This window comes from Euphorbia lathyris, chromosome 4 (assembly GCF_963576675.1).
Source record: "Euphorbia lathyris chromosome 4, ddEupLath1.1, whole genome shotgun sequence".
Lineage (NCBI taxonomy): Eukaryota > Viridiplantae > Streptophyta > Magnoliopsida > Malpighiales > Euphorbiaceae > Euphorbia > Euphorbia lathyris.
Window position 1 is genome coordinate 74,760,674 of NC_088913.1, and position 144,179 is coordinate 74,904,852.

The 144,179-nt window shown below is 39.1% G+C and overlaps 4 protein-coding genes and 2 non-coding genes across 6 annotated transcripts; 2 read left to right on the forward strand and 4 right to left on the reverse strand.

Annotated features, from left to right (window-relative positions):
* Nucleotides 1-749: 749 nt before the first annotated feature.
* Nucleotides 750-1,488, reverse strand: LOC136227974 (17.8 kDa class I heat shock protein-like). Its single transcript, XM_066016773.1, has one exon. The coding sequence runs from the start codon at nt 1,395-1,397 to the stop codon at nt 942-944; it is 456 nt and encodes a 151-aa protein (XP_065872845.1). The 5' UTR covers nt 1,398-1,488; the 3' UTR covers nt 750-941.
* A 30,545-nt stretch (nt 1,489-32,033) lies between these two features.
* Nucleotides 32,034-32,140, forward strand: LOC136228259 (small nucleolar RNA R71). Its single transcript, XR_010688587.1, has one exon. It is a non-coding gene; the product is annotated as a small nucleolar RNA R71 (small nucleolar RNA).
* A 10,480-nt stretch (nt 32,141-42,620) lies between these two features.
* Nucleotides 42,621-43,416, reverse strand: LOC136227497 (17.8 kDa class I heat shock protein-like). Its single transcript, XM_066016184.1, has one exon. The coding sequence runs from the start codon at nt 43,267-43,269 to the stop codon at nt 42,793-42,795; it is 477 nt and encodes a 158-aa protein (XP_065872256.1). The 5' UTR covers nt 43,270-43,416; the 3' UTR covers nt 42,621-42,792.
* An 11,488-nt stretch (nt 43,417-54,904) lies between these two features.
* On the reverse strand, nt 54,905-55,676 carry LOC136227390 (17.8 kDa class I heat shock protein-like). The gene has a single exon (XM_066016040.1). It carries the CDS (start codon nt 55,653-55,655, stop codon nt 55,062-55,064), a length of 594 nt encoding a protein of 197 aa, XP_065872112.1. The 5' UTR covers nt 55,656-55,676; the 3' UTR covers nt 54,905-55,061.
* A 15,146-nt stretch (nt 55,677-70,822) lies between these two features.
* Nucleotides 70,823-70,929, reverse strand: LOC136228332 (small nucleolar RNA R71). The gene has a single exon (XR_010688658.1). It is a non-coding gene; the product is annotated as a small nucleolar RNA R71 (small nucleolar RNA).
* Nucleotides 70,930-95,230: 24,301 nt separating this feature from the next.
* Nucleotides 95,231-98,357, forward strand: LOC136227565 (UDP-glycosyltransferase 76F1-like). The gene is made up of 2 exons (XM_066016265.1): nt 95,231-95,782; nt 97,450-98,357. The coding sequence occupies exons 1-2, from the start codon at nt 95,305-95,307 to the stop codon at nt 98,355-98,357; spliced, it is 1,386 nt and encodes a 461-aa protein (XP_065872337.1). The 5' UTR covers nt 95,231-95,304.
* The last annotated feature ends 45,822 nt before the right edge of the window (nt 98,358-144,179 follow it).

The window sequence follows — 144,179 nt, forward strand, 5'->3', positions numbered from 1 at the left end:
GTTATTCATATAATTAATTTAGGGTCTAATTTAGAATTTCTTGAAATTTATAAAAATAACATGGATCAGTCTAACCCGACATCTAATCCAATTCGTAGGCACGGTCTAGCTTTCCGACCTATAGGTCGGGGTTCCGCCACTTATTATAAAAAACTACTCAATTACAAATCACAAGAAGAAACGAAAAAAAGATTTGAAGAAAAAGCTATTGATTTTTTTAGTAGAATTGGAAGGCATGGAGGCCTAGAAAAAAAGAAAGAAAAACTAAAAATTAAAAACGGACAAGTCTTGACTGAACTTCTATTGTCATCAGTAAGGATTTTCTGGAAACCTGCACGAGACAGACCAAATTCATAATGACCCAAAGAACAAAAACCCAACAGCCAATCAACCGTCCTGTTATCCTCTCTGTACGTATGGAAAAAATGAATCTTCCAATCTTTCTCGTGGTAAAATAAGTATTTCTCAATGATGTAAACTGATCAACTCAAGCTATTTAAAAAAAAAAGAGAAAATATAAAGTAATACAAATAATGTAAAAAATGAAGAAAGAAATCAATGAAAAAAGAGTAAAAAATCTAACAGAACCGATACTGTAGAAAACCAGCATAATCGGAAGAGATAAATGATGATATAAACGAAAGAGAACTTTGCCAAATGGATGAACCAATAGACGTCCGACCAAAATTAACTAAAATATCAGCAGTACTATTGTCTTCCGGAAAGATATGTGAAACAAATAACTGCAATTCCGAAATGTGTTATTGATTTTATTAAACAAGAAAGAAAAGCAAGCTCAACATTACATTAGAAGAAAGCTCCAAATTAAACCGATTACACAAAACTCATACAGCAAAACACATCACACTCATTAAAGTTACTCTGCAACACAAAGCACATATGGATAATTACGAGTTAATTAGCCAGAGATGTCAATTGCCTTAACATCTGGTTTCTTTAACTTCCTCTTTAGGCACTGTAACTGTCAGAACTCCATTCTCCATACTCGCCTTTACCTCATCAACCTTTGCATTTTCCGACAGCCTGAACCGCCTCAAGAATTTTCCACTGGATCTTTCAACTCTATGCCATTTATCATTCTTTTCTTCTTTATCTCTGCTTCTCTCTCCACTTATCTGTAAAACCTGACCTTCTTCAACCTCCACTTTCACTTCTTCTTTCTTCAATCCTGGAAGATCTGCTTTGAATACGTGGGCCTCCGGTGTCTCCTTCCAGTCTATTCTTGTGTTTGCAAACGCCGTTGTTTCGTTCGATAGCTCCGATCGAGGGACTAGGGAGGCCATAGGGAAATCCTGGAAGGGATCCCAGACGTCGAGAGAGAATGGATCGAAGATGTTGCTTCTCCGGCCGCCGAAGATGCTCGGAATGATAGACATTTTGATTTCCTAATTAATTGGATGCTGAAAATGGATACTTTGTATATCTTTTTCTCTGGTTCTGGTTTGGAGAGAGTGGAGATGGGAAAGAGGTATTTATAGGAAAGGAAAGAAGATGATAGGATTTCCATACAATTCTCTTGATGCTTCAAGAAGATGGAGGCACCCCGATCTTTCTCGAATGTGGGAGAAATATCCAGTACATCTATATGTTTGGGTTAACTTATTTTTAATATATTTTCCTCTAACATTTACTAATGCATAAATGGGCTAATTTTTCTTTTATTTTGGGACATTTACATGAAAATCATCTTATAAGAATTATTTACAATTCTGTTAAATAACAATTATAATTATATCAAACTAAATAAATTATTATTTTTAATATACCCTTTATACCATTAATAAACCACTTATGGTTAGGATAGGTCAAGAAATTATGAAGCACATGATCAGGCAGGGCTTCCCTCCACACCTTCATGCTCTTAACACAATCCTTAAGAGCATGACAGGTAGTTTCAGACCGGACTCGACACCTACTACAAGTACCAGCCTCCACTAAATGGCGTCTTTTCCTATCTATGTTAGTAAGTGATTCGGAATGTCACTTAGGCCCAAGAGGCCCAGCGATGCCCGACCAACGAATGGGCCAGGACAACAGAAGGCCCACAGGCCTAAGTCAATCCGCTATAAATACACCAAAGAAGGAAGAAGAGTGGATCGGGTAACTAATTTCCTACCTCACTTTCATTTGATTAGAATACTCTCTTGAACCACTAACTGTCTTAATCTTCGGAGTATCCGCAGGGACCGTTCCCCGCGCAGAGACGACTCTCGAAGAAGCCAGACCCTCCCGACGAAGACCCAGATCACTGTTCCGCATTCTCAGATTATTTGGTGCGGTGAACGTGGAATACAAGTGACTTCGGAGCTTCAAACAAAATGCAAACCCCGACTGACTCTGTCCCAACGATAGTACCGGAAATAGGAGCAACCAGCTCCATGACTAACGTCGAGCGTTCCACTCCGAACATTCCAATTTCCCCCAGAAACCTGGGGCCACTGATGGAGGAGGTGAGCCCTGAAGAAGAAGAAACTTACAATACCACTCAACTCCTTAGTGCAATCCAAGGTTTTCAAACAACCCAGGCTATTCATACGGCGGCTCAGATGAAGATCATAGACCAACAAAGGAGCCTGCAGGAGGAGAACGCCAAAATCTGGCAATACCTTAAAGAAGCAGCAGAAATACAAATAGAAGGGGGTTTTCCAGGAGAGCCCGCGGGACCCGGGGTCCTCGCAGGAAGAGGGGCCGGGGCCGGGGCCGCCTCGGCCGGTGAGGGTGGTGCACGGCGCAAGCAGACAGCAGCCGCGAATAGCGAAGACTTGTTGGAACTGAAGATCCAGCGGTTTCTTGACAAGAGGGCCCTCGGAGGCGTCATGGGAGGAAGCATCACCTCCAGCAAAACGCCACTAGTACAAAGGATCACCGAGACGAGGTTCCCACGGGACTGGAAGGCTCCTCGACTATCCCAGTATTCAGGGACCGAGGACCCGAACGACCATGTGGCATCGTTCATGAGCACCATCAACTTATACTCGAAAGACGAGGACATCATGTGCAAGGTTTTTCCAACCACACTCTCGTCTAGTGCGCAAGAGTGGTATAGAGGACTTGCTCCAGAGTCAATCGACTCATTTGATCTCCTAAAGGATCTTTTCCTCTCCCGTTTTGCCGCAGCAGCAAAGGTAAGGAAGATCATCTCAGATCTCAACGGGCTCAAGCAGCGAGCAACTGAACCGCTGCGCAACTTTCTCTCTAGGTTTCACCATATGGCCTCACAGGTTAAAGGCCTCAACCTAGAGGTGGCTCATGACGCTCTGGCAAAAGGGACCTCATGCGAGCCTCTAAAGCAGAAATGTTTTCGAAAGATGCCAAGATCTTTCGAAGAGCTCATGACCATGGCACAAACCTTCGTCAGATACGACGACTGTGACCGGCCCGTAGGATACGAGGAGTCAGACAGGGACAAGGTCAGAGGAGACACGCACAAGCAGGAAAAAGGCAGACCGATCGCAGAAGCGCGTGAGGAGGGCCGAGCCCGTAAAGAGGCCCTAATACCTTTTTCGGCTCGGACCGAGCGAGCAAACCTGGAGCGTAGGGGAGATCGATCCCGCGGGAAGGAAGTGCATTACGCTGCTCAGGGCCAGCCTCGCCGATTCACACAGCAGATCCCATCCGCCGATAAGAGCAAGACCCGTGCCGAGAAAGAATACTGTAAATATCACAAATCCTCCGGACACTCCACGGAGAACTGCTATCAGCTGCAGAAGGAAATTGAGCGGATCACGGAGCAGGGCGCGCCACCAAAGACGATCAGGCAGAGGGAGCAGAGCCCGAAGCAGCGGGAAGCAGGCCGAGCAGATGAGCCAAAGCGGCCAAGGTACCACGGGGAAATACACGTCATAAGGGAGGGGGCACCAGCACTCTACGCGCCTCCGGAGAGCTCCCGCAAAAGGAAGGCAATCGGACAGACCCTGACGGTGCAACCACCGCTCTGGACCAGCCATTCAGAGGCTCTTATTGTCACCATCAACATCGTCGGCTTTAGAACGCACCGAGTGCTAGTAGACACAGGAAGTTCGGTGAACTTGCTCACATGGACGGCACTCCGTGCAATGAAGAATACTCACACTGCCCTCTGAGCCGAGACTTTCCCCCTGGTTGGCCTGTTGGAAATTGAAGTCCCAGTGAAGGGAGTTATCGCACTATCGACTATCTTCGCAGAAGGTGTCGAGGAGATCGAGGATACCGCAGAATGGGTGGTGGTCGATATCCCCCTGGCTTACAATGCCATCATCGGAAGGCCTCTGCTGGCTACCTTAAAGGCCATGGTTGATATCTCCGGATTATGCTTGACCTTGCCGCTTCAGCATGGAAGGATCACCATCCAAGGAGATCGCATGCTGGCCAAAAGATTGCAGTGGGAGGCGACTCAGCCTCGGACAGCGCTTTACCTGGAGGATGGCCTGATGGATATGAGGGGTTACAATCCCGTACCAATCGAGCCGGTCAGCGACTGTGTTCTTGGGGACACCAGGACTGTGAAAATTAGGACCAGGCTCGTGTCCCCTGTGGCCGACGAAATCAAGGCTGTCCTATCAGAGCATTCGGATGTGTTCGCTTCGTGCACCGGAGACATCACGGGGGTCTTGATAGGGGTCAAAAACCCCTATCTTTGGGTACGGTTTTAGGACGGGTTTTAGAGTTATTTGGTTAATAAGCGAGCAATTCTCGCATTTAAATGCTTTTGTGTGAGTTAGTTAGGAATTGGAAACGTTCTATTTACTTTTCGTCGTTTAAGCCCGTTTTGTGATCAATTTAGGCGAACACGGCCGAAATAGCATGCATATTAGAATTCCGTTATCTTTTGAAGCTAATTGGTCTGTCAAAAGTCGCACCAAATGAAGCGTTTGCTCAAAATAAACGATTGACGGATCAATTTGGCTTTTGGACTAATGTTTTCTGGAGTTTTTATGCGTGTGCAGGTGTAAGTTCGGACAAAAAAGGGCATAGAACTCATCAAGCTTGAATCGAGCACGCTTCGGGCGAAAACGCTCGGCGAGCAGGGCCCCACGGGCCATTTCTGCTCGCCGAGCAGGCCGCCAGAGGCCTGCTCGGCGAGCAGGAGCCTGCTCGCCGAGCAGCCCTGCGGGAATTGGTCAAAAAGACCAATTCCGCCCCCACGAAGCCACGTTCGGCCCCTCGTTTTTGCCCAATAAGTTGTGGGCCACAAATTTGTGAACAAGATTGAGAAGTGGGTCTAGGAGAGCGACTGGGCTAGCAGTCTGGAAGTTAAAGTCTGATATGCTTGTGAGTTGTTCCCAAGCTATATCTTTTGTTATAGGCTTCTCAAAGTCTGAGATTGCCTCTAGGTCGTTATAAACTCCCATTAGGGCTGCTAGTGTGGTGCCATCGAGACGGTAGGGTTTACCGTTTAGTCTAAAAGAGTGTTTCCCACCGCCCAAGGGTAGCTCTTTTTTCCAAGTGGTCAAGAATTCCATGGTAAAGTTGTGATAAACTGGAGTCTGTTTGGTGGCTAGTCTATACCAGCCGTGGAATTTGAGGATTTCATTGAAATCCTTCTTTAAACCTATACTCGATAAATAAGTTTGATCAACAACTATGTGTGTAGCAAGGTCTTGCTTGGAAAACCTATCGTACAATATTCCCTCATCAATAAGACCAAAGGGTGGATCATACTTAGCTTGGAGGCTTTCGTCGAACTCGACCTCAGATTCGGCTTCATTCTCGACGACGACCTTAGCTTTGCCTTTCCGACCCATAGTTCCTGAGGAATAGACCAAAAATAGAAGAGTTAGAACATATTTACAAGTTTCAACATAAACCCCCAAACAACCATTCATAGGCAAAAATCATAGCTTTAGGAACTTAGGGACTAAACCATAAGTATTTGGTCCCTAAGTGTTTCACCCGAAATTCACAAATTCATGCAAAATTGGAGATACCCAATGACTAAAACATAAAAAGAATGCAATTCACAACTCCATTGATACGTTTCTAACTATAATTTGAATAGTTGAACTTTGAGCTAAAATGGGGATTTTACCCAAATTGAGCAATTTCTCCAAATATCCACAAATTGAGAATGGAAATCACACCCAAGCTATAAATTAATCATCATGTCAACACAAATTGCAAGGAAATCAAGAATTTAAAAGCAAACAAGAGATTAATTTGAGAAAAGAGAGAGAAACCTAAAACTTAGGTTTTTCTTAAAACTCAAAAATTATCACCCTAAGCTAAAATCTAAGCCTAGAAACATGTTAGAAATCAAAAATAGGTAAAGATTCATACCTTAAATCTTAAATTCGGGTTAGAATGGTGGATTTGGGGGGTTAGGTTTGGAGAAGCAAAAGGAGAAGAAGAAGGGAAGAAGAAAAGAATAGAATAAAAGAAAGAAGAGAGAAGGGAAGAAGAAGGTGGGGAAGGGGATGATGAGTCACCCCCCCCTTTTTCTTATTCTTTCTTCCTTTTTTCTTTTATTTTATATTTCTTCTTCCTTTCTTTTTCTCTTTTTTTTTTTTTTTTAGAGTGCGGGGGAACAAAGTTTGACAGTGCAAATAAACAACGAGATTAAAATTCAATAATCAATAAAGGAAAATTAAAACAAAAAGAAAAGGGAATGCATAATGGAATTGTTCAAACTTTGAATTAAAAACCGAGGAGAACCCGATTTCTCCCCCGTACTCAATCCTTTCTCAGGATCTTTGGATTCTTCTCCATTATGCTCGGGAGAGAACCCTGTGGCCTTTCCTGCCTGTCCCTATTAATCTGAGCTACCTGATTGCTCAAATCCTTGCAGAAGGCTTCGTTGTTGGCAAGCCTAGCCGAGATCTCCTTCAAAAGAGTGATCACTTCGTCAAATTCCTTAGGGTGTTGCACTGGCCCTTGATTTTGCTGTTGGTATGGGGGCATGCCAAGTCCCTGCTCTCTATGCTCTTGAACAAATCCGCTAGGAGGTCGGAGCACATTTTGATTTGAATTCCCATAAGAGAGGTTCGGGTGCTGAGGCCTCCTGTAGTTGCCATTGTTGTTGTTGTTGTAGGAGTTGTAGTTGTTGGGGTTGGAGTTTTTATAGTTCTGATTGTATCTCGGCTGCCCCCCAACATAGTTGACCATCTCCACCCCATCTCTAGCGAAAGGGCTACCTGCTTGACAATCCTTTCCATTGTGGTCGCCGCCACAGTGCACGCAGGTGGGAGGTCGGCTGAGCGTAGCCAACAGTACGTCCATTTTCCTACTCAAATCTGCAACAACCGGATTCTGTTCCTGTTCTTCCACAGCAAATACCCGCTGCCTTGTGGGGCCGGCGAGCTTCTGTTCTTGCCACTGCACACTCTTCCTGGCCAGCTCGTTAATCATGTCATATGCCTCTGTTGCTGTCTTTCTAAACAAATCTCCACCCGCTGCGGAGTCCACAATGGCTCTGTTGGTGGGTGTTAGTCCGTGATAGAAGACGCTCACTAACTGATGCTTGGGTATGTCATGATGAGGGCACATGCGCAGCATTTTTCTGAATCGAGTCCAAGATGTGTGGAGCGCCTCATGCTCGGGTTGGTCTAGCAACCTTGAGTTGATCCATACCATGGGCGAAAACAGCACTCGGTTTCTCCCTGGAAACCAGACAACTCAGATATTACCTGAGGGGCTGTCCATTACCAGGCCTCCCCTATTCTTCGGGTCAAACTATACCTTTTGGAAGAATAGGATGAAAAACTTCATTCAAGCTACAAACATGAGTGCCTGGCTATCTATAGTCCAAGGCCCGTTTGTACCTGTGAAAGTTGTTGATGACCAGTCAGTTGTTAAAGCTGAGGTTGAATGGACAGAGGATGATCTTAAGAAGCTTTAAAACCATGCTTCGGCTATCAATATGCTTCACTGTGCGCTCGATGCTGCAGAATATAAAAAAATCTCAGGTTGTGAGTCGGCACAAGAGATCTGGAAAAAGCTGGAAGTCACCTACGAGGGAACAAACAAAGTAAAAGAATCCAAGGTGAATCAGCAGATGAGACTGTACGAGCTGTTCGAGATGAACAATGATGAGGGCATTTCAGACATGAACGCAAGGTTCACCAACATCATTAATGAGCTCAAGAGACTTGGGAAAATCTTCACTGAGGAAGAACAAGTCAAAAAGATACCCAGGAGTCTTCCAAAAGACTGGCAAGCAAAGAAGACAGCAGTTGAGGAAGCTCAGGATTTAACCACCTACAAATATGACGAACTCATCGGTTCATTGCTGACCCATGAGATATCAATGAAGAACTTTGAGGTGAAGGAAAAATCTGATGACAAGAAGCAGAAGTCACTTGTCATGAAGGCTGACTCCACTGACGGGAGTTCAACTGATGATGAGGAGATGGCTATGTTTACAAGAAAGATGAAGAGGCTGTTCAGGAAGAACGACCAATATTCCAAAAAGCCTTACAAAAAGTTTGATAAGTATAAGGCTGACTCAAGCGATAGCAAATACAGAAAGGACAGCTCAAAGCCCATTACATGCTTTGAGTGCCACCAAGATGGCCATATTAAGTCAAACTGCCCCACGCTGAGGAAAGAAAAGAAAAGCGGGAAGAAGGCAATGGTGGCTACTTGGAGTGACAGTGATGAATCTTCATCAACAGAAACTGAGGCCACCGAGTCAGCGAAGATATGCTTTATGGCTGACGAACTTGTTGAGCCATGCATTTCTGAGCATGCTGACCTATCTGATGAGTCAGATAATGAAGAGCAATCTAATGAGGTAATCTCACTCTCTCAACTCAGAAATGAAATGGGTAACGCCCTGAGTGATCTCTATACACTTAATAAAAAGTGTAATAGGAAGATTAAAACACTCAGCCGGCGCTGTGATGAAGTAGAAGAGGTCAAACTGAGTGACCTCAGATACCTTCTTCAAGACAACTCAGTTTTGCATGAAAATATGAAAATCATCCATGAGTCTGTCTCTGAAGTCCAGTCAGTTTCAAAGAAACTGAGGAAGGATGTCACAACCATTCAGAACCAATTAAAGGTTCCAAACAAAAACAATTTTCCGCTGAGAACTCAGTATCAAGGTACACAGTACCAAGGTACTCAGCAGAGAAGAAATCCCCAGCGAAAAGTCCAATGTGATTTTTATGGGAAGTTAGGACACACTACTAAAGTGTGCTGGCACGCTCAGCACTGGGGTGCTGACAAGTCAGTAAGAAATCCTAAACAGAAGGTCAGTTGTGACTTCTGTGGAAAGAATGGCCATACTGTCCATGTATGCCGCCATAAAATAAAATATGATGCTATACCTGTTGCACCTAACCAGGACCCAAAAAGAGTTGGGTACCTAAAAGTAACTAGTTACAATGCAGGTAAGCCTGAGATGTGCCGAGAAGTCAAAGATGTGGTATATTGACAGCGCATGCTCAAGGCATATGACGGGTGATGAAACTCAGTTCATCACGTTTGAACGTAAACGAGGAGGGAGTGTAAGTTTTGGAGACAACAAGAAGGGTAAGATAGTAGGCTCAGGAACCGTCGGAGGTAACCCTACTATTGAATCTGTCTCCCTAGTCAGCGGACTCAAATATAACTTACTCAGCGTAGCTCAGCTATGTGACAATGGGAGAAAAGTTATATTTGATGCTACTGGATGTAAAATATACGAGGGTAAAACTAATGAGTTAATCTTAACTGCCCCTCGGATAGACAATGTCTTTATGCTAAACCTCGAAAGGAAGTTTTCAAAAACTGTATGCTTAGTCACAAAGGAAGAAAATTCCTGGCTATGGCACATGAGACTTGGTCATGTAAGCATGGACCTCCTGGCCAAATTAGCAAGAAAGCAATTGGTTGAGGGACTGCCTGAACTTAAATTTCAAAAAGATCAATTATGCCATGCCTGCCAAGCTGGAAAACAAACCAAGCAATCTTTTCAAAGTAAAAACATTGTCTCAACTAAGCGTCCGTTAGAAATGCTACACTTGGATCTCTTTGGTCCAGTCCAGCCGCTGAGTCTGGGTGGAAGAAGGTTTTCCTTGGTTATTGTAGATGATTTCTCTCGGTACACATGGGTTATCCTGCTGACCAGTAAGGATGAGACTTTTGAGACATTTTCAAACTTGGTTAGAAAAATTGAAAATGAGAAAGACCTAAAATTAGCTCATATCCGTAGTGATAATGGTGGAGAATTCAAGAACCAAAAGTTTGTTGAATTCTGTGAAGCCAGCGGCATTCGGCATTGACCACAATTTCTCTGCTCCTAGAACGCCTCAGCAAAATGGGGCTATTGAAAGGAAGAACAGAACTCTGGTTGAGATTTCCAGGACAATGCTGGATGAGCATAGGCTTCCAAAAGTATTTTTGGGGAGAAGCTGTCAACACAGCATGCTATATTCTGAATAGGGCTTTAGTTAGACCTATACTTAAGAAAACCCCATATGAACTTTGGAAAGGACGAAAGCCCAACATTGGATACTTTCGTGCCTTTGGCTGTATGTGTTTTATTTTAAATACCAAAGATAGCTTAGCCAAATTTGATTCAAAAGCTGATGAGGCTATCTTTCTAGGCTACTCAACAAACAGTAAAGCATACAGAGTTTTTAATAAGAGAACTCAAGTATTAGAAGAATCTATACATGTGCAATTCGATGAAACTAACCCTGCAGGAAGATACCAGCCGCTGACAGAAGATGAACCAAACTCAGCACCTGCTGATCAAGAACCAGCTACTGAGTCCTTCATAAAACGGCTGACCAAGAGTAAGAGTGAACCTAAAATTACTTTCACTGACCTATCTACTTCTGCAGAGAATGTTGAAACACAGATAGAACAAGACACAAGTCTACCAAAGGAGATAAGAGTCCCAAGAGGGCATTCAGAAAATGCAATTCTTGACTCAGCTGGAAATACGCTGATGACAAGAAATCAACTAAGGAAGTATCTCAGCAATGTAGCTTTTGTCTCAGTACTTGAGCCGAAGAACTTTGCCGAAGCTGAGGATGACGAATTCTGGATGAATGCCATGCAAGAGGAACTCAATCAGTTCAGGAGAAATAATGTATGGGAGCTAGTGCCACATCTTAGGAGCCAAAAGACCATTGGAACGAGATGGGTCTTCAGGAACAAGCTAGATGAGCAAGGAAACGTAGTCAGAAACAAGGCAAGACTTGTAGCTCAGGGCTACAGTCAGCAAGAAGGTATAGACTATGGTGAGACCTTTGCCCCAGTGGCAAGGCTAGAAGCTATTAGGATTTTATGTGCATATGCATCTTACATGAACTTTAAACTGTTTCAAATGGATGTCAAAAGTGCCTTTCTTAATGGAGTAATAGACGAGGAGGTCTATGTAAATCAGCCTCCAGGGTTTGTGGATTCTAAGTTCCCAAACCACGTTTACAAACTCAAAAAGGCTCTGTATGGACTCAAGCAAGCACCACGTGCTTGGTATGAGAGGCTGACCAACTTTTTACTGACTAGAGGTTACGTCAGGGGTCAAGCTGATACAACCTTATTCATTAAGAGAAAGGGTAAAGATACCCTGCTGGCTCAAATATATGTAGATGATATTATATTTGGTGCTACTAATGAATCTATGTGCAAGGAATTTAGCAAACAAATGCAGACTGAATTCGAAATGTCAATGATGGGAGAACTCAACTTCTTCCTCGGACTTCAAATCAAGCAAGGAAAGAATGGCATATTCATAAGTCAAGCTAAATATGCCAAGGAGATATTGAAGAAATATGAACTAGAACATTGTAAGCCAATATCCACTCCTATGGGCACTGAAACTGTCCTTTGTGCTGATGAGAATGGTAAGTCAGTAGACAGCAAGTTATACCGAGGTATGATTGGCTCTTTACTTTACTTAACAGCAAGTAGACCGGACATTCAGTTCTCAGTATGTTATTGTGCTAGATATCAAGCTAACCCTAAGGAATCCCATTACATAGCCGTAAAAAGGATCCTTAGATATTTGCAAAGCTCAGTAAATGCAGGTCTGTGGTATCCAAACACTCATGACTTTACACTCATCGGATACACTGACGCTGACTATGGACGAGACAAGCTGGAAAGAAAAAGCACCTCTGGAGGATGCCAATTCCTAGAAAGCTGTCTTGTATCTTGGTTCAGCAAGAAGCAGGCGTCAGTAGCCCTGTCCACAACTGAAGCTGAGTACATTGCTGCTGGGAGCTGTGTTGCTCAGGTCCTTTGGATTAAGCAACAGCTTGAAGATTATGGTGTTCAAACAAAGACAATTCAAGTCAAATGCGACAACAAAAGTGCAATTGACCTCTCAAAGAACCCAATTCAACACAGCAGGATGAAACATGTCAGCATACGACATCACTTCATCAGAGATCATGTACTCAAGAAAGAAATCAAGCTGACGTATGTACCAACAGACGAGCAGCTTGCTGATATCTTTACAAAGCCTCTAGCACGAGAGCAATTTAGCATACTGAGAGAAGCAATTGGTATGTTTAATCCTCTTCAGTAAATTCCTGTGCTAAATGAATATTGAATGCTGAATGAATTACATGCTGAATGATTTATTGTTTGCTGAGTATGTCATTGAAACTGACTGAATATACAATACTGAGTAATCTTGCACACTGAGTAAATTAGTTTTCGAACTTGAACTAAAAACCATCCTTAAAGAATGCATTGACTACTTAGAATATGAAACGTTTATATCAACAAACGCTAAGTAAAAGCACTTATTAGCATTTAATGTCACTACACGCGAAGTGACACCTGTACTGCGCATGCGCCGAATAACGTTTTAATAGTGTCATAAGTGTCAGGGTTTCTGTCGATTGGACAACCCAGAGCAAAACTGGATAAAATTCAAACGGAACCCTAAACCATAAAATCTATAAATAGTAAATACTAACCCACTACCCTCGTCACATATACATTGAACCCTAAGAAAGCTTCTAAATTTTCCAAAGAGCTTCAAAACTTCAAAAATGTCTTACAACGAAAGTTATTTCTCTCCAACTCTCAAATCCTCTGACCAGGCTGGTCCTTCAACTAGCCTAATGAGAAAAATGATTAAAGTACACTCTTGGGCTAAGAATCAAGAGGTATTAAGAAGTCGATTCTTCCACCCTGACTTCATCTCTTCAGAGACTCCATTCTGTGAATGGATCAAAAACAACAAATGGACAGGTCTTTTCTCTCTGTCCGGGCAAACCTATCCTACAATGGTAAGAGAGTTCTACTCCAACCTGCATGTTGATGCAGATGACTCTGACTATCTGGAGACCACAGTCAAGGGTCAAAAGATAGTGATAACCCCTGAATATCTAGCTACATTGCTAGAGATACCAAATACAGGGATTCAGTTCAGAACCACAAAGGAGCCGATACCAAAAGCCATCGCAGAAAAGATGAAGGGGTTCTGTAAACCCAGAAACTACAAGGGAGAAGTACCCAGCACCTGCATGGGCAAAAATCAGAAGATGGCCCACTTCTTGCTGACCAACTTTATCTTCCCTAAACTCAGCTCTCCCTCATCTGCCTCTAATTTTGAACAATGTTTCATCTGGCATATGCTGACCAGTACTCCTTTCAACATGCCTGTATTTTTGGTCGGAGCTTTCCAAAGAAGCGGAAGGAAGCTCCGTTTAGGTTCTCTCATCACCAGGATAATACAAGACAAGAACATAGAGACTGTTGGTGAAATAAGTTCAACGGGAACTGCTATCACTGCACGTCTGCTGAATGGACTCTCACATAGCCAACCTCTTAGAGGATATGATGAAAATGCCACTCCTGAGGAGGAGAATCTTATGGCTGAGGATGAGCAACCCATTGGAGAAATGGAAAATCTGGCTAACCTGGATGCCATTATAGATGATGTTATGGCTGAAGCCGCTCACACTGCTGAGGGTACAGAACCAGTCAATGAACCTCCAACTGAGAATCCGTCCACTGTGCCATCTGAGGTTGCTGAAGCTGAGAAGAAGAAGAAAAAGGGAGCATGCTCGAAGGATATTCATACTGTCCCGAGAAAGATAAGGCTCATAGAAAGCAACAAGAGGAAAGCTGATCAAGACCTAGCTGAGTCAGCTGAGAAGAAGCTGCGAACAGCTGAAGAACCTATTCTTGAGGACCATGTTGCTCAAAAGGGGTCTCCACAAAATCAAGCCTATGTTCCTCCCATAGAGAAACAAGCCAAGACCCCTGTAAGTCCAAAAGAAGCTCCACTCCCACCTCAAACTCAAAGCAACTCAGCACCTGAGGTCAACACGCCTCGTAGTCCTGTCACTACACAAGGCCCTCAGTGTGAACCCACTTCTGCCAAATATACACACCTTGGTGCCACTGAGTCAGGTCGGCGTGTCATCGCCTCAGCAAGCACTCTGCTTCAAGAACAAGCACCTACTCCATCAACTCCTGCTCAGTCCTCTCATCCACCTTTCACTCACCATATTCTGCGGGAAATCCATGAATTGATCAATCACTTCTCATCTGTCCAGCCGCAGCCACCACCACATGCTCAACTGACCAAAATGACCGAACTCATGCTGACTATGGTCAGTCACATGAATTCCTTGGAGGGTCAAATACGTGTGCTGCAGGATCAGGCCAATTCTCCTGCCCCTACCGTCAATTTGCCTACTGCTGATGCTGGCAAAACGGGGGAGAAAAGTGGCAACTAAGGAAAAGGAACTCTAAGTTAGAAACTAGAGAGTTAGAATATAGAAGTTAGGAAGAAGAATTTTTTTATTTGCCTTGTCCTTATTCTTGTTTTAAAAAAATTCAATATGCCTAACTTCTGTTACTTTTGGAATACTTGCATTACTATTTAACTATCTGAATGCATGCTGCGTATAAATGTTTGAACTTGTCAAATATAAACCATTGAACAAATAATTTACTCAGCGCTCTGTCACTATACATTACTTCCGCTGAATACTGAGTAAAATAGAATATGTCCCATAAGCTGACCTATATCTGAAAACTGACCTTAGACTTATTCAATTAAACCTTAGAATGTTTAGAATAAAACTAAGTCAGTAGCTCAGCCCTGACGGGGGAGTTCACTTAATAAAAAAGGTCAACTATCATGGGGGAGCTCAATGCTGAGTTCCTTGCTGATTAGTTTTGCCAACATCAAAATGGGGGAGTTTGTTGAAACACCTTTCCACAGGATTTTGATTTGACAAAATTAATTAAGTGAAAGTAAATATTCTATAACACACTAAGTTTAAATGCTTTGATTTAGTGTTACTAATGTGTTTGTTCAATGTTGAGTTTATAATTTATTATAAGGCATAAAGATCATAAGGCCCAAGCCCTATATGGAAGTCAAGGCCCAGGTCAAACAAGCCCAAGATCACTCAGCCTGCGTATCTCCAAAACGCTGCCGTTGAAGTAATGAAACGCATGCTGAGCAAAGAAGGATCGAGAAGATCCACGTAGACAACTTCGGTATGAAGCTGCTGAGCTGTCTCGACAAAGCGTACAAGACAGCCGCTGACTACAAAGCAACTTCCATACCAAGTATTTCCTCTGTAGGTAAAGAACAGAAGATGCAGAAAGATGTCTGTTTGACATTACCCGATTTGGAGGAACATACTGCCACACTGACCGAAGAACAGAAGATGCTGGAATCTGATTGGCTAGGAGAACTGCTGAACAGACTGAGTGAAAGCGACATGAAGCCGTTTCCCTCCAACGGTTATTTCAAAATTCGAAATAACCAGAAGCTCTCATAGCTCTCTATAAATAGAGCATTCAGAATCCACATTCTTCAGAGAACTTTGAGCAAGAGTCGCTACGCTGACCAAACGTATACAAAAGTTCTCCATCAAAAGCAAAGCAAAGTTCTTACACTACAAAGTCTATTCATTTGTGTAAAAGTCTAGAGTGATTGTTTTTCAATCATCTAAGGTGTTCTAGCAATTGTTGTTTAGGACAAAATCTTTATCATTTCTAGAAGTAGAAAGGAGAGGCTGGGTACTCGGTTTTAAGTACTCAGCGGAGAGATTAGGATTGAGTAGAAGTATAGAGGAAGGTACTCTTGTCATACTCAATTGCTGATATTGTAAAAGGTTTGAGGCTCTACCTTTAAAGAGCTCAGTAGAGGATTTGAAATCTCGGAGGTGTTCCGGGGACAGGACGTAGGCTTAGAAGAAGCCGAACCTGGATAAATCTGCTGAGTGAAGTTTTCTTAAACCTTAACTCCTTATTTATATTGCTTGCTTAAAACAAACTAAAACTGACCAAGTAAAAGAGGTCAAGCTGAGTTGTGCGCTACAAACAAGCAGGTTCAGGAATAGACTCTAAGTGCTATTTCATGACCTAAGCAACGAAGCTGTCCTAGTCACTAGTTGACTAAGCCAGTGTCTTGCTGAGTGTTAAGTGCCGCTGTTTTATAAACTTTTCTTAAAGAAAAGAAATCTTCCCAAATTATTTTAGAAAAAAAGGTAAAATAGTTCCTAACCCCCCCCCTTGGAACTATATTTGCAAACTTACAAGGGACCAACAATACATACATGCTTTAGCAAGAAAGTTAAATCCTCATTGACCACGACATTGGCAAAACACTAAATATTCATAAAAACGTTGTAAAGCTTACATCACCGGGCCGGCCAGGCCGTGCCCGTTCAAAATGTCTACTCACTCATATCGAGCAGTGAGCAGAAGAGGATTCCTTGATCACTGATGATCGCTCGCGGGATCCCGAATCTGGCAAACAGTCTTTTCAGAAATTTGACTACCACACGGGAATCATTGGTGGGACTAGCTATTGCTTCGACCCACTTGCTCACATAATCCACAGCCACTAAGATGTATTTATTCCCTTGGGAAGTTGGGAATGGTCCCATAAAATCTATGCCCCAGATGTCAAAAATTTCGCACACAACTATGTTGTTTAGGGGCATAGCATTTCGAGCCGAAATGTTTCCAGTTCGTTGGCACTCATTGCAAGTTCCAACGAATGCATTAGCATCCTTAAAAAGAGTGGGCCAGAAGAAACCTGATTGGAGAACCTTTTCCGCGGTACGGCTTGCGCTATGGTGTCCTCCGGCTTCACGGTTATGACAGTGGCTTAGAACATCATGTCCTTCTTCTTGCGATATGCATCTTCGAATGATTTGGTCCGCGCACAACCTGAAAAGGTAAGGGTCATCCCAAAAGTAATATTTGATTTCGGAGAAAAACTTCCTTTTTTGATTCGTGGATAGGTTGTGTGGTTTGAGCGAAGTTGCAAGGTAATTAGCTATATCGGCGAACCATGGCGCAGACTGTGCCGCATATAGATGCTCGTCAGGAAACCTTTCAACGATTTCTGCTTATTCAAACCTGCCTTTGTGATCTATCCTTGACAAGTGATCTGCTGCAACATTCTCTGTTCCCTTTTTATCCTTAATTTCCAAATCGAACTCCTGAAGTAATAACAACCATCGGATCAACCTTGGCTTAGCATCCTTTTTCGCAAACAAGTATCGCAACGCTGCGTGATCTGTGTGAACAATCACCCTGGATAAGACCAAGTAGGGCCTGAATTTGTTGAAAGCATACACAACCGCCAGAAGTTCCTTCTCGATAGTTGTATAGTTTTGCTGGGCCTCGTTCAATGTCTTGCTGGCATAGTAGATAGGTCGAAACTTCTTCTCAATCCTCTGTCCAAGCACAGCTCCCACACAAGTGTCGCTTGCGTCGCACATTATTTCAAAAGGTTGCTCCCAATCTGGTCCTGCCAGTATAGGTGAGTTGATCAGCTTAGTCTTCAAGAGCTCAAAGGCCTTCAAACAGTCTGCATTGAAAGAGAACTCGGCTTCCTTATGGAGTAGGGCTGACAATGGGAGTGCAATCTTTGAAAAATCTTTTATAAACCGGCGATAAAACCCTGCGTGCCCCAAAAAACTTCTCACATCTTTAACGTTTGTAGGCACAACCAGCTTCTCGATTACTTCCACTTTTGCCTTGTCCACTTCCATTCCTTTCTCAGAAATTTTATGCCCTAGGACAATTCCTCTAGTGACCATGAAATGGCACTTTTCCCAGTTCAAGACTAAGTTAGTCTCCTTGCATCGCGCGAGCACCGCTTCAAGGTTGTTCAGACAACTATCAAATGAGCTTCCATAGACCGAGAAGTCATCCATAAATATTTCCACAGTCCGCTCCACCATGTCATGAAAAATAGACATCATACATCTCTGAAAAGTGGCAGGAGCATTGCACAGTCCGAAAGGCATCCTTTTGTAAGCATAAGTCCCATACGGACATGTGAACGTGGTTTTCTCCTGGTCCTCGCAATGAATTGCGATTTGGTTATATCCTGAATACCCATCAAGAAAACAATAGAATGCGTAGCCCGCTAGTCTTTCTAACATCTGGTCAATGAAGGGTAAGGGGAAATGGTCCTTCCTTGTGGCTTCATTAAGCTTTCTGTAGTCGACACAAACTCTCCACCCTGTTATTGTTCTTGTGGGTACTAGCTCGTCCTTCTCATTTAGGACTACGGTTGTTCCTCCTTTCTTAGGCACAACGTGAACAGGGCTTGTCCACACACTATCAAATATTGGGTAGATAATGCCAGCATCGAGAAGCTTGATCACCTCCTTTCTCACAACCTCCTTCATGTGGGGATTTAGCCTTCGTTGCGGCTGAACAGTTAGTCTGTGGTCCTTTTCCATCAAGATTCTATGAACACAGACTGCAGGGCTAATTCCTTTGTTGTCATCTATTTTCCATGCTATTGCACTCTTGTTTCTTCGCAAGACCGCCATTAGTTGCGCCTTTTGGTCAGGAGTTAATTTTGATGATATGATGACAGGACTTCTGCTGGGTGGTTCAAGGAAAGCGTACTTGAGATGTTCAGGCAATGGCTTCAATTCTGGCTTAGCCACAGGCACAGTTGGTACCTCTGGTGGTTCTTGATGAGTTGGAACAGCAGGGTCTGACGGAGGTGTCGGAAAGTTGCTTTCAATGGAACAGCCTGTTCCCTCGCATATGTTCACCTCTCTCCCCAATAAAGTTTCTAATGTGTCCTGTTCCTGCAAAGTAGTAAGACTCTGAAAATCATCTAAGAAACAGCATGTGTCATCATTATTATTCGCACGCCTCATTGCTTCATTCATTTTAAATACTTCCTCACCATTTATCCTTAAGAATAACTTTCCCTCTCCTACATCTATCAATGCTTTTCCTGTCGCTAGAAATGGTCTACCTAGGATAATAGGGACATGCAAATATTCACCAATGTCCATTATAATGAAATCAACGGGCAAAATGAATTTTCCTACTTGGACTAACACGTCTTCCACTACTCCCCTAGGATAGCATACAGAACGATCAGCTAATTGAATTGACATATGAGTGGGTTGTGGTTCTCCTAACCCGAGTTGTGCATATACAGAATACGACATTAGGTTTATGCCAGCTCCTAGGTCGCAAAGTGCATTTTCAATAGTTAGCTTTCCAATTGAACAAGGAATCGAAAAACTCCCTGGATCTTTTAGCTTCTTTGGAAGCTGCTGCTTGTTTTGGAGTATTGACGAACAGTCTCTGTTGAGTTGTATCATGGAAATGTTCTCCAGTTTCTTCTTGTTCGATAGGATATCTTTGAGGAACTTTGCATATGTTGGCATCTGCACCAGTGCTTCCACAAAAGGTATGTTGATATGCAGTTTCCTCAAAGTGTCCAACACTTTAGAATTCTGCTCCTCCAACTTCTTGTTGATTAGCCGCGTTGGATATGGCACAGGTGGGACATACGGCTGTGGTGGTTTACATGCTCTTTCCTCCTCTTGATCTGGCCTACTTGCTTGGTTAGCCTTCCTCGTTTCTTCATTATCAGGAACAGCTTGTTCCAGTTCCCCTTCAGCTTCTTTGGATGTTCCTGCACGCTCAACATCCTTGTTAGATAAAACTACTGGTTGAGTTTCCTTACCAGACCTTAAGGTGATTGCCATGACGTCGCCTTTAGGATTTGGCTCAGTATTGCTCGGCATTATCCCCTTTCCTTTTGATGTGGACGCGGCGATCTGGTGGACTTGTGTTTCCAAATTCTTGATTGATACCTGCGTCTGTTTCATGAACTGCATCATCATTGTTTTCATATCTGGTTCGACTTCTTCCTTTTGTGGCACAGGTTGCTTATAATGCTGATGAGGTTGTCTTTGGTAATGTCCTCCTTGCTGTTGTTGATACCTCGGCTGATCTTGATACTGTGGTGGTCCCTGCTGGTCTGGTTGACCGGTCCATCAAAAATTTGGATGGTTCCTGGTTTCGAGTTGTAGGTGTTAGAATAACGGTTGGGTTGATTCCTCTGATTGTACCCTGCGTAGTCGCATTCAGCCCGTGTGCCTTTTCCTTGCTTAACTCCAGGACAGTTGATATTGAAATGAGCTCCTCCGAAAAAACCACAACTGTCATTGAATGGTGGTTCACTAAATGGCGGTTCATTGTGAATGGACGAGACATTTATCTTTCCCAGCTGCCGAGTAAGCTGTTCTACTTGGCTTGTTAGTTTTGACACGACATCCTCGTTTCCTGTCCTTTTTCCTTCACTTCTTGACGAATGCCAGTTGTAACTCGTGCTGACCACTTTCTCTATTAGGTGATATAAAGCTTGTGGCTCTAGATCTTCTGGGTTACCATTCGCGATAGATTCGATCTGGATTTTGTAAACGTTGGTCGCCCCATTGTAAAAATTCTGCATTTGCATCCACATAGGGATACCATGATTTGGCACCCTTCTGAGCAGCTCCTTGTATCTTTCCCATGCTTCCGCCAGCGACTCATCTTCGTCCTGTATGAAGCGTGACACTTCATTTCGTAGCTTGATGGCTTGTCGAGGCGGAAAATACTTCATCAGAAAAGCTCTTGCCATCTCTTCCCAACTCGTGATCGTTCCAGGCTGTAAATTTCGCAGCCATGTTTTTGCTTTATCCCTCAGTGAAAAAGGAAACAGCTTCAATCTGATCACGTCATCAGAGACACCTCTGTTCGACCTGAATGTATTGCACAAGGTGATGAATTCTTGAAGATGCCCATTAGGATCTTCAGATTGAAACCCATTAAATTGCACCGAAGCTTGGATCATTTGTATCATGGACCCTTTTACTTCGAACATGTTGTTTCCCTCGTTGGGCAATACGATACACGATGAGTGTCCCTCGGTAGTTGGCCTAGAGTAGTCTCTGATTCTCATAACAGGAGGGTTATTATTTTCTCCTTCCTCTTCTTGGTTTGGTGGAACTTGCTGTTCTGGTCCTTCCCTTCCAGCCATTCTTCTCTCTCTTTGCCTTTCTCTCTGTCTAGCACGTCGAGCTCCCGCTCTGTTTCGTCTACACGTTCTCTCTAATTCGAGATTGATAGGAAAAACAGGAGGTGCAGCTCTACACATAAACGGAAAATGACTTCTTTGTTCCTGCACGCCTTAACACACAGATTAAAAACACCCTGTTTTACAGAAATTTCAGCTATAAATTTGTTGCTCTCAATCCCCGGCAACGGCGCCAAAAACTTGTTGTCCTCAGATGAGACTCTAGCAAGTGCACTAGATACAAGTAATAAAGTGATAAGTGAGTATCGTCTCCACATGGATTGTGATTCAAATCAATATCGGAAATCGTTGCTAAACAGTGTGTGTTACAACAGTGTCTTCCTTTATGGTTGATTGTTTAATATTGGTTGTTTAATGACTCAGGCAGAATGATAAAACAAGGGAATTAGGTTACTTTGCGAAGATTTTAGGGAATAGAACAGGCTCGACATAACCGAACATGGTGTGCTACGTCTTACAACATTCCATGAATAAAAGACAATGCCAATGAAGCCAAAGTATCAGTTTTGAAGTGAGTATGAGTCAACTGTCGTGTGTTCTCAAACTCCTAAGACTTACTAACATCTTTAGCGTCCTAAAGATGCGTTCTTTCTAGCATTAAGATCAAAACTGTATTTCTAGATGAGAAAACCCTTGACATAACCTTCTAACTTGTCAGCTTCGAAGTTGAGAGATCAATAGAGATATCGGTGAAGATGAAAGCAGTGTCCTATCATTCATATAACACATACATACATGCTTTAGCAAGAAAGTTAAATCCTCATTGACCACGACATTGGCAAAACACTAAATATTCATAAAAACATTGTAAAGCTTACATCACCGGGCCGGCCAGGCCGTGCCCGTTCAAAATGTCTACTCACTCATATCGAGCAGTGAGCAGAAGAGGATTCCTGATACAGCTTGAGACTCCATGGGAGCTCTCTTCTTCCTTCTATTCTACTTGTCTAAAAACAAAACTAAGAAAAAATCCGATACTAATCCTTCTCTGCTTTTCCTATTTAAAGGGAAAAGACAGAGACCCCAAAATCGGTACAACTTTTGTACCCTTTTCTACAAACTAAGTCAACTACCTACTACAATTAAAATAAACTAAAATAATTAACTTTAGATTAACCTTCGAACACTCAAGGGGGTGAGACTTCAAATCATCTTGCTTCTCTTGGCAATCCCATCGCCACACACTTTCACCTGCCGCTCTGCCACTTTCCTGCCACTGCCACCAACGATCTGTCGCTGTCCGTCATTGGATAATCCGGCGTTTGACCGCTGGATACAAGTAAGGCTCCACTCCTCATTGGCATTAGCGAAACAAGCTGTTTCCAGCGAGTTTAGCATTTTTCTTTGCTTATCTGCACAAGGACATTAATTAGCTCTTATTCCTTACAAAATGATATAAAAATACCCGAATTCCCTTATAAATTATTTGTTAAACTTAGTCAATTTCATGCCTAACAGAAGTCGTCATATCAGAGTGAACCGAGACATCCATTCTTTTCATCATCTCCGGATGATCGCCTACACGATCCATCATCCCCGCTCCAAGATCGGACCCACCATCGGTACACGCCCGTTTAGAGTCGTCGCTTTCCCCACCGATATCCTCTCCAGCACATATCGTTTCGTTTTCCGTTCCAGCAACGGCCTTACCCTTGTCTTTCTTGTGTTTTCGGGTAAGGGGCCCCTGAAGCTGATTCTCGACCTGTTCCTCTTCAACAGCCATCACCTCTGCGGTTTGCTCAGCCTCTTTCTCTACCACGGGCATCCTTTGCGGAATATCACCAGTAGCGTCAAGGTCCTCATGCGTCGCAAGCATGCCCCCCATACTCTGAACCACTTGGTTCGCATCCTCAAGCGAAGAAAACAACGCCAGGGATCCGGAGGCAACAGCAAATGCTTCCTCTGCAGTGTCGAGGCCAACACCGAACTCATTCGGATCAAAATCCATGCTGACACGGGGATCTCCTGGACCTGCACGGTAAGAACGAACGGAAAGTTTAGACCACACATAAAATATATAGGACGAAATGAACAAAACCTACAACCCCGACCCCTCACCTACAACAGCGATGTTCACAGAAATCGCCTCTAGTTTCACCAACTCTCCGGCTTTGAAGTTGTACCCGCGTTTCCACTTCTCAAAGTCCGGTGTTGTCCATCCGGATAACTGGGCCATTCGCCATTGGTTCCAGATATAGTACCCGGCGGCCAGGAAGTGACGCACAAGCTCATCCACGTCTTGCTTACGATCTTTATTTATCGGAAGCCCCTTTAAATATGTCACGAGCCGCTCCTCAAAAGGCAACTTTTCTCGAGGTTTCAGACAACGACTGGAATCCATAGGCTCCTCGTTCCACACTACTCGAAAAGGGAAGTCGCCATCCAGCTTACGCACCAAAAAGTAGCGGTGCCTATATTCATGAACTTTATCCTTCAAACCGCCAATCACTTTGAACTTCTGATGCGAGAAGGTGACATGTTGTGATTGGGGCCCCTTATTTGGCCGAAAGAACTCACGGAATACCAACCCAGTTGTCCGGTATCCAGCTGATCGACATAATGAGTAGAAGGCCACCATCATCCTCCACCCATTTGGATGGATCTGACCAGGGCACAGGTCATACTCCTTTAGAACCTCCACGAAAAAAGGAAGCAGGGGCAACCGCATCCCCGATTTTAACTACTCCTCGTAAACCACGAGCTCGTTCGCACCACCGGCATGATGAGTACGGATGTCTTCTCCGAGCGCAACTAGCTCGTATGGCTTCCCCAATCGATACACCACAGAGATAGCAGCTAAGTCCGCGGAGACAATGATACTGTGCGCATCGTCCACCGAAAAAGATTTCGGTCTTTTTGGTCGCTCTATTCCCTCAAACCGCCGACCATCAACACTAGTGACCCCTGCATCACGCGTCCATACCCTCTGGCGCATTTCCTCATAAATCGAGGCCAGGGGACGCTCTTCGGTTATCAAACCCTCTGGTACTACAACCACTACCTTAAGAACACCAGCAACAACTCCTCCTAACGGCCGCTCGACACTAGGTGGCGCACGCTCTACGATTTTCTTTCTCTTTCTTGCAGCAGAAACACTCTCCTCTCCCGCGTTCGCCCGCCTTTTTCATTTTACGACCCACATTCGCGAAGCGTCGCGCAGTGTAAAATCACCCGGTGTCACTGGCGGCAGTCTTCTCAGGGCTCCTCGTGAAGAACCCTCTGACATACTCCCCTTCCCCAATAAAAACAAATAAACAAAAGAGCTAAAGATAGGAGAAATAAAAGGTACGACTGACCTCGCAAAGGTTACGACAAGCGTCGTAGTGAATCTTCAGCAGAGCTCCGTCAACTAATATGCTCCGTCAACTAGTGAATCTTCAGCAGAACACCGACGGAAATATCGGCAGGAAACAGCGGCTCCAAAGGAAAAGCGAGACGGTCAAATCGCACAAGGGAAAGAAATTTTGGCGAAATAAGACGAAAAAAGGGCCTCCCCTTGCATTTTATATCCAACCAAGAATGGAGGCGCCGGCAAAGCACGATATTCAAGATCTTTTGACGGCGCGTGCAGGAGCATTTAATGAAGGGGCAATAAATGGCGCGCTAAAACCCACAAGCGCATGCATCAATCTGAAGGGTCTCTATTATGAAATCGGGCACCTTTGCATACAGCTGTCAACCATTCGTTACAAGAGAATAAACCACTGAACTCCTCGTCTCCTCGCATGCAATACTCGGCTAACATAGCCGGGAGGGGACTACTTGATTCGGAATGTCACTTAGGCCCAAGAGGCCCAGCGATGCCCGACCAGCGAATGGGCCAGGACAACAGAAGGCCCACAGGCCCAAGTCAATCCGCTATAAATACACCAAAGAAGGAAGAAGAGTGGATCGGGTAACTAATTTCCTACCTCACTCTCATTTGATTAGAATACTCTCTTGAACCACTAACTGTCTTAATCTTCGGAGTATCCGCAGGGACCGTTCCCCGCGCAGAGATGACTCCCGAAGAAGCCAGACCCTCCCGACGAAGACCTAGATCACTGTTCCGCATTCCCAGATTAGTAAGTAACCTGTCCTTAGCCCCAAGCCACAGGAAACTCCTAATGTGATAGGGATCTTTTAAGGCCCAAATAGTCTTCCAATCGACAGAAGGGGGAGAGTCTAAATTAATGTAGAACGCCTCAAATGCAGACTTACAAGAATAGGTCCCGCTATTAGTAAGGGACCAACAGTGAATATCACCATATTCCTCCTTACTGCTCACTTTGACTCCCCTGATCTTCAGGAGCGTTTCCAGATCAAGGTAGGCCTCAAATTTCGACCAAATCCAATCCCCCTCCGAGTCCACCACATCAGCAATACTCCAATTGCAAATCTCTAGAGACGGCGTTGAAGTACACACCTCAAGTAAAGGCTTCATCCCCAGCCAAATGTCGTTCTAAAAACTAATAGATTTACCATTTCCCACCGACCAACCAATCCCAGAGCAGAATTTTGAGAACACATCATTAACACCTTTCCATAGAAAGGAGCAATTAAGAGCTCGCTCTTTTGGGCCCCCAAAAACTCTATCCTTTCTATACTTCCCACACAACAACCGAACCCAAAGAGCCGACAGGGATTGCCACATTCTCCAAAGGAGCTTCATTAACAGGACTTTATTGTTGTCTTTGGCTTGTCTGATTCCTAAGCCTCCCCTATCCTTCGGCTGGCAGACTTCCTTCCAAGGAACCAGATGAATTTTTGTTCCCTCTTCCGAGTTTCCCCACAGGAACCGACGATTGATTTTATCCAGGCCATTAAGAACCGGTTCCGGCAATTTACAGGCTTGCATTAAGTGATTGGGAGCAGCACAGTTCACCGATTGAATCAATGTAAGCCGGCCCGCCAGAGAAAGGGTTTTAGCTTTCCAATTAGCACACTTCTTATTAGTTTTATCAAAGATCTCTTTAAAAGAAGCTTTCGAGACTCTATCACTATGGAGCGGAATCCCCAAATAGTTCCTAAATGCCTTGGTAAGAGGGATACCGGACATCTCACTCAAATTCTTACAAACTCTTTGGTCCATATTATTAGAACAAAGCATCCTAGACTTTTGGATGTTAAGCTTCTGACCTGAGACAGAACAAAAGTTAGTAAGGATATCCATGATCACACTAATTTGCTCCTTGCTTCCTTCTACAAAGATCATCACATCATCAGCAAAGAAAAGATGAGTGATAGGGGGACAAAATTTATTGATGGAAATCGGATGAAGCCTCCCAGAGCTAACATCATCTTGGATAAGATGGGTAAGCCTCTCCATGGCGATAACAAATAAGAACGGGCTCATTGGATCCCCTTGACGGATCCCCCGGGAAGGAGTAAACTCCTCAGATAAATCCCCATTAATTAAAACTTGGAAGACAGGAGAAGGGACACAAACCTCAATTAAATTCCTCCAATTCTCCGGAATCCCAGCTTTCTCCAAACAGTCCTGAAGAAAACTCCAGTTGATTCGATCATAAGCTTTTTCAAGATCTAACTTGAGAGCCACAAAACCACACTTACCCTTCTTGACCTTCATCGAATGAACCATTTCCTGAGCGATAACAATGTTATCCATCATCTGTCTCCCCGGGACAAAACTCCATTGATTCTGGCTAATAATCTCAGGGAGTATACACCTAAGTCTATTAGCCACAATTTTAGTAACTACTTTATAGATCACATTGCAGAGGCTAATGGGTCTCATTTGTAAGAAAGAGGAAGGCTTCTCCACTTTCGGAATCAGGACCAGAAGAGTTTTATTCACAAGCCTAATATCCTCAGACCCTTCAAAAACTCCTTTAATAAAACTGTAAACACCCTCCTTTACAGTATCCCAATGCTTATGATAAAAGCCAGCCGAGAGCCCATCAATCCCAGGAGCTTTAGAAGTACCAATGCTAAACACAACTTGGCCAATCTCTTTTAGATCAATGGGGTGGAAAGCTTCTCTAACCTTATCCTCACAGATCATCGGAAATGTAGACCTAGACAGAGCTCCATCCAAGTCAACCGATTCTTCTTTAAAAAGATCTTTGTAGAAATTAAGGGCCAAAAGACGGATTTCCTCTTCCTCGTAAACCCAGTTACCATTATGTTCTTTGATAGCATCAATCCGATTTCTCTGTCTCCTGATAACCGTAGAAAGGTGAAAATACCTTGTATTCCGATCACCATCCTTAATCCAAGTCTTCCTAGATTTCTGAAACCAAAGTAACTCTTCTTGCTTCAGCACCGCTTCCAACTCATTCTGAAGGGATCTAAGAAGACAACTCAGACTATGATCGAACCTGGATTCTAAGATACGTTGGATGCCTTCCATTCTTCTCAGAAGTTTCTGTTCCTCCTGATAATATGGCCAAAAATGTTCTTGTTCCAGCTCACCACATTACTTCTAAGCCCCCCCCCCCCCGGCAGCAAGTAAGACATTAGAATGGGGTTTCCAATTATCATGCATAAAGCTCTTGAAATCCGGGTGGGATTCCCAAGCGACAAGATACCTAAAAGGTCTTTCCCCTCTCGCATGAGGAGCCCTAACCAACCTGACCAGGATAGAACAATGATCTGAATGTCGGAAGGGAAGATTCAACACAGCTGCATCCGGAAATCTGCTTTGAGCTAAAATATTAGCATAGACTTTGTCCAAACGCACAAAAGTACTATTACGCTTTCAAGTAAATTTGTGGCCAGCAGCCCTAAGATCAGTAAGGCCACACAAATCCATATCCTTCTTATGATTAAGACACCTATTAATATAGTGGTTCCCTCTCCCTCTTTGATCACTCATGACCGTGATATCATTAAAATCTCCGACAACAAACCAGGCCTCCACCATACTAGTACTTAAAGACAGCAAAACTTCCCAAAGACGTTTCCGATTAGCCAGAATAGGATCAGCATACACAATAGTGATAAAGAGGGGTTTATTACCAGGATAAGTAACTTTACAATGAATAAATTGTTTATCCATTTTAACGATATCAATTTGAATCAGATTAGGTTTCCAAAAAAGTCAAATGCCACCTGCCCGACCAATTGCTTCAGACCTGACACACTTCCAACTTTTAAAAACTTTAACCACATCATCAGCTTTAGCTCCACTGATCTTAGTCTCTAATAAAGCAAAACAAGAAGGGTTGAATTGCTTAATCAAATCCTTAACATGGATACGGGTCGCCTTGCTTGTCGCTCCTCTAACATTCCAAACAAACAAATCCATCAAAAGAGGACATCAAACACAGGCCCAACCAAACTAAACCAGATATTTGTTAGGGGCTCCTGCGAGCCTATAAGAGGTACCTGCAGCCCCTCTTTTTTCCATGAAACCAGAAGAGGATTGGCTAGTCTTAAGACTACCCTTAGGCTTCTTCATATTCATCTTATTAACCCCCATGGTTTTCGTATTTTTGGCCTTAATACTGAGTTTAGAAAAACTAACCTCTTTGTTCAACTCTGAATCTTGAGGATCTTGAACCAGTGGATCAATCTTGGAAACTTCTTTGGATTCGAAGAGAGGGTTGACTGTATCCACTTTATTATTTACGGAGTCAGCCGATTCTAAGTCCGACATTTATAACTCTGAGTGGTCATCGGAAGGTGCAGGGTCTTGCTCTTCATGCACGGGAAGAACCCCAAATTTGGAACCAGAGCATCCCTCCACTGAGTTTGTGGGATTCCCACCTTTCTTTGAACAAGCTAGCTCCTTACTTCCATCATTATTCTGGACAATGGTCTGATCATTCCTGATGTCAGGAGGAAGATTATTGGCTACCGGAGCTCGTGTCCTTCTTCGCCCAGAACGTTTTGCAACCATCCAGGGACCGAAACTCCTCCCATCCCCTCGGATACCCTCATCCTTTGCTATGACATACTCCACAACATCCTCCTTGGCCTTCCTCTTCTTGGGACAACCCTCAAAAGTGTATCCAAATATCCCACATTCGTAGCATATGTTATAGATCCCTTCATACTCAATAAAATAAATCGTGTGTTGTAAGCAAAATTTAGACAAGAGGGGTTTAGCTAGGTCAATTTCAATACACACCCTAGCAAATTTGCCTCTTTCAGCTCCAATAGTAGTTTTATCAACATGATGGACTTTCCCAACAAATCCAGCAATTTTCCTTAGGAAAATCTCATTATAGTACTCAATTGGGACACCTGGAAATCTCACCCAAGTGAGAACTTTATTAACCGAACAATCCATAGGGTTAAAGTTAGGAACCCAAGGCCTTATGGCCAACACATGATTAGATATAATATAAGGATCCCCTTTTATAACTGCCTCAAAATCCTCAAGCTGTGTAAAATTAATCACATAAAAGTCATTTTCTAGATCCGTGATAGTAATTTTTCCTTCCTTAGCCCATTGAGCATGGATTCTTTGAGCAAAATAATTAAAACCAATTTTTTTCCCAAGGACCGTCACAATTAGAGACCACTTCCATTTAGCTCGCAATGATCGTTTATCAGCCGAGGTTAAACGAATAACTGGACACATCGGATCGTCTTGATCCTCATTCTCCTCATTTGAGTCCGAAAGAAACTCCTCAAACTCATCGTCTTGATCCTCAAGCTCGGGCCCAAAGAGGAAATAATTGCCTTAGAGTTGTTCCCCATGGCAACCTCCTGACCTTTAATCCCAATCCCCAAATCCTTCACCCCCAATCCTGGGGCACGAAACGACGACTTCTCACCGGATAGGCTAACCGACCCGGATCTGCCCCCATCAACCTCCCCCTCTCCATCCGACCCGCTCCCTACCCTAAATCTACCCGACACCCTAAACCCGCTCTCTCCCCCAGCATCCCTTGCCGGAATATTAATCACATCAATAGAGCCCCTGCCCCCATCAAACTCCACCGATCGGAGATAATAAACGCCGCCAGGAGCGGTCCGGCGGTCGAGCGCGGGGAGATCGACCTCCTACAACCCCCGTCAAGATCCCGCGATTCCCCATCCCCTACTCTAGCACCGTGCGCCTTCACAGCCTCCATACCCGCCCTTATCGACGCCACCAGCGCCGGCTGTTGAGCGATTTCCGCAAGTGCACGGTATACGCTTGTAGTAATAAAAGATATCGAACCCACAGGGAACGCTTTTTAACTAAAACTTATTTAATTCAATTTTATTCACGTCTTTAGGTTTAACTTAAAGAAAATCGTTTAATTAATTGTATTGGTTCGGATTAATTAGGATTAGATGAGAATATTATATTGAACTTAGAGAACAATTCTGTCTTGAGATTTTGGTTACAAGACAGACGCTTTCGTATTTGGAATAAATCAAAGGTATAAAACTTATTTTCATTAAGCAAAGAAAGCAACTATAACTTTGGTAAGATTATGAACATGGAATAATACAAGAATTTATGCAATTAGATGGCTTTGAACCGTAGAAATTTCTCTGGATCGGAAACAGATTTTTACCTTAATCAAATCAGTATTTTATATCCGATAAGCCGCGATCACGATCATATCATCCGTAAAATCCAATTCTTTCAAGTGTTCAACAAAGTTTCTTTGTGAATATGATTGTATAAAACGTTTTAATAAAAACACCAATTTATCATTTTGAAAATCATTTTGTCAGAACAATATCAAAATAACAACATGAAGAATATATTGAATAGAATAAATGTATTATTAGTGAATTGTTAATCTTCACAAGTTAACAGAGAGGAAGAAACATGGATAGCATTTTGATGAAATCTTTGAGATCCGGGTTGTCAATCTTTCCCTCAAACTCCGTAGGTTTGTCAAACCCTTTTGTCATAGTCCTTATTTCGGACTTTGTGCGGAAAAGGTGGTTTGGGTACAAAAGTTTTTGTACTTGAGTTAATTGGTCAACTTTTTGTGTTTGATATATCTTCTTTGGACTTTGGTAAATCAGTTCCTGGTAATGTTGCATCTCCGGGCATTTCCGGACCTAGATAATTTTTCCCTGAACGAAGAGTGATAGCCTTTACTTGCTCTTTCGGATTTTCTTCCGTATGGCTGGGAAGACTTCCCTCTTTTCGGGATGGAATTGATTTAGCAAGTTGACCAATTTGGACCTCCAAATTAGGGATGCTAGATGAGTGGTTTTTAATAAGCTGATCGAATTTATTTTCGATCCGTTTAAAACCATCGTCGTGATTACTTATTTTTCCACTGATAGCATCTATGAATTTGTCGATTTTAGAAGATAAAGTGCTAATCGTATCTCTTGACTGATTTTGATAATTATTGGTATGATTTTGATTAGCATTTGCATTATTATTATTGTTATCTTTCCAGTTAAAGTTAGGATATGATTTCTCCATCCAGAATTATAAGTAGTAGAATAAGGATTGTTAGATTGGTTTTGCCCTTGGACAAAATTTACATATTCGATCTCACTCATATTTTCATAATCCAAGTCCTTTTGGATTGGATTACCATTGGCATCGCACGGTGCCATAAACCTGTCAATTTTGTGCGATAAGGCAGAAAATTGGGCTTGTAACATCGCGACTGGATCAAGGTTCACTATACCTTTAATCGATGATGTGGTTGAGGTTGATGGTTTTGCCACCGGTATATGTCCACGTTCCGCGGGCCACATACAGCTGTTGATTGCCATTTCCTCTAAAAGTTCTCTTGCTTGGACTGATGTTTTCTTCATAAATAGCCCTCCCGACATAGCATCTAATGAGCCTCTAGTTGTAGGATTTAGTCCATTATAAAATGTTTGCATTAGAAGTTCAGCGGGCAATTGGTGGTGTGGGCATAAACGTTGAAGTTCTTTAAAACGCTCCCAAGTCTCATAAAGAGTCTAATTATCATTTTGAGAAAAAGATGTTAACTCTTTTATGACTCTTGCGGTTTTTGCTAAAGGAAAATATTTTGATAAAAAAGCTTGGGCTAATTGTCCCCAAGTTGCAAACGTTGCGCCTGGCATCGAAGTTAACCACTCTTTGGCTCTATCCTTCAAAGTGAAAGGAAAAAGGTGAAGTTTGAATGTTTCAGCAGTCACATCTGGGATTTTAAAAGTGTCACAAATTTCAAGGAAATTTATCAAATGGGTATTAGGATTTTCGTTAGGTAACCCGTAAAATGTTACATTATTTTGCAACATATTAAGCAAAGTTGGCTTAATTTCAAATTGGTTTGCGGTGATTCTAGGTCTAACGATACTATTGGTTACACCGGCCACCCCTGGCCCTAGCGTAATCCATAAGTGTTGGTGGGTCTGCCATAATATCTGGCTCGGTATTTGTCTTTGATGGAGTTTTGTTTTTATTTTTCTTGTTTTTCTTGTTCTTTCTAATGGTTTTTTCAATTTCTAGGTCTACTGGGTCTGGTACAATGCCTGAACTTCGAGAACTACGCATGAACCTGAAATAGTGCACGAACCGAAACTACCTTCAAAACAGAATTTGAAAAATAAATATGTTAGTAAATTAAAATTAATAAATTACAAAAATTAAAATAAGTATGTATAAACCTAGATTCGAAATAAAACATGAAAAATCTAAATTTTTGTTAAAAATTTTGGCGTTCCCCGGCAACGGCGCCAAAAACTTGTTGAGCGATTTCCGCAAGTGCACGGTATACGCTTGTAGTAATAAAAGATATCGAACCAACAGAGAAAGCTTTTTAACTAAAACTTATTTAATTCAGTTTTATTCACGTCTTTAGGTTTAACTTAAAGAAAATCGTTTAATTAATTGTATTGGTTCGGATTAATTAGGATTAGATAAGAATATTATATTGAACTTAGAGAACAATTCTGTCTTGAGATTTTGATTACAAGACAGACGCTTTCGTATTTGGAATAAATCAAAGGTATAAAACTTATTTTCATTAAGCAAAGAAAGCAACTATAACTTTGGTAAGATTATGAACATGGAATAATACAAGAATTTATGCAATTAGATGGCTTTGAACCGTAGAAATCTCTCTAGATCGGAGCAGATTTCTACCTTAATCAAATCAGTATTTTATATCCGATAAGCCGCGATCACGATCATATCATCCGTAAAAACCAATTCTTTCAAGTGTTCAACAAAGTTTCTTTGTGAATATGATTGTATAAAACATTTTAATAAAAACACCAATTTATCATTTTGAAAATCATTTTGTCAGAACAATATCAAAATAACAACAGGAAGAATATATTGAATAGAATAAATGTATTATTAGTGAATTGTTAATCTTCACAAGTTAACAGGGAGGAAGAAACATGGATAGAATTTTGACGAAATCTTTGAGATCCGGGTTGTCAATCTTTCCCTCAAACTCCGTAGGTTTGTCAGACCCTTTTACGCTTCAGCCCTTAGTTCTTCTCGCTGAATCTTCGGAATAGAGACCGCTAGGTCCACTACCAGAATGAAAACTTATCTCTGATCAACCTTTGAAACTAAATAAATATTATTGTGTTTATAACTAATCTAATAACAACTTGTGTACATCAAGTTTGTTTGTACAGAAATGAAATCTAACTTTCTAACTCTTTCTGAATCAGAGTTTCTTCAACATAATAACAACTCTCTAATTTCTCTAACTTTTTCCAACTTAACCAACATTGATTTCTGAAATGAATCACTTATTTATAGTTGGTGAAGGGTTGTAATTGAAGGGTCGTGTCCGCTGGTGAAGGGTCGCTTTTATCCAAACGAACAGACTCGTTTTTTTGGATTTAAACATGTGAAAGCTGTGTAGAATTCTTCGCTGTCTCAACTGAGATTCTGAAAATCTCAGTCGCGACAGGGGGCATGGAGGAAGGCTGAAAATTTCGATTTCCCAGTGACTGGCATCAGCGTGTTGCGATTGAGATTCTGAAAATCTCAGTCGCGACAGGGGCATTCTTCCCCGTCTCTCGGCTGCTTCTTGTCTCCTTGAGTCGGTCTTCTGATTAATACGTACTTTTGGCACGTAACTTAGGTTTTTCCCTCGTTTTTGCTCCGTTTTAGCTCCTATTTGGATTTAACCAAATAATTAGGTACCTTGCATCAAAGAAGTATATAAAGACGTAAAAGTACTCTAAACGAATATAATTAGCACGATTTCAATGTAAATTTAACGTATTTATATATGATATTTTAGCTATATTTTGGACTTAACACCGGCCCACCACCCGACCGCGAGCGGTCTCTCTCCCTCTCCTTCATCAGATCCGAAAACGAAGACACAAGGAAAAACGCAGGGTTCACTTTGGCTGAGAAAGTCGCAGTCTGATTGGCTATAAAAAAAATTTATAATTAAGTTGATAATATAATTTAGTTATAATTTTATATAATATTTATATAAAAAACCTTTTATTTTTGGTAAAAAGATAAATGGACTAATTTTTATTTTCTTAAAAGATAAATGGACTTAATTAAAACATCATTCAATTTCCTCATTTCCTAAAATTATTATTATTATTATTATTTATTAGGAAAATAAATGAAAAAAAGTAAAGTACAACTAACAAACAAAACAGGAAAAGTAATACTTATTCATAATATATATTTTGGTAGAACGTAAATTATATTTTTATATATTTTATTATACAATATGTTTTTTTTTATTGTTATATATAAAAATTGTTCAATGTAATTTTGAAGGTTCAATTTATAAAATCCTCAAATTTCAATAAAGTTTAGGAGATTTTAACCTCACTCCTAAAATTTAAGTATAAAATTTGTCCAACAAAAATTCTTTACTCTTACCTGTGGGTCCACTCCGGCATACAGGTAGTAGGACCATAAAGCTATGTATAGGGTGAATGATAATTATCTCATAAAATGGTAGGATCCTTTATCAGTAATATAAAATATAGAAATGAAAATTACCACATTTATATTTGACATGATTTTTAAAGAAAGTTTTGCCATATAAAAAGAGATAGAGAGTGGATAGGTATGGTTAAACACAGAAACAAGTAACATAAAAAAAAAGTAGAAAATATAGAGAGTGGATAGATATGGTTAAACATAGAAACAAACATAAAAGAGTAGAGAATAAAACAAAACAAAAACCAGTTGATAATATCCTATGTACATGCAAAGGAATAGAAAGTGGTGAGTTCCTGGTCAGATCCAATATTAACCTTGCCTTCTCTTTCATATGCTTTATTTATAACCTTCTTTTCTCCATACCTTCTCCTTTTCTCTTTGAAGGAATGGATCAAGCTTTTAGCTATGGAAAATAATTGTGTTGACAAGCTAAAATTGCCACCTGAATTTCGATTTCATCCAACTGATGAAGAACTTATTATTCACTACTTTTCTCTCAAGATTCTTGACAATTGTTTCTATGCTAGAGCTATTGGTGAGGTTTATTTGTACAAGTTGGAATTTACCTAACATTATTTGAAAAAATGTGATATATATCTATTTGCAGTCTATGCAGTGAATTCAACAAATTCCTTCACATATTTTCACAATCAGGACAACATGACATTATAAAATTTATAAGTATAAGCATACTAAGCAAAAGCTCATAACATCTTAAAAGTCCAAAGAATGTTCCAACAACCATACCTGGTATCTTCGCTTGTTTTGAAAGACTATATGTAGTGCCTTGAACTTGTACAACCTTGACTGCATTTTTAGATGTATCAACCAAGCCTTTAGTGATTGTTCCAATATAACCAGGATGTGAAGCAGGTGAAGTTCCTTTTAAACTATTATAGGTGAAGGAGCCTTTGAAGAAGAGTGTAACCCAAATCCATTACTCAAATGAGCAAATGTTTATTTAGCAAAATTTCCAATTGGCGAGTCATCATGTGCGTAGCCGATGGTTGGGGAATTTTTAAACTTCTAGCCCATAATGTTGTACCAGCAACAGATAACGTCGAAGATGAATCATGTGGGGAACTGTCTGGTGCAGGAACTGTGGCATCCAAGGGTTTTGCTTCAGGAGCTTTAACAGATAGGATTGATGTATCAACTAAACCAGAATCCTTTATTCAGAGTAATACTTCCTTGGGATATTCAAGAACTGTCTCCAAGAATAATTCAAGTATAGTGAGATAAAAGAGAAAGATGAAAGCTTGTAGAGTTCTGATGTGAAATTATATCGCAATACAAATAAAATAAGTAACTAAAATAAACAAATCATCAAGAGATAGGTACATTTCTTAATATGCAAAGCAAGTGAAATAATTGATAAGATATCAATGCAAGAAGTTCACCTCAGACCCAATATAATAAGCTATGAAGGGTTTAAGCTGTTCGCATTAACTCACAGCGAAATAGCAAAATTTTCAGGCATGTAGCTACTATGTTCAACTCTGAACCTTTACAGAAATAGATCATCTAGCACCTTTATTTGTTTTCCCATTTCTGAATTGGTAATCAATTTTCCATTAATTTGTGCATAGATATTAAAATCACCCTTAATTTCTGATAGTCATCTTACAGACTAATAAAATCACAAATATTAAAATGATATTCGCTTCCAAAAATCACCGAGCCATTGATCCGTACCAACAACTTCATCATTTGCGATTGATAACCAAGTATTGCATAAAAAAATTCAAATGTAGTATTCCATTTGAATCTCAGTGTTGAAAACCACTAGTTGTACCTTAATGACTTCATTGTTTGCAATTTAAACTGGTCCAGAATGCTCCATTCGTGTAGTTTCATTAGTAACATGACCACGAGGATAGTTTTGGGGGTTTGCTGCATAGCCGGCTCTAGGGGGAGTTCCTCTAGGCCTGTGGTTAGGGCCTCACCTTTGGTGAGGCCTCATATTTCTATTTTACGGAGAACATCCTTTTATTTATATTTTATGTGAGGCCTCATCATGCCTCTCTTTTTTTACTTTTTGTTTTATTTCTTCTTTTTACAGCACATTACAACACATGTACTCTTTTTTTTGTATTATAGGTGCTTTGCAAAAACAACACATGTACTAATATTTACATTTGTCCTATATTTTTTCCATATATCATCTATACTAAAAAATAAAACAACTAACACTTTGGAAACAATTTCATATTCAGAATAATATACAATCTATTATTTTGTTGTTGTAATATATTTGTAAATTTACAAATTTTATAAATTACGAAATTCAGTTTATTAATTATAATTTGTAATTTGGTTTAAAATGTTATTTAGTCTCTGATTTATTTAAAATTTTACTATTTGGCTAGTAATCTATTATTTGGTTATATTTGACCCCTAAACTATTCTAATTAGTGAAATTTCACTCAATTTTAATGAAACCTTGACAAGATTGTTATCCTTCTGATATGTGGTGATATTAATGGACGACAAATCATACGTTTTAAAGTTATTTACCATAGATTTTCTTATGCGAAAATAATTAATTAGATTAAAACAAGAAAAACTAATCCTTACACAAACAAACCCTTACACTAAAATTTATCTAATTTTCAAAATGTCGTGACATGTCAATAGTTCTATTAAGTTTCCATTCAAATTTGATAAAATTTCACGAATTGAGATAATTCAATGGCCAAATGATAAAATTTTAGATAGATCAAGGGTTGAATAAATTGAGGGTCAAACAATGGTTTAAGCCTGTGATTCATAATAAAGGAATGACTCAACCAATCTTTAACCAACAAGATAAATTCTTCTATTTCCATAGAATATTGTGTAGGACCGAGTTCAACCATCCAAAATTAATTTTCAGGGATTAGTATTTTATCGACTGCTTGCGTCTCTCATGACTAGTGATTATTATATGATTTGAATTGTAGTTGATAATATATTAGTTTTACTATTTACTATTTCTAAAATAATATTAAATTTAGATGTGAAAAAAATATAACATTTGCCTAGGGCCTCCAAAATGCTGGAGACGGCCTTGGCTTGCTGGATACTGCATATATGGGTAGTAATGGGGGTTCCGTGGATATTGTATATACGGATCATAGAAAAGTCGTGGTGTAGCCCTAATTAGAGGATTTTGTGTTTCGGAATACTAAGTGTTTGGAATCTGGAAATAATATTGACTAAAATATCTTGATTATTTCTCCATTTAAAAAAAATGTAACTGAAATTGAAATAGAATATGAAAACAAATTGTAGCGGCAAATGAAAAAGTGAATTGTGTTTTTAGTGTTTTTGTGTAATTTCACTGTTCGATGTATTACAAATTTTGAAAACAATATAAAGTTACAGTTTCAAATATAATTAATTTTATAGTTTTTTTAATATAAAAAATCTTTTTATATATATGTTACCGTTTGATATAGAAATATAGAAATATATTAAAAAAAGTTTTATGTTGTGAAACTTTTATATTTGTTTTTGTCATTTAAGGCGCTAGAAGCGCCACCTCTAGCGCATGTAATGCACGCACAAGATGCAAGCGCATTAGCGCTTCACGTGGCACAAAACTTCCAAAAATTTCTTGGTTTTGGATTTTAGCAGAAGAAACAATGTTTTGTTGTTATCTTTGGTAACTTACCAAAGAAACTAACAACCATTTTAATGGTTAGTAACAATTTACTTTTCAGAATAACATCCAAATAATAACTAGTAAACTTGTTCTAAGTATGAAATCATTGATAACGCTCTAGTTTATAACATAATTATAGGAAGGTCGTCTTAATCTCAATCAGAAGCCATCATCTTGATAAAGCACATCACCTTAGAAGTACCTACAGACAAAGGAAAAGCTATCGCAGTCATCTTGATAAAGCACACCGCCTTACAAATACCTAAAGACAAAGAAAAAGCTATCGCAAGAGGTAGATTTAAGATGGCATGTGAAACATCATTGGTATTATTGCAGACTATAGTAGTGGAAAATGAAGAAAAAAAGGATAAAGGGACTTGGAGACACTAGTAATAAAAGCAAAAAAGGGTCTAGGGGAATTTACTTCTGTGGGAGGTACATCCTGGATCTAGATGGAGGAATTAGGAATGATACTTTTTGTAGCTAGAGGTATTCTATACTGACTTGCTTAATAGTCATGTCGGATGGCATATTTATAATCCTTAGGTAGGGTGTTTAACTACTCGTTTTTTAGTTACTTTAAAATCCATAGTTTCTACTTCCTCACTATTGGAGGAATTTGGATATCTAGGAAATGATATTATATATTTTGAATCATATTATGTTTACCAAACTAAAAGAGAAAAACACAAAAGATGAACATAATGAAAAAGGTAAAAATGCAAATTCAAAGAAAATAAGTCTATATCTTTCCGGGACGACGAGAAATTTGACTACAATCGATAAGGAAAAACAATGATGCGAGAAGGAAGGTGGAAGAAGTTCAGTAGACTAAAAAATGGTCTGAAATAGTAACATGAGAAGTGACTTTCATTTATAAGGGATTTTATTGATTATCCTGAATCTTAGAGAAACCTTAGTGGAGCAACCTTATTTGTTATTTAGTAAATTTGTTTGTAATCAACCACTATGAAACATGTTACTGATTATAGTCTGTTACTTCATTTGGTTACAAAATAATTTTACCTATTAAATTTATTAAGTTAGGAAGCAATTAGAGATTGGAGCACATGCAACTATTGGTGAGACATCAGTAATTTTACCTATTAAATTTGTTAAGTCAGAAAGCAATTAGAGATTGGAGCACATGCAGACATTGGTGGAAGTCGCGCGCGTCTGCCCAGCTGCATCCTAAGGTTAGAAAAAAAATTTACTTTACGAATCATGGCCCACCTACATCTCTTTTCCTATTTGCACTTATTTTTATATATGGAAAATATCATTTTCATTACAGTTTTATTAATTAATAAAAAAAATTTACCCCCTCAAAATTAGAAAGTAACAAAAACTCTAATGGAGTGTTATTTATACATATTTGGCACCAAAAGTTGTAAACACCACTAGTTCATAGGGTACACGGGTCGCATATCCAAATACCATAAGGATACTTTTATACATTCCTAAGTTTATCCATTCCTAAGTTGCGAGTTCGAACCAAAGAGTTGGAACCAAAGCTTTATGTTGGTACTTGAATATAAAAACAGCAGGATACCGAACAAAAAATAAATGAGCAGAGTCGCGGACAATGTCGCTTTCTTTAAGACGTTCACGGAACTGCCGGAAAATTGCAATACGATTTTGTATTGCAACCGTACAAAATCGTTTCTGTCTACACTCTCAATTTGCTCAGTTTCGAAATACAGAATGAATGAAATTAATTGTATCGAAAACCAGTCTATCTCTCACCTATTTATACTAAGAAAAAGAGCAGTTGAGCTCTGATTCAGTAGAGAATAAAGTGGGAGGAAAATCAGAAAGGTGGAGGAAGACTGGGTAGTGAGATAGACACGTTCAGGAAAAGAGACGTTAAATAACGTTCAGAAAAGACTAAGACCTTGTTTGATAAAGCATTTAATTACTTATATTAAAATGTTAAACACTTATTTAATTTAAGTGCGTTTGATAACGATTGTTTCTCCACCACTTAAATTAATTAATTAAGTTAAAAAACATTTATTTTGATAAGTCAAAATATTTAACTTAACATTTTAAGTTAAACATTATCAACTAATATTTTTATAAAAGTTAAATCATTTAATACTTTCAGTACTTATAATATTCAGAACTTAAAATTCAGTACTTATATTTTCAGCACTTAATTTTCAGTTTTATCAAACAGCACCTAAATCAGAGACTATTAAATTAAATAAAAAAATAAAAACGAATTTAATAAAATAATAATAATAATAAATATTATTAATTTTTCAATAAAAAAATATAGTATTTACACCACACCAACCCAACCCAATCCGGTTCAGATGGATAGACGGCGGCGGCGGCGCGTGGTGGTCAACCAAGAGGTAGGTCCTCACCCTTTCACAAAAGTGGGTACCTCTTGGGGCACACCCCAAGCATGTGAGGACGTGCTTAATAAGTATCTCTACCAAGTGCTTTGAAAGCAATGTGGGATACTTTCCATCCTAAAAAAACAAAGACAAGGCTTTTTTCATAAATTGTATTTGGACCAAGCCCAACACTTTGTGATAGACTTAAAATGCATGAGTTTACTCTTTGGAGAGTTGGACCATAAACTTAAAATGCATGTGTAAATCATTGGACCATAAACTTAAAATGCATGTATGAATTTCTAATAAGAGTCGAATATTATCTGTTGGAACTGTGCGAAAGTCTGTGAATACATGTGTGGGATTCTAATAAGAGTCGACGGATATTATATGTTCGGACTGTTGCGAAAGTCTGTGAATGCATGTGTGGGCTTCTAATAAGAGTCGATGAATATTTAATAACTTGCTGGATCCGATTTGATGATCTCCGCCGTAGTTACCTGCAAAACAGAACCGGAGACAGGATCTCCGGGAAAACTCTCCGACGATCAAGTCAGTTTTTGTAGGAGGGTTGGTAAATTGAATAGTATTGTGTAGGAGGGTTGGTAAATTGATAATAGTATTGTGGGAAAAATGTGAATGTACCTTTCCCCCTTTGGCCTTAGGGTTTTTTATAAGTGTTCTTAAGTAACCGTCGAGGGCGGTTACCCCTTCCAGGCCATGTTCCGAGGGCGGTTACTCCTTTTTAGGTCATGCCCCCTCTCGTGGCTTTCGTGGCAACAAACGTGGTATCGTTTGTCCTGAGTGTGAGTTTTATTGCTCCATTTAGAAATTCGGGGCGGTTACTCACTTCACCCGCTTCCTCTATTCGGGTCCCATCCCATCTTAGACTATGGATCTAAGTATGGACTGGGCCCGTGTAATGAATTCGGCCCGGTTTGGCTTCGCGGGTCATCAATATTATATGTTCGGAATGTACGAAAGTCTTAGACCGGATGTTTCAAACTCGGATTCAAATTCTATTTAGATTCAGATCTTTTATCTAAGACGAGACACATCTGTAAGGTCTAATATGGACGGTTCTAATATAGACGGTATAGAAAGTACAGTCCTCTAAATTAGAATTAGAAAAGGTTTAAAAGCCTTAAAAGGTATATTTGGTACATTACACAAACCTGCTTAAGGTACCTCACACAAACCATAATCTACAATTATTTTTCTTAAGTTACTAAATTAAGAAATCGTAGAATACTCTGCATTTAAAAAAATCATCATGATATTGGCAAAATATCACATGATATAGATATATTTTTGAAATTATTTTATGCATGTTGTTTTGGTTGTTCTATGCAAAAACACATTTTAGAGGTTTGTGTATGACTTTTCCGTACTCAAATTATTCAAATTCATCTTATCCTACGAAAACATATTTTGGAAGACTCATCTTATATTCCGAAGAGTCATATTATTTACTATTTTGATCTTACAAAAAGTTGTACATTTTGTTTCTAGTTACAAAAAGTTTTCATAATAGGAAGATTTTAAAAGAGGATACAATTACAAATCACAGAAGAAATGAAAAAAGACTAGAAAAAAAGCTGTTGATTTTATTAAAGAAGAAAGAGAAGCAAACTCAACATTACATTAAAGGCAAGCTCCAAATTGAAACCATTACACAAAACCCATACAACAAAACACATCAAACTCATTAAAGTTATTCTGCAACACAACCCATATACAGGACATTAAGCAGGGTTAATTAGCCAGATATGTCAATGGCCTTAACATCAGGTTTCTTGACTTCCTCTTTAGGAACAGTAACTGTCAAAACTCCATTCTCCATACTCGCCTTCACCTCATCAACCTTTGCATTTTCCGGCAGCCTGAACCGCCTCAAGAATTTTCCACTGGATCTTTCAACTCTATGCCATTTATCATTCTTTTCTTCTTTATCTCTGCTTCTCTCTCCACTTATCTGTAAAACCTGACCTTCTTCAACCTCCACTTTCACTTCTTCTTTCTTCAATCCTGGAAGATCTGCTTTGAATACGTGGGCCTCCGGTGTCTCCTTCCAGTCTATTCTTGTGTTTGCAAACGCCGTTGTTTCGTTCGATAGCTCCGATCGAGGGACTAGGGACTCCATCGGGAAACCCTGGAAGGGATCCCAGACGTCGAGAGAGAATGGGTCGAAGATGTTGCTTCTCCGGCCGCCAAAGATGCTCGGAATGATCGACATTTTGATTTCTTAATTAGTTGCTGAAACTGGATACTTTACTGATCTCTGATTCTCTTCTTTGGGTTAGAGAGTGGAGACGGGAAAGAGGTATTTATAGGAAAGGAAAGGAGATGATAGGATTTCCATACAATTTTCTTGATGCTTCAAGAAGATGGAGGCACCCAGATCTTTCTCGAATGTGAGAGAAATATCCAGTACATGTATCCTGTACAAAAACTTAATTGCCCCTTAATTTTCAATATATCTCAATAGCCCCTTAACTTAAATAAAATATTCAGTTAGTTTTGAACTTATCTAAAATTTAATCAATTAACCACTTTATTGTAAAAAAAAAGTAAATTAAATATGAAAGGTGTATTACACTCATCTTAAAATATTATTATTTAATTCAAAAATAAATTAAAAATGAAGTTATTACTTGTTCAACTATAAAATTTGTCATCACTAATATTAAAACTATATACTTTCGATCTTGGTCGTTTTACTTTTTTTAAGACGTGTACAATACATCTTCCATATTTAACTTACTTTTTGCAACCGAGTTATCAATTGATTACATTTTGTGTAAGTTCATGGAGCTAGCTGAATATTTTATATAAGTTGAAAGGCTATCGGAACACTATAAAAGTTCACGGAACCAATCAACTTTTTTGGACAAGTTCAGAAACGAATGATGTATTAAACCTATTTTTAATATACTTTCCTCTAACATTTCCTAACGCATAAATAGGCTAAATTTTATTTTTATTTTTGTAAAAGATAAATGGGCATAATTAATTATTTTAGAAACATCACTCAATTTTTTTAAGGACAAGGCTTGGCGTAATGGTAAACGTTGTTGTCATATGATCGATAGGTCACGTATTAGAGTCTAAGGAGCGGTCCCTTGTCAAAAAAATTGATAGGGAAAGACTCGTCCGAGTACATTCTTATGGTGGGATCCTTTCCCAGACCCTCATAGCGGAAATATGTTGTGCACCAGACAACCCTTTTCTATCACTTAATTTTCTAAAATTATTTTTTTAATTAGGAAAATACTCATATTAGAAGGGAAAAAAAAGTATACAGAACGAAAAAAAACAGGCAACTGTAAAACTTCCAGTTGAATTAATTTAAATATATACACCAATGTTTATTTTGACATGCATTAAAATTTAATCAATAAATTAGGTTAATAAATTAGGTTGTTAAACTTTCAACTATTTTAATTACAAATTAAATTGATAGTTAAAAAAAATAAATAGTTATCATTATTATTTTTTTTTTTGAATCAAATAGTTATTATTATTATTTCTTATAAAACTTATTACTTATTCATAATATATACTTTGCTAGAACGTAAATTTTATTTTATATATTTTATTATACGCAGTGGCGGATGTAGGGGTCAAAGGGGCATTCCCCCCTAAAAAAAATTTAGTCTAAAAATAAGGGTTAATGTGCAAAAAGTATCCCAAACGTTTTGGGTCAAGAGCAATTTTACCCCTAACATCTAAAATGGTGCGATTTTATCCCTAATGTTAGAAGTCAAAAGCAGTTTTACCCCTAACGTTGATAAATTGGGTCAATTTGAGAAATAATTCATCAAACTGTCTTCTTGGTCATGAATCTTGTCATCTACACTTCACACATGCGTTATTTTATCAGCAACAAATCACAAACATATATTGAGATGTGAAAAAAATATTAAAAATATAATGTCTTTTGTACGAATTAGACAAAAATTTGAAAAAATTCACTGAATTTATAAATATTAATCTCCAATTTTATTATTAAATTACAAAAAACATTATATCCTTTTTTTTAGAACAAATTGATATGCAATTGATGCAAAATAAAGCAAAAAAATGACTGTATATTATAATAGTGTCTGAAATTGATCCAATTTATCAACGTTTGGGATAAAATTGCTCTTGGTTACAAACATTAGAGGTAAAATTGCACCATTTTAGACGTTAGGGGTAAAATTGCTCCTGACCCAAAACGTTAGGGGTATTTTTACTCTTGGCTACAAACATTAGTTTAAAAAAATTTTACATAAAGTTTTGCCCCTCTCCCTCAAATCCTGGATCCGCCACTGATTATACAATATGTTTTTTTTTTATTGTTATCTATGAAAATTATTCAATGTAATTTTGAAGATTCAATTTATAAAATCCTCAAATTTCAATAAAATTTCGGAGATTTTAATCTTACTCCTAGAATTTAACTATAAAATTTGTCCAACAAAAATTCTTTACTCATACATGTGGATCCACTCGGGCAGACAAGTATGACCATAAAGCTACGTGTAGGGTGATCGATGAATTATCTCCAAGCTTCTGCTGCCTTCTATTGGAGTATGGGTTTCTTTTCTATTATTTTTTAGGGCAAAATATGAAAAAAAATGTTCGTGGTTTGTCTTGTTTGCAAATAAAGATATGTGGTATACTTTTTTTACAAAACAAAGTATTTAAAATTAAGCTTTTAAATAATTGATAACAATAAGAGCATTTTTTTTATTTTTTTCAATTACATTTATATATTGACAAAATACAGATCACAAAATCAAATTGCAACCGTGTAAAATGAACTTAAATATCAATTTAGTTCATAAACTGACAGATTAGTAAAAAAACGTAAAATTTCACCATATTATTTATTGTTTCGATTTAGAAAGTTGTTTTTTTCGGAGGTTGTGTTTTGCTGATATGTAAGAATAATTTTTTTAGAGAAAAAAGTCTTTGGTTGTAATCAGAACTTAAATGTGTAATTGTAATACTTTGTTTTGTAAATAAAACATACTACAGACCTTTATTTGTAAACTTTTAAACCACATGTCTCTGTTTGCAAATTGGGTAAATCACAGACATTTTTTTCGTACTTTTCCCTATTTTTTATTTTTTTTTTTTTGAGAAAAGTTGAATTTGATAGTATAAAATGGGTTAATTAATGGTTGAATGTTAGAAGAAAGAAGTTAAAAAAAATTGTGTTTCTTTTATTTGTAAATATAAGTATATGCTTTAAAAGAGGATAAATAGAAGTGTATGAAGTTTCTAAAACAAAATATTTTATCGTTAAGTTTTGATTACAATCAATTATATTTTTATTTTAACAAAATAAATATTTACAAATCGACAAAGGTTAACTTACAAAGAATCTCTCTAAGACACAAAGTCTAAGTGAGGAAACATTCTTTATTATTAAAAAAAAAATGTTCTACAAAGGTTAACTTACAAAGAATTTTTCTAAGGTACTCAACTTGTCAAGTATCTCACACTTTTAGCGGATACTCACAAATGAGCCATACACTCATATTTATAGGCTACAAATCCTTCCTAAGATCATTCTAGATATTTATAACACTTAAAAGACTAGAAAAGTCTAGAGAAAGAAGACTTGGGGCAATTTTTAGATGCTCTTAGAAGTTTTCTAGCTTGTTTTAGCATACTCCGGACCCAATCAGTAGATTCTTGCACACTCCGGGCCCATTTCGAACATTATGGGCCCGTAGCTCGCAGACCTGAGGTTCACTTGGCGAAGTTTCTTGCAACTCTCAGCCTTTCCTCATAGCTCTTAGCAAGTTCTAGGCCTGCTGTTCATTTTCCCCGCACGAACCGAGGTTAATCCTGCCCGTTGGCTTGCATGCGGGCCGGCAAACTTTCCACCATGGCAATTTTTCTTTCTTTTAAAATTTTTTCCGCACTTCCCAATACTATAGGTCCATAATGACCCCCAAGGATCTACATACCAAATATGCATGTATTTGGAATCTTTTAACACCCACTGTGGAATGTGAGTGCTCAATGGAATATAGCAATGTGCACTGCCCCCTAGACAATTTTGGCCCGTTCTGGCACACTCTAGGCCCGTTTGGAACATTCGGGTCCCGTAGCTCGCAGACTTGAAGTTCACTTGGCGAAGTTTCTCGCAGCTCTCAGTTTTTCCTCGCAGCTCTTATTAGCTTATGGGTCTGCTCCTCATTTTCCCCGCACGAAATGTGGCTAATCCTGCCTGTTAGCTTATATTCAGGCATGTTGGCTCTAGCGCGGGCATGTAACTTTCCACCATACCCTTAATATTTTTCCCGCACTTCCCAAATATCATAGGTCCATAATGACTCCAATGATCTACATACCAAATATGGATGCATTTGGAATCATTTAACGCCCATCCCAAGGATCTACATACCAAATATGGATGCTTTTGGAATCTTTTAAGACCTATCCCAAGGATCTACATACCAAATATGGATGCATTTGGAATCCATTAACACCCATTGTAGAATGTGAGTGTTCAATGGAACATAGTAATGTCCACCGTCCCTGGACCTCAAGTTTGTACAAGCCACACTATAGGGGCTATCTCTTGGCCAAATTGGCCCCAGCAGCAAGCACGAGCTCGTTGCATCTGTTGCATGGCTACTTTGTGCACGATGGCACATGTGATTATCCCAATGCCTACCGACTTGTCCCGTAAGTCCCGATGAACAGCAAAATGGGCGTTTTGTCCCAGAACCATTTATCTTAGTCTGTTAGGCATATTTGTCTTGAGTCATTCCCCAAATGAAATTTGACGGTCGTGATAATAATTATAGACTTTGTCGCACCCTGGCTTCCGGTTTTTACGCAGGTCGGGGTGCGTGGCCGGCTCGATCCGCTTTTCTCGTGTGTTAGTTTCGAGTCGCCACCAATCATCACTTGGAAATATATGCGCGGTCGTGATTGGTCGCCCTATCTGTTTGGATTGACTCTGTATGGTTTGGTTTTGATAAGGACGATCTTCGGAGAGATTCAAAGTTCGTTTTTCCGGTTACGTGTAGGGAAGAGATGTGATCTCACCCTACCCCGCCCGACGTATCAGTACTATTGTGATATTATGTGTTTGCTATTCATATTGCTTTGAATTGTCGATATAAACCAGGCACTCGTGGATTTTGGGCATTGGGTTTAGTATTGAATTCTAATGACGTTTTCACATCGATTAGAATTACTTTGGTTATAAATTCGAACGACGTTTCCACATCGATCCGAATTAATTTAGTTTTGAATCCGGATGACGTTTTCACATCAATCCGAATTAATTTAGTTATGAATTCGGATGACGTTTTCACATTGATCCGAATTGATATGATTATGAATTCGAATGACGTTTTCACATCGATCCGAATTAATTTAGTTTATGAGTTCGAATGATGTTTTCACATCAATCCGAATGAATTTGATTTATTTTCTATTGATTCGAAATAACATTTTGAATTGGTTCATTTTTTATTTTGGGACTACGTGTATGACATACACGTAATTTGTATTTTACGAATTGAAATTCAATTTGTCATTCGTATATCACATATACAATGAATAACAAATATAAATTTAGGTCCAAAATGTTTTGGATATATTATGAATTCAAATGACGTTTTCACATCAATTTGAATTAATTTTTATTAATTTTATTGACTCGAGCTTGAATTAAATTAATTTTGATTTAGACTTTTTCGAGGGATCCAAAATAACATTTTGAATCAACTTGTTTTTATATAAATTTACGCATATCATGTGGGTATGCATAAAATATATATACGTAGAAAAACGGAAACATTTAATTACGAATAAAATTACGAATATTAACGATTAGGCTAACAGACATGAAAGGCAATTTATTATAGAAATTCAATTAATTAGGATATACTAAACTATGCTAATAAAAAATAAACTAATCAATCTAAAAGTCATTAATAAAATTAATCTAAACCTAGAGACTAATTGAATCACCCTTAAATTAATTAAAACCATGAACAAACTAAACTAATGATCACATAAATAAATTTTAAACTTAAGACATCAATAATTAATTAAAGCATCAAGGTATAAAGTTTAGTGGACCTAAGCAAAAATCGAATTGGCAAGTGCTGTTAAGCCCAAAATAGTAATTAAAGCATAAAAAAAAAACCCAAAGTTAAAACAAGTTTCATTTTAATCCTAATCTAAAAACATGTGTTAAAACCTAAATTAGATCTCTCTTACCCTCACTTCATTTTCTTCTTCCTCTTGCCTTTTCACGAAGCCAGAGCTCGGCCTCCTTCATGGCGGCTTCATTTTTGGTCGACTCTCCCTTTACTCTTTCCTCCTTTCTTTTTTCGAAGTCGGGAACCAGCGAGAACGTTGATCAAGGCCTCCTCCGCCTTCCATCATCTTCGGCAGTACACTCAACACCGGAAGCGGCGGAGGTAACGTCCTTTTTGGCGGCGGCGAGACGGTGGAGAAACTGAAGACGTCCTCCACCGATTTGAGTTTAGTTCCGGTAAAACGCCTCCGCTTTGGTCGTTTCTATTTTTATATTCTTATTTTCCTTCACGTTTCTGTTATTTCTTTTTGTCTCGTTTTATCGGTTTTATTCTGTTCAGATCTAACGATTTGATGGTAGGTGGTGGAGGTTTGTTGCGACTGGTAAAATGCTTTAAAAATAAAGGGATGATAATAAGAAAATGAGAAACCCAATGAAGAAGTGACTTTGTATTGATATACTTGATCTGTTACATTTGATCTCCTGCTCTCTATATCTACCTCTCCCCCTTGAAGAAAAAAAAGCCCTTATATTGTGTTTTCTCCCTATTACAGCGTTTCCCCCCTTTACAGTGATGAACCTCTGCAATTTATAGTGAAAATTTCCTGTGAATTATTGAGTTTCATCATTTTTTCTATTTCCCACTGTAACCCTCCGTCTATTTGCCTATGCCCACTTGCATCTGTTCACTGTGGAAAAGCCTCTGATCAAATCGGCTGAATTATTGAGCTTTTTGGCAAAAATGTCATTTGGTCCCCGTAATTGTGATTTTTTTTTTGCAGACTTACGTTGCTGGACTGAATTCTGATCCGAATTTGACGTGGACCTGGATTGAATAATTTATGACCCGAACTTTGATGTGTACTCAGACTGAATTTGAATTATTTCTGACCCGAGTTTGATGTGGATCCGGCTTGAATTTGAATCAATTCTGACCCGAGCAAACTCCGTTGGACTTGTACGGACAAAATCCTGGGCTTTGAAATTTATTAGTCTTGAACTGATAGTTACTCGTGCTTTGGGAATATATCGGACTTGAACTGACAATTACCCGTGCTTTGGAATTAGACTTGAACTGATAATTACCCATGCTTTGGAATCGAACTTGAACTGACAATTACCCGTGCTTCGAATAATTCTCCGAACTTCCGATTTGTTGGACTTGTACCGCAATGAGATAACTCAGTCACTTGAACTTGCTTTTCGGGAACATAAAAATTGTCTTCAATTTTAAAGTGAGAGTTCATGGGTATCTTAAACATTGACGAGCAGATCTTTGGATCCGTCAAAATTACTGTAAATGGGTATCTTAAACGTTCAATTGTCCTTAATTTATTGACTTTTCAATTTTTGAATCCATTTGTCATAATTCGTTATTTAGAAATCAACTATATTCTAAACGTTTAATTATAATGTTAATCATAATCAAAGTTAATATTAACTTTAATATGTGATATTACATCATAATTCGCAATTTAGATTATAGATGCTTTCAAATATCATTTACGACAAATAATAAACATTGAGATATTAATCTGATTGGTTGACATCTGAACCTTAATTGATTATAACTTGGATTCAAGCAAATTCAATTAAAATACGAGGAACATATCTCGAATAAAATTCATAAAAGGTTAAAATTATACCTTAATTCTATTAAGTCGCATTTTGAATATAATTCGATATTTTTATCGATTTATACTGAAATATGACAAATTAGCCTTAATAGCACAATTTTTTCACAATAAATTATTTTCGAGATTATACCATATATTCTGGATAATTCATGAATTGTTCAAATTTTGAGTGAAATTTATTAAAAACTTAAAAATTGGTTCGGACAAAAATGGGTATCTACAGACTTAATGCATACACTTCCACTCTGATCCCAAACTTCTGCCAAGCGCTTTAACTCTTAAAGGGACTCCTGATAACAATTTAATGACTCGTAAAGCGACTTCCGGTAACTTTGCCCATTTTAAAATTGTGGCTATTGAACTTCAATTTTTAATGGTCTAACCACTAAACTTTACACTTCTTAACAACGGTGACAACTCAACTTTAACTAACTCTCAAAATGACCGTTAACGACCTCAAAATGAAAATATTCAAAAATTAAAGTTGTCAACATTACCATGAAACCACATTTTTTATTTTCCAAAATCACTTTTTTAGAACTCTCTCTAAAAAAAAAGTAGGGCTCTCTCTCTTAAAAAATGTATTATCTCTCCTAACTAAACAACACATAAATATCATTCTTTCCATAAAAATTCATGCCTTGTCCTAACCAAACACCTAAAAATTCACTCTCTTAGAATATCATTAACTCTTCGAATTTAACTATTCTTAATATGACCACAATATTAAAATGGATAAAGTTTAATGGGTATAGGTGTAATTTACCCAACAATATAATGAGGGTGCGAAAGGCTTGGAATGCTCCAAATTTATTAACTTGAAAAGGTGTTGTATATCCAAATACTAGAGAGTATTTTTGTCCATACTTAGCCTGGTAGCTGGCGTTGAAACAAAAGCATGTTTGGAGCATTTCCAATACTAACTAGTTATTTAACTTTCTAAAATAATATATAATATTAGTTTGCCAATTTTCACTAGTTCAATTTATGTTTTATTCTAACTATACTAGCTATTTGATTCTACAACCTTTTTTTTTATAGAAATTGGGACGAGACAGAACTTGGGCAGGGTGAGCACCCGTGGCCCAAGAACTGACAAACCCGCAATATATTAATAAACGAAAAATGAGTGTTTGAACAAGAGAAGAGGAAGGAGAACAAATAAAAAGAAGGGGGAGGAGAAAAATTTAGGAAAGTCAAGAAAAACGCAAGTGAGAAATACTACAACCATACTAACTATTTAACTCTATTAAATTATTTTATCATTAAAAGGTGAATAAATTAAAAAAAGTAGAAAAAAAAAACAAAGAAGAAATAGAATGAATTAATAAAAATAAAAAAAGTAAATTCCAAAAAAAAACCCTTGTGGTTTGATGTTGTTTCAAAAAACCCTTGTGGTTTGTTATTACAAAAAAAAAGACTGTGGTTTGCGCCGTTACCCGAAAAACAGAAAATGGCTTAACATCGTTAAAGTGCTGACGTGGCACAGGAGTAAAGTAGGAAATTCGAATTTTTTTTATTTTTTTATTTTTTTCCCTCTCTCTCTCCTCTTCTTCCTTCCTCCTTCTCCTCCTCCTTCCTCTTTCTTCTTCCTCCTTCTTCCTTCTTCTCTCCCCTTCCTTCTTCTTCTTCTCTCCTCTTCTTTCTTCTTCCTTCTTCTCTCCTACTCCAAATAAAGAGTTGCTAATCTTTTCAATTTATTAAAATCAGGGGAAATGGGACCAGCGAAGTTATTATTAGCCAGATTAAGTCTTACCAAGTTGTGCAAATTGAATATAAACACAAGAATTTCCCCAGTGAAAAAGTTGCCCTGCAAGTACAAATTGCGTAAAGAAGCAAGATTGCCGATATCAGCAAGGGACCGGACCAGAGAGGGCGTTGAAGCGGAGAGACAAAGTTTGAAGCTCTGAGTGGGCAATAGAGAAAGAAAGCAGGAAGAAGATGATGGAAAGTAGAAAACAAATAAAGAAATGTGGTATCATTTCAAGTGGTAGTATGCCTGCGTATGGTTTTTGGAATTATTCAAAAATGGGGGAAGAAAAGCATTATGAATGCGTATGTATATATGGTAATGGAACTGTTGAAATCAAACAAACAGGAATAACAAGTTTGATGACTATGTAGAGAGAGGGAGAGAGAGAGAGGGGAATGGAATGGAAATCTGGAAAAAGTGAGTGCAGTCGGTGATTCGGTTTTCATGGATGGGGTCGGAAATCTGGAAATTTCCGAAACTTGAAAGAAGAAAGAAAAAAAAGGAAGAAGAAGAGGGAGGAAGAAGAAGAAGAAGAATGGAGGAGGGGAGAAGAAGAAGGAAGAAGAAGGAAGAGGAGAGAAGATGAAGAAGAAGAAGGAGGAGGAGGATGAGGGAGGAAGAAGGGGGAGAGAGAAGAGGGAAAAAAATAAAAAAGAAGAAGAAGAAGAAGAAGAAGAAGAAGAAGAAGAAGGAGGAGGAGGAAGGAAGAAGGGGGAGAGAGAAGAGGGAAAAAAATAAAAAAATAAAATTGATTTTCCCGTTTTACCCATGTGCCACGTCAGCACTTTAACGGTGTTAAGCCATTTTTCGTTTTTCGGGTAACGGTGCAAACCACAATCCTTTTTTTGTAATAACAAACCACAAGGATTTTTTTAGAACAACATCAAACCACATGGGTTTTTTTTGGAATTTACCCAAATAAAAATAACAAGCCAAATGAATTAAATTTAATGAAAATGAATAGCTATATATTTTAAAGATTTATATCACTTTGATAGCTATATATTTTAAAGAGTTATATTACTTGGTTGGTGTGTTTAGTAGAGAGCTAAATTTGAAAATGGCTAATTACAAATCTAACCCAATTAAAAGATCTATTTATATATCTTACCTATTTTGTTTCCATCTCACCGAATTAGACACTTTCATCAACTTTAGACAAAATTATCCTTAGTTCTTCGATCCTTCTTCTTCTTCTTCTTCTTCTTGTCTCTTCTTCTTCTTCTTAGGTTCATCTTCCTCATGTTTTTAGTTTATACGTTTGCTTTTCTCATTGATCTTGCCTCTTTCTTCATCGGTAATGTTAATTTTTCACCATTTTCCTCCATTTTCTTCCATTATTGTCGCATTTGTGAAATTTATCGTATTTCGTCACAAATACGATAGGTCTTGTCTCTTTCTTCATTTTCTTCCATTATTATCGCATTTGTGAAATTTATCGTATTTCGTCACAAATGCGACAGGTCTTGTCTCTTTCTTCATTTTCTTCTATTATTGTTGCATTTGTGAAATTTATCGTATTTCGTCATAAATGCGACAGGTCTTGCCTCTTCTTTATCTGTAATGTTACCGTTTCAACTTTCTCAATTTTCCATAATTTTCCACCATTTTTTTCAATTTTCTTCTATTATTGTCGCGTTTGTGAAATTTATCGCATTTGTCATTTTCTTCCATTATTACCGCATTTGTAAAATTTATTGCATTTTGTCATAAATGTGATAACAGTTGTCGTATATCTTCGCATTTATCGGTTTGAAGTCGTCTTTAAAGGTTGACCGAAACATAATCTCTCTTTATAAATGGTTTGGAATGGTGAACACGATGTTGAGAATCTGAGAAACAAATTGAAATAAAGGTGTTCTAATAAAGGTGTTCTAAGTGGAATGAAAGTAAATATAAGTGGACTCTTTTAGTTGGACGTCCATTTGAGAATATAAACCATGTTAGATACTCTCAACTCTTGATGTACATTAGCTTTAATTCTTTAGGGGATTGCTGATAACAATCTAATGACGACTAATTTAATAGCTTCGTAAGATAAGGATCTTGGACGTCCAACCTCAATGGTTAGGCAAACCTTAGTCTATATTATTCTCTCTATGCATAAAAAAAAATATTAAGAATAATTCTCAAAAAAAAAAAAAAAAAAAAGAAAAAGAAAAAGAAAAAAGATGGTGCACATCAGAAGAAGAAAAGAAGATAAGAAGAAAAAGCTCTTGATTTTATTAAGAAGAAAACAGAGGATACATTAGAAACAAACTCCAAATTGAGACCATTACACAAAACTCATACATCAAACTCACATTAGACTTATTCGATCTGCAACACAAAGCATATAACCACATATGGTTAATTAATTAGCCAGATATATCAATGGACTTAACCTCAGGTTTCTTAACTTCCTCTTTAGGCACTGTAACCGTCAAAACTCCGTTCTCCATACTTGCCTTAACCTGATCAACCTTTGCATTTTCCGGCAGCCTGAACCGCCTCAAGAATTTTCCACTGGATCTTTCAACTCTATGCCATTTATCATTCTTTTCTTCTTTATCTCTGCTTCTCTCTCCACTTATCTGTAAAACCTGACCTTCTTCAACCTCCACTTTCACTTCTTCTTTCTTCAATCCTGGAAGATCTGCTTTAAATATGTGAGCCTCCGGTGTCTCCTTCCAGTCTATTCTTGTGTTTGCAAACGCCGTTGTTTCGTTCGATATCTCCGACCGAGGGACTGGGGACCCCATCGGGAAGCCCTGGAAGGGATCCCAGACGTCGAGAGAGAATGGATTGAAGATGTTGCTTCTCCGGCCGCCGAAGATGCTCGGAATGATATTTGATTTCTTAGTTGCTGAAACTGGATACTTTGCTGATCTCTGATTCTCTTCTTTGGGTTGGAGAGTGGAGATGGGAAAGAGGTATTTATAGGAAAGGAAAGAAGATGATAGGATTTCCATACAATTTTCTTGATGCTTCAAGAAGATGGAGGCACCCAGATCTTTCTCGAATGTGAGAGAAATATCCAGTACATGTATCCTGTACAAAAACTTAATTGCCCCTTAATTTTCAATATATCTCAATAGCCCCTTAACTTAAATAAAATATTTTTAGTCTTGAACTTATCTAAAATGTAATCAATTAACCACTTGATTGTAAAAAAAAAAGTAAACTAAATACGAAAGATGTATTGCACACATATTAAAATATTACTTAATTCAAAAATAAATTTAAAATGAAGTTATTACTTGTTCAACTATAAAATTTGTCATCACTAATATTAAAACTATATACTTTCGATGTTGGTCGTTTTACTTTTTTTAAGACATGTACAGTACATCTTCCATATTTAACTTACTTTTTGCAACCGAGTTATCAATTGATTACATTTTGTGTAAGTTCAGGGAGCTAGCTGAACATTTTATATAAGTTGAAAGGCTATCGGGACACTATAAAAGTTCACGGAACCAATCAACCTTTTTGGACAAGTTCAGGAACGAATGATGTATTAAACCTATTTTTAATATACTTTCCTCTAACATTTCCTAACGCATAAATGTGCTAAATTTTATTTTTATTTTTGTAAAAGATAAATGGGCATAATTAATTATTTTAGAAACATCACTCAATTTTTTGAAGGGCGAGTCTTGGCGCAATGGTAAACGTTGTTGTCATATGATCAATAGGTCACGGATTAGAGTCTAAGGAGCGGTCTCTTGTCAAAAAAATTAGTAGAGAAAGACTCGTCCCAGTATATTTTTGTGATAGGACCCTTTCCCGAACCCTCGTTAGCTTAGCAGAAATGCGTTGTGCACCAGACAACCCTTTTTCTATCACTTAATTTTCTAAAATTATTTTTTATTAGGAAAATACTCATATTAGATGAAAAAAAAGTATATAGAATGAAAAAAACACGAAAGTGTAAAAACTTCCAATTGAATTAATTTAAATATATACACAATGTTTATTTTGACATTAAAATTTAACCAATAAATTAGGTTAATAAATTTGGTTGTTAAACTTTCAACTATTTTAATTACAAAACTCTGATAATATATCAAGAAATCGTTTGAATTAAAAAGTTATAGTTAAAAAAAATAAGTAGTTATTATTATTTCTTATAAAACTTATTAATATTTGGACCAAAAACCCGATTAATATTGACACCAACCAAATTATATGACACCAACGAAATTATATTAGATTGGAAGAACCAAATTTTTTTACATCTTTTCATGATGAATAGACTATTTGATAATCTGAATTTTTTTTTTTCAAAAAGAAGGCTATTTGATAATCCGATTAAAAAAAAAAAAGACTATTTAATAAATACTTATTCATAATATATACTTTGGTAGAATGTAAATTTTATTTTATATATTTTATTATACACAGTGGTGGATGTAGGAGGTCAAAGGGGCATTTGCCCCTCCCCCTAAAAAAAAATTAATCCAAAAAGAAAGATTAATGTGCAAAAATATCTCTAACATTTTGGGTCAAGAGCGATTTTACCCCTAACGTCTAAAATTGTGCAATTTTATCCCTAATGTTGGAAACCAAAAACAGTTTTACCCCTAATATTGATAAATTGGGTCAATTTGAAAAATAATTCATCAAACTGTTTTCTGGGTCATTAATCTTGTCATCTACACTTCACACATGTGTTATTTTATCAGTAACAAATCACCAACATATGTTGGGATGTGAAAAAAAATTAGAAAAAAATATTAAAAATATACTGTCTTTTGTACGAATTAGACAAAAAAATTCAAAAAATTCACCGCATTTATAAATATTAATCTTCAATTTTATTATTAAATTACAAAAAACATTATATCCTTTTTTTAGAACAAATTGATATGCAATTGATGCAAAATAAAGCAAACAAATGACTGTATGTTATAATAGTGTCTGAAATTGATCCAATTTATCAACGTTTAGGGTAAAATTGCTCTTAACTACAAACATTAGGGGTAAAATTGCTCCTGACCCAAAACGTTAAGGATATTTTTGCTCTTGGCTACAAATATTAGTTTAAAAAAATTTTACATAGAGTTTTGCCCCCCTCCCTCAAATCCTGGATCCGCAATATGTTTTTTTTTATTGTTATCTATGAAAATTATTCAATGTAATTTTGAAGATTCAATTTATAAAATCCTCAAATTTCAATAAAATTTCGGAAATTTTAACCTTACTCCTAGAATTTAAGTATAAAATTTGTCCAACAAAAAATATTTACTCATACATGTGGTGGATCCACTCGGGCAGACAAGTAGGACCATAAAGCTACGTGTAGGGTGATCGACGAATTATCTCCAAGCTTCTGCTGCCTTCTATTGGAGTATGGGTTTCTTTTCTATTATTTTTTATTTTTTTTCTGGAGAAAAGTTGAATTTGATAGTATAAAATGGGTTAATTAATGGTTGAATGTTAGAAGGAAGAAGTTAAAAAAAAATTGTGTTTCTTTTATTTGTAAATATAAGTATATGCTTTAAAAGTGGATAAATAGAAGTGTATGAAGTTTATAAAACGAAATATTTTATCGTTAAGTTTTGATTACAATCAATTATATATTTATATTAACAAAATAAATATTTGCAAATCGACAAAGGTTAACTTATAAAGAATCTCTCATCCTTTACTTTTGAGACTAATTAGAAAACATTAATTTTAAACGAGCGTAATGAAAGAACGAGCAAGGGAGAGCGTGCAGTCAAGGGAGAATGATCGGGCGGTGCTAGGCGGTGGGCAGGCACGGAAGGTGGGCGAGCGGCCGAATCTGGCTGGGGGATTGGGCTGTGGGGTGGATTTGGGGGCGGAAGGGGAGAGGGAGATGGGAGATAGGGGAGCGGCAGGGATTGGGAGGGGCGGGATCTTCGGATCTGGGGCGGAAGGGGAGAGGGAGGCAGGAGGTAGGGGATCGGCAGGGATATGGAGGGGCGGGATCTATGGATCTGGGTATGGGGATGAGGGGGAGGCAAGGGGAGAGTTGAGGCAGGGGGCGGGTTGTGTGGTCAGGGAGGGGAGTCCAGGCGGGAGGATCGGCAGGGGGGCGTGGCTTGCGGCCAGGGGGTGCGCAGTATAGGGGCGGCTGGCGTGAGGGTAGGCTCGACGGAGAGCATGGGCAGTAGGCAGGGGGGCGTGTTGTTCGCCCAGGGGGCGGGCAGCCTGTTGGCGGTAGGATCGGGGGTGGATGTAGCAGTAGGCGCGGGGGTTAAGCAAGTGCAATTCAGTGACGTTAATTCTGTGGTATCCATGGTTGATGGGGAAAATCTTGACAATTTGGATGCGACGACGGTCAAGGCCCCTTCTGTTGCCAATATGGTTTCGAGGACAGAGAGTAATTGGGCAATTAAAAATAATTTTGAACAACGTTTGGGGAAAATTTCGTGGAAAGATACGGTTATGGGAGTTGTCGAAGAGGAGCCATTATTAAATGAAAGCCTAATGGAGGGTGATTTGGATGAGGTTTTTTCTGACTCAGATGTAGAGGATAGGGAACAGCATGATCCTCTATGTCCTGTGATTCGGCTTTCTTCGGCTGATAAACGTAACCTCTGGGCCAAATGGAAGTTGTCTTTAATAGTGACGGTGCTTGGAAAAAGAATTAGTTTTAACTATATTTTGCCCAGAGAATCCAGGCGCAGTGGGCTAAAAAAGGAAAAGTCAGTATCACTGACTTGGAAAATGATTATTATGTAATTAAATTTACCCAGGCTGAAGATTATAATGTTGTGATTAATGGGGGGCCTTATATTATCTCTAATCATGTTCTGGCATTAAGGCCATGGGTCCCTAACTTTAATCCACATGATTGTTCGGTGAATATAATTCTAACTTGGGTGAGATTCCCGAGTCTTCCAATCGAATATTATAATGAAAGTTTTCTTAAAAAGATTGGTGGGCTTGTTGGCAAAGTTCACCATGTGGACAAAACTACCATTGGGGCAGTTAGAGGTAAGTTTGCAAGAGTTTGTATCGATATTGACCCTGCTAAACCTCTTTTGTCTAAATTCTGTTTACAGAATACAGTTTATTTTATTGAATATGAAGGAATCCATAACATTTGTTATGAGTGTGGTATGTTTGGGCATACTTACGAGGGTTGTTCTAAAAGGAAGAAAGTGGTTGAAGAGGTGGTTGAAGTTGTTAAGGCTAGAGAAGAGGAGATTCAAGGGGATGGGAGGAATTTCGACCCTTGGATGGCCGCTAAGAGGACGGGAAGAAGAAGGGCTCATACGTCTGTCGTGCAGAATCGTCCTCCTGACATTATTAAGGATACTATTCTGATTCAAAATGATCCTGGAAATAAGGAGAGGTCATGTCCGAAGGAGAAAGAAGGTACTAGTGATGCTGCGGTCATCAGTTCAGGATCTAGATTTGGGGCTCTAACTATTGAGGATGAACAAGACTCTGACTACTCTAACGAGCATCTTGAGTTGAGCATGTCGGGTTTAAAATCTGCTGAGCTGGCAGGTAATAATGTGGAGGCAGTTAATCCTCTCTTTGAATCCAAAGAAGAAGTCCAGGTTTCCTCCTAGGCCCAGGCCTCACAAGTGAAAGAGAAGTACAAAGAGGTTAGTAACCCTAAAATTTGTGTTGAGCCTATAAATGGAAAAGCTATGGGTGTCAATAAGATGAATATGAAAACACCTAAGGGTAATCATAAAAATAACCAAAACTCTTTGGAGTTTTTGGAAAAGAGGGGGCCTGCAGGTACCTCTTCTAGGCTCTTAGGAGTCCCTAATAAGTATCTGGTTTAGGGTATTGGGCCTAGGGTCAGTAGTCTTCCTTTTTAATGGATTTGTTTGTTTGGAATGTTAGAGGAGAGGCTAGCAAGGCTACCCGTATCCATGTTAAAGATTTAATTAAACAGTTTAACCCTTCTTGTTTTGTTTTACTGGAAACTAAGATCAGTGGAGCTAAAGCTGATGAAGTGGTTAGAATGTTTAGAAATTGGAAGTGTGTTAGATCGGAGGCTACTGGCCGGGCTGGAGTGATTTGGCTTTTTTGGAAGCCTGATCGTGTTCATTTTGATATAGTTAGTATGGATAAACAATTTATTCATAGTAAAGTTATCTACCCTGGTAACAAACCCTTCTTTATCACTGTTGTGTATGCTGATCATGTCCTGGCCAATCATAAACGGCTGTGGGAGGTTCTATACACTATGAGTACAAGTATGGCGGATGCTTGGTTTGTGGCTGGTGATTTTAATGATATTGCTCCTATGAGCAATCAAAGAGGGGGTGGTAATCACTGTGTGAATCGGTGTCTCAATCATAAACAGGGTATGGATTTGTGTGGGCTGTCGGATCTGGGTGCCGCTGGTCATAAGTATACTTGGAAATGTAATAGTACTTTTGTTCGGTTAGACAAAGTTTATACGAACATTTTGGCTCAAAGTAGATTTCCTGAGGTGACTGTGTTAAATCTCCCTTTCCGTCACTCTGATCACTATCCTATCTTAGTCAAACTGGTGAGAGGCCATCGTCTTAGAGGGGATTGACCTTTTAGGTACCAGGTGGCTTGGGAATCTCACCCTGAGTTTAAAAACTTTGTTCAAGATAATTGGAAGCCTCATTCTAATGTTTTACAAGCTGCTGAGGGCTTTAGAAGTAATGTGGTGGGTTGGAATAAAAACATCTTTGGCCATATTATCAGAAGAAAGAACAAAATTTTGAGCAGGATTGAACGCATCCACCTTATTTTGGAGGTTAGGTTTGATCATAGTTTGGATGGGTCTTCTTAGATCCCTCCAGAAGGAATTGGAAGTTGTGCTAAGGCAGGAAGAGTTACTTTGGTTTCAGAAATCTAGGAAAGCTTGGATTAAAGATGGAGATCGCAATACCAGATATTTCCATCTTTCTACTGTTATTAGAAGGCAGAAGAATCAGATTGATGCTATCAAAGATCCGAATGGAAATTGGGTTTATGAGGATGAGGATATTCGTCACTTGGCCCTTAATTTCTATAAAGATTTATTCAAACAGGACCTTGTGGATCTGGATAAAGCTCTTTCTAATAAAACGTTTCCCATATTGGGAAATGATAAGGTTCTGGAAGCCTTTCACCTTATTGAGCAGAAAGAGATTTGTAGATACCCATTTTTGTCCGAGCATTTTTTTTTAGCTTTAACTGATTATATTTGAAATTCTAATAAATTCGTGAATTTATATTAGAAATACAAACTTTCTATTACACATAATTTATCAGGAAAATTAGATTTTTATACCATTTTTTTTATATCTCGATATAATTATCAAATTATATTCGAGATGTAATTCATTGAAATAGAAAACATATTTTCCAAAATTATAAATTATACTTGGAATATAATGTGTTCTGTTCTAAATATAGTGTTGGAAATTGTTATATTTCAAATTTATTAGTTAAGTTGAACTTTTATTTAAATGGTTAGATCAATTTTTCAATTTTAATTTATTGGTTATGAAATCATATCAGGAAAATCTTTATAATCTAAATATAATTTATAATTTCAAAATTAATTGTTAAGATTATTCATATAGCTTTAAAAATAATTTTTGATTATACACTATGTTTAGAATATAATCTACTTTCAGATTTAATTTATGACAAATAAATTGACAATTTGGAACTATATCCAACCATTTAATAAGAGTTAATGTAAAATAAAATGAATTAAAGTCTTATTAAAGTGATGATATTTATTAAGTTAATGTCATTTTTACATGGGTTAGTTACATTTTAGTCAAGAAAGTGAAAATTATTTCCAACTTTCCAATATTTAAAAAGATATTCTTAAAATGTCAAATTGGATGAAAAAAATTTGTTTTAATCACTCAAACGGTTGCAACTGTTTTATTTTATAAACAAAAATAAGTGAAAGTAGGAATAATGGTGAATTATAGAATTTGTTTTGTTGTTTCTGAATATTTTTATGTCAGCAAAAACTGACAATCCACCATTGTAAAATCATTCATTGTAAAAAGTCCGGTAGAAGCAAAACTTCATGAATGAAGAAACAGAAAACAATTCTGATTTTGCCTTAAATAAATGAACTTGATTTACATAAAAACAACAATAAATAAATGAAATTGGGAATAAAAGAAATTAACAAGAAAATGAGAGGTTCAAATGTAAATGAATTTTCTTTCAAATTGAATTATAAAAAATGGTTACCATTAAAAATAAAAAACCGTAGGAAAAAAAACAACCATGAACAAGATAGAGAGTGGTGTTTAAATTTGAATTTACAAATTAAAATAATATATAATTAATTAATTATAAATTATAAAAAACTACCTGATAAATGTCAAAAGTAGAAATAAAAGAGGGAAGTTTGATAAAAGTTTTAGAAAAAACAGAAAATGATAAAAGTAGAAAAAAATATTTATAAAATTGTAAAATAAAAATGAGAAGTGATTTAATATGTAATTTCCTCTTTTTACATCTTTTCTCTTACAGGCCAAGTCCAAATAAAATGGGTCAATATCCATATCGGTATCAAATCAAGCTCCAAATCAGATTCGGGTCTATATCCTTAACAAAAGCGGATTGAGATCCATATCAAAAACAGGTATAAAGTTCAGATCAAGATCCATATGAAGTTCAAGTCAGGAACGAGTCGAAATCCACATCAAGTTCAAGGCAAGATCCATATCAGAAACGGGCGAAAGTCCGCACATATCCAAATCAAAGTCCATATCATAACCTGATAAAGTCCACATCAGAGTCGGGTCGGATCCATATCTAGACCCAAACTCAACCATTTGAAGAAATAAAGCTGAAAATGAATAAAGCAAGTGGAAATACGTTCAATTCAGGAATTTCAAAAACAAAAGGACAAATTGAGCATTAAAAGAGGCTGCCACTCCATGAGGCACTCTGAAATTCAAAAGCAATCACAAGAGAGAGGCAAATCTGAAATTCACAAAAAAAAAAAAGAGGCAAATGCATTATTTGAAGTAATAATGTAAACAACCCATCCACAAGCTTATCACACCCATACCTATTTCTATCTATAAATAGACTGGCTGAAAATTTGTAAGGGGAGGCCAATTCTTAGCATGAAAGCTTTAGAGAGCATACTTCAGAGTTTGTAGACAGAAATATTGTTCTTGTAATAGTTCTTTCTTTGTTTCAAGTATCAAAAAACCCAAAATTCAATACAAATTACATCTTTTTCAGTTTGGTCTCCAAAGCTTTGAGCTAAGGATTTTTATTCCTAGTTTGTAAAAACAGCAATTAAAAGCATTCATTTTGCTTTTGAAATGAACTGATTTTACAAACCATTAATAAAAATCTATTAGTTTTCAGCTCTTTTATTCATTTAATGCATTTTTAATTTATGCTACTAACAATTTATTTAGTAACCTTACTAACTAGATATACTTTGCTAACTTTATACACTATTTTATTTTTACTTTGTATAAATGCTGTTTATATTTATGTTATACTAACTACTAACATTTATATCTACAAACATTTATGTTTATATGCTACTAACTATTAACATTTTATATTATATGCTACCTACTAACATTTGTATTTAATCTTTATTAACTATTCTTCAGATTCTGTATCTGTAGTGTATATATATTACAAATAAACCAGTAACCTGAAAATATAATATATTCACATTGGCAATTAAAAATCAAAATTAGAATTCATTAATAAATATCTTTTCCCTTTACCCATTTTACCCTTACCGGATCTTCACAGGATCTGCCATCGAGTTCTTCTACTTGCCAGTCACCTGAAAATTTTCCAGAACCTACACAAAATGTGAAAGTTGAAGCATTAAAACCACAGATCCAAATAAACTCCAAACTAAATTAGTATACAATCTACAAAAAATAAATAAAGAAAGAAAATGAACCTCACCTTAACATCGGCTGACGGATGCAGCAAAGGAGGACCAAGAGCAGACGTTAGACGGTGGACCAAAAAGTAGAAGCCATAACCGCCGACGAGACCGTGACGACAAACAGACGAACAGGCAGCCGTTCACGAGGAAGACGGCCGACAACGACAAAATCGGTGGAATGCGCGGCGGTGCTGAAGGGACAGAGACAACGGCGACGGACTACAGCAGGCAAACGGAGGAGCTACGACCGACGACTTACGACCGACAACGGTGACAGGAGGTCCGGCCATGGCTACGTTTTAGGGAGAAGAGAGGAAGAAAGGAAAGATGGGGATGGAGGCATGAATCTAAACGGTTCACATCAAACCCTAAAATCCAAATTTATCCCTGTTATTTACAATCCCTAATTTACCCCTGTTTATTTACAAATTAACCCCTTTTGTCCTATTAACTCTTAATTTCTTTTTACACTTAATTTGAGGCACTAGATTTAATTAGTTAAGTCTTATTTTAATTAATCCTCACCTTTTTAATCAACTAATTATAATCATTGAGGCTAGATTTCAATTTCTGTTAAACTTAGTTTAGTCCAGATTAGTTAACTAATTAATTGAATTTTATTTTTCACTTTTAGTCGTAAATTAATTTTTGGTTAGTTTCATAAGTAAGCTCATTTAGTTGACTTGATTTCCCTTAATAATTTATTTATTTTATTAGCTTAATCCGAATTCTTTTCGGCTTACTAAACGTCATTTTTAAATTAATAACAATGTGATTCGAAGTTCAAGATGATGTAGATCACCCACGAACTTCCAATTATTTCTATTACCTAATGCATAGGGTTATGTCATAATCGTATGCATGGTAAATAGAAAACGATAAAATCACACAGAGTTAATAGTAGTAATATCTTCCAAACATACTAAACCCGCTACATAAGGTTATGTCATAACCATGTGTATGGTAAATAGAAAACGACGAATCATTCGGAGATAATGTCAATCTACCTCCCAAAAGGAATATTAAGCTCCCTGCATAAGGTTATGTTATAATCATATGCATTGTTAGTACTAACAAAATATAACATACGAGAAGAATATCATAGTAGTGTAGCCTTAAACATCTCTACTCGTTCTACTCGAACCTAGCCACATGGTCATACTATAACCATGGTCATGAAAACCTAAAGGAGCCTCCAAAACACGAAATCCAATTGTCGTGGTTTGAAACCCTCTATACAAGGTTATGTCATAATTGTGTATATGGTCTCAGAATTAAAAACAACGCGTAAGGTTATGTGATAATTCATATGTAATTAAAATTCGAGCGAGATAGCCGATACTATTGTGCATTAACACCTCCTCATACCAGTGGGTAGGGTCATGTTATGACCCATATCCATTCACGAATCCATGAGACTTTAAGAACAGCGAAGGAAGGCTTGAATGAACCCAGTCAGTGATTGAAGCAATATCGAACACGTTAAACAAGCATGCAGAAATATAACAGTACTGATTTATCGGACGGGGTAGGGTGAGATTACGTCTTTTCCCTACACGTAACCGGAAACCGAACACAGAATCATTGCAGACCAATACCTTGTCCGAACTTTACCCGAACTTTACCAGAATGGGTCAATTCGGAATCAAATCGGTGTCCAATCAGACCGTCAAACTGATTAGTGGCGACTCGAAAACCATTGGATCAGTCTCCTTAGAGAGACTATCTAGCACCGTTAGAAAACCAGTAGGGCGGGAGCCATATCAAAGATAAAAGTTTGCGATCCGCGGGCACGGGCGCGACAAGATTGATCAGGCAATCTTTAGTATTGGAGCTACGAAAGCTCTTGGGGTTGATGGTTTCCCTGCCGGTTTTTATCATAAACATTGGGAGACTGTGAAGGAAGGTATTGTTGAAACACCTTTCCACATGATTTTGATTTGACAAAATTATTTAAGTTAATCCATGATTAAGAGGCAATTAAATTTAAGTGCTTTGATTTAATTGTACTAATATGTTTGTTCAATGTTGAGTATAAGTATAAATGAAAACAGAAATAAAAAGTAAGACAGGACGAAGTCAGCATGAGAGCACAGCACAAACTGAGTGAAGTGAACTCAGCATGATAGAAGAAAAGTCATCTTCAGAACAAATACTTAAAGATGAAGCTGACCAAAGAACCTGGGTGGAACGCAACTCAGTATCAAAGAAGAGAAGTCTTCCTCTAAACTAATGCTTGCAGACGAAGCTGACCACGGAAGCTGAGTAAGAATATGACTCAGAAACAAAGAACAAAAGCAACGTCAATACAGTCAAGCTGAGTGTTAGTCAGGACAGCGCGAATGATCTGTTTGCTAGAAGACAAGATCCGACAACTGTCTGCACCAATAATAGAAACCTTGGAATTACGCACAGAGTCAATTTCGAGATGCATGGGTCAACTATCCGTTAGCTAAAAGACGAACTGGCACTAGAAGACGCACCTGCGGGAAGAAGACAAGCCTGACGCCTGCTAATTTCAGACGACAGGATTGGCCTGTAAATCTGAAGCTGACCAAAACAATGACGCAATAGATCCGTTTGAATCCAACGGATAATTCCAGATTCAAATCATTAGAGCTTCAGACTTCAACTATAAAAGGACAAGTTCATTCTTGGATCCTAAGCTGATTGCCGAAATACAAAAAGAGAAAAAGAGCATACATACAAAGCACATTCAAACAAGAAAAAGATCTTACACCAAATTTCCATTTCTGTGTAAAAGCTAGATTGATTTTGTAATCATCTAAAGTGTTCTTCATCTAGAAAGAACAAGTTTGTATCAATTGTAAAATTGAGAGAGTTGTGCTGAGTACTCGGTTTTAAGTACTCAGCGGTAGAGAATCTGAGTGTTTGGTTATAGCGCTCAGTAGGAGTTGAGTAGACGAATAGAGGAAGGTACTCTTGCATATTCAACTGCCTTGTAAACAGTTTGTGCTCTACCTTTAAAGAGCTCAGTATTGGATTGAAAAAAGCCCGGAGGGACTCTGGGGACTGGACGTAGGCGGAGAGGCCGAACCAGGATAAGTCATGCTGAGTAATTTCTAACTCTCTCTCAATATATCTATATATGTGTTGCTTGATTAAATTACTCAGAATATAGATTAAAGCTGACACTGAGTAATCTTAGTGCTAAGTTGGAAGCTGACCTCAAGTGTTAATTCTCAACTCACAAGTAAAACTGTTCTAGTCAGCATCTGACTAAAGCTGTCTTACATCTCTCGGTCGTGCTGACCTAAATGAAGTTAAGTAACTTAAAGAATCAATTAAGTCAGCATAATTAAACGAAAAAGTTACATTAGTTCCTAACCCCCCCCCTTGGAACTAATCACATGGGACCAACAAGTGGTATGAGAGCTAAGTAGCTCACTACTCAAAGATATAACTATCTTGAGCTGATCCCGATAAATGGCTGAAAACAGCACTCGTTTCCTTCCAGGAAATCAAACAACACAGATACTCCCTGAGGGATTATCAATTAGTCAGCAATTTGACTATTCTAAAAGTCAAAAATTGACACACATATTATGAAATTACTAAAATGCCCTCATCTCTCTCATTTTCATTTCTCCCTCTAACTCCTCTCTCTCTCTCTCTAAAATAGAGACATTAAAAGTAAAAATTCATTAACATATTTTTCTTTTCATCAATCATCATCCTAATTTTTTGCCTCATCATCATCTTCATCTTTCTTAATATTATTCTTCCCAGAATATTGATTTTGTTTTCCAGAAAACTCAATCCCCCCCTTTCTACCTTTTATCTCCTCTTTTCTTGAGAAAATGCAATTTCATGTCATGTTAGAAATCATCCATGCTAACCAACATTTCTGAAGCACAAATTTAAGTAAAAAAGTTTTCATCCGTCGAAGAAAAAAATGGCAGCTTGAATCATCCATGAGTCCCACTATTTCTTCACCTAACTAAATCTCACTTAAATCTGTTCCACCATTTCTTTACCTAACTAAATCTTACTTAAATCTGTTCTTTCTCCCTGGATTTTGATTCACAATTTTGTTGTTCAGAAGATTTCCAAATCTGCAGTCATTTTCTACTTATCATGAGTTTATGGAGACTATTTACACGGTCGGATACGGAAGTCAAACAAAACGGGTCACCGACGGCAGCAACGACACAAAATGGAGACGAAACTGATGAGATTGAGCAAATTAAAGTTCGTATTATGAGAGCACATGTTGAAAGAGAAGATGTTGATGCTAAGGTTCACTTCATTTCTTGTTTTTGCTTAATTTTTTTAGAGCTGCTCTAATTTTGCTTCACTTGCTACTAAAATGGAGATTATCAATCATTTTGCAGCTTTGATTGCTATTTTAATTGAAGAATGGTAGAAATTTTTGGAAAGGGTTACACAGTGGTCTTGGAATTCATGATAAATTTTTGGAAAGGGTTACACAGTGGTCTTGAAATTCAGGATACATTGATGGGTTCATAATTGACCCTAATAACCATATTTTATTTCACTAAAAATGAGCTTATGGGATGTTAATTGTTATCAATTTAGGACTAAATAACCCTTATTGCAGATTTTGTGAAGAAAAATGGAAACTGCTATCAAACAGCCCGTTGCAGGAAAAATTAAAGGGAAATCTATGGACCAAAGGGTAATAGCATGTAAAGAGATGGAAGACAGCTAAGGAAAGACGTGGGACCAGTGGAGATCTAGCTTGTTGAAGAAGATTAGGGCCTTGAAGTGTTCAAGTGGCCATAATCTGTCAGAACGGCTGTTTAGTGTACTTTTTAGTACTTTTTAGTATATTTTATGTTTCTTTCCTCCTAATTAAATAGATTACTGTGTGAGGACAGAGGGATAACTTTTTGGGGAGCTGAAACTTCATCTTCACGAGAGTTCTCTTTAATTTTGGGACCTAACTCCATTAATGGAGATTTATTGTAGTTTCTGTGGTTGTTCACTCATCATTATGAGTGAGTAGTCAACTGAACGGGCTTGGCCAGCAAGGGCTGGTTATGTAAGTCTTCTATTTTTCTTATTTATGAATGAATGTTGATATATGTTGATGTGCTTGACAAATCCTTAACTCCATTGCTAAATGCATGTATGTTAGTGTTAGATGCATGATAGGACACTACTTTCATCTTCGCGGAACTATTTGTCAAGCATTCAACCCCGAAACAGAGATGTCAGGAGGTTGAATCAAGGGTTTTCTTCATTGAAATGTTGTTTAGATGGTAATGCAAGAAAGAACCAACATTAAGGGCCCTTAATGTTGTAGTACATCTTAGAATCTTAAGAACACACGAAAGTTGACTTAAGTGAGCTTTAAAAAAGAGACATTGACTTCACTTTATGTCATTCATGAATAAATAGGATGTTTAGAGGTTGAAAGTAACCTGTTCCGCTGTAGCCTAGCCTGTTCTCTCTTTTTATCATAACCAAAACACATTTTCTGAGACTGAATCTTTATCATTAGTATTTCTATTCACCATATCAAATCATTTCTCAACTAAAGAAAATCACACACCACGAACACCCTGTTCTGCAAGGTTTTTCTAGTAGAATTTGGTCATCAATCCCCGAGGAGACGATACTCTACTTATCATTTTATTACTTGTATCTAGTGCACTTGCTAGAGTCTATTTTGAGGACAACAAGTTTTTGGCGCCGTTGCCGGGGATTGAAAGGAACAATTTTATTTGAAAATTTCTATGAAACAAGGTGTTTTTAATCTGTTTGTTTAATAGTACAGCCTTTCCTATCGATCTTGAGTTAGAAAGAACGTGTAGAAGGAACCTGGCAGCAGTTAGACGAGCAAGACAAAGAAGAATGGCTGGAAGAGTACCAGAACAACCTGTTCAAGAAGAAGAAGGTGAAAACATTAATCCACCAGTCATGAGAATCAGAGATTACTCCAGACCTACCACTGAAGGGAACTCATCATGTATTGTGCTACCTAATGAGGGGAACAACCTGTTCGAAATCAAGCCATCCATGATACAAATGCTTCAAACTGTTGTTCAGTTTGGTGGATACCACAATGAAGACCCTAATGCTCATATTCAGGATTTTGTTGCAATGTGTAACATTTTCAGAACAAATAGGGGGGTCGCCGATGATGTTATAAGGTTAAAGCTGTTTCCTTTCTCTCTAAAGGATAAAGCAAGAGTTTGGTTGAAGAACCTTCAACCCGGATCAATAACTACTTGGCAAGAGATGGCTAGTGCGTTCTTGATGAAGTATTTCCCACCACGGCAAGCTATCAAGTTGAGAAACGAGGTTTCTTGTTTTATGCAAGAAGAAAATGAGTCGTTAGCTGAGGCTTGGGAACGTTACAAGGAGCTCTTGAGAAGGGTACCAAACCATGGCATTCCCATGTGGATGCAAGTTCAGAATTTCTACAATGGAGTCACCAATACCTATAAAATTCAAATTGAGTCCATTGCAAATGGTAGCCCCGAAGATCTTGAACCGCAAGCTCTATATGATCTCTTTGAAAGGGTGGTCAATACAAGTTACAATTGGCACTCGGTGAGGAGTGATGGGAAGAAGATTTCAGATTCTGATGTTGTTTCAAAGCTGACAACTCAGGTTGAACAGCTTGTTAAGCAAATCAGCAAGATGAATGTGTCTTCCATTCATAGTGAACCTTCATTTTCTGATGAATGTGACTTTTGTGGTGGTCCACACCTCGATATCAATTGCCCAAGAGTTAAACCGAGCAAAGCCAACCAAGAGCAATGTCATTATGTTGGGTACAATCAAAGAAATCCACCCAATCCGTACTCAAACACATATAATTCTGGTTCCATGAATCATCTCAACTTTGAGTGGACCCATCAGCAAAATCAGCGAGAACAACCTAGGTACCAGCAGGAACAAAGAGGGCAATACCAACAACAACCTCAGCAACAGTACAAACAGCCTGTTCAAGCTAAAGAAGAGGTTGATCCAGATTTGAAAACCATGGTGATGCAGTTTATGAAGCAAACTGAGGCTTCCATCAAGAATCTGGAGACTCAAATGCATCAATTGGCATATTCATGCTCATCCAAGGGAAAGGGTGTCATTCCAAGCAATACCGAGCCTAATCTTGAAGGAGATGTCATAGCTATCACGCTGAGGTCTGGTAAAGAACTCTATACCCTTACTAAAACTAAAAAAGTTGTTGATGTTGCAGGTACCTCAAAAGAAGCTGAAACTGTTAAGGAACATATTGTTCCAGAGGCCACCAGGCAGGTTGCTAAAGAACATGAGCCTATTCAAGTTCAGGAGGAACCTGGGGAGAAGTATATTCCACCTCCTCCCTATGTACCACCTGTTCCTTATCCAGCAAGGCTTGTGAATCAAAAGTTGAAAGAGGAAAACTCCAAAATCCTTGATACATTGAGAAAGTTACACATCAATATTCCATTTGTGGAAGCTCTAGCTCAGATGCCAAAGTATGCCAAGTTCTTGAAGGATATTCTGTCCAACAAGAAAAAGCTTGAGAACATCTCCATGATCAAACTGAATCGAGACTGTTCCTCAATACTGCAGAACAGGCAGCAGCTTCCTAAAAAGCTCAAAGATCCAGGGAGTTTCTCAATCCCTTGTTCCATTGGTAAATTGAATATTGAAAATGCATTGTGTGACCTTGGAGCTAGTATCAATCTTATGCCGTATTCTGTTTATGCTAGGCTAGGCTTGGGAGAACCTCAACCTACTAGGATGTCAATTCAATTAGCAGATAGGTCTGTACGTTATCCTAGGGGAATTGTGGAGGATGTGCTAGTTAAAATAGGGAAATTCATATTACCCGTAGACTTTATTATCATGGACATAGATGAGGATTTGCAGGTGCCCATCATTTTAGGCAGACCATTTTTAGCTACGGGTAGGGCCTTGATAGATGTTGAAAAGGGACAATTGTTTTTAAGGATAAATGGTGAAGAAATAATTTTTAGGATGAATGAGGTCATGAGGCGTGCTAACTCAAGTGATGATACATGCTATTTTTTGGATGCATGCCATACCTCGTCTGTTTTGCAGGACTATCACCAAGACACTTTGGAAACACTGCTGGGGGAAGAAGTGAATATTTGTGAAGGAACAGGTTGTTCCCTAGGAACAGGCTGTTCCCTAGAAACAGCAACAAAAGCACCATTTCCACCAAACACAACTGGGCCCTCACTCAAAGAACCACCTGATATACCCACCCCAAAAAGGTGGCGTGATAAAAAGATTCAAGGGAAGGAATTCCATGAAGGGCGGAAAGTGCTCGTGTATAGTTCCAGGTTGAGGCTGTTCCCTGAAAAATTGAAGTGCATATGGTCTGGACCTTACATTGTGAACAAGGTGTTCCTTAATGGGGTTGTAGAAATTTTTAAACCAGGAGTAGTTGAGACCGTCCACTTCCAGGATCCACCATGACTCAAAAAGAACAGTGTGTTCGCTGCAAACACCAATTGCAGCAAACTAATTGGGCAACCCCCAATTTAGCTATCCCTTAGTTAGATTTGTGCTAAATTCCTTTTTAATTTTGTTATTTTTATGCACTAACATGACTAATGTTGAATTTTGTGGTTCTTCCTAAATTTTGTTGGCAAAGGTTTTAAACTTTCATTTCCTAAAATTAGGATGGAGTTTGAATTTTTACCAAATTAATTTGGGGGTGTTTGCTGTCTTCCTCTTTCGGTAACGAATCTAACCCTACTTCTAATTTCTTGTTTACTGCATGCTTGTTGATAATCTGCAAATTTCCACTCTCACGGTGTTTAAGTTTAACATTGAGGACAATGTTATATTTTAATTTGGGGGTGGAGAAAGAAAATGAATATCTTGATATATTTGTTGTGAGAATGGGATAAAAGCCCTAAAATTTTGATGAAAACTGTGATTGAAAGGTGAAATTAGTTTGTGAAAATTTGAGGAAACTCAAAATTAGACACTTGCTTGATATGGTTGTTAGTGTGTCATTCGAACCCCAAATGTTGTGTCATTCCCTTTCTGTTTCTATCTTGTAAATGTTAGTACATGTTCGCAGTTTTTCTTAATTCCTCGTACTTTGTGTTAAATGTCTAAAAATTCTGTGTTGTTCTCTGTTTCTGAATAGCATGTTCTGTTTCTAGTTTTTGCTCTCTGTTTTTCCTTTCTTTCTGTATATAGCAGCAGAATAATATATATATTAAAAAAAACTTTCAATTGCCAATCAATGATTGCATGCTTGCACCTCAAATTTAGTGTGTGGTGAACCCAGTGATAATTCAATTTTCAAAAGATAGAAGTTCTGAAAATTTTGGGTTTTAATTCAAAATTCAATTAGAGGACCTTAAGCCCTAGTGCATGTAAAAGCCCTAAATTGTGAGAACTTGAGCATACATTAGCATGTAAATGCATTGATTCTTTGTGAGAGGGCTAGTACATATTGTCTTTAGGTAGGTTTTGCTTTGGTTGCCTAGTCAAAATGGTAAAATTTTGGAAGAACATAGAATGAAAAAGGCATTTAGATCCCAAATTCACTCCACAAAAAGCTTACCCGTGCATTGCACTCACACTTTTAGGATAACCAACTTGTGCCTTAGCCTATTCTTTCTGAAACATTACTTAAAGGAACCAATTCCCTTCACTTTAATCCCAAAATGCCTTGAATTTGTCTCATGCCTCAGAACAAGCTGCTCTAGTTAAAGAAAAATACATTTTTGAGAAAATCTGAGTGTGTAATGATAAAATTGTTGAGATGATGACATTTGAGGGATGATGATGGAGTGAGGACCATTTTTGAATAAGGTTAAAAGAAAAAAAATAAAAATAAAAATCCCAAATAGGAATTTTAGAAGATGACAAAAATATCTTTGAATAAAGTATTTTCATTTTCAGGACACATGTTCATATCTTGAGCCTGGAATGAAATGTTTGGATGGTTGTTTGTGGTGTGTTTGAAGAATAGTTTAGCCAATGTTTTGAAACAGGCTGTGTAGAGTGATTAGGTTGTGGCAGAATTGCTTAGTGTTAAGAACTGAGTATGGTTGAATTTCATTGCATGTAGACAGAATTCTTACACTTAAATAGCCATTCACTTCCATACCTTAGCCTTAGCCTAACATTACAACCTATGTTTAAGACCTTTTGACTATGTTTGGATAATTTTTAATCCGTGGAGATAGGGCCAATAAGCAAAATCATAGCCTATTAATGTGTGTACTGAGCTGAGGAGTGAAGTTCCATTCCCTTCCTTGTGGCAACAAAGGCCATTTGAGAGTGAGTGAAAATTCCTTCCTTAGTGAGGCACTTTGGGGCATACAGGTTGTTGGATTGAATTTTGAAGTTCAACCTTAAGCTTTGATGAATTTCTTGAATTGGAATGCATGTTTTAGATCTGGTCTAACCACATTTTTATCAAGGTCTTGTGTGCTAATCAAAGGTTGAGTTAGTTGAAAGTTGAATAAAGTTCTGTTGTTGTTGTTTTTTCTTTTTTGTTCTCTATTATCTCTTCTAGATCTGTTCCAGTTCTTGTTCTTATGTTTTCTCCATTGCCTTGTTTCTATGTCATTCCCTTTTGTTTTTATTTTCTGTGCTTTTCCCTTTTTGTTGTTCTTTTCTCTATTTTCTGTTGTGTTTGCTTGAGGACAAGCAAAAGTTCAATTTGGGGGTATTTGATGGGTTCATAATTGACCCTAATAACCATATTTTATTTCACTAAAAATGAGCTTATGGGATGTTAATTGTTATCAATTTAGGACTAAATAACCCTTATTGCAGATTTTGTGAAGAAAAATGGAAACTGCTGTCAAACAGCCCGTTGCAGGACAAATTAAAGGGAAATCTCTGATTTTGTGAAGAAAAATGGAAACTGCTATCAAATAGCCCGTTGCAGGAAAAATTAAAGGGAAATCTATGGACCAAAGGGTAATAGCATGTAAAGAGATGGAAGACAGCTAAGGAAAGATGTGGGACCAGTGGAGATCTAGCTTGTTGAAGAAGATTAGGGCCTTGAAGTGTTCAAGTGGCCATAATCTGTCAGAACGGCTGTTTAGTGTACTTTTTAGTACTTTTTAGTATATTTTATGTTTCTTTCCTCCTAATTAAATAGATTACTGTGTGAGGACATAGGGATAACTTTTTGGGGAGCTAAAACTTCATCTTCACGAGAGTTCTCTTTAATTTTGGGACCTAACTCCATTAATGGAGATTTATTGTAGTTTCTGTGGTTGTTCACTCATCATTATGAGTGAGTAGTCAACTGAACGGGCTTGGCCAGCAAGGGCTGGTTATGTAAGTCTTCTATTTTTCTTATTTATGAATGAATGTTGATATATGTTGATGTGCTTGACAAATCCTTAACTCCATTGCTAAATGCATGTATGTTAGTGTTAGATGCATGATAGGACACTACTTTCATCTTCACGGAACTATTTGTCAAGCATTCAACCCCGAAACAGAGATGTCAGGAGGTTGAATCAAGGGTTTTCTTCATTGAAATGTTGTTTAGATGGTAATGCAAGAAAGAACCAACATTAAGGGCCCTTAATGTTGTAGTATATCTTAGAATCTTAAGAACACACGAAAGTTGACTTAAGTGAGCTTTAAAACAGAGACCTTGACTTCACTTTATGTCATTCATGAATAAATAGGATGTTTAGAGGCTGAAAGTAACCTGTTCCGCTGTGGCCTAGCCTGTTCTCTCTTTTTATCATAACCAAAACACATTTTCTGAGACTGAATCTTTATCATTAGTATTTCTATTCACCATATCAAATCATTTCTCAACTAAAGAAAATCACACACCACGAACACCCTGTTCTGCAAGGTTTTTCTAGTAGAATTTGGTCATCAATCCCTGAGGAGACGATACTCTACTTATCATTTTATTACTTGTATCTAGTGCACTTGCTAGAGTCTGTTTTGAGGACAACATACATATGCAAGTGAGACTTAGAGAGAGAAAGTGAGAGTTAAATAGAGAGGAAAGAGAGAGAGAAATGGAAAGTTAGAGAGAGAAAAGTGAGAGTTAGAAAGAGAGAGAAAGGGAGAGTTAGAGAGAGAGGACTTAGAGAGAGAAAGGGAAAGAGAGAGAGGAGTGGAAGAAAATGAATCAAGGAAGAAGACAATGGCATTTTAGTAATTATATAAGGGTAAAGGGTATTTTTGTAATTTTATAAGGAGTGTGGATCCCACTTTTTAAATGGGTATGATGAAAAAATGCTGATGTGGCACGTTGACTTTGGGTTGACCGGTCACAATTACCGGCTGTACACTTTAGTGTGAGGTCACCAAAACGTTATACACTTTTGTGTGCAAAATTGAAGGTTGTACACCAAAGTGTGAAAATAGGTAAAGGTTATATACCACATATGTAATTTACCCTCAATTTTACTTATTTTTTAAATTTTACGAAAAATTACAGTTTCAAAAATGTATTATAGAGATTTGGTCCGGAGTGGATGGCGCTGAGATAAAATGCCTGAGCAAGGAGCGGCCCTAAGGGATAGCGATGTGGGCAAGAATGAACCGAATCTCACATCAGAAATTGAAAGGGAGTGATTTGGGCTTATTAGTAAAGTGAGAATCCACTACAAAAAAAATGGAGTATATGCCCATTTGAGTCATGTGAAGCCCAAGGATGAAATCCATGGATAAATCTTCTCATACTGTGGCATACGTAGTGGTAAATGTAGACGGCGGCGTTGGTCGCATGTCCCTTGGTGATTTGACAGATGTAACATTGCTCCACCAGGTAAATGACATCCTTTCTTATCTTAGGACAAAAGTACCGAGAACTCTCTACTTCGTAAGTTTTGTCTCGCCCAAAGTGCCCTCCTAGACTTCCACCATGTAAATCTTGGATGACCTTCTCATGGATGGAATTACAAGGTAAGCATAGTTGGTTGCCTTTCATAAGATAGTTATTAAACAGATGATACGCTCCCTTCCGAGGTTGACTTTTACAGTTCTCCCAAAGGTTACTAAAATCAGGATCCGCCTTGTAGTCTCCTCAAATGTGTTCAAGACAATGTCTTAGTTTTACTGTCTTCAAGAGTTCCACGCTCCGGCTTAGGGCATCTGCCACTTTGTTTTGTTGTCCCGCCTTGTGGATAAGTTTGTAAGGGAACTTATCTACGTAGGCGAACCAACGAGTATGCAAGGAGCTTCAGAGCTTTTCCGACTTTCTAGATACTTAAGAGCTTGGTGATCTATATAGAGGATGAATTCCTTTCCTACTAGATAATATAGCCAAGTTTTTAACGCTCGGACCACTGCGTATAACTATTGATCATACATAGCACATTTTTGTCTAGCTTCACAAAACTTCACATTGAAGTAGGATATTGGCCTATTTTCTTGCATCAGGACTCCCCTAACTCCAACTCCACTGACATCACACTCAACTTCAAACAGCTTATAGAAATTAGGGAAAGCTAATACAAGGGTAATGCTTAATTTCTCCTAAATTAAGGCGAAGCTACTTTCCTGTTCTCCTTCCCACTTGAGTCATTTTCCTTTCTTGATGCACTCAGTCAAAAGGCTATGATGGTGCTGAAGTTCCAAATGAAACGGCGATAGAAGGTGGATAACCCATAAAGGCTTCGGATGTCTCCCATATTCCTAGGAGTCGGCCAGTCCCTAATAGCTCTGACCTTTTCTTCATCTGCTCGGATCACTTCCCTAGTAACTACAAATCCGAGGAATACCAGACTTTCCATGACGAAATCACACTTCTTGGTGTTGGCGTACAATTGGTGTTTCCTCAACAGATCGAATACTACTCTCAGGTGTGCTACATATGCTTACCTAACATTTGGTTGTGAATCAGTATATCATCAAAGTACACAACCACAAACTTCTCTACTACTAAACGAAGCACCCGATTAATTAGTCTCATGAATGTACTAAGAGCATTAGTTCTGAATGGCAGCACTAGCCACTCATACAATCCATCTCGAGTCTTAAAAGCTATTTTCCATTCATCCTTAGCTCTAATCCTGATCTGATGGTACCCACTTCTCAAATCAATCTTGGAGAAGACTTTAGATCCCCCTAGTTGATCAAGCATGTCATCAAGTCGTGGTATAGGGAATTTGTATCGGATAATGATTTTATTGATGACTTTGCTGTCAACACACATCCGCCACGACTTGTCCTTTTTGGGATGATATAAGGACTCATGCTCTCTCTGACGTACCCTGTAACCCCCTCACTTGGATCACATGATATCTCACACAATATCAGTTATAGACATGCTTTCAATTCTCAATCATATAAACTTCAATCTCATATAAACTTTACATATTATACACAAGAGAAAGCATTTACAATTTACAATACACGTTTAAGTCATTATCCTGCATAGAGGATTTACAAAACAAAAGTACATCACAAGACTCCAAAATGCCTAGATGAGAATGGACTGACACTGCTGGTGCGACCTTAAGCAAGAAGAACTCCACCTAACCTGTAAAATCTGTTGGCAAGGGGTGAGCTTCCTACTCAATAAACATATTACGCATATATGTATATACAAAAGTAATGTAAAGAGCACAAAGCAAAATATATCATTAGTACCAAGTTAGAATTTATTCATTTGTTTCACTTATTATACTAATACTTATTTTAGAAAGGCCGTGCTGTACTTAAACAATATATATAAAATGGTCCTTGGGCCCAATCTGTATTCCGGCTCACTAAATTCGGAATACAATCATCTGTGCTACGGAGGAGTTACACTCAACTCACGTACTCATATATCTCAACACATGTGCTTCCGGCTCACAATATTTGGATAGCACTCTCAACTTGGACCATTTCACATATCCATCTAAGCAAGCTCATTTTCATTTATAATCCAACCATTATTCAGTTCCAGTATGTGCACAAGGCTCAACATGCCGTATTCACTCATAACACTGCAACATACTCAATCATATCACTTTCTTATCAATCATGACGTATCACAAACACTCAAACATTATCCACATCATTCACATCAGATTCAACCACATCTCACACTCAGCAAGTCAAAAGGCACAATACAGTCATACACATATATAAGCAATATGCTTACCGTCGCTCTTAGTTCGATCTATTCAACACGATCGAGTGTGCGTTCAGTTGCACCTTGCCCTCCTAATGTCACATAACATTTATACAATTAGCCTTAACATAAACTTAATAAAAATATAAACTAATGAATGCTATATGATTTACAAGACACTAACTCCACAAAGTTCATGCAATCTAATCCTTTTGTCTTAGATCATCACATGACCTACTTGCACACATTCTGCCATAACTTTCTCTATATTAATCCAAATGCCCTGATTCTTGAACTTAATGAAACTAGACATATATGGATATAACATATCCAAAATTCACTTTAATATCACTTCTACACAATATATGGCATGCAAAATGATTCTGTCCTGTTTCCAGCCAAGAAATAGACTATCCAGATTTGCATCTACCATAATGCACTCAACCTATCTCACACTAAACACAATGGATTGACAAAACCTTTTACAGACATATACTTCAAGTAGTTAGGAACACTTTTGTATAATAACCTTTCTCAAATTATAACTCTAAGGTCCTCAAAATGCTACATCAACATGGCTGCCTCACATGACATTCAATTTCGAGGCAGTCATATTCCATCTAGGTTTTCTTCATCTATATATGGAATTAAAGTCCCATATTTTACAGAGGGTTTCATAACACATATAGCAACATATGTTATTCTTTATGTATCTTCAAATTCGAAGAATATCAATATGAAAAACATGCTCCAAAATGACTGAAAGCAGTACCCTAGATTTCTGTTTAGGGCACTTGATACATATCTTTCATTTGGACAGCCTATAACCACTTGAAACAACACCAAAACTCAACAAACTCCATCACAACTCATCCAAAACAAATCCTATGATCATACCTAGGTATTTCAGAATCTCAAACTCATAGAAAACAAGCTAAAACAACATACTAACCTTCAACTCGTGTCTATCACCTAGTATGCTTCCTAACTTGACTTGTTTGACTCGAAAATGGAAGAAATTGGAAGAGTTTTCTTTGGAGAGGTTTAGGGTATGAACAAGGAAGGTTTTGCTGAAGCTTTGGTCGAAATTGTGGCTGGAATAGATAAAGAATGAGTTGTGCACATCATTTGTAAAATGAAGAGGTGTATTGTGTCTTAATATTGGGGTGACACCTCATGCTTGCTCACAAACCTTAAATTCAGCCCTCCTAAAGTGTAAGTTAATCAATTTAGGACATATAAATTCATTCATTCATTCATTTAAGTCCTAACTCAATTAACCAATCGTTACATCTTAACGACACACTAATCGCCTACTAATCGCACGATAATCGCCTTATGCATACAAAACTTCTACTGACAATGAGATGAATCTAAAATGTATGTATTCAATCATGAAAACATATATGAATGTGGGAAGACTCATATGTTAGGGTTTTGGTCATATGTTAGGGTTTTGGGGATGTTACAGTTCTTCCCCCCTTAAAGAATTTCGTCCCCGAAATTCACTTACCAGAAGCTTCAAATAGGTAAGGATATTGTGTCCTCATATTTTCTTCTACCTCCCAAGTTGCCTCATCAAGTGTTTGATTATGACTCCATCTCACCTTAACCATTGGAATTTCACGGTTTCTGAGTCGTTTCATTTCTCGTCCCAAAATGTCCAAAGGTTGCTCACGAATAGTCAAGTCTGTGTTCACTATTGCAATCTCAGGTTCAGGAATCATATGACTTGGGTCTGATCTATATCTTCTTAATACTGACACATGAAATACATCATGTATTAAAGACAATTTTGGTGGTAGAGCTAACCTATAAGCCAATGGTCCAACTCTCTCAACGATCTCATAAGGCCCGATGTATCTTGGATTCAACTTCCCTCTTCTGCCAAAACGAACTATTCCTTTCCATGGGGATATTTTTAAAAACACTTTATCTCCAACTTTATATTCCATCTCCCTTCGGTGCTGATCCACATAGGCTTTCTGACGTTCCTGTGCAGCTTTTAAATACTTCTTTATGACATTGATCTTCTCAACAGTTTCCTGGACTAACTCAGGTCCTTCCAATTGCCTCACTCCTTCAACATCCCAACATATAGGGCTTCTACATGGTCTTCCATATAATGCCTCATAAGGTGCCATGCCTATACTCGAATGATAACCATTATTATAAGCAAACTCCATAAGAGGTAAATGTATATCCCACTCACCTTGGAATTTAAGAACACAAGCTCTCATCATATCCTCTAAGTGAATAGTTCTTTCTGATTGTCCATCTGTCTGTGGATGAAAAGCTGTACTGAAATGCAATTTTGTTCCCAAGGAGTGCTGTAAACTGCCCCAAAATCTAGATGTGAATCTAGGATCACGATCTGAAACAATAGATATAGGTACTCCATGCAACCTCACTATTTGTTCCACATAAAGTCTAGCCAATTTATCCATCGAGTCTGTCTGTTGAACCGGTAGAAAGTGAGCAGATTTCGTAAGTCTATCCACTATCACCCATATACTATCGTGTCTACGCCTTGTTCTTGGTAATCCCATCACAAAATCCATAGTGATCCTCTCCCATTTCCACTCTGGTATGGTTAAAGGTTTTAGTTTTCCCACGGGAGCTTGATGTTCGGCTTTAACCTGTTGACATGTCAAACATTTGGAAACAAAATCAGATACATCTTTCTTCATTGTAGGCCACCAGTAAAAAGGTCTCAAATTTCTGTACATCTTTGTCATTCCTGGGTGCATAGCATAAGGAGAATTATGTGCTTCCTGTAGAATTTCTGATCGTAAATCTGCTACATCTGGAACACATAATCGACTACCTATCATCATAGTTCCATCATCTTCCACAGAAATATCAGGTCTTTTACCTTGTTGTACACGATCTCGCATTTTCTGTAAATAAGGATCATGCCATTGTGCTTCTTGGATCCTTTCTTTCAAATCTGGTTTTACCCGTAGTGTAGCCATCAAACCTGTTACTTCATTTACTTCTAACTGCACATCCACTAGTGAATTTAAACTATAACTCTTCATACTAGCCACAATATCAACACTCTTTCTACTCAAAGCATCTGCAACCACATTAGCTTTTCCTGGATGGTAATCTATTGTACAGTCATAATCTTTTAATAGCTCAATCCATCGTCTTTGTCTTAGGTTCAACTCCTTTTGTGTAAAGATGTACTTCAAACTCTTATGATCAGTGAGAATCTGAAATGTCTCCCCATATAGGTAATGTCTCCATACCTTCAATGCATGGATGACTGCTGCCAACTCTAAGTCGTGTGTGGGGTAATTCATCTCATGAGGTCTCAGTTGCCTAGAAGCATATGCAATGACTTTCCCATTTTGCATTAGAACACATCCCAAACCTTGTCCCGAGGCATCTGTATAAACAACAAAGCCACCACCTTCAGAAGGTAACACTAACACTGGTGCAGAAGTCAATCTCTTCTTTAGTTCCTCAAAGCTTTGGTGACATTTATCATTCCACTGGAATACAACTCCCTTTCTCAGCAATTTAGTTAATGGACCTGCAATCAGAGAAAAACCCTCTACAAATCTCCTGTAATAACCAGCTAATCCAAGAAAACTCCTAAGCTCTGTAACGTTCTTTGGCGGTTCCCATTCATCAATAGCTTTAATTTTGGAAGGGTCGGGTTGAACCCCTTCACCTGACACCACATGACCAAGGAATACAACTTCATCCATCCAAAATTCACATTTGCTCAGCTTTGCATACATCTGATTATCTCGTAAAATTTTCAAAACAATTCTCAAATGTTGTTCATGCTCACCCACAGTCCTTGAGTACACTAGGATATCATCAATGAACACCACAACAAACTTATCTAGATATGGCTGAAAAGTCTTGTTCATTAATGCCATGAAAGCTGCAGGAGCATTAGTTAAGCCAAAAGGCATCACAAGAAACTCAAAATGACCATACCTTGTACGAAAAGCAGTTTTAGGTATGTCAGCTTCTGCAACTCTCAACTGCCAATAGCCCGATCTTAGATCAATCTTTGAAAAATGACGAGCTCCTCTAAGCTGATCTAGCAAATCATCAATCCGAGGCAATGGATACTTGTTTTTCACTGTCATTCTATTCAGTTGTCTGTAATCAATACACAATCGCATACTTCCATCTTTCTTCTTCACAAATAATACAGGTGCTCCCCACGGTGAAGTACTAGGTCGTATAAACCCCTTCTCAAGTAGTTCTTCTATTTGTTTCTTCAATTCTTGTAATTCCATTGGAGCCATTCTATATGGAGCAATGGATATAGGAGATACTCCTGGCATGGTCTCAATAGGAAAATCAATCTCCCTATGAGGTGGTAATCCTAGTAGTTCATCTACGAATACATCTGCAAAATTTCTCACCACCGGAATATTCTCCAATTTACCTCCATCCTCCCTAGTGTCCACATGAGCTAAATATGCCTCACACCCATTTCTAATCCATCTGATTGCTTGAATTGAAGATATTAAACAAGACGGCACAACCTTTCTCTCCCCAACAAATAACACAGTTGATTCTGAATTAAAATGTAACACAACTTCCTTTGAACAACAATCAACTTTAGCTTCATATTTACATAGCCAATCCATCCCCAAAATAATATCGAATTCTCTAAACCCCATAACTACTAAATCTATAGGGAACTCACTTCCCCTCACTTTTATAGGACAATCTCTCAGAACCTGATTTACAATAACATTATTCCCAACTGGTAGGATAACTCCCACATCATATCCTAATGGTTCTACCGTCCCATTTATTTTCAATATAAACTCAGGTGTTATGTATGAATGAGTGGATCCAGGGTCAATCAAAACAAAAGCTAAGGTATCAAGGATAGAAATTGTACCGGATATAACCTCTGGTGCTATTTGAGCTTCACCCCTCGTCATATTGAAGGCTCTATTTCGTGGTAAATTTTGTGTCTGTCCACCCATAGGAGCATCATGTCTACCCCATCTACCTCCTCCTCGACCTCTGCCTCTGCCTCTATCCACTCCAGCTGCACCACCTCTTATATTAGACTGAGGTTGAACTCTCTCTCCTCTATCAACTAGTAAGGGACAATCATTATGATAATGGCCTGTTTCTCCACACTCAAAACATGTACCCTTCTTAAATGAACCATAACACTCTCCTGTGTGAGATCGGCCATATCTACCACAAACCAGGGAAGGTCCCCAACACTCACCTCTGTGTACCCGTCCACATGTCTGACAAGCTAGAAAAGATGTTGTCATCGCTCCTCTTCTATACCCACTATTAAACCGACCACCTGAAAATCTGTTACTACCAACGGATGGAGCATTACTCAAAACATCTCCAAATCTGCCCCGTGATCTAGTCCCACCACGATGGATACTACTACTACCACCTCTAAATTGTTGAGAATAGCCTCTAGAAGAAACTGAGAATCCACCTCTCTTTGTTGGCCTGCTAGACTGGCCCTCTGTATCAAATCTCGCCCTTTTGGTTACAAAAAGTTGTTCTCTATCTTTCACAATTTCCTCAGCTCTGAGTGCAGATTCTACTAACAATCTAAAGCTGGTTTCATGTGCATGAATCCCAATTCTAACATCTGGGTGTAGACCATGTTCAAACCTACGACATTTTGCTTCTTCTGTAGCCACATTTGCAGGTGCATATTTGGCTAAAGTGTTAAACTTAAGCTCGTATTCAGCCACAGACATATCCTCCTGCATAAGGGTCAAAAACTCTGTTTGTTTCCTATCTTTGTATATCATTGGAATGTACTTATTAGTGAACAACTTCTTGAAAATATCTCATGTTATTTCAGTTCTAATTCTTGTCCTTTTTATAGATCTCCACCATTCTAAAGCTTCATCAGTGAAAAGATTAGAAACATATTTGACCATTGAATCTAGTCGACAGTCTGTGTTCTCAAGTACATCTTCAATCTTGGCCCACCATTTATCAGCTATATCAGGAGCTGTACTAACCTCAAACTCTGTTGCGCCCATCTTTTTAAGCCTTTCAAAATTTTTATCAAAGACTGGCGCATCTCGACGAGCTTGAACACGTGGCTGAGGCTGACCTTGAGCCAAATAGATTCCCATCATTTCTTCAAACTAGTTATAACCCTGCGGATAACCTGCATGTCCTGAAGCTCCTATATGTTCTGAGCCGCCAGACTCATGAACATGACCAACTGAACCATGACTAGACACATTACCGGATTGTCCATTCTCACCATCAGACTCCATAACCCTACATGAAACATGACCATGTCAACATGCTTTAGAATAAGAATATATAATTATGTGGTCTTAACCTAGGAATCCAAAACAAGTCATACACAACCTAATCCCTAGGAAAGTAGACCCGCTCTGATACCACTAAATGTAACCCCCTCACTTGGATCACATGATATCTCACACAATATCAGTTATAGACATGCTTTCAATTCTCAATCATATAAACTTCAATCTCATATAAACTTTACATATTATACACAAGAGAAAGCATTTACAATTTACAATACACGTTTAAGTCATTATCCTGCATAGAGGATTTACAAAACAAAAGTACATCACAAGACTCCAAAATGCCTAGATGAGAATGGACTGACACTGCTGGTGCGACCTTAAGCAAGAAGAACTCCACCTAACCTGTAAAATCTGTTGGCAAGGGGTGAGCTGCCTACTCAATAAACATATTACGCATATATGTATATACAAAAGTAATGTAAAGAGCACAAAGCAAAATATATCATTAGTACCAAGTTAGAATTTATTCATTTGTTTCACTTATTATACTAATACTTATTTTAGAAAGGCCTTGCTATACTTAAACAATATATATAAAATGGTCCTTGGGCCCAATCTGTATTCCGGCTCACTAAATTCGGAATACAATCATCTGTGCTACGGAGGAGTTACACTCAACTCACGTACTCATATATCTCAACACATGTGCTTCCGGCTCATAATATTCGGATAGCACTCTCAACTTGGACCATTTTACATATCCATCTAAGCAAGCTCATTTTCATTTATAATCCAACCATTATTCAATTCCAGTATGTGCACAAGGCTCAACATGCCGTATTCACTCATAACACTGCAACATACTCAATCATATCACTTTCTTATCAATCATGACGTATCACAAACACTCAAACATTATCCACATCATTCACATCAGATTCAACCACATCTCACACTCAGCAAGTCACAAGGCACAATACATTCATACACATATATAAGCAATATGCTTACCGTCGCTCTTGGTTCGATCTATTCAACACGATCGGGTGTGCGTTCAGTTGCACCTTGCCCTCCTAAAGTCACATAACATTTATACAATTAGCCTTAACATAAACTTAATAAAAATATAAACTAATGAATGCTATATGATTTACAAGACACTAACTCCACAAAGTTCATGCAATCTAATCCTTTTGTCTTAGATCATCACATGACCTACTTGCACACATTCTGCCATAACTTTCTCTATATTAATCCAAATGCCCTGATTCTTGAACTTACTGAAACTAGACATATATGGGTATAACATATCCAAAATTCACTTTAATATCACTTCTACACAATATATGGCATGCAAAATGATTCTATCCTGTTTCCAGCCAAGAAATAGACTATCCAGATTTGCATCTACCATAATGCACTCAACCTATCTCACACTAAACACAATGGATTGACAAAACCTTTTACAGACATATACTTCAAGTAGTTAGGAACACTTTTGTATAATAACCTTTCTCAAATTATAACTCTAAGGTCCTCAAAATGCTACATCAACATGGCTGCCTCACATGACATTCAATTTCGAGGCAGTCATGTTCCATCTAGGTTTTCTTCATCTATATATGGAATTAAAGTCCCATATTTTACAGAGGGTTTCATAACACATATAGAAACATATGTTATTCTTTATGTATCTTCAAATTCGAAGAATATCAATATGAAAAATATGCTCCAAAATGACTGAAAGCAGTACCCTAGATTTCTGTTTAGGGCACTTGATACATATCTTTCATTTGGACAGCCTATAACCACTTGAAACAACACCAAAACTCAACAAACTCCATCACAACTCATCCAAAACAAATCCTATGATCATACCTAGGTATTTCAGAATCTCAAACTCATAGAAAACAAGCTAAAACAACATACTAACCTTCAACTCGTGTCTATCACCTAGTATGCTTCCTAACTTGACTTGTTTGACTCGAAAATGGAAGAAATTGGAAGAGTTTTCTTTGGAGAGGTTTAGGGTATGAACAAGGAAGGTTTTGCTGAAGCTTTGGTCGAAATTGTGGCTGGAATAGATAAAGAATGAGTTGTGCACATCATTTGTAAAATGAAGAGGTGTATTGTGTCTTAATATTGGGGTGACACATGCTTGCTCACAAACCTCAAATTCAGCCCTCCTAAAGTGTAAGTTAATCAATTTAGGACATATAAATTCATTCATTCATTCATTTAAGTCCTAACTCAATTAACCAATCGTTACATCTTAACGACACACTAATCGCCTACTAATCGCACGATAATCGCCTTATGCATACAAAACTTCTACTGACAATGAGATGAATCTAAAATGTATGTATTCAATCATGAAAACATATATGAATGTGGGAAGACTCATATGTTAGGGTTTTGGTCATATGTTAGGGTTTTGGGGATGTTACATACCCCATCTTGACAAGCTCTTCTACTTTCTCTCGCATGATGTCACTCTCTTTTGGACTTATCCTTTAGTGCGGTAAATTGGGTAAGATGGCCCTGAGCACTAAGTCAATATGATGCTCGATGTCCCTCAATGGTGGCAAATCATTCAGTAGCTCTTTAGTAAACAAGTTCCGATACTCTTCAAGCATACGTGTTACCTCATCCAGCAAAGTCCCCCCTTCCTCTTAGAGCTATTATTGGCTAGCCAGCTGTATTAGAATTATAGCTTTAGCCCTGTAACCATTTTCTAACCTTCTCTCTATTTAAAGCTAATGCCTTGTAATATTTTAGTATGCTAAATGAATGAGATCATCTTCTTCTTTCTAAATTTTCTCTTCTCTCTTATTCTCGCCAAGATTCTTCTACCAGAACTTAGGTTCTGACATATTCATAGACATTCATGGTATATTATTCATTTAGAGACTCCTTTAAGCTAGTTTGGATGAACTTAGCTCTAAAAAGGGCCAAATTGAACAAAATAGGAATTCCAAGAAGTGTTTGGCTGTTTTTTAGTTAAATTACTATACTTAACAATCTTTAGAACATTTATTGGTTTAGTAATGCGTAACTAAAGTTGTAAATTATTGTTTTTGAATTTTCAAATTATCTCAAGAATGGTTAAGTGTAACCAATTCCTTTTGTAATTATTTCGGAAAGAGTAACTCGAAAACAAACGCCTTTTCATTTTCCAAACATTATAACAGAAACTCAACAATATTATTTCCAAATGATTTGAAATAGTAAACATGTACTTTGTATATTTACAAGACGTTAAAAAACATAAAATTTGAAAAATATGCCAACTCGGATATTAAATTGGTTTTGATGAGTTTGAATACACAATGGCCACTAAGATTCTCTAGTAGCTATTTCAAAAGAAATTATGTTAACTCATAGCTATTCTCCTATATTTTGTGGGATTTAGCTCTCTTTATTTTGATTGAATTATGTTTATCTACCATGGTTGATAGATGATGTCTGTCAGAGATTAATATAAGATATATGATTGGGCCTCAACTATCATCTTGAACTTTTAGTTCAAACGGTTCCATAGTATGGTATTAGAGCCATGGTTCAATGTTGTGGCTCCCGCTGATATTAGCATCATGCACCAAATGAATTGGGTGTGAGGGGAGCGTGTTAGACATCCCATATTGCTAAATGAGGAAGCTATATGTTAAAAGTAGATTCACGAAGTTAACAGTTAGAAATTAATTGTTTAACGGTTCCTTAACTATCTAATAAATTCTGGTGGAAAGGATTATAGGGGTACCAACAGTTATGAGTTGTAATTGTTTATTTACCTTTCTGTCCTTTTTATCTGTATAAATATCACTTGTAATCCTTTTGTTAATTCGATGAGAAATGATCTTATTCATCCATGAAAGCTCAGTTTAACATGGTATCAGAGCAGGCTAAGAAGAGCCTGGGAAATTATTGATCATTTTCTCATCGGAATACGTTCAAAGAAAATACAATCAAAACTATACTCTGAAGCGGTGCGTAATTCTGCGGTTGTTTCATATTCAGAGGATTCCGGCGATAACTCCGACAATTCTTCTCGCAATCTTGTTCGTAACTCCAACAATTCTTCTCACAATACTGTTCGCAATTCTTCCACCACTTCTGGAACAATGGCTTAATCACAACAGGTAACCATTATTGATAACCCTCACATGATTTTAGTTTCTACTGTGTTTAATGGAACTAATTTCATCGCTTGGAAGAGAACAATGATTTTAGCTTTAAGTGCCAAACGCAAGCTAAAATTCGTTCAAGAAAACACTAGACCTTCCAATGAAAGTTTAAATGAGTATTTCAAGTGGAAATGGGATGATGATCTGGTTTTTTTATGGATTCGCAATTCTCTAACCAAAGAATTAGCAGATGTGTTTCTATTTGCAAAATCTTCTTTCTCTTTGTGGAAGGAGATTGAACAGAGATATGGAGAAAGTAACGGTCCCTTAATTTTTCAATTAAAGCGCGAGATCAGTGGATTAACTCAAGGAAACTTGAGTCTTGTTGAATTTTTCAACAAAATTAAGAGGAAATGGGATGAGTTGGCTGAAATTAAGCCCTTACTGAGTTGTATTTGTGGAGAGACGTGAAAACAAGCTCAAGATCAATTAGAAGAGGAGCAGTTAATACAATTTCTATCTAGATTGCATAGTGATTTTGATCATGTTCGTGAGCAAATTCTAATAACAGAACCTCTACATTCAGTCAACAAGGCTTATTCAATGTTAATGCGAATTGATAGGTAGAGGAGCATCAGAAGTGAGGTGAAGGAAGAATTTGTGAATGCCTCTATATCCAAATCTCAAGGAAGCAAATCAGGAGGCAAATATTGAGGTAAGAAAGCAAGTGATAGTGGTGGCAAGGATGATAAATTTTGCAAATATTGCAAGAAACCTGGCCATGAGAAGAATGAATGCTTCAAACTAGTAGGCTATCCAGAGTGGTACAAAGGAAAAAGGCGCAATAATCACAAGCAGCAAGCTCATATGTCCAAAGAGAATTCTTCTCCACTAGAAGATACTGATTCTGACAGCGATGAAAAGGAGCCTGTGGAAGCTATAGTGCAGAGGGAAATTCAGAAAGCCTTGAGAAACAAAGCTATTTTATATGGGAGTAAGAATCATGACAAATTTTCTACATTTGCAGGAAAGAGCTCTGCAAGTAACGTGTCTAAACTCAAAAGCAATTCTGAATTTGCTTGGGTGATTGATTCTGATGCAACCACACATATGTCTTATGATGACTGTTATATGCACAATGTAATTAAACTGTCAAAACAACAAAGACAGATGTTTTTGCCTACAAGAGAATCACATGCAATATCCAAGAAAGGATATATTGAACTTGAAAGTCAGTTCACATTGAAGAATGTGCTATATGTACCTGGATTTCATTATAATTTACTATCAGTAGGAAAACTGCTACAAGATCAGAATATTAGCATTAGATTCTTTGCTAAATTCTGTGTTTTGCTGGACCAAGCATGTGATAAATAAGTATAGTAGTAGCATGAATGTAATGGATTGTAGTTTGATTGCTAAAGATAAGTGTGTTGATGATGTGCACATATGGCATCAAAGATTAGGACATCTATCTAGTAGTAGTATGAAGTTTGTAACAGCCATACAAGGCTTGAATAAGGTGCAATTATCTGACTTTGAACATTGTGATGTATGTTTGAGAAGCAAATCAGTCAGGCAACCTTTTTGTAACAGTTCATCAAAATCAATAAAGTTGTTTGAGTTAGTTCACATGGATGTATGGGGACCCTATAAGCAAATTTCTTTAACCGGAGACAAGTTTATCTTAACTATTGTTGATGATTTCTCCAAATCTTTATGGGTGGTGCTGTTTAAGTCTAAAGATCAGGTGCCTAAATTGATTGAAAATTTTGTCAATCTTGTGCATACTCAGTTTGAAGCAAGTATTAAGTCCATAAGATTTGACAATGACACAGAATTCACTAGTCAATATACACACTCATTATTTAAACAGATGGGGATTGTTCACCAAAGGAGTTGCATACACACGCCACAACAGAATGGCATTATGGAGAGAAGACATAGAAGATCGACCACTGTAGCTAGAGCTTTATTGAAGCAAGGAGGATTGTCATAGAAATTCTAGGGAGAAGCAACGTTGCATGCTGCAACTTTGATTAATGTTCATCCTACAAAAATACTGAATTGGAAGACTCCATATGAAGTATTATATAAGAGAGAGCCTGATTAAAAGAGGTTGAAAGTATTTGGTTGCATTGCTTATGCAGTGAACACTGACACAAAGAGAGGGAAGCTTGAAGATAGAGCTTCAAAATGCATATATTTGGGAGGTTCAACTGGCCAAAAAGGATGGAAACTTTATAATCTAAAAACACATTCTTTTGTGTTTCAAGGGATGTGCACTTTGTTGAGACATCCTTTGTTTTTACTAATGAGTCTTCTTCTGTGTTAACAGGTTCACAACAGAATAGTTCAATTTCACCTAATTGTGCAGGTGATGTGTATTTTTGTGAGACTTATCAACCGTCATAAGAAATGCCCCAGGAGACTGTGGAAGAACCTGACAAAGTCATTCACCATGATCAAACTTCAAATGATGCATCAGTAGGATCAGAAATTCAGAAAGCACAAACTTATACTCAGTCTCTTGATAATGAACAAAACAATGTGTTGAGAAGATCAACTAGAAGTATCAAGCCTCCAGTTTGGACCTCTGACTTCATCACAAATGTTGCAACCACTCACATCAAGATGGAAATGCCTGCATTTACAAACAAACATGCTGCATTTCTGAGTAGCATATCAAAGATTCCCAAGCCTAGTTCCTATGCAGCAGCTAGCAAAGACTCAACTGGGTTCAAGCCATGAAATTGGAACTAGAAGCATTAGAGAAGAATGGGACTTGGACTATGACTACACTTCCAAAGGGGAAGAAGGCAATTTCTTCCATGTGGGTGCTGAAGGTCAAGTATAACCAGATGGCAGTTTGGACAAATATAAAGCAAGGTTAGTAGCTAAGGGTTATAACCAGAAATGGGGCATAGATTATCTTGATGGCTTTGCTCCTGTTGCTAAAGTAGTTACAGTTAGATTGATAATTGCTTTGGCTGCTCATTTTCAATGGGAAGTATTTCAAATTGATGTGAATAATGCATACTTGCATGGTTACATTGAGGAAGAACTTTACTTGCAACCACCTGAGGGTTATGATGCAAAACCAGGAGAGGTTTGTAGATTGCATAAATCCATATATGGCCTGAAATAGGCTGGGAGACAATGGAACAAGCAGTTCACTAGCACATTGATTGAGTTGGGATTCACCAAGTCCATCCATGACTACTGCATGTTCACTAAGAGAGTGAAAGAAGAATTCATAGTTCTGGTGGTGTATGTGGATGATGTATTATTAACATGCACATATGTGAGACTTATTTCAGAAGTAAAGGAAGCATTGGATAAAGCTTTCACAATAAAAGATTTAGGTGTTGCCAAGTACTTTTTGGGGGTTGAATTAAACAGATCTGAAAGGGGTTTCATCTTATCTCAACGAAAATATATCAGGGATATGGTGACTGAAGCTGGATTGCAAGATGCAGACAAGGTTACAAGCCCTTTACCCACAGGAATTAAATTCACAGCAGAAAGTCCTTTCATTGAGAACTGTGATCAGTATAGAAGAATAATTGGAAAATTGTTATATCTTGGCTTCACCAGACCAGATATAAGTTATGCAACTCACCAGTTGAGTCAATTTCTTCAAAGTCCAACAAAGATACATTTCAATGCAGCCATTCATGTATTGAAATATTTGAATGGAACTGCCAACATGGGATTGTTATATCCAAAACAAACAAGTCTACAACTAAGCGCTTTTTGCCAGAATGATTTCAAGGAGCAAGAAATGAAGATGTCAGGATATAGTGATGCTGATTGGGCTAGATGTAAAGAGACTAGGAGACCGGTTGGGGGTATTGTGTGTTCTTGGGTGAGTCATTAATCTTTTGGAAAGCGAAAAACAACCAACTGTTAGTAAATCTTCTGCTGAAGCAGAATATAGTTCCATGGCAACAACTTCATGTGAGATAAAATGGATTACTTTTTTGTTAAAGGAGTTGGATTTACATATAAAGAAGCCAATACCATTGTTTTGTGATAATGTTGCTGCAATTCACATTGCTGAGAATCCAATGTTCCATGAAAGAACAAAACATTTGGACATTGATTGTCACATTGTGAGGGAGCATTTACAAAGTGGATTGTTATGCACTCTTTTTGTACATTCTGAAAACCAATTGGCTGATGTATTTACAAAGCCTTTGTCTTACAATCAAATGGTGCCAGTGATCTCAAAGATGGGTATAGTTAAACTTCAAGAGGTTACTGCAAGTCAAGATGATGAGCACAGGAAGAACAAACTGCCTTCGTGAGGGTGTTAAAAGTTGATTCACGAAGTTAGCAGTTAGAAATTAACTGTTTAACAGTTCCCTAACTGTCTAACAAATTCTGGTGGAAAGAATTTTAGGGGTACCAATAGTTATGAGCTGTAATTGTTTATTTACCTTTCTATCCTTTTCATCTGTATAAATATCACTTGTAATCCTTTTGTTAATTCAATGAGAAAGGATTCTTCTTCATCCTTGAAATCTCAGTTTAACACCATATGACTCCTTAAATATGTGAGACAATTCTCATCATTTGAGGTACCTTTCGGGGTGAGTTAGACCTTTGTTTACATGGTATCAGAGACTCTAGGACCAAATGGTCGATGGTTTGAGTCCTGACAACCTCATTAATTAATTGGTGGAATTAAAAAAACACATGCATGGCAGGATGAGCCTGTGTTGTGCACGCTGCAAGCCCAAAAGATATTTACATGTGGAGGTGTCAGAGATTAATATAAGATATATAATTGGACTTTAATTATAGCTTGAGCTTTTAGTTCAAACGGTTGCATGACAATATCTATATTTTGTGGGATCCAAAATTCTACTGATTTGTCGGTTGTTGCTTAATCACTCTAAGCGCATACAGATGCTATAAATTGCAAAATGGATCAAAACATCCAATTAAAAAATTGTGTGTGATTAATTGATATGTGATAGACATAATAGTTAGCATTTTATTTTATTTTTTTACTGTATTTTTAACCATGTATATAAAAACTAGATTATACGAGAGATAAGGTGCAATTTCGAGCGGTGTGATTTGGACAATTGCATATATGAAGTAAGAAACCCAAGAAACTGTGTTGAAACTATAAATTAAGTTGTGTTATTGTCCTTTCATTATTTTATATGGTACAGTACAATTCAATTAACGACAAGCTTGATTTATTTAACTATACATATGGTATGCCTTCACGTGATTAGTCCTATATCCTATGTATCCTCACAATTTCAGAGGCAAAATAGAGTTTTGAGTCTCTACACATAATTCTACAAGTAAAAAGAAACTCAAAACTCAACAAAAATGGAGGAAAGAAAGGGAAGGAGAATTGTTCTATTTCCATTACCATTACAAGGCCATATTAATCCTATGTTTGAACTTGCAAACATTCTTCATTCCAGAGGTTTCTCAATCATCATACTTCACACTACCTTAAACTCTCCAGACCCATCAAAATATCCTCACTTCACTTTCCATTTCCTCCATGAAAAACTTACTGAAACTGAGGCTGAGGCTTCTGGATTGGATACTATTTCTCTTGTGATACTTCTTAATATCAAATGTTGTTCTCCTTTTGAGGATTGTTTGAGTAGATTGTTGTCTGATGAATCTGAAGAGCCTATTGCTTGTTTGATTTCAGATGCTATCTTTTACTTCACTGGAGGTGTTGCTGATATACTTAGGATTCCAAGGTTTGTGCTGAGGACTGGTGGTGCTGCTTCTTTCTTTGTGTTTTCTGCTTTCCCGTTTCTTAGGGAAAAAGGGTATATTCCTATACAAGGTATGTGTATAATCTTGTAGTATTTCTTTAACTCCTTCGTTATTGGAAGGGTAGGTGGTTAGTAGGTAAACCTTAGATCTAATAAAATCTTAAGGTTAGATCTAAATATACTAAATTTTTTTAAGGTTGAGATTAAAATTATTCTAAAACTTAAATTCAATATATTAAAATACATTTATGTCAATAAAGTCACTGTAACCGGATCCACAACTTCCTCCACTCAAATGCTGATACTAGCGACATCAGAAATCCAACTGGAAAGAGCATCTACATGGCACCCACGTGAACGACACATGGCTTTTGCGTATAGGTAAAATTTCAATTGTTATTTTGTCACATGACCACGTAGATGCTCCTTCCATTTGTATCTAGTGATTTTATTGACACAAATAATCTATTTTAGTGATTTTATCGTCTCAGAAACAACTTTAATAACCACCAATATGAATACACTCTATTCTAGAGTGTGTGAGTGCTTTCTTTATATGAATACACTCTACTCTAGTGATTGTGAGTGCTTTTGATTAGGGTTATAAATGAGCTGAGCTGTTCGATAAAAGTTTGATTGTGTTCGACTCGATTTTGTAAACGAGTCGAGTTTGAGCACAACGAAATTCGGTTCGAAAGCTCGTGAGGCTCGATTATAGGTCATGAATAAAGCTCACGATTAAGTTTTGATTTTAATGTTCATGAACATGCTCATGAATATGCTTGGTTCGATTATTTTTTAAATAATAATATTTTAATGGAGGAGAAAATGTAAAATAACATAGTTTTGTGTAAACTTTATAGTTTTGTAGATTTCAAACTATACAGTTTTGTGTTAAAAAAATAAATCAATATAATTAATGAACATAATTAATGAGTTGTTCGCGAGCGAAGTTCATGAACTGGATTAAAGGACTGCCCGCAAGTAACAAGCTCACTATTTGGACATCGATTGATCCAAGGAATCTTATCATTTGGCGCTTGATCTATCCAAAATTTTATCATTTGGCCGCTGAACTATCACAATAGGTGAAATTTCAATCCAATTTGGATGGAAACCTAATATAATTATTGACATATGATGATATTTTGATAATTAGACTTGATAAATTTTAGTTTAGAGATTTGTTTTCTTGTTTTAATCTCATTAATTATTTGGGTAAATCAACTTTAAAACGTACGACATGTCAAGTTCATATGTCAAAATATCACCATATATTATAAGGAAACAAGAATCAAACGTACGACATGTCAAGGAAACTGGATTAAAGGACTGCCCGCAAGTAACAAGCTCACGAACTGCTCATGAACAACTCACGAACATAATTTTGAACTCGAACTCGTCAATTTTCTAACGAACCGAGCTTGAGCGGATCAAAGCTCGCTTAGCTCGACACGATTACAAGCCTACTTTTAACCCGTGATAAAACTTTATTGAAGTCTGTGGTTTGGGTAACCTTATGAATAAGTATGGCTTTTCTTTATCTAAAGTTTGTAATAATTTTCTTTTATTATTATTATCTTTAATACATCCCCTCATAGCAAGGCTCCTTAATAAAATTCCACATTTAAAAACTATCCAACCCAAAAGTTTAACTGTAGATAAGCCCCCAAAAAATGATTTTATTATCCCTAGCAGGAAACAACTAATTGTTCATTTATTGAACTATGTGTATCAGAATCTCAACTTGAAGAGGCAATTATAGAGTTTCCACCACTGAAAGTGAAAGATCTTCCAATATTCAACAAATGCATATCAGAGTCACTCTATCAACTAATCCTCAACATGGTCAATGCAACCAAAACATCTTCAGGAATAATTTGGAACACATTTCAAGAGCTAGAGCAAGAACCATTAGCCTCCCTTCACCATGATTTTACCATACCAATATACCCAATTGGCCCATTCCACAAATTCAATTTCCCCTCTCCAATAACCATCTCATCATCCCAAGATGAAACCTACATATCTTGGCTAAATCAACAAGCACCAAAATCAGTACTATATGTTAGCTTTGGTAGCATAGCAGCAATAAATGGAAACCAGTTCACAGAAATAGCCTGGGGTTTAGCCAACAGTAACCAACCCTTCTTGTGGGTGGTTCGGCCCGGGTTAGTCAAAGGAAAGGAGTGGCTCGAGCTGCTGCCGAACGGGTTCGTCGAGGAGTTGAATGGGAGAGGGAAGATTATAAAATGGGCTAATCAGATAGAAGTGTTGGGACATGGTTCTGTGGGTGCATTTTGGAGTCATAATGGTTGGAATTCTACATTGGAAAGTATATGTGAAGGGGTTCCTATGATTTGTATGCCTTGTTTTACTGATCAAGGTATTAATGCTAGATATGTTAGTGATGTTTGGAGAGTTGGGTTGCAATTGGAGAAAGGGTTATTGGAGAGGAAAGAGATAGAGATTTGCATTAAGAGATTAATGGTGGAGAAAGAAGGAGAGGAGATTAGAGAGAGAAGTATGTTGTTGAAGGAGAAGGCTTGTTTTGCTTGGAAACAAGATGGATCATCTTTTCAGTGGTTGAATAAGTTGGTTGATCATATTTTATCATTAGATTCTTTTGTTTTTCAGGCTCAATAAATGTAAGAGCTTGATAAGTATTGTTCATTTATTCTTTGGATTTTATGAGTTTAAAACGCGGCTAGCTATATAAGAAGTCATCTTACTAATATAATTCAGTCATGGTCTTTTTTTTTTCATAGATGTGAGATTCACTTTATCTTTTTGGGCTGTTTGTTCAAATTTGTACCCCGGGTGTCATACTCTCAGAACCCAGTCGTTACAGTAAACTTATTTTTCTTAATATCAAGGATATTTAATATGCCAACTAAATTGACGATTAAGACAGTCAAGCTTATTACAGATACTCAAAGGAAGGAACGTAGTTTGCATTGAGTAACAAGGAATGGAAGAGGTCACAGACTTCACAAGGGTTGCACGCCCCGCAAGAGACAGGCAGCTCTCCAACCCGATAACCTAGAGTACACCTTATCCACCACTTGCTTATAGGTTTCACGATTAACTCGGTTATGAATGATAGGCATCCCCAAATAAAGACCCAAATTATATGTGGCCGTGAACCCTAGCTCATCACACACTACACGCCTACAAGTTTCATTCGTGTTGCCAGAGAAGTGAATCCGAGACTTAGTAACGCTGACACGTTGTCCCGAGCTTTGACAGAAACAGTCCAAAATGTGTTTGATGACCTGAGCCTGCTCTAAGGAAGCTTCAGCCAACAAAACAATGTCATCGGCGAAGAAGATATGGGATAGGTGAGGTCCCTGACGAGAAATGGGAAGAGGATTCCAGTTCTTGTTAACCACTGCATCAGCAATAAGGTGCCCAAACCGCTCAAGGCAAAGCACAAAGAGGTATGGCGAGAGAGGATCTCCCTGCCGGAGTCCACGTGTGGGGGTGAACCCCGGGAGTTTTTCACCATTCCAAAGAACATTCATATGCGAGGCAGAGACACAATTCATTATGATCTTGACCTAGAGATCAGGTAAACCAAAACAAACAAGGGTATCCCGAAGGAAGGCCCGACTGATTCTGTCATAGGCCTTCTCCAAATCAAGCTTCAAAATCATGTAGCCTTTCCCACCCATTTTACACCTCATAGAGTGCACAGCTTCCTGGAGAAGGATAATATTATCTGAGATATGTCGCCCCGGAATGAAACTGCTCTGAGTGGGCCTGATGAAATTTGGCAGGAGAGGCTTCAGACGGTTAACAAGGCATTTAGTTATAACCTTGTAAGTCACATTGCACAAACTGATGGGGCGAAACTGAGATAGAGATTCAGGATGTTGGATTTTAGGGACAAGGGAAATGAGGGTTTCATTCCATCTATCACTGACATTCCCACTGCTAAGGGCTGAAAGAACCTCTGAGCTCAACTGTGAGCCCACCTTGTCCCATAAACGCTGAAAGAAAATAGCTTGGTAACCATCCGGACCCGGTGCCTTGAAGGGATCCATGGAAAATAAAGCTGACTTGACCTCACTAATCTCAAACGGGCGGAGCAGGCTTCTATAATTATCACTGTTCCAATGAGGGAAGACATGGGCAGTCAATAGGGCTGGTCGGCAAGCTGAGTCCTCAGTGTACAAGCTGTCAAAGAAATCATGGGTCATATTTCGGAGCGTAGAGGCATCCCAAACCCACACACCATTAGCATTTCGGAGACCGTCAATTTTATTTCGACGACATCGTATGATGGTCGAGGTGTGAAAAAATGTAGAGTTCCGATCCCCAAAACGAATCCACTTGACTCTAGACTTTTGATACCAAAGGATCTCTTCCTCTTCAAGAATGATATTCAACTCTCTCAAGAGCTTGCTTTCTAAACGAAAGAGACCACTAGTAACCCGTTGGCTTAAACAACGTTGAACCCCTTCGATCCTTTGATGAATAATTTTCTTGCGATGCAGAATATTCCCAAACACCTTTTTGTTCCAGTCACGAACATGAGAAGTGAAGGAGAGAAGAGCAGACTGCATGTCGAGAGAACCATCCCAGACTTCAGAAAAGAAATTTAGGAATTCGGAGTGCTGAAACCAGGAAGCAAGAAATCTGAAGGGCATGATAACAGGCGGAGCTCGAGAGCTTTGAAAATTGAGCATGATAGGGGCGTGATCAGATTTGTTGCGGGCAAGGTGGCGGATCACAGCTTCAGGGAACATGTGTCTCCAGGCTGAATTACACAGAGCACGATCAAGCCTGCATGCAATCCGAGTGCGAGGCAACGAGCCTCGAAACCAAGTAAAGCGAGGACCTGTGAACCCCAAATCAATAAAGTCCATACCATTAATCCAGTCAGCAAAAAAAAAGAGCACCTATTAAGGATATGCATTGATCCGCCCTGTTTCTCCTCCATGTCCTTGATGCAGTTAAAGTCCCCCATGACAACCCAAGGGGAACCAATCATACGCTTCAAGGAAAGCATGTCGGCCATAAAACACCTTTTCATAGTAAAACAGGGGCGAACATAAACAAAAGAGATGTTGAAACAAATACCATTGAGCAACCCACCCACAAGAGTGGATTCCGTGTGTATAAACTGTCGATTCCGATGCAGGATTTTAAACGAGATTCTATCAGAGTGCCAGAAGAGCCAAATACCACCACTAAATCCCTCAGCTTCAACTAGATCACAATGAGAGAATTTGAGTTTCCTGCAAAGCTCAGGGGAGCGAGACCCGGGCAAGCGAGTCTGAAGAAGAACCAAAGCACAAGGATCAGAAGTGTGTATCAAATGGCGGAGAGCCCGGTGAAACTCATTACCACCGGCTCCAAAGCAGTTCCAGGTTATGATATTCATAGGGGAGAAACGATGAGTCAGAAGCACTAACCAAACCCAAAAAGAGATTATCTGAGGTGGGCAGCAGCCCTCTCAATATTCAAACCTGCCGCTCGAGATTTCTCATTTAAATCAACCACCGAATCACCTAGAGGAACCAAATTTTGCAAGGGACTGGAGCTACTAGAGGCATTGGGTGGCTTTGTTGCCGAAAATACACCATTGAAATCAGCATCGGATCCCTTCTCATGTCGGACATGCTTACCACGACTATTGTTAGGAGGATTGGCACAACCACCCCCCGAGTCTGAATCCTTGTGTGCAAGCTCTAGGTCCATGCATTGGTCTGAGATATCGAGGGCAAGGTCCCCGAATAAATTGTGATTGCTAATGTCTTTAAGGGCTGTGATTGGTCTGCCCTGATGATAACCGCCACGACCTCCTCCTCGTCCCCCGCGAGTAGTGTGCACAAATCCAGGGCTAGGATCCGAAGGCTTTATGGCATGCCCAGTGGCATTTGACTGGAGAGAATTCTCCTTTCCCGTAGCAACACTGAACTTTTGAGCAGGCTTCTCTAATGTTCCTGCAGTTGTAGTGGTGGCTTAGTTATTGTGTTTAGCACGAGGATTATATTTCCTCTTAGGGACAATCATCCATGGCCCGTAAACACTAGGTTCAGAGCTCCCAGGTTGATCATTTTGCACGATATTCTCACCATCTTTTGTAGTGGATTCAGCATTAGTGTTATCGGAGCTAATCATAGTTTCCATTGCTTGAGTGGAGATGACACAAGGTAACGTGCAAGAGGGCCTAGCATGACCATATCTGCCACAATTAGTGCAGGCTCTGTAGAGCCCCTCATATTCAACCTTGTAGACCCGATCATTGACCTCAAACATCGCAACAAGGGGTTTTGACAAATCTATTTCCACACATACACGAGAAAACCGACCACGTTTCGCATCACAAGTATTTTTATCAGCACGGACAGCTTTCCCCAGGGAGTTGCCAATGCACATTAAGAAGTCTTCGTCATAGTAAGTAAGCGGGAGTCCAGGCAGCCTAACCCAAACTAAGGTTGATTCAATTGTAGTTTCTTTCGGGACAAAATCCGGACACGAGGTACGGACAGTTAAGTAATGCCCTTGAACCGTCCAGGGGCCCTCCTGCATAACTCTATTCCGATCATCTAAATTCTCAAATTTGGCTAGGAAGAAGCCATGACCGAGGTCCATCATATCAACTTTGGCTCTAGGCTTCCAGACTTGGAGAGCTCGAGTACTGAGAGCAATATAACCGATATTTTTTCCTAGAAGTTTCACAATCAGAGTGTCTTTCCAACGCTCTACCCATTGGTTTATTAATTGTGTTGAGACTGAAAATTTAGGGTGCAAGGGGTTACCATCTTTGTGCGTTACCTGAACAAGGCCTTCGGCTTGTAAATCGACAGGGACTCTGGCAAGGTCTGCAGTTGTGAGCCAGCCACCGCCTAACAGTAGGAAACAGGGGAGGAGGTCTGCATCTCGTGGTCACCATCTTGCCCATCGGGTGGATCCGGAGCCGGTGGAATGGAGATCGGCGGTAAGGTTGGGGAAGAATGGACATTTAATTGACACACAACTGTATTGTAGAGACCTGTAATTGACAAAAAAATGGACACATAATTGTATTGGATGAAGCTGTAATTGACACCTAATTGTAAGCATTGTAGAGACCTGTAATTTACAAAAAACCTATAATAGAAGATGCATTACATAATCAGTAAATAAACATCGAAGATGCATTACAAAAGTAGTTAAGTCAACATCGTTCAATCGTCTTAACTAAACCTATAATAACATACACAAAAAACAGGGTACTTCAGACCCGCTAGACACAGAAATTTTACTAGAAATCATCCAAAAACAGGGTACTTCAGACCCGCTAGCCACATAAACAGAGTACTGCTCTGGGTACTTCAGACCCACAAAAAAACATCTAACATACTATAAGCATCCAAAAAAACATCTAATCCCAAACTCATTTTTTCAACCTCCGCAAGATATCTTCGAGTGTCATCCTGCTTGCACTGGGAGGCTGTGAACTCGCTATAGTTTGGGGCTGTGAACTCGCCATTGGTTGGGGTTGCGAACTTGAAACTGCAGGTATTCTTGTAGAGATTGGAGTTGATGCTGGTTGTGGATGTGATAATGGTGTTCTTACACGCCTACTTGGCAATACAGATGATGAAGGCCGAGATGATGGTGCAGATGATGGTGCAGATGTACGAGCGTTCTTCTTTGGTCTTCCAGCCCGTCTAGGGGGTGAGGACTACAAAAAAAACATGAAAACTAAATCATTATGCCCAAAAAATTAGATAATGTAAACAATTGACCATGTCTCATTAGATATAACATTACCTGGACATTCAATTCTTTGTTTTTGGCTCTTCTCATCCTCCTTTGTCAGCCGGTTTCGCCTATAACAGACGCGGTACAACCTCTAACATTATGCCCTTCTTTCTTGCAATTCCCACATACGACAATTCCTCCTGCTCTTGTTACCTTGTATGGATTTCTCGGTTCATCGGACCGCCTAGTTCTTTTCTTCTTAGGCCTTCCTGCAGGTTTTTTCACAACCCATGGGTGGATATCTGGAAGATCTGTTTTCTCCCATTCCTCCTTGCTTGGTATTGGTGCCATTATATGACTGTATACACTTAAGTAAACAGCTTTGGAGAAGTACTCATGCACATATACCTCAGGCATCTCCCTATTCCTGAAAATAGCGGATATTGCATGTTTGTAAGGGATACCACTTATATCCCACATCCTACAACTACATGTCCTATCTTGCAAATTAACAACACTTGTGTAATCCCCACAATCAACAGAATAAAGCTTCTGCCCAGCGGGAGTCGCGATACAACCTCTAGCACTCAATTTGAGCTTCTCCAGCTTCTCTTGATAGTAAGGACAAATATCACCCCTTATATTTCTTCATACCTTCAGTATTCATATGAATTCTCTTCATCATCTTCTTCCTAATCCACTCAAAGCAACTAACCATAGGTTTATCCCTACTCTTCTTCATATAAGCATTGAAGGACTCACTCATATTGTTTTGCACAGCATCGGATTTTGTTTCAACTGAGAAATAGCACCTAGCCCATGTCTTGGGATCTTTCTCCATCACCCATGTCCATGCTGCTTCATCAAATGCCTTAAGCTTGTCCATATAGTGTTCCCACAGCCTAACAGTCCCAGCTTTAGCAGCATCCCACAACAGCTTCTTGTACTCTAGTCCTTTGAATATGAGCTTCATATTGTCATACATGTGCTTCACACAGAACCTATGCTCTACTCCAGGAATCAACTTCTCCATAGCTTCAACCAAACCATGTGCACATACATAAAAAATTATAAAAATCTATCCAATTCCATAATAATTAGATCAAACTTAAAAGAAACAAAAGTATTGTTACCTTTTGCTTATCAGACATAAAAATCCACTTTGTTTCCCTGGGATTCCCAAAATCATTAAATAGATTCTCCAAGAACCACTCCCACGATGCTTTGCATTCACTGTCTACCATTGCCATAGCCAATGGATACATTTGTTCGTTTCCATCTCTTGCCACGGCAGACAAAATCTGGCCACCTAATGGTGTTTTTAGAAAGCATCCATCAAGCCCTACTATTGGTCTCAAGCCAGACTTAAAACCTTCTAACTGTGCATTGAACCTCACATACATATATTGGAAAGTAACTATCTCCTTAGGTAGCCTTGTAAGCTCTCCTTCTCTAGGAACCTCAACCCTTTCCAACTCAAGCTCAGTTTTAAATCTGACTCTACTACCAGGCATCTGTTTCTCTATTGTTGCACCATAATCAAACAATCTCCTGTATTGCTCCATTGCAGCTCCATCAACCAACTTCTTTGCAAGGTTTCTTGCTCTGTAACACTTTGCTGCAGACACCTCAGATCCCAATTCCCTTTGGACCTTATTACCTAGCGCATCAACATCATAACTGGGATTGTCCCTCAAATCCTCAAGGTATTTCTCCGCAATGTAAGAAGAACCTATAAGCCTGCTTCTGTTATCCCTAGGACACTGATGGACTGGCTGAAATGTCTTCACTTGAAATGTGTCATATGCACGTAGCTTAGAAGCATGCACTTTGAATCCACATTTATGCTTGCACCTAACTGTCACCTTCTGTTGATTGTTATTCACGAAGATGTAGTCATAGCCATTATGGATAGACCAATCCTTCAGAGCCTTCCTAAACACACGCACATTAGTAAACCTCATACATAGCTCGGGAATGGCAGAACCAGTATTCTCATTGAAGTCCGTATAGTGTGGACCTTCATCATCAGAGCCCTTTAAACTACGCAACTCATCACTATCATATCCTCTCTTATTAAATTCTGCCATATCATCATCCTCGAAATCATTGGCATCTACATTTGGCCTTGGGATATCTCCAACTGGCTCTACTTCTTCCTCTAGTGATTCTGACTCACTATCCTCCTCATTCATACCACCACTTGGAACATAAGTACTATCTTCAGAATCAGACCCCATGTCATCATTGTTAGGAGTGTGAACATTCTCATCCTCCACATCACTGACATCACTGTTGTAGGTGCCGCGGCCTCGCCCAGGCGGACCGGGGGGTGGACACCGTTGACGACAGATGCTGTGATTGGCGCCGAAAGCAACCAATCGCAGAATCAAGCTGCTCGGCAGGACCGGAGCCTAGAGTATGGAAGAGTCGCCACCCACGAATGGGAAATGAACACCGATCCCTTGCGGGAGACCGGTGAGGGTTCGGGAAACTTAGGTACGAGCCGAGAAGGCTAGCTCCTTTCCGGAGAAAGGCTACTAGGCACCCCGACATCGCCCGGTTATGAACCACCGGCCTCCTACTTAGCGTGTTAGGCGATAACGGACTAATCGTATATTTCTTTAAGTTTAAAATTCATTTGAAACCTTTTCTTTCTCGCTTTGAAAACCGTTTTGAGCATGTTATTGAAAGCCATTTTATTAAAGAATCACCCATTTTGCATGAATTTAAATCGTATAGGAGAGAGGGGGATAGAAGAAAGAATTGATTTATTCATAGTGTGATTTGTGCTTCGATTTATATGTTATTTCTACGCTAATCTCATTCCCCAAAAACGAGTTTTTATTTACACGGTCCGTACCTTAATCGCCGTTGAAACGATTTAGGTACATTTCAAAACCCCGTTAATTTACATGATGTCCACTCGAATCGCCGTTGGAACGACTCGAGCGTTTTGAAAACATTTGAACAAGAAATTTTAACAAAAAAAACGTGATTAAGCATACAAGTCCATTTATCTTTGTACAAAAACCGTTTAGTTGGGAAAACGATTCAAAAATCTATTATTTACAATTAAAAGACGATTTTAATTACAAGGTTCGCTTAATCCGTCGTTGGAACGAATTAAGGTTTTAAAACGTGATATTTGAGAAATCGTTTGAAAAACGATAAAGAATTAGAAAGAAACTTTTTAATCACATTAGGAACCTCTAGAAACCATTAGTTTAAATAATCAAGTTAAAATCTCTTTTTGTGGTTTATTTTCTCCTTTTTCACTCAATTTACTGCTCACTTAAACATAATCACAATAATGAACCAATTAAACCAAAATTCACCAAGTAAAACTCATTTAAAATATATACCCATAAATGTCAAAAGAATAAGAAAAAGAATATATACATATATATATACATTTTTAACTAAAAATAATGATATATATATAGATTTAAAGAAAAACAAATAAAAGATACTATATTACATTATTAAGTAGATGTATAATAATGAAAATAGGAAATACTAAATATAATACCTTATTTATCCTAGTTAAAGCTATGTAAAAATAATGGGCAAAACTCCAAAATAAGAGAATATCATTTATCCCAAAATGGTTTCACCTAATAATAGCTAATATAACTCAAATAACCCAAAAACTATATATATATATACACATTTATTACGTTATAAAATTAAATCCAAACGAATTAAATTTCAACATGAAATAAATAGCTATATAATACATAATTAATAGCTATAGGACCCAAAAATAATTTTCATAAATATATTACATAATTATATACTTATATATGCAAGAATCAAATGCCAAAAAGTTGAGAAAATGGGTTTAAAAGGATAATTTTCGGATTCCAGCAGATTACCGACGGAAAATCCGTCGCTAATCTGCTGTTAGTGACAGAAAAGGCAGAATATCAACAGCAGTCCCTATACTTTCCAGATTTATTCAAACACTTTAGATTAGATCTATTCTATCGTTTTGGACCTCCGAACTACCCAAATTGGATCATAGTCTATAACGGAGACTCCTAAAACGATGTTTTATTTCAAAACGTTATTTGGAAATATTTTTAAAATTTATAATTACAACGTTTTGATCCCGAACTACCCTCAAATCGGGTCACGGTTCGTGTTGGGATGTCAAAACGAGGGTTTTTTATTCAAAACAAAAACATTTGTTTAATACGAGACGGGAATTAAATAAACGCGGAAAAGTAAATAAACGTGATAGATAAATAACTAAATAAACAAATAAAACTATATCCTAAAAATAAATAAATGAATAGAATAAATAAAATAAATAAAAACGAATCTAGTCCTCGGATAGTACCTCAAGATCGGTATTGACAGCTGGTGTCAGTTGATTCCACGAATTATGATTTTTCGGTGTTTTTGATATTTTGGTAAAATATTTAACTTTTAGGAAATTCGGATTTTTTTAGGAAAAAAAATATTTTTCCCAAAAAATTACTTTCTCTTTCTAAAAAGTGTTTTAGAGTGAGAGAGTCCTAAAAAATCCTCCCTCAAATGCATGGGGATCCGTGTCTTTTATAGGCACGGATCCCAAGAAGATTTGGGCGTCGCCCGACGGGAATTGGGCGACGCCCAAATCATGTTGGGCGGACGCCCAAACTAGTTGGGCGAACGCCCAACTTACGTTGGGACAACGCCCAACTGCTATTGGGCGCGCGCACCCAACCACGTTGGGCGCGCGCCCAACAGCCGTTGGGCGTTCACCCAACCTCGTCGGGCGTTCGCCCAACATTGTTGGGCGTCTACCCAATGAGCGTTGGGCGTTCGCCCGACGCTGTGGGGCATCCGCACATCGAACATCGGGCGACGCCGACGTGCCTCGGGCTGCGCCCAACGTTCGACGAGCGACGCCCCTCGTCCGACGGGCGACTTTTGACACCCGGCCCGTCGGGCGGGCATTCGACGTGTCGCACGCCGTTATTTACGGAACGATGATTATCACCGGGAGCGACATTGGTCATTCATCGGCCAATGCCCGACTTCTTGGGCCTTCTCATACATCGATATGACGATGAACATGCCCGACCTTACTCAGGAGACGCTGAATTTGTTAGCGGGGCTATCACATGCCGGCTCTCCGAGTTTCCCCTTGATTTTTAAATTTCCGAATTAATGGAATCAACCGCTTTAGCCGTTTGTCGTGGGTTTTCGTCACAGGTCCTCCGACTCGGTGTCTACAGTTGCCCCTACTTTTCTATCTTGTCAGTGATGTGTGTGTTTTGAAAACATTTTTCGCTAACGCAGCACATGCAATGGAAATATATTAAAGTAAAAGACACATATAGAGTAGGAGGAGGAATACCTGATCTCCGCGCCGCACGCTCCTGCCTTGTCTTCGATCTTCACCTTGTCTGTCCCGTCCTTGCCTTTGAATCGGCTGCCGACGGACGCTCCTCCTAGGGACCCTAGTCTAAATCGACCGCAGGTAAATGGCTCTCTTTAGCAACCCTAGTCATCGACCGCGGGTAAAATGGCTCTCTCTAGCAACCTCGGTCATCGAACGTAGGTAAAATGGCTCTCTATAGCAACCTCGGTCATCGATCGTGGTAAAATGGCTCTCAATAGCAACCTCGGTCATCGACCGTGGTAAAATGGCTCTCTCTAGCAACCCTAGTCATCGACTGCGGGTAAAATGGCTCTTAATAGCAACCTCGGTCATCGACCGTAGGTAAAATGGCTCTCTATAGCAACCTCGGTCATCGACCGTGGTAAAGTGGCTCTCAATAGCAACCTCGGTCATCGACTGTGGTAAAAATGGCTCTCAATAGCAACCTCGGTCATTGACCGTAGGTAAAATGGCTCTCTATAGCAACCTCGGTCATCGACCGTAGGTAAAATGGCTCTCTCTAGCAACCTCGGTCATCGACCGTAGGTAAAATGGCTCTCTATAGCAACCTCGGTCATCGACCGTAGGTAAAATGGCTCTCTATAGCAACTTCGGTCATCGACCGCGGTAAAATGGCTCTCAATAGCAACCTCAGTCATCGACCGTTGTAAAAATGGCTCTCAATAGCAACCTCGGTCATCGACCGTAGGTAAAATGGCTCTCTATAGCAACCTCGGTCATCGACCGTAGGTAAAATGGCTCTCTTTAGCAATTTTGAATTTCAAGACACTGACGTGTGCATTTTTTACTGGAGCTACTGTCTCGTGTATTTGAGTTGTTGGTAGGAAGGTCCTTATCCTTTCGTCTGGAACTTTTTAGACTAAAAATTATTTTTCTGTTGACTGTTGTCTGTATTTTGACTGGCGCCACTGTCCTGTAAATTTTGGCTGTCGTCTGGAATCACTTCCTTGGGGTATTGGTCACCGCCTAGCAGAAACGCAGGCTGAAACGGACTGCAAATCGGAGGTCTGTGCACCTGGTAATTAATTATTTACTTTTTACCTTTATGTCACGTCGTACCTTTTTCGCTTATTACGAAAATGCCATTCCCTTTTCCTATAAAAGGTGGTGGGGTTCATTTCCAACCCCACACCTTCTCTCTCTTCTTCTCTCTCTCTCACTAACATTAGAGTATTCTCGTGATGGGATCGAGTAGATACGATGGCACGAAGGGTATGAAGGCGGTTTTCGAGGACTTGGCTAGAGTGGTTCCTTTCCAGAACCCTGATTCTCACCTTAGTCGGACCAGCATTAACCGGGTAAGTACCTCCTTATTTTTTACTTATCAAGACTTCTAGGCTTTAGCAACCCCATTTGAACGTTATCGCATGCTAACCCTTAAAACTGGTTATAAGCCTTTTAGTTACACGAACTCTTATGCATGTGAGCAATACTTTACGATTTTTGGAAAGAATGTGAACTATATACATGTGAATAGTAAAAATGCGAACAATGCATGCCAACAGTAAAAACGTGAATAGTGCACTTGAATAGTGAAAATGTGAATAGTGCACGTGAATAGTAAAAACGCGAACAACGCATGTGAATAGTAAAAACGTGAATAATGCACGTGGATAGTAAAAACGTGAATAATGCACGTGAATAGTAAAAACGTGAATAGTGCATGTGAATAGTAAAAACGTGAATAGTGCATGTGAATAGTAAAAACGTGAATAATGCACGTGAATAGTAAAAACGTGAATAATGCTAAACCATCCTTAAAAACTTGTATAGGCCTAAGCTCTCCGCAAGCACGCGAGAGAGTGGAACCCCAAAAAATAATGAATCGAATTAAACCCTAAACGAATGACCCTATGGACGAAACTCTAGAGAATGACTATCTTAACCACGAGAACTTGCTAGGTTAAATTTAGACGAAATTTAAAGAACGACTAGGTAAACTGAATTTCTATCAGAAGTGAGGCACTTAAGGAATAATGACTTAGGCTTAGTCCATCTCTCACTTGTACCGTTTCTTCTAGGTTATTGGTGTTTCTGGATCTACCGAGGGCATCCACTCCTGGTATGCCTTGCTTCCGACGGCGGTCAGAGCCCGTGTGCGAGGGTTGGGTTTCAAGCCTTTTATTCTAGCGCTGCCTCGTGCCAACGGTGTGTGCGATAAGTGCGGCTTGCGCGCCCTTTGTGAGAGGTGGGTGGATTCGACTCACACCTTTCACCTTCCGTTTGGAGAGATGACGATCTCGCCTCGCGACTTTTCCCTACTGACCGGACTACGAGGAAGTGGTACTCCGGTCCCTCTTTGCTACGATATGGTGCGTCCCAGGGTCGACCCTGATGAGTTGGCCGCATTGATTGGCCCCGGAGTCTTCACAGGTGCCGGGTCTACACCGGCGAAGTTTATCACCACCTACAGCTTGTTAAGTCGTCGAGACTTTTGTGATCGAGACGATACTGACCGGGCCACTCGTAGTTTTCTCCTGTATGCCTTGGGCGAGACGGTTTTCCGCACCAAGAGCGGGACCATACATGCAGGTCTTATCCACGCCTTCCGTGACTTAGATGCGGTGTCCTCATACGATTGGGCTGGAGCCGGCTTGGCGTACCTTTACCGATTCCTGTATCTGACTTGCTGGAGGCGCAAGGACTTCGGTGGTTATACTTTTGCCATCCTGGTGCATTTTCTATCCCTGGCTTGTCCTTTATTCTTTTCATGATTTCTGCTTCTGACGCCGGTTTTTACGAGCAGGTTTGGGCCTATGAGAGGAGGATTCTCCCGAGCGCCCGCAGGAGCAGACCGCGCGAGACTACGCTTCCACTTATGGCGAGGTGGAGGGACTTTGACTTGAGCACCGAGAGGAGGCGGACGGTGGCACGATTCCTATCATGGATTGACACACGGAGCCTGGGACAGGTGAATGTCTCCTGACTATGCTGAATTTTTGTTCGTTCTTGTCTGACTTTTCTTATGTTTTAGATCTCTTTCAGATGGGACGACCTCGACTTTAGTCCTGATTACGCCTATGTCACCCGCATCCAGGGGCAGCAGTGTGTACTCACCGGCCCGTGCGTTCGAGCGTGGTATTTGGGCGACAGGAGTTTTACTGGGGTTGACGCCACACATTGGATTCCAGGCGAGATCCCCGTGTCCATGTTCGCGGTGAGGATCATGCCCCTGCAGGAGATACGTCGTGATTTGACTCGTCGATTTGCACCTCGGGACGTGTGGGACCACGCGGGGGGTCGCACCCACTATTTATCGACATTGTTGACTCCGATGGACCCTCCTGAGGTCGCGATGGATGTGGATCCTGTGGAGGACGTGTTTTCGGTGGCAGCCGTCGCTGAGGTTTTCGACCTAGAGGAGGTTCCGGTGAGTGCTTGACTTATTTATTCTTTATTTACGAGATAGTTAGGGGTACTCATTTTGCCTTTGCTTGCAGGAGGGTTCCTTGAGGAGTGCTCGGACGTCGGATTTTTTTGATGGTACCCGAGCCCGGACATCTGCGAGCAAGTCCTCAGGCGCCGCCCGACCAGAGCAGCTCTACCTTGGCGCACCCTTCCCGACCTCAGGGAGAGAGTATTCGGCGGTTCGTTATGGCGAGGCGGGCGTGGCCTACTCCAGCGTTGAGACAGCCCCTCAGGTTTTCACCTCGATGGTGCCATTCGACCCCCCTGATGCCCTCCATACCTCGAGGGAGACGTGTACCGACTTTATGGGATTGTCTGATTATTTGCGAGAGTGGCTGAACCTGCGTTGCGCCAGGCACCTGGTAAGTATTCTTATTTTGTTATAGTGTAGTGAAATGTATGCATGTGATGTGCCTATGTATGTATAACTTCCGTTGTTGTCTATTTTGATGTTTTTTTTTTCTCTTTTCTTTTTTTTTTAATTTGCAGAGCGATCTTCATGCTAATGATCAGCGGTTCAGCGAGTCGCAGCGAGATGCCGATGCTAGGGTCGGACGCGTCTACCGAGAGAGAGATGCTTATTGGGCGGAGATGATGCGAGTGGAGACCGAGGGGCGTCTTGCCGTTGAGGAGGGTCGTCGGGTTGCCAAGGAGGCCTTAGCCGCGGAGCGGGCTTCACATCTGAGGGACTTTGAGGACTTCTGGGATTTTCCTCCTTGATAGGCCTATTATTCGTAGTTTTCTCATTAGTATTACCCTGATGTATAGCTTGTATATAGGGAGAGGGGTGGATAGGATGTAGGATTTTTATGTGAAAGAGGTAGGAAATGTATAACTCATGATTCATAATACAATGCATTCAGTAGATTATAATGATTCCAATCATCCTCTTCAAATATATTCATGACTTTATTTATTTACAAACAACAGAAATACTTAGCCGCTTATACATTATTTTTATGATTGCTCAAGATATAACTACTGTTACCAGGACCCGCCTTTTTTCGGTTTTCAGATCCCAGCGATTTTTCAACTCTCCTTTTATTATCCCAGAATTTTCAAATGAGTGCCCTTTCGGGTTTTCACCCATTGGGATGTCCCTTATTGTTGCATAGGTGATGGGGCCTCAGCGGTTCACGATGTTTCGTTCGGTTCCCGCCGCTGAGGCCGATCTAAGGGATAAGTGTACCCCGTTGTTATCAAGTAATAAAATTCTGGAAAAGTCCAGGTATCGTCCACAGGATTTATTTCTGCAAGTATCAAGCTACTTGGTTTCAGATGTTATCTAGGCTTTGGGGGTTTTGAGTTTGGTTTTGCTTAAGTTAATCTACTCCTAGGTTGAATTATACTACTCCTAGCTAAATTATCTAATTCTAACTAAGTTATTCTACGCCTAATTAAGTTACTCTACCCCTAATTAAGTTAAACTACTCCTAGGTGATCTTTTACCAATGTAATTATCCGAATGAACATGAAGGGATACGATGATAATGAAAATAGATTGTTTAGACAACGGAATTAAAACCTAATCTAAGTCACTTGTGTCCGAGGCGATTAACCCTACCTATCCTCTTGAGGTCCCTAGTTCGTGATTCCTTTGTAAGGCCGAAACTAGCTCTAAGGCTCAGCAATTTGGGCTTAATCTTCTATAGGGTCGTCAATCCTATAGGCACTGACTACGTCAGATTCAGCTCGCAATATGTGCCAACTTAATTTTGGGATTATCGAATGAGTTAAACCAATCAGACAAAGCGTAAGACAAAGATTAAAGCAATAAAACAATTGAATAAACAAAACTATAATGTATATCAAAGATGAAAAGTATTGTCACGAAGATACAATGAGCCTAGGATTCATAACATGGATCAGAGGCTAGACAGAATATAAAAGAAGAAAAATCCCTTTCAGGGAACCTGTCTACCAATGCAGGCGTCTTCCTAGGACTTAAGGATGGAGCTTGAGTAATCCTCGGTGAGCGGAGCTTCGGAGGTGTCTTCAATGGAGGTTTGAAGGATATGGAGGAGGTGGAGAGGATTTCTCAAGGTGAAAGCTAAGAAAATTACAAAGATAAAAGATATCTAATTTACAATGGAAAAGTTCTATTTATAGATGTAGCTCGGGCCCTCTTTTTGACCTATTTCGTGTCCTTATGCAGGTAGGAAGTCGTGGGACCGATCGTGGAGTCGTGGGGTCAAAATTGGGAATTTTGACCGATTCCCGCAGGTCAGCTCGCCCGAGCAGGGTGCCTGCTCGGCGAGCTGGCCAGCTCGTCGTGAGCTGGCCATGCCAGCTCGGCGAGCTGGCCTCCAGGGGCCTGCTCGGCCGAGCAGTGCCTGGGCAGCTCGGCCGAGCATTGCCTGGGCAGCTCGCGCGAGCAGCGCCTGGGCAGCTCGCCGAGCAGCGCCTGGGCCGCGCGCTGAGCAGCGCCTGGGCCGCGCGCCGAGCAGCACCTGGGCAGGTCGTCGAGCAGCACCTGGGCTGCGCGCCGAGCAACGCCTAGGCTGCTCACAGATGCTCAATTCGCCGAACGACTGCCGGGGGTCCCCGAGACGCGATTTTCACCCGAACTCGTTCCTGCTTTAGCCTGCACATGCACGAAAACTCCAAATAACATTAGTTCCGAGGCTAAATTGACCCGCCAATCGCTCATTTTGAGTAGACACTCCGTTTGATGCGACATTTGGCGGATCAATTATCTATAAAAGATAATGGAATTTTAACATACATGCTATTTTGACCATATTTGCTTAAAATAACCAGAAAACGAGCCTAAACAACGAAAAGTAAATAAAACATTTCCAATTTCTAACTAACTCACACAAAAGCATATAAATGCGAGAATTGCTCGCTTATTCATGAAATAATGCTAAAACCCGTCCTAAAACCGTACCCAAAGATAGGGGTTTTTGACCCCTATCAAACCTCATCGCACTTAAAACTTTACTTGTCCCCAAGTAAACTAAAAAAACTAAACCCGCAATCACAAGCAAGCTAGAAAACCTCCTGGTTTGACTAGGTGCTTGACACAATTTCGAGCATCTGTAATTACATGCATTCGGAAATACAAAGTAGAGACACGATATCCAAAAGCCGCATTTCAATTATCACATGTCATATGTTTAAGAAAAAGGACACATGTTCAATTAAACGAGCTTAAGGGGATAGCTAAGTAAAACACCTCACCATAGGTAGTTCACTCAATTCACACAATTTTCGTGGCTAAAGTGTTTACTCTCGTCTTATGTTCTTGCTTAGGATTACGTTGATTTTGCACGTTCATCCGAGTTCCTCTACTATGCTATATGACTCCGATGATATCAAAAACAGCCTCGAATTGGGGTTGTAATGTGGTTAGAGGGTTAAAGGTACAACAAGGGTTAGGAGTTCTAGCGCTAGAAAAACAAAGTTAAAAATGGCTTTAGCAAATTGTGAAGTGATTGAGCTTTTTATTCACATATTTTTTCTGAGACGTTCTAATTTTTAGACTTGGGAGATATGGTTCTCCTTCTTTTGTTCGTCTCTTTTCTTTTTTCTGTTTTTTTTTTCTTTTTCTCTTTTTTTTTTCTTTTTGGATAGTGACGCTCATTCACTTTTTAGCCTTTTGGCTTGCTACTATGGTGCCATAAACAAGGATTAAGCGCTAGAAGAAAACAAAGGCTCAATACGAGCTTTGAAAAAACTCCGGTAAGCAACAAACCAAGTGATGGTTTGCAAAAATTTGGGTTAGAACGAAAGAAAAATCTACAAACTACAAAAATACAGGCTCAAATGGGCTTCCTAGAGTGGATGAAAAAGAGAAAATAAGGTAAAGAAAAGGGTTAATTCTAGTGAGGCTGATTCATCGTTTAACATCTCCAATCATAGCATGTAGGTTCAACTCAGTATTAGGTGCAAAATCTGTAATCTTTCCACAAGTCAAAGCATTCACACAAAAATGTCAAGAAAAAGAGCTTTTTGATGTTTGCTCTTGGGCTCAAATTCAACTCACAGTTCTTGGGTTTCAAATTTGTGCTTACTAGTTCTCCCCAAACTCAAGTTTAATATCACATGCCTTCAATTCTTAAGTTATCTACCTAAGTAATGATTTTAGCATTTCTTCAAAAGTAGGGTCTAAATGAAAACTTTAGCTCATGCTTTTACAGATACAAGGATTGTGTCCTACACCTAAACTAGTTGTCATGCAATCTTAGATTCGGTTCTCAGCCCTCAAGGACAAATAACGAAGTTTAGATTCGAAGGAGGTTCACGGTTTTAGGTCCTAAACATGCAAAAACATAAATAAAACTCGAAAATGTTTAAACTAAACTAGACACGACGCCACAAAAATTTAAAAATTATACCAATTTTTGTAAGTTTGTCTACCCCTCCTCCTCACACTTAAAATATGCAATAAGTTCCAACATTGCATCTAAAACCATCAAGCGTATGTGCAAAAAGTTAGGGTGGAGAAGACAACTTACCGATTTTATCGCAATCGCCAAAAACTTGATGATTTGCGGTGCCATTTTTTTATTATTTTTTATTTATCTATTTATATTTTTTTTCAGCTCCGTTCGGGAAAAAATCCCGAACTGTTGCTTATGTCGCCTGAGTTGGGGTGCCCGACGGGCTGCGCGGCAGTGCCCAGCGGGCTGCTGGGCGGCAGTACCCAGCGAGCTGCTGGGCGGTAGTGCCCAGCGGGCTGGGCGGCAGTGCCCAGCTCGCCCGAGCTGGGGTGCCCAGCTCGGCGAGCTGGGACTCCCGGGGCGAAATTACGATTTTTTTTTCAGCTCGTCGCGAGCTGGCAGGCAGAAGGTCCGAAAATTTTTATTTTATTATTTTATTATTTTTTTTAACCCGAGCACTTAAAAAAACATAAAAGAAAACTAAACAAACCTAAAAGTATATCTATAAAATTTATTAAAAAGTAAAAACCTGAAAGTTGTATTCAAACTTGGGTTGCCTCCCAAGAAGCGCTACTTTTATAGTCGGTTAGCTCGACATAGAGTTCCTTCCTAAGTATAAGCTTCTATCCGCGTTAGGAACTCGAATTCCTTAACAAATAATCCGAACCTACAAAACAGATTAAGAGCCTCAAATGAGTTAAATAAAAACAAGAGGCCGAATTTAAACAGATTATGAAAACGTTTGGTTTGCTCCCTTTTGGATTCTCTTGGTAGGTCGAAGAGAATGAAAACTTCTGAACAAGGAGTAAATCCAAACTTTTCTAACTTTTGAGGAAAAGGTAGTTCATATACACAAGCTTCGATCTGATCATTTATTTCTATCACATGATTTAGGATTTTAGGTTTTGAACCGGGGTTGCTTACCGCTTCCGATTCCTCACTTACCTTGAGTGATGCATGTGACAGTGGGCTTGGTTCTACCTTTTTGTCGTTCCTCAAGGAGGTGGCTTGAGCTGATTCCCTTTGTGGGATTTCTATGTTTTCCTTTATGCCTGGGAGAGCATCTCGGGATTGCTCTTGCATCTCATGGTTTATTTGAGCCAATTGGTTGCTCAAGTCCTTGCAAACCTCCTCGTTGAGTGTAAGTCGGGCTGATATTCCTTTCAAAAGGGACAGCACCTCATCTCATGAGCTAGAGGGTTGTGGAGGAACTTGGCTTGCTTATTCGTAAGGGAACATTCCCAATTCATTTTCCCTGTGCTCATTAACAAACCTATTTGGAGGCCTCAACATGTTAGGGTTCCCGTAGGACAGATTTGAGTGTTGAGGTCTCCTCCAATCACTACCATAAAAGCTGTAAGAATTGGGGTTATAATTATACCTTTGGTGATTACCCACAAAACTTACACTTTCATTGGTGTTGAGGCTCAGTTTCGCCATCAAGATATCCATTTTCTTATTTAAGTCGGCCATGGAGGGATTGGGAGCCTCATTCTCCAGGGCATGAATGTATTGTCTTGATGGGATAGTAAACTTTTGAGCTTGCCACTCGACTCTTTCTTGCCAATTCATTGATCAGAGAATGCTGAGAAAAAGTGAAGTTCTAGCACAAAAGTTGATAAGTAAAAGTATACAGTTATGACAAATACAAAAGATATGAACAAGTATAGAAGTTATAAAGAATTATATATAACTAGGTATAAATATGAACAAAAAATAACAAGTATAAATATAAACAAGTATAGATGATATTCACAAAGATATTCACAAAGGAATGCCTAAACTAACAAATCGACCTTTGGTTCGATATTGCAGAAGAAATAAATCCCCGGCAACGGCGCCAAAAACTTGACGGGGCCTCAGCAGTTCACGATGTTTCGTTCGGTTCCCGCCGCTGAGGCCGATCTAAGGGATAAGTGTACCCCGTCGTAATCAAGTAATAAAATTCTAGAAAAGTCCAGGTATCGTCCACAGGATTTATTTCTGCAAGTATCAAGCTACTTGGTTTCAGATGTTATCTAGGCTTTGGGGGTTTTGAGTTTGGTTTTGCTTAAGTTAATCTACTCCTAGGTTGAATTATACTACTCCTAGCTAAATTATCTAATTCTAACTAAGTTATTCTACGCCTAATTAAGTTACTCTACCCCTAATTAAGTTAAACTATGTTGGGGTTTAGTGTCCTATAGACAATTGTTCTAGGATACAAACTTAATGTAAATGAATTGTTCTTTATATCATTTGTTTTAATGAGATATATGTTTTATAACTATATAAAGGCAATCCCTTTTAAATACTAAATAAAGTCTAATAAAAGGAAATCCATAAGTTTATTTAAAGTGATTATAAAGTGTTCATACAAGTATGAAGTGAGACAAAACTTTATAATAAACTAATAAACTTAAAACCACCCTGATGACTTGTGGAGAATTTCCGATTAACTTCCGTCTCTGTGGGGGCGTCGTTCGGTTCGACGGGGGAAAGCTCTGATGCCAAAGTCAGTAAGGAAGAACAAGAGAGCAAACTGAATTGACAAAGGGTAAGTGAATGTGTACCTTGATAGCCTGAGACATAGGCTATATATAGTCATGAAGTTGTAACTTTCAGTAACTAGAAAGTCTCCATTAATGTTCCATTAATGGCGGTTACTGGTTACCTCTAAGTTGGCGGTTAGCTAATTGATAGCTCATTAATGGTCTTTATTGCCGGATCGGCCCAACCGTTCTAATGGCGGATTGAGTGTTTATAGCGATTCGCCTCACAGGTTCGCCCGCGGGTCTCTTTTGGTGAGTCCTTGGTGATCCGCCCGCCGGATCTCTTTGTTTTAATACGCCGTGGTATTCCCGTATCAGGTGACCAACACGTGGCGTTCTTAGGCGAATTTCTCTTTTGATCCTTGGGATAATATCACAATGTTATCAGAAGCCCCCCCAAAGTTCCTTTAAAGTCCTTTAGGGCTTTTGAGCTTCTTTGCGCGCCGTCATGATTACCTGCATTAATGTTCACTCTGTTTGATGCCAATCGTGGGGTGACACGTGTGATAGGCGCACCACCCGAGGAAAGAGAAGACGCCTTCTTCATTTTTCCTTTTCTCTTTCTTCCTCATTCGTTTTTCCCCTTCATTTTTCTTTGCGCCTTCTTCGTAGAGCTTCTTCGGAGTTTCAGAATCCCTTAAGCTTTTATTTCTCATGTAAGTTCATCTTTTCGTTCTATATATTGTGTTTTTGAATGTTTAGAAGCTCTTCTTCATCCTCCGGGTCAACCTCTGAACTTTTTAATTTGACCTCTCCCTCTGAAATTGTAATTAGTTGGACCTCTTCTTCGTCGAAAAATTCTCTTTCCTCCGAAGGTACGGTTAACTCCGACTTAGCTGAGTTGCTCGACTCGGCGTGTAATCGCGGTCGAACTCGTTTAGGTAGTCGTAGTCAAAACCTTTCTGTTTCTATCACCGGTATTGCTTCGGCCATAGATTCTAGGCGATTTTCCAGGATGGTGGCCTCTTCTTCCGCTCCGCCCAGGAAAAAGGCTCCTCGTGCGGAGTCTACCTCCTCTCGCATGAGTGCCGCGGATCTAGCAGATCTGGCGAGTAGATTCCTATGGATAAATAACTACGAGACCCAACTGGCGGATGCTCATCAACGACCCGCCTGTCTGCCAATCGGATTCTTGTCTGTGTACTATAGTCACGTAGAAAGAGGATTCCGACTGCCTCTTCCCAAGATGATGGCGGACATCCTTGCTTACTTTGACATTACCGCTAGCCAATTACATCCAAATGGCTGGTTAGATATTGCTTTAGATTGTTACCTTGCCTCGAACTTAGGGGTAATATACACTCCTCGTATCTTTCGAGCTTTTCATAAACCGTCGAAGCGAAAGTGTGAGTCTTTCCTCACCTTTGCAAAGTTTGGAGTGTATTCGCCATTTAGTGGCAAAATGTCCAACGTCCATTGTTGGGATGAAAAATTCTTCTACGTAAAGATAAACGAGGGCGAATCTCTAGGCTTCCCAACATACTGGAATCCCAAACCTTTGCACATGGCGGGAGATATGCGTATATTGACGAATAGTGATGAGGTAGTGGCGGAGCTCATGAAGAGTGTCAAGGCGGATGCCTAGACATACGCTGACGCCTTAGACTTCATGATGAATGATATTCCCCTGATTCGCCGAGAAGGGGACAAGTTTATTTACTCGAAGATTACCTAGTTTGATCAAGGTAACTTTGTGTTTTCTTTGAACCTTGATCGCTTTATTGTTCTCTTTGGCAGGGGTTTATCTAAGGCCAATCACGCTCTTGCAGAGAAGCGCAGGAAGTTGAAGGAAGATGAGGCTCGCAAGAAAGAGCAGGCGGCAGATCCCCAAAAGGGTGCAGCGAAACGCCTGGCGGATACAACGGTCAATCCACCTCTGAAAAGGAGGAAGCCTGCAGCTTCTGGCGGTCAAAAGTTTATGGCGGATGCCATGAAATCCGTCGTGTCTTCGGTGGAGGGGGAACATGCAAGTTGTTCTTGCTTTAATCTTTTTACCATACTTTGGATCTAAGTTTTGATCATCTCATCTTCATGCAGACGACGAAGCTGGACCTAGGCGGTTACTGGTTCGCCAAGTATGGTACCAGGGGATCTTTAAGAAATGAATCTGTTATTAATGACCTGGACGAGGCTCTAGGTCAGTTGGGTGAGGTACAGAAGAACCAAAATCAGATCCCAGGATCAGCCCATGTTCAAATGGGAAAGATTGAGCTTCTAACGGTTAGTTCCTTCTGGCCTTTGGCTATAAGTGATCCCTTTTTGATTGCTTTTGAATGAACCGTCTCGTCTTAACAGATGTATACTCTCTTACGCGCCATAGAAGCGGAGCTCCTCCAAGGTGTAGCGGACAAGGCTACTATAGAAAAGTTGGAGAAAGAAGTCGCTGATGCCAATGCGAAAGCTGCATCCGCCATTGCCCTCAAGGATGCCGAGATCCTAAAGCTAAAGGAGAAGATTGAAGCAGATGCTAAGGAGCATGAGGATGCTTTAGGAGATGCAGAGTACATGGCTGGGGAGCAAGCTTTCTATTATGGCGAGCTGATCATGGCGTATTTCCAGCTGGCGTATCCCGAGATCGATTTTACAGATCCGCAGTTCGCCATTCCGGACCCAGATGATGTTTTCAAATATAACAAAATCCCGGAGATCAAGGACTACCTCCGTGATTACGTTCGAAAATGGATGAAGGGACCCGTCGAAGAAAGTAAGCCTTCCGCCAATGTCAAACTAGTGGATCTCGAGGAAGTACCTCCAAAGGCGGGTGAGGATCCGATAACCGATGGCACCCTTCTTCCTGAGGGTACACCTTCTGTGGAAAAGGAAGTCTCCTTGGTGGGCGTATCTGGAGCTGTTGAGAAGGAAGCTTCTCAAGCAGGTGCCTCAGGCGAGAAGAATGCTAAGGAGAATGCTCCTGTTAATGTTTAGTTTTGTTGTTTGTAAAACTTAAGTACAATTGTTTAATCCTTACGGTTGCTATTTATTTTACCTTTACGTTTGCATAAGTAAATATATAATCTTTTAAGATTCATTCTGGAGTAGGTGGCCAGTCATACTCCATTGCGCGAACCTTTGTGAAGGTTTGAAGCTGTTTTATTCCTTCAGAGGAAGTAAAGCTGCCTTTAAGGATCAACTTGCTACCTATCTTTGAGGTGAAGCGAGTGTAAAGACCTTGCGTCCAAGGAATGTTTTAACTCCATCTCGAATGGTGATCATCTAAAGATGGATCCGCCCATGAGATTGTTCTCCTATCTTTGAGGAGAAAAAGTAGCTATATGATAGCAGTACTTTTTAGTGTGGGAAGCGTTGGATGCCCCCCTTCTTTTTGAGACTGGAATATTTATATTGCTGCAAGAAAATACTTAAAAAGAATATGGACAATAGAACAATTGCTTTTTATTGATAGAAGATACACTTTATTACAGCAAGCGGGTCTCATATGTGAGCCTCATTAAAACCTTTAATAAGAAAAACCTCATGGGAAAAAAGCTTATTACAGGAAAAAGAGTACTCAAGACCTTGTTTACATTCTATTTTCTGGCGAAGTATTTGCGGAGATTTTGGAGATTCCAAGTGCGCGGCAATGTATTTCCTTCCATGTCTTGAATCTTAAATGTGGCGAACCCAATCTTGTCCACTATTCGATATGGACCTGTCCAGGTGAGCCCTAGCTTGCCCTTCCCTTCTCTAGATTAGATTTTGTCTGCCTTGCGGAGCACGAGATCTCCCACATTTAGGTCTACAAGTTTGGCGTTTTTGTCATGATAAGCTGTGATCCGCTGCTTGTATGCCGCCATGCGTACATATGCCTCGCCTCTTCTATCCTCCACTTGATCAAGACTTTCTTTCAATCTCTGACTGTTTTCATCCTCGCAATAGAATGCAACTCTGTCACTTGGAACCAATATCTCGACTGGGATTACAACTTCCACACCATGAGAGAGGGTGAATGGGGTCTCGCCTATGGCCGTTCGAGGAGTAGTACGATACGCCCATAAGACGCTTGTTAACTAATCCGCCCATTTCTTATCATGCTCACCCAGTCTTTTCTTTATTCCCTTTACGATTGTCCGATTCGTGACTTCGGTCATACCGTTGGATTGTGGGTAATATACGGAGGCGAATCTGTTCAGAATGCCCAATTTTTCACAGAAAGCTTTGAACTCACTACAGTTGAATTGCGTTCCATTATCAGTGATGATTGTGTGTGGAACTCCGTATCTTCCCACAATATTATCTTTGACGAACTCCACCATTCGTTCAGCATTGATGGCAGAGACAGCTTCAGCCTCTACCCATTTAGTGAAATGATCTACTGCCACCACCACGTACTTCCTCTGTTTACGAGTAAGAGGAAATGGTCCAACAATGTCAATTCCCCAGACAGCAAAGGGTCGACCTTCGATGATGGGCCTCTGGAGATGTTTGGTGGTATGAGATTTATTTGTATGAATCTGACAACTATGGCAGGATTCCACCAGTTTTTGTGCATCAAGTTTCGCTGTGGGCCAATAAAATCCTGCTAGCTTAGACTTCTTCAAGATGGAAGCGGATGCCTCATGGGCTCCATATGTTCCCTCGTGCAGCTCCTTGAGAACCTGTTGTCCCTCTTCTGGCAAAATGCATTTTAACCAAGGGTGGCTAAAAGATTTTCTATAGAGGCAATCATTTATTATGGAGAAATAGGCCACTTTCCTGACTATCCGCCGTGCTTCCTCCTTGTCCGTAGGTAGTGCTCCATCTAACAGATACTGGCGGATGGCCGACCTCCAATCACCTTCTACTATCGTGAGTAGGGATACTTCCTCTGAGGCGAAGGCCAGAGCTGCTTTAACTTCGAATGGACATTGTGGATCCGCCCAGTTCTCCTTGCTGGAAGCCATTTTAGCTAGATGATCCGCTTCAGTGTTTGATCCGCGAGGTACATGGATCAACTCCCATTTAGTTTCTTTGGCTTCAAGGTGATCCAGCAATTTTTTAACTTCAGCAACGTATTTGGCCAAAACGTCATCCTTTACCTCGTAATTTTTGATCACCTGGTTGACCATCAACTTGGAGTCACTATAGATCACGATCCGCTCGGGAGTGATTTCTTTCAGCAGACGCAGTCCCAATATTAAGGCCTCGTACTCCGCTGCATTGTTGGTTGCAATAAAATCCAATCTTGCTGCGTACCGTAGTTTTATATATTGGGGACCTGTGATTACGATGCCTATACCAGCTCCTTCTGCCGAGGAGGCTCCATCTGTATACATCGTCCATTCTTCAACTTGAGATTTAGGGAGATTCATCCCCTCTTCAGTGAATTCATTCACAAAGTCTGTCAAGACTTGACTTTTTAAGGCTGATCTGCTCTCGTATCGTACATCAAATTCTCCAAGGCGGATTGCCCACTCCATCAATCTCCCTGAAGTTTCTGGTTTTTGCAATACCTTCCTCATGGGTATATTTGTTCGGACTATGACAGTATGAGCCTGGAAGTAAGGCCTAAGGCGGATTACTGTGGTGACAACGGCCATAGCTATTTTATCGAGTTTGGAATATCTGGTTTCAGCATCCTTTAACACTTTGCTCACGTAATAGATTGGATACTGCTGGCCATCCTCTTCCCTTATCATGACCATGCAGACAGCTTTATCTGTGACCGAGACATACATATAAAGATTCTCACCTTTTAAGGGCCGACTCATCAAGGGCGGTTCTGTAAGAAACCTTTTAATTCCCTCGAAGGCTTTTTCGCAATCCTCATTCCATTTGAACGCCTTTTGCTTCTTGATCACCTCATAGAAGGGCTGGCATCTACGGGCTGAACATGAGATAAACCTGCCCAAGGCTACGATTCGCCCGTTAAGGCGTTGCACTTCCCTGATATTCCGTGGCGCTTGCATCTCCAGGACGGCTTTGATCTTGTCAGGGTTTGGGCTCACTCCTTTCTGGCTAATCATGAATCCCAAGAACTTTCCATACGATGCACCAAAGGTACATTTTTCCGGGTTCAGTTTAATATTGTGACGTCGGAGTACGCCCAGTACCTCCCTTACATCATCTTCATGCTTTTCCACAGTGGTACTCTTGATGATCATGTCATTTACATAGACAGAGTAGTTATCACCTTTGCTTTCCGCGAATATTTTGTTCATCATTCGTTGATAGGTTGCACCTGCGTTCTTAAGCCCAAAGGGTATGACTTTGAAGCAATAAGTGGCTTGGTGAGTCACGAACGAGGTCTTGATTCTGTCTGAAGGCTCCATTGGGATTTGGTGATAACTCGACTTTACGTCAGTGAAGGAGTACATAGCGTGTCCCGCGGTTCCATCTACGAAGATATCAATACACGGCAGAGGGTAGTTGTCTTTTGGACAAGCTTTGTTGAGATCTGTAAAGTCAATACACATGCGGTATGATCCGCCCGCTTTCTTGACTAGAACTACATTCGCCAGCCATTGTGTATAAAGTACCTCTTCAATGGCATCCGCCCGCTGGAGCTTGGTGATTTCTTCCTCTATCACCTTCTGCCTTTCAAGGCCATGGTTTCTCCGTTTTTGGGCAACCAAAACCGCATCCTTGTCGATGTTGAGTTTGTGAGTGATTACATCTGGACTAATCTCGGGGAGGATCTCATCTTTCCATGCAAAGACATCTTCTGCCTCATGGAGGACCTTGGTGATTGCTTCCTTAATTTCCTCCTTGAGCCCTTTCGCCATCCGTACCTGCTTTTCATCCGCCATGGGGTACATCTCTGTTTCGCCCAAGGCCATTGTGACGAGTTCTTCCTCCTCCTCATCTTTAGACTGGGGGCGGATCATTAAACATGCCGAATACGTCTCCTGAGCTACCTTTTGGCTTCCTCTGATCATTACACCTCCCTTGGCCGTGGGGATGTAAAGAGTTAAGTGGCGTATGAAGATAAGGGCTGCTGATTCGGAGATAAAGGATCGCCCAAGGATAATATTGTAAGCTAACTGGCCGTCCAGGATAGAAAATTCCAAATCGCCTTTCCAGACTTGATCTTCATCTGTTAACTCGCAATCTAGTGTTACCTGGCCTTTTGTTCGGATGGTATGTCCTGTCACTCCCAGGATGTCCACTACGGTGGTTTCCACTTGGATTGGATCGACCATAAGCTTGGCAAATGCTCCTCTTGTGATGACATTGCATGAACTCCCGGTATCGATCATCACTCTTTTCATCTCCCAGCCTTCCACCATAATAGTAATGACCAAGGCATCCGCATGAGGAGAGATCTCTGGGCTAACATCTGCAAAAGGGCGATTAAGTGATGCCTTGTCAAGAGCAGTGGTTCTTGCCTTTTTTAGTATAGGTTGGTACCCAGGTCCGCCTGCTATGACATTGATGGTCCCCTTTCCTTTCTTCTTCGGATCATCTCTGGATCTATCACCATCTCCCTTCTTGCCATCATTTTGGACGAACCGGTCCAATTTGCCTCTCTCGATGAGACGTTCTATTTCTCTGGCTAACTCCCAACATGCGTTTGTGTCATGGCCATTTTTCCTGTGATATTTGCAATAATTTTTGGGATTTTTCGAAGTGTTAGTGTACTCCCCCCCTTTTGGTTCGGGGTATGAAATGCTCCGCTTGTGCTGGCTGTTTTCTATCCACATTAGCACTTCGCTTTTAGAGGCATTGAGAGGTGTGAAGGATGTGACAAATGCCGATTTGTTCTTAGAACCCATTCGCCGGTTTCTAGAGGAGGAATCCTGGTGCTTGTCCTTCTCTTTATCTCGGTGGCGAGATTCACCTTTGTCCTTTCTAGGCGGAGATAGTGATTCGCGGTGAATGTCGTCTACCTCCATAAAATCCTTGCACCTTTCGATTAATTCCACCATATCACGGGGCTTTTTCCGAATTAAATCTTCTTGCAAGCTTTTACATGTGGTGTTCTTTGCTAGAGCTTCCGTCGCCATGGAGACATCCACATCGACAATTCGTATGCACAATTTGTTGAAATTGTCTACATACCCTCGAAGGGGCTCGTTCGCCTTCTGCTTCAATTCGAAAAGCTTTCGTGATTTGACCACTGGAGGTATACATCCGGCGAATTTTGCACAAAACTGCCTACTTAATTGATCCCAGCTATCGATTGACCCAGGAGGTAAAGATTGGAACCAATCATAAGCGGGGCCGCCTAAAGTGGTGATAAACATCCGGCATAAGACTGCTTCACTAGCACGGTTAAGGCTGAGCAACATTCGATACTTTCTTGCATGAGCCTCCGGGTTGTCCGCACCCGTGTAAACGGGTATATTAGGTATTTTTTGATGCCTCTCCGTTTCCTCCGCTTCGATCCACGCTGTAAAGGGCGAATCGCGATTGTCGAACGGATTATGTCGGGCATCCTCTTCATTAATGCGGAGCACCGCAGCTCGAACTCGATCATCAAAATTCTCCGGCCCTGCCCTGGGGCATCCTCTTTGTGGCGATCGACTCGGAGGTCTCCTACGGGGAGATCTACTTTGAGAAGATGACGAGCTGGAACCAGATGACGGATCTAATGGCGAACGTCCATCTCCACCACCGTGTCTGCCACCACCTTGTCCTCCACCTCCTTGCCCGTTACCACCTTGGCCTCCACCACCTTGGCCACTACTGCCTCCATGATCTCCAGAAGGAAGGTGCCTACCCTCTCCTTGGTGTGGTGGTGGTGGTGGCCTGTCTGAACGGGGCGTCTCTATTGGCCTCTTACTTTGTCTACGACCAGTAGATGGGGGTGATCTACCCCTACGGGAGGATTTTGGTCTCCGGGGTGAAGATGATTTTGACCACTTACTTTTCTCCTTTCGGCGCTTTTTGTGCCTTCGGCCTTCCGATCCGCCCTCAGGGAGACTAGACCGCGGGCGGCTTGGATTACCTGATTCGTCCAGATTCATCCTTTGACTTCCACCTGCTTCATCAAAAAATAATTGTCGATTGAGTGCGGGTTATTACCAGCTACGGTAGTAGTCACCATGGAATCCGTGGGTTGAGCTTGGAAGAATGAAGAATCAAGGGCGCCAGATCCAACAATGGCTTGTTGTTGCCTTTGAGATGACGTAGGGTTGGTGCGCTGAAGCTCTGGTACTATCATGAACGACCTTAGGTGTCTCTCCATATCAGGACCAAACGCTCTTCCTTTGGCTCCCGCACATGTTTCAACGAATGCATCTGGCGACAGACTCCTTCCGTCCTGAGTTGCCGGAGTGCTCCCATCAACGCGTCCAGCGCTTGATTCAGGTTGGCTTGAGGATGTTGCCAAGGGCATTTCAACCCCTGAGGAGGGGTTATGTTCTCCATTTGTCATATCTTTTCTAATGTGAATGGAAACCCTTTATTTGATTAAGGATTCCACCTTCACCGCACCAATTGATGACTTATGGAGAATTTCTGATTAACTTCCGTCTCTATGGGGGCGTCGTTGGGTTCGACGGGGGGAAGCTCCGATGCCAAAGTCAGTAAGGAAGAACAAGAGAGCAAATTGAATTGAGAAAGGGTAAGTGAATGTGTACCTTGATAGCCTGAGACATAGGCTATATATAGTCATGAAGTTGTAACTTTCAGTAACTAGAAAGTCTCCATTAATGGCGGTTACTGGTTACCTTTAAGTTGGCGGTTAGCTAATTGATAGCTCATTAATGGTCTTTATTGCCGGATCGGCCCAGCCGTTCTAATGGCGGATTGAGTGTTTATGGAGATTCGCCTCAAAGGTTCGCCCGCGGGTCTCTTTTGGTGAGTCCTTGGTGATCCGCCCGCCGGATCTCTTTGTTTCAATACGCCGTGGTATTTCCGTATCAGGTGACCAACACGTGGCGTTCTTAGGCGAATTTCTCTTTTGATCATTGGGATAATATCACAATGTTATCTCACAGATGAGAATGATTTTAAATCCCAATCAGGATACCTGTTTATCTTGAATGAGGGCACGGTCAGTTGGAAGAGTTCCAAGCAGGGAAGCGTAACTTTCTATACGACCGAGTCAGAGTATATCGCAGCTGCGGAAGCAGCAAAGGAAGCGGTTTGGATAAGAAAGTTCATTACAGAACTTGGTGTGGTGCCTGACATTGTAAATCCCATTACACTGTATTGTGATAACAATGGAGCCATTGCGCAAGCAATGGAACCACAGTCTCATAATGCGTCCAAGCATTACCTTAAGTGATACCACATCATTATAGAGATTGTGGCTAGAGGAGATGTGAGAATAGAAAGAGTACCTACAGAGGACAATGTTGCAGATCCGTTGACAAAGCCTTTAACCTAGAGAGTACATGATCGTCAATTAACTTCTACTGGGATAAGTTTTAGAAGCAATTGGCTTTAGTCCAAGTGGGAGTATGTTGGGGTTTAGTGTCCTATAGACAATTGTTATAGGATACAAACTTAATGTAAATGAATTGTTCTTTATATCATTTGTTTTAATGAGATATATGTTTTATAACTATATAAAAGCAATCCCTTTTAAACACTAAATAAAGTCTAATAAAAGGAAATCCGTAAGTTTATTTAAAGTGATTATAAAGTGTTCATACAAGCATGAAGTGAGACAAAACTTTATAATAAACTAATAAACTTAAAACCACCCCAAGTCAAGTGATATGTTTAGGATTGATATATCACCGTTGAGACTTGTATGTAACAATGTCTTCTGTCCGACAGAAAGCTGATCTCACAAGCTTCATATATACAGATATCTGGACAGTTACATAGATCCGATGAAAAGTTGTTCATTAGGATTGGGGATCCGATTTGAGATAACAGGATGGGTAGATTCATCCTTGTCACATGTTCATCTCATTGGTATTAATAGGTATAACTAATCCTCAGACTCAAAGGAATATTAATTGGTATTCTGGATTACGGAATGTGACGCTTTGACTCTGGTGTAACACGATCCTTAACATAGATGACTCTGGGGTGTGAACAGTAGACGTTGGGTATCACAGGAAGTGATTGCGGGATCGTTATATATTGGATTGAGCATTTATCACTCCCGATAAATGGGAGATACATCCATGGATCGCTTGTGGAAGACTCGACTCTAAATCCTTGCAAGGTGATAGCTTAAGACTTGAAATACAGATTTCACTTAACCTATCTATTTGAGTTGACTCGGCCTGTACAAGTAAAACGAACGTCTCGCTATATGTGACTTGACATCATCCATAGTCATAAGATTCAGTTCAAGGATGTAGTTGATAAATGATCGAATTATATTGTAACTAATACGGAAAGGTTAACGACAGAATCAACCTGTCTTCTTATGGCTCTGGGGGAATGATTACGGACTTGCTAATCACATACTCTGTACATCATTCCGTTATGCAAAGATTAAATATAATTCTTTGAAAATTATTTAATAACGTTGCATACGGCTAGAAGCAATAAGAACCTAATGGGTCACACATAAGACTTGGAACCTAAAAGAGAGATAGATGTTAATTAATTGATGGAAGCCCAATTGAGCCCAATAAGGCCCATGGAGCAAGGGGGGTCGAAATTCATGTAGTAACATACATGAATAATTAATTTGATTTTGTTAATTCTAATTAGATTGAGATTATGAATTAAATTAATTAAGAGATAAATAAGTTAGGAGTTTTAATTAGATTATAATACTCCTATTATTATCCAATAATGTTATTATTATTATCCTTAATATATTAGATATATAATGAGATAATAATTAGGAATTCTATTCCGAATTGAATTCCTATTCAGTAACCTAATTCTATCTAACTAGGGATTAGATACAAGAGATTATAAATACCCCTCCCTTAGGATTTTCGAAACCCAAAAGGGCAAACCCTAGAGAGATTTCCGAAATCCCCTATAGTGCAAGAGAGAGAAAATTTCGACACCCCAGTTCGAGGATGAGATTTTCTACGGCTTCCTTCCGATCAATTGATTTCATCTATTTCTTTTATCCTTGATCTTGTGTTGATTAATTAGAGGCAATCTACTTTGGTTGCTATTCAACGGTTGATTCTAAATTAATCTTCCCGTGTTTTATTTCGTGTTTGGGAACTCAAAGAAGAAAAACAAACAAAAGGGAGAAATTCGTTTTACTACTCCTACATCAGGTCAGTTCACGATTTCGCGGATTCCCGGAGATTGAACCGTCGGATCGTCGCGATTTTTGGACAGGAGCTTCTAGACATATTCTTCCACGTTTCCACCGAAGGGATTGTCGTTCGGAGGTCTGGAAGGTCTGTTTCGGATAGGGGAAGATTAGTAGCCAGTTTCTATCTCTTTTGAAGTTGTGGGCACTTCGTTTGCAACGGTAGATAGAACTTCTAAAAGTTATTTCTTATTATCCTTCTTTATATGAAATAACGGTTAACGGATCTTGTGGTTAAATGGAAATAGGTTAAAATTTTTATATTTCCGCTGCTATACCTTAGTCTAATTTCCAACAGTGGTATCAGAGCCATCGTTAAATCCGTTATTTCATATATGAAAATTTAGAAGTTTTTCAATAGGATTGAATAAATATTTATAGTTAGGATTAATTAACAAATTGTTTTGATTAATTAATTCTAAAGATAAATAAGTTTTAATTAATTGTTAATTAAAATAGATTATGCGTATGTTCCTAATTATTTTGGTTGATAATCATTATAACAAAATCTATTAGTTTTATAGTTAGATTGATAAAATCAGTTTTATTAATTCTAAAGATAAAACGGAAATCTATAGTAGGTTTTCCTATTTTCTGAAAATCGTTTTAAAACCGTTTTAGAACTGATATATATATATATATATATATTTAAAATTGTTATTATAAAAAAATAAAAATAAATATAGTAGATTGAAAATTTGTTTAAAAGTTTGTTTTACCAATTTGTAAATCAAAATGTTAAATGAATTAAAATCAAAATAATTGGAACGTGCATAATTAAAGTTTTGTATAGTTATATTAATCTAAAAATTAATATAAAAGATACGAAACTATTAGAAGTAAAATTGGATGAAAGTTAATTTGATAAGTTAATGTGATTAACATAAATATTACATAAAATAGTTATGTAATCAACCAATTAAATTTATTTAATTGAGTCTATGCATGTTTGGAGTTATGGACATATTTGGACCCTCTTTTAGTCTTTTGGTATTTTTAAAATAGGGCCTGCGAGTCCTGCCATTCTACTATCTATTGTAATTTCTCCTCTCATCTCAAAGTTAAGTAAATAAACAAGTTATTAAAATCGGTTGCCCCTCCCTAATATTGTAATTCAGCCGGCAGTACTGGGGGCCTTTGGGTTGTTGAGCAAACTCAAGCTCGGGGTCCTTTCGGTAACACCTGAATTATCGAAAATTACTTTTCATGAATATGGGGTAATACTTAAATTAGATTATGATAATTGGATGAGCAAACTCATGCTGTCATAAACTAATGGGCAAGATGGTTGGGATTAATGTGAATAGCATATTAGTTACTAATGTGGTTAGTAACCCAATAACCTAGGAATCACATTAAAGATGTGATTGATTACATGAATCTACCTAACGAATGAGACTAGCTTGTTGAGCAAACTTAAGGCGAAATCTCAAGAGTTAGGATCCTAGCTCACTAAAGGATTTGTGAAATTCTTCGAATTAATATGGAGGGCTATTAATTTGGCAAAATAGTGGGAGCAATCTAAAATAAACTAAAAGGCCTACAATTTTAGATTGATATACTTTAAGCAAATGAATGACATACGTTTACTCTTTCTCACTCTCAGGTTTAATTAAACACACTCTTAAAATCATGACTAACACCAATCTGCAATACATTCTTACCGATAACAAATTGAATGGTTCAAACTTCACCGACTGGTATCGCAACCTCAAAATTGTTTTGAAGTTCGAGAGGAAAGGGTATGTACTTGATACACCGATACCCCCTTACCCAACGGATGATGCTCCCTACCAAGAAATTTATGCTTACTTGAAGCATAAATCTGATGATGATCAAACGGGAGACATCATACTTGCATCCCTGACACCGGAAGTAAAAAGGCAACTACATTCAGATATGGATGCCTATTCCATGGTCAAGCACCTTAAAGAGTTATTTGTGAATGAAACTCGGTGCGAGCGCTTCGAAATAACCAAGGAGTTATATAAAAGTAAGATGCAGGTGGGCACATCTGTAATGGCACACTGTGCCAAGATGATCAGCCTTATCACCAAGTTTTCTAGTATTGGAGATGCGATGGACCATGAACTAAGTGAAAACTTACTTCTTCAGTCCCTCCCCGAGAGTTACTCACAGTTCATCATGAACTCCCAAATGAGTGGCTTGCAAACCTCTCTTGTAGAGCTTGCACATATGCTCGAGTCAGTCGAGCCCATTATAAAAGAAAACGAGGAGATACTGGCCCTTGCTATTGAAGGATCTAGAAAAAGGAAAGGGGTCTCTTCTAATCCAAACCATCTTGATAAAAGCAAGGGGGTTGTGCTCACCGAAGCTAAGGGAAAGGAATTAAAGAAGCCCAAAGGAAAGTGCTACTATTGTGGTGACTTGGGGCATTGGAAGAGGAACTGCATGGAGTACCTAACCTTCCACGATAAGGAAAATAACGGTGCTTCAGCATCTGGTATGTTTTATATTGAAATAAATACAGTTTCACAGTCTGAATCTTGGGTACTTGATACCGGATATGGATCTCATATTTGTACAAATATGCAGGAGCTAAAACAAACTAAGGAACTAAAGAAAGAAAGCATAAACTTGCGAGTAGGAAATGGAGCAAGAGTTACCGCCCTCGCAATTGGAGATTATGTTTTAAATTTGCCCTCAGGGCTTGTAATAGAATTAAGGAACTGTTTGTACGTTCAGCAAATGTCTCGTAACATTATTTCTATTAGCCGTCTTATTAACGACGGTTTTCATATATTTCAATAAAAGACAAGAGTTGCAATTTTTATAAAGATTCGATCTTTTATTTTTCAGGAATATCACAAAATGGGATTTATGTGTTAGATGTCAAAATTCCTGTTTTTGCAATTGATACCAAAAGACATAAGCTAGATAATTCAACTTACTTGTGGCATTGTCGTTTAGGCCATATAAACAAGAGACGCATGCTAAAGCTACATTCAGATGGGCTTATAGATCCAATCGATCCTGAATCATTGGAAACATGCGAATCATGTTTAAAAGGTAAAATGATAAAGACACCCTTTAGCAATAAAGGTGAGCGTTATCAGACACTCTAGGACTCATTCATTCAGATGTATGCGGTCCTATATCAGTCCAAGCAAGAGGAGGATTCAGATTCTTCATAAGCTTCATAGATGACCATACCCGATATGGTTACATCTACTTGATGAAGCACAAATCAGAAGCTTTTGAGAAATTCAAATGCTTCAAGAATGAAGTAGAAAATCAATTAGGAAAGAAAATAAAGACGCTTCGATCTGATCGAGGTGGCGAATATCTTTCAGATGATTTTCTGAATTATCTAACTGAATGTGGGATATGCTCACAATGGACACCTCCCTATACACCACAACACAATGGTGTATCCGAGAGGAGAAACCGTACCCTACTAGATATGGTACAATCCATGATGAGCATGGCCTTACTTCTAAAGACGTTCTGGGGCTATGCCTTAGAAACTGCCCTCTTCACCCTAAATCGAGTACCAACTAAATCCGCTTGTTCCACACCATATGAATTGTTCGTTGGTAGGAAACCCGTGTTCTCATTCATGAGAGTATGGGGTTGTTCAGCATTTGTTAAACGCATTGCGTCCGACAAACTAGATTCGAAATCTGATAAATGTTTCTTCATTGGATACCCTAAGGAAACTGTGGGATATTACTTCTATCATCCAGATGATCAGAAAGTGATAGTATCCAAACATGCAACCTTCTTAGAGAAAGAGTTTCTCGAAGAAACACAAAAGGGAAGCATGATTGAACTTGACGAAGTTCAAGAAGAAGAAACACCGACTGAAACAACAGAGGCGGTTGAGGTACCCGAAGGAGTCCCATTAGATGAGACTCCAGTGCCACCTATTCATAGATCACAAAGAGTTCGTGAACTCCCAGTTAGATATGGTTTTCTAGTGGGGAGCTCCATAGCATTTCTCAAACTATATGTGGACGATATATTATTAATAGGAAATGACATTGCTCTACTACAGTCGGTAAAAGTATGGTTATCTGGTAACTTCTCAATGAAAGACCTTGGTGAAGCAGCTTATATACTTGGTATAAAGATCTACAGAGATAGATCGAGAAGACTGTTTGGTCTTTCACAGGCTACATACATTGAAAAGGTGCTAAATCGGTTTAGCATGCTTGAATCGAAACGAGGTAACTTACCCATGCTACATGGAGTAAAGTTAAACAATCATCAATGTCCTAAAACCGATGATGACAAAAGACGCATGGCTGTAGTCCCGTACGCCAGCGCAATCGGTTCGATTATGTATGCTATGCTATGCACTAGACCTGACGTAGTGTTCGCGTTATCTGTAACGAGTCGTTACCAAGGGAATCCGGGAGATGAGCATTGGATTGCTGTCAAGAACATTCTTAAGTACTTGAGAAGAACTAAAGATATGTTCCTAGTGTACGGAGAAGGTGATCTGAAAATAGAAGGATTTTCAGACGCAAGTCATCTCACAGATGAGAATGATTTTAAATCCCAATCAGGATACCTGTTTATCTTGAATGGGGGCGCGGTCAGTTGGAAGAGTTCCAAGCAGGGAAGCGTAACTTTCTCTACGACCGAGTTAGAGTATATCGCAGCTGCGGAAGCAGCAAAGGAAGCGGTTTGGATAAGAAAGTTCATTACAGAACTTGGTATGGTGCATGACATTGTAAATCCCATTACACTATATTGTGATAACAATGGAGCCATTGTGCAAGCAAAGGAACCACGGTCTCATAATGCGTCCAAGCATTACCTTAAGCGATACCACATAATTAGAGAGATTATGGCTAGAGGAGATGTGAGAATAGAAAGAGTACCTACAGAGGACAATGTTGCAGATCCGTTGACAAAAGCCTTTAACCCAGAGAGTACATGATCGTCATTTAACTTCTACTGGGATAAGTTTTAGAAACAATTGGCTTTAGTCCAAGTGGGAGTATGTTGGGGTTTAGTGTGCTATAGACAATTGTTCTAGGATACAAACTTAATGTAAATGAATTGTTCTTTATATCATTTGTTTTAATGAGATATATGTTTTATAACTATATAAAGGCAATCCCTTTTAAACACTAAATAAAGTCTAATAAAAGGAAATCCGTAAGTTTATTTAAAGTGATTATAAAGTGTTCATACAAGCATGAAGTGAGACAAAACTTTATAATAAACTAATAAACTTAAAACCACCCCAAGTCAAGTGATATGTTTAGGATTGATATATCACTGTTGAGACTTGTATGTAACAATGTCTTCTGTCCGACAGAAAGCTGATCTCACAAGCTTCATATATACAGATATCTGGACAGTTACATAGATCCGATGAAAAGTTGTTCATTAGGATTGGGGATCCGATTTGAGATAACAGGATGGGTAGATTCATCCTTGTCACCTGTTCATCTCATTGGTATTAATAGGTATAACTAATCCTCAGACTTAAAGGAATATTAATTGGTATTCTGGATTACGGAATGTGACGCTTTGACTCTGGTGTAACACGATCCTTAACAGAGATGACTCTGGGGTGTGAACAGTAGACGTTGGGTATCACAGGAAGTGATTGCGGGATCGTTATATATTGGATTGAGCATTTATCACTCCCGATAAATGGGAGATACATCCATGGATCGCTTGTGGAAGACTTGACTCTAAATCCTTGCAAGGTGATAGCTTAAGACTTGAAATACAGATTTCACTTAACCTATCTATTTGAGTTGACTCGGCCTGTACAAGTAAAACGAACGTCTCGCTATATGTGACTTGACATCATCCATAGTCATAAGATTCAGTTCAAGGAAGTAATTGATAAAGGATCGAATTATACTGTAACTAATACGGAAAGGTTAACGACAGAATCAACCTGTCTTCTTATGGCTCTGGAGGAATGATTACGGACTTGCTAATCACATACTCTGTACATCATTCCGTTATGCAAAGATTAAATATAATTCTTTGAAAATTATTTAATAACGTTGCATACGGCTAGAAGCAATAAGAACCTAATGGGTCACACATAAGACTTGGAACCTAAAAGAGAGATAGATGTTAATTAATTGATGGAATCCCAATTGAGCCCAATAAGGCCCATGGAGCAAGGGGGGGTTGAAATTCATGTAGTAACATACATGAATAATTAATTTGATTTTGTTAATTCTAATTGGATTAGGATTGTGAATTAAATTAATTAAGAGATAAATAAGTTAGGAGTTTTAATTAGATTATAATACTCCTATTATTATCCAATAAGGTTATTATTATTATCCGAATTGAATTCCTATTCAGTAACCTAATTCTATCTAACTAGGGATTAGATACAAGAGATTATAAATACCCCCTCCCTTAGGATTTTCGAAACCCAAAAGGGAAAATCCTAAAGAGATTTCCGAAATCCCCTATAGTGCAAGAGAGAGAAAATTTCGACACACCAGTTCGAGGACGAGATTTTCTACGGCTTCCTTCCGATCAATTGATTTCATCTATTTCTTTTATTCTTGATCTTGTGTTGATTAATTAGAGGCAATCTACTTTGGTTGCTATTCAACGGTTGATTCTAAATTAATCTTCCCGTGTTTTATTTCGTGTTTGGGAACTCAAAGAAGAAAAACAAACAAAAGGGAGAAATTCGTTTTACTACTCCTACATCAGGTCAGTTCACAATTTCGCGGATTCCCGGAGATTGAACCGTCGGATCGTCGCGATTTTTGGACAGGAGCTTCTAGACATATTCTTCCACGTTTACATCAAAGGGATTGTCGTTCGGAGGTCTGGAAGGTCTATTTCGGATAGGGACAGATTGGTAGACAGTTTCTATCTCTTTTGAAGTTGTGGGCACTTCGTTTGCAACGGTAGATAGAACTTCTAAAAGGTATTTCTTCTTATCCTTCTTTATATGAAATAACGGTTAACGGATCTTGTGGTTAAATGGAAATAGGTTAAAAATTTTATATTTCCGCTGCTATACCTTAGCCTAATTTCCAACAAACTACTCCTAGGTGATCTTTTACCAATGTAATTATCCGAAGGAACATGAAGGGATACGATGATAATGAAAATAGATTGTTTAAACAACGGAATTAAAACCTAATCTAAGTCACTTGTGTCCGAGGCGATTAACCCCACCTATCCTCCTGAGGTCCCTAGTTCGTGATTCCCTTGTAAGGCCGAAACTAGCTCTAAGGCTCAGCAATTTGAGCTTAATCTTCTATAGGGTCGTCAATCCTATAGGCACTGACTATGTCAGATTCAGCTCGCAATATGTGCCAACTTAATTTTGGGATTATCGAATGAGTTAAACCAATCAGACAAAGCGTAAGACAAAGATTAAAGAAATAAAACAATTGAATAAACAAAACTATAATATATATCAAAGATGAAAAGTATTGTTACGAAGATACAATGAGCATAGGATTCATAACATGGATCAGAGGCTAGACAGAATATAAAAGAAGAAAAATCCCTTTCAGGGAACCTGTCTACCAATGCAGGCGTCTTCATAGGACTTAAGGATGGAGCTTGAGTAATCCTCGGTGAGCGGAGCTTCAGAGGTGTGTTCAATGGAGGTTTGAAGGATATGGAGGAGGTGGAGAGGATTTCTCAAGGTGAAAGCTAAGAAAATTACAAAGATAAAAGATATCTAATTTACAATGGAAAATTTCTATTTATAGATGTAGCTCGGGCCCTCTTTTTGACCTATTTCGTGTCCTTATGCAAGTAGGAAGTCGTGGGACCGGTCGTGGAGTCGTGGGGTCAAAATTAGGATTTTTGACCAATTCCCGCAGGTCAGCTCGCCCGAGCAGGGTGCCTGCTCGGCGAGCTGGCCAGCTCGGCCGAGCATTGCCTGGGCAGCTCGCCGAGCAGCGCCTGGGCTGCGCGCCGAGCAGCGCCTGGGCAGCTCACCGAGCAGCGCCTGGGCTGCGCGCCGAGCAACGCCTGGGCTGCTCACCGATGCTCAATTCACCGAGCGACTGCCGGGGGTCCCCGAGACGCGATTTTCACCCGAACTCGTTCCTGCTTTAGCCTGCACATGCACGAAAACTCCAAATAACATTAGTTCCGAGGCTAAATTGACCCGCCAATCGCTCATTTTGAGTAGACACTCCGTTTGGTGCGACTTTTGGCGGATCAATTAGTTATAAAAGATAATGGAATTTTAACATACATGCTATTTTGGCCATATTTGCTTAAAATAACCAGAAAACGAGCCTAAACAACGAAAAGTAAATAAAACATTTCCAATTTCTAACTAACTCACACAAAAGTATATAATTGCGAGAATTGATCGCTTATTCATGAAATAATGCTAAAACCCGTCCTAAAACCTTACCCAAAGATAGGGGTTTTTGACCCCTATCAATAGGTCACCCTTTGCGGGTTTTCAACCTATCGGGAATTTTTATTTCTTTCTTTTTTTTCTTATTTACGAAAAGTATTTCTTAAGCCTATCCCGATTGGTAGGTTCGGAGAACTCCATGCCGTCCATAGCAGTTAGCTTCACCGCCCCTTTGCTTAGGATCTTCTTCACGAAAAATGGTCCTTCCCAGTTTGGCCTAAACTTGCCCCTAGGGTCGGTGTGCGTCATTCGGATCTGTTTCAGCACCATATCCCCTTCTTTGATAGGATTAACCTTAACCTTTTTGTTGAAGGCTCGGGCCATCCTCCTCTGATATAACTGCACATGGTAAAGGGCCTCCATTCTTTTCTCGTCGACCAATGCCAACTGTTTATACCGCTTCTTCACCCATTCCGCTTCGGGAATTTTTGCTTCTACCGCGATTCTCAACGATCGCTTTTCAATCTCAATCGGCAGGAGTGCTTCTGCCCCATACACTAAGGAGAACTGCTTTGCTCCAGTAGATGTTCTAACGGTCGTGTGATAGGCCCACAAAGCCAACGGGAGCTGTTCGTGCCAATTCCGGTGTGACTCCACTGTCTTAACGAGAATCCTCTTAAGGTTCTTATTAGCCGCCTCCACTGTACCATTAGCTTGTGGGCGATATGGAGTGGATCTATGATGCTCAATACCGTATTCCTGGAAGAGACTTTTCACTTCTCCTTGAAACTGAACCCCGTTGTCAGTGATCATATGGTGAGGCACCCAAACCTGGTGATTAGGTGTTTTTCGATAAACTTCCTCATCTGCTTAGATCCCAACTTGCCAAACGATTCTGCCTCTACCCACTTGGTGAAGTAATCAATGGCGACTGCAATGAATTTGTGTCCATTTGACGCATTAGGCCTCACCTCACCGATGATATCAATTCCCCAAGCTGCAAACGGCCAAATGGGTGCCAACACGTGCAGTTCCATAGCTGGCAAGTGATTATAATCTTCGTGGATTTGACAATCATGGCATTTCTTCGCATATTCATTACAATCTCTTTCCATGGTGAGCCAATAGAAGCCTTGCCTTATGATTTTCTTTGCCAACACTGCTCCTCCCATATGGGCCCCACAAATTCCCGAGTGCACTGACTCCATCGCTTCACGGGCTTCTCCCTCGTCTAAACATCTCAATTGTAACCCATTGGTGTGCCTTTTGTAAAGCAGATCGTCGTGGATGACAAACTGCTGAGCTAACCTTCTGATCACAGCCTGATCCCTAAGTTCTGATTCTGCCGGGTACGTTCCACTTTTCATGAAGTTCACGATATCAAAATACCAAGGCTTTTCATCCGCTCCCAATAACATCACGTCTTTATAGCATGGTTTGTGGGACCTCCTCAACACCAAAGGCTTCGAGTCAAGGTTCCGAGGATTATCCCATATTGACACTAATGTGGCTAAAGCATCCACCGCTTGGTTCTGCGCTCGAGGAATATGATAAAAGCGACACTCACCGAACCTCTGTGCTAACCCCCCTAGCTTATCTAGGTACGGGCGTAATCTCTCTTCTCTTACTTCCCAATTTCCTTGGGCTTGCTTGATAATTAACTTTGAGTCGCCCCAGACTTCAACATATGACGCTCCTAGTGCCGCTAGTGACTCTAACCCATAGATGCATGCTTCGTACTCGGCCATATTATTAGTGAGAGGGAACGACAACTTCTTCGCCATTGGAATACTTTCCCCTTCTAGTGAGATAAGTAACACTCCTATCCCGGCTCCATTCGAGTTAACCGCTCCGTCAAAGAACATTTTCCACGGTATAACTTCTATTGCGTTCAAGTGCTCATCGGGGAAATCATAGTTTATCTCCTCCTCTTCCGCATTTAGAGGCTGATTGGCCAGAAACTCTGCTACGGCTCTTCCTTTGATAACCTTTTTCGTCACATATTCGATGTCAAATTCTGAAAATAACAATAACCATCGGGCTAGCTTCCCTGTCAGGGACGGAGTTCGGTACAGATACTTCACGGGATCCATCCTGGAAATAATGATCACTTTGTAAGACTGAAAATAGTGCCGCAGCTTCTTTGTTAACCATACTACGGCCACGCATGTTTTTTCGATCATATTATACTTGAGCTCGTATTCCAGGAACTTCTTACTCAGATAATACACCGCATGCTCCTCACCGGTGTCCCCTTCCTAGGCCAGCATTGCTCCAATTGATCGCTCCTCGATCGCTACATATAGGAGAAGCGGTTTTCCAAGTTTAGGCGGTCTCAAAACCGGTGGATTAGACAAATAGTTCCGGACACTCTCCAATGCTTGCTGGAACTTATCATTCCGAACCGTGGGTTGATCTTTCCGTAGCAGCCTAAAGATCGGCTCGCAGATCGTGGTGAGTCGTGCTATGAACCGACTGATATACTGAACCTACCCCAGGAATCCTCTTACTTCTTTCTCATTCTTTGGTGCTGGCATTTCCTGTATGGCCTTCACTTTATCGGGATCCACCTCAATCCCCTTGTTACTGATTATGTAGCCTAAGATTTTTCCCGATGAAACACCAAAGAAGCACTTTTTTGGGTTCAATCTCAGCTTGAATTCTGCAATTCGGGCCAAAAACTTCTCAAGCGCGGTGAAATGCCCCTCTCTCGTCTCCGATTTGACCATCATATCATCCACATAGACTTCCACTTCCTTATGTATCATATCGTGGAACAGTGTCGTAGCCATTCGTTGATAAGTTGCCCCGGCGTTTTTCAAACCAAATGGCATTACTCTATAGCAGTACGTCCCCCACTCAGTTGTGAACGAGGTCTTTGCTTTGTGCTTCTCGACCATCTGAAGTTGCATGTAGCCCATGAAACCATCCACATTTGTGTGTAAGACGTTGGATGCTGCATTGTCAATCAATACATCGATGTGAGGCAATGCAAACTCATCTTTGGGGCAAGCCTTGTTGAGATCCCTATAATCGACGCACATTCTCACTTTACCGTCTTTCTTCGCGATCGGCACTACATTGGCGACCCACTGAGGGTAGTCGATTACTTCGATAAAACCTGCCTCTAACTGTTTCTTTACTTCTTCTCTGATCTTATCTGCCCATTCCGGCCTCATGCGTCGGAGTTTCTGTTTCACGGGTCTAGCATCGGGGTATGTTGGAATACGGTGAGTTACGATTGATTGATCGATTCTTGGCATATCTTCGTACGTCCAAGCAAACACTATTTCGTATTTTTTAATTATTCTCTCAAATTCTTTCCTCTCTTCAGTAGTTAATTCTTGAGCAATTTGTATAAGTTTAGGATTTTCATCCATGCCAAGATTGAAAGTTGACATTTCTATTGTATTGATTTCAAATGTAGGCATGTTATATGAATCAGAATGCATGGAATGATCAGAATCGACATCAAGCAAGTAAGCAAAATCAGAATTCATTTCATTGATAGTATTGGCGAGTACATCATCGAATTCAAACAAAGCAATAATACAGTTGTCATCATCGGGGTTCTCGGGTTTCTCATAGGCCTTGGAGGTGCCGGGCTCGTCCACTGCTCCCACAGTGGCTTCCATTGTGATGACCTGCTCCTCGGCATTCAGATCTAACATCATGATCTCCTTGACGAAGCAGCTTGCCTCTCCTTTGCCCCAGCTGGTGACATCGTTGAAAATCTCAAAGCCGTTTATCTTTGTACAAAAACCGTTTAGTTGGGAAAACGATTCAAAAATCTATTATTTACAATTAAAAGACGATTTTAATTACAAGGTTCGCTTAATCCGTCGTTGGAACGAATTAAGGTTTTAAAACGTGATATTTGAGAAATCGTTTGAAAAACGATAAAGAATTAGAAAGAAACTTTTTAATCACATTAGGAACCTCTAGAAACCATTAGTTTAAATAATCAAGTTAAAATCTCTTTTTGTGGTTTATTTTCTCCTTTTTCACTCAATTTACTCCTCACTTAAACATAATCACAATAATGAACCAATTAAACCAAAATTCACCAAGTAAAACCCATTTAAAATATATACCCATAAATGTCAAAAGAATAAGAAAAAGAATATATACATATATATATACATTTTTAACTAAAAATAATGATATATCTATAGATTTAAAGAAAAAAAATAAAAGATACTATATTACATTATTAAGTATATGTATAATAATGAAAATAGGAAATACTAAATATAATACCTTTTTTATCCTAGTTAAAGCTATGTAAAAATAATGGGCAAAACTCCAAAATAAGAGAATATCATTTATCCCAAAATGGTTTCACCTAATACTAGCTAATATAACCCAAATAACCCAAAAACTATATATATATACACATTTATTACGTTATAAAATTAAATCCAAACGAATTAAATTTCAACATGAAATAAATAGTTGTATAATACATAATTAATAGTTATAGGACCCAAAAATAATTTTCATAAATATATTACATAATTATATACTTATATATACAAGAATCAAATGCCAAAAAGTTGAGAAAATGGGTTTAAAAGGATAATTTTTGGATTCCAGTAGATTACCGACGGAAAATCCCGCTAATATGTTGTTAGTGACAGAAAAGG

Coding starts and splice junctions, on each gene's coding strand:
- LOC136227974 (XM_066016773.1), bottom strand. CDS start 1,397: ATGTCTATCATTCCGAGCATCTTCGGCGGCCGGAGAAGCAACATCTTC.
- LOC136227497 (XM_066016184.1), bottom strand. CDS start 43,269: ATGTCGATCATTCCGAGCATCTTTGGCGGCCGGAGAAGCAACATCTTC.
- LOC136227390 (XM_066016040.1), bottom strand. CDS start 55,655: ATGGAAATCCTATCATCTTCTTTCCTTTCCTATAAATACCTCTTTCCC.
- LOC136227565 (XM_066016265.1), top strand. CDS start 95,305: ATGGAGGAAAGAAAGGGAAGGAGAATTGTTCTATTTCCATTACCATTA. Junction 95,783..97,449: donor AGGGTATATTCCTATACAAG/GTATGTGTATAA, acceptor TATGTGTATCAG/AATCTCAACTTGAAGAGGCA.